Below are 144,179 nucleotides of genomic sequence, written 5' to 3' on the forward strand. Positions count from 1 at the left end.
GCTTGTTCCCTCACGAACATTGGTCATAATTTCGTTTGTACATTTTCAAACATAAAGAACAAACAGTTGAAATAATTGAGTTGATAAAACTTCATGAATTTCTTTAAGTACTACCGTTTCAATTACAACGTGTTAATTTGCTTGGTCCAGCGTGCAAATCTTTGGTCGAGGCTTCAGTGTAGATTTCAATGATACGAGTTTTTACTTTTGTTCTCCGTGACCAATCACATTGAAACAATCGTCGAAACTCACTTTTATTGACATCGATATGACAAATCAATGAGTAAAATTACATGCTGTTATTGGAACGATAGTATATTGCAAAATAGATGCTGCAAAAGAAACACAGGCATGCCAGTTAATTACTCGGGCGACCTTTATGGAAAGAATGAGCTCTTAGTTTAATTGAGGCTATAATAACTGTTTGCAGGTGTGACTTGACATAAGGGTAGTGGGAAAATATATTAGCATTTTTTAAAGCGGGATAAATACCTGCATACAGAAATATAAGACCTGAATCGTGCGCAAATAAAATTGTGGTAAGTGGAAGGTTTTTGTGATGGTTGGATCAGGAGCTCTGTGGTGTATTTCAATTTTTCCCAGAGAGCTACAGTTCTGCAGTAACCTCATTCCATGGTCCCGGGGCCTTAGCAGTTTGGTATGCTTTTAGTGTCTCAAACGGAGAAGTATTTATTTCTGAAAACGCATGGTGACTTAGGTGAGCATTGTGGTCCATGGGACTCATGTTAAGCTTGATGAAATTAAAACTTTTTCAAAATTATCCCATAGGCTGTCTGCCGTGAATTACCTGACAAAACTGACCTTCAAGAGACCTTGGAACTATGGGATTAAACATTAGTATACACAGTCTGTGTAATCAAAGTAAATGTTTTTTGTTTAATTTCATTTTTTTGTGTGAAGAAGATGAAAAAATGTAAACATAGTTGACTTTGTCAGATTTTTCTTTTGACAGAAACATCCAACTCAAATAAACGATGTAGTATGCGCGTGGTCGGTGTTTTCAACATATGATAAATCGCCCACGATTAGACCGACAGTGATGGTACATTACATAACATTCTGAAATTGTTTTGTTGAATAATTGCTGCCTGGTTTCTATTTTGGACAGCAATATAGTGGTTGGATGGACACAGTGAATTTATACAGGGTCCAAAAAGTACATCCTAGTGAAATGAGGCTAAAATCTAAAGTTCTGTGGTTGAAGAATATACCACGTGTATATATATATATATATATATATATATATATATATTTACATTTTCAATGTTTTTGCCTTCGATAGATCTCTACGAATTGTTGTGATAGCCATTTCCTCGTGAATGTACGCAGTTTATGAATCTCGGTGATATAATATTTTATAACAGCTGAACAGATATATGAAAGTAGAATGTAAATATTGAAAAAATCATTTTTGAAAATACATGAAGGTATGAACTGTAACGTTTCACACCTATATTTCACGAAGCGCTTTATTCTAAGTGACGGTCATTTTGACCGTAACACTTTTGCTTAGAATTAAGAGTGCGTGGGTCTGTAAAATCCTTTCCTCTGACAAAAATGCAGTACATGTACTTTGTTAATCGTTTGATTTTATGAATTTGCTTAATCACGAATGCGACAAAAATTTCTGTTGAACAATAATGATGACACTACAGCATGTCTTGATTACAGCTGTCAAAACAAGCGACCTGTTTTCAAAGATGTATATAAGGCAAGGGCAGGGACTAATACTAATTTAGCCCCCCCCCCCCCCCCCAACAAAAAAAAAGAGAGAAATCTTTGACATTTGGATTATCGGTGGGGTTTTTTTCTCTTCAAACTGCAACGCACGTATGGCGAAACCATGTTAATATTTACAACCCTATCCCACCATTACTTGTGATTTGAAGTAAAAAATTAACCATTTGATTGTCAACTATCTTTTTTTCGACTTTGTAAAAAGATATATCTCTCCTATCTCTAAGGATGTAATTCTGTATTTATGAAGTCGCGAGATATACCTTTTGGAAAATAAGGTACGCATGTAATACATTTTATTTTCGTAAGAGTTTTTAGGTCACTTGAGTAAAGTGACCTACTGCAATTGGTTTTCGTCCGTCGTAGTGCGTTAACAATTGAACATTTTTAACTTCTTGATAACCACTATTCCACACTTTTCATATTTGGTATGAAGCATCTTTGGGACAAGGGGGACATAAATTGTAAATTTCAGGACCCATGCACCCCTGAGGCCTGAGGGGCGGATCAAAAACTACCAAAATTGACCAATTTTCACAAATCTTCTTCTACACAACCGCACACGTGTAAGAAAAACTAAATACATAGTGATGTAGAGCAGGAAGGCCTTTACCGAAATTGTAAATTTCATGATCCCCGGGGTAGGGATTCTGACTCCAGGTTGGGGCCAAACTTAGTATTCAGTGTTTATGTGTAAAACACTTGCGTAACATCTTCTTTAGTGCTATTGATACTAAATTGAAACTAAATGGACCTTTAGAAAGAGCAGGTAGTCCTTTACCAAAATTGTAGATTTGATGATCCCAGGGGTGGGGGTTTTGGTATTAGGGTGGGACCAAATTGGTGAATAATTTTAAAATGTGTGAACATTTTTTACTTCTTCTTGATAACTACCATTCCAACTCTTTTGAAATTTGGTATTAAGCATTTTTGGGGTAAATTTCAGGACTCTTGCACCCCTGGGGCCTTAGGGGCGTGGCAAAAACTGCCCCAAATTGACCAATTTTCAAAAATCTTCTTCTACACAACCGCACATGTGTCAGATTAACTAAATACATAGTGATGTAGAGCAGGAAGGCCTCTACCAAAATTGTAAATAATGTGACCCCGGGGTAGGGGTTCTGACCCCAGGTTTGGGCCAAACTTAGTATATAGTGTTTATGTGTAAAACTCTCAAATAACATCTTTAATGCTATTGATTGATTAATTTTATCTTGTTTAACGTTCCTCTCGAGAATTCTTCACTCATATGGAGACGTCACCATTGCCGGTGAAGGGGCTGCAAAATTTAGTCCTATGCTCGGTGCTTACGGCTTTGAGTAGGGAGGAATCTTTATTGTGCCACACCTACTGTGACACGAGGCCTCGGTTTTAGTGGTATCATCAAAAGGATTGTCTCATTTAACCACCTCTTGCGACAAGTAAGGGGTACTGAGGACCTATTCTAACCCGGATCCTCACGCGACTTTTAGTGCTATTGATACTAAATTGAAACTAAATGGATATTTAGAAGGAGTTGGTAGTCCTTTACCAAAGTTGTAAATTTCATGATCCTGTGGGGTGAAGGTTTGATTTCAGGGTGGTGTCAAAATAATTACAGTGTATAATGATTTGAAGGACTTCTTTAAGTTTGCTGATACCGTATAAAAGCTAAATGCATATTTAGGAATAACAGGAAAGGATGTAGAAAAAATAGTGAATTTCACAACCCAGGGTTTCGACTCTAGGATGGGTCCTTAGTCATATCGTTTAATGTTGATACATATATTATGAGGGCATTGAAGTTTTAAGAACACATCTTGTTTTATAGTGTTGCTGAATATTAGAATTTAGCTTAGATATTCAGAACAGGAATTTTTATCTAGATTCCATAGCCCTTGGGAGTAGTGATACTTTTAACTAGTACTCAGGTGACCGATAAGACCTGTGGGCCTCGTGTTATTATAAGTATTTAAGACGTCGAATGCCTGTGATATGTATGGACCGGAGCTTTTATTCGATTTCACATAATCAAAATTTCATTTTTTTTTTCTTCTTCAGAATTTGCTGATGTTTTGTACACGTGTTAAGGCAATCATATTTGTGCTGAAAATTTCTAACTTTTACAAATTGTGTCAAAGAATAAAAAAAAAAAAACATGTTTGAATCTGCAATGCAATTCGCAATAAGACATGTGGAAACCTTGTGAGTTTTGGTTTTTGACTCCCTACGTTCAAAAGCAGCGAAAATGCTTTGCACATCGACCGACTTTCTTAAAATTTGAAAACTGATCTACCTAATGTTATGTGTACGTTTTGCGCATTACATAGCGTGATACCCCATAAGATCTAGTATTCAAGTACACTTGACTGTAAAATATGTTGTAATCAACAAACACCACAGTATTTGTTTGAATGTACTTTACATAAAATTTACATTAAATATGCAGATTTGTAGGGGGTCATATTTCACTATACCCTCCACGGGGGTATATTCGCCTACGCGAATTCAAGTATTGTACGTTGCATTTTCACAGCGTGGAAATCCGAATTCTAATGTTTGTTGTAATTATCAATGTGAATTGGTTTTAGAGTCAATTAAGGATAAATGGATGCGTTGCTTTATTTAAATTTTAGATAGGAGTTTTAAAGTTTTCCTAAATGTTTATCAGCTATGGTAGATATAACATGAATACTACAGGAGTCATACTGCGCTGCTAGAGAATTAGTCTGATGCGATGCCACAATGACCCCCCCCCCCCCCCAAAAAAAAACAACCCAAAAAGACCCCTCGTGGTCCAATGGACAAGATTGTATTTCCCGTAGGATGCCAGATAGTTGCACATAAATACATTTGTAAATTTTACTACAGAAAAAAAACGACTTGGGAGGAGTCTTTGTGTGTTTTGAATTTCCCAGTTCAAGTTTCCTGTGTCATTTGATGAAATAAGTGATGCATTTCTCATCATTTTTGAAGCTTCTCGAGAGGACGTAAAGCAACACGTCATCAATCTCCAGGATTGATCTTCAAGTCATCAAGCACAGTATATCATTTCAATTACTGAAATATCGTATCAAACATCAAGTACAAATTTTGATCTGACAAGTAGTTGTGGATATAGAAATACAATTCGCACTCCGATAAGTACACATTAGCCGATCCACATTCCAATAATTACACTCTACTCGATCCGCATTTCAATGATTACACTCTACTCGATTCGCATTTCAATAACTACACTATACTCGATCCACATTTCAATAATTACACCCTACTCGATCCGCATTTCAACAATTACACTATACTCGATCCGCATTTCAATAATTACACCCTACTCGATCCGCATTTCAATAATTACACCCTACTCGATCCGCATTTCAACAATTACACTATACTCGATCCGCATTTCAATAATTACACCCTACTCGATCCGCATTTCAATAATTACACCCTACTCGATCCGCATTTCAATAATTACACCCTACTCGATCCGCATTTCAATAATTACACTATACTCGATCCGCATTTCAATAACTACACTATACTCGATCCACATTTCAATAATTACACTATACTCGATCCGCATTTCAATAATTACACTCTACTCGATTCGCATTTCAATAATTACACTCTACTCGATCTGCATTTCAATAATTACACTATACTCAATCCTCATTTCAATAACTACACTATACTCGATCCGCATTTCAATAATTACACCCTACTCGATCCGCATTTCAATAACTACACTATACTCGATCCGCATTTCAATAACCACACTATACTCGATCCGCATTTCAATAATTACACTATACTCGATCCGCATTTCAATAATTACACCCTACTCGATCCGCATTTCAATAATTACATTCTACTCAATCCATACTCTGTTAAGTACACTCTACTCCATCCATACTCCGATGATTACACTCTATTTGATCCACACTGCGATAAGAGTGTGGTGGATTACTTATTAAATCCTGCTATGAATTAAGTTTTCCATCTGAATTGAACTTTTGATGATGGTCTTTGTTCGTGATGATGCCAAACCTTTTCTCCGCAACATGACCGTTAACATGATACCCGAAGTGTTTGTTGTAGTAAATCATGGTGGTTCTAGAAAATCACAACATCCGGGCAGCGTTTCATTGGGCACGTGTGACACTGATATTCACTCAGTACGGGACATAGGCAAAAGTTCAAATCTGATAGGAAACTTATTGTCGATGGTCAAATAGGCACTGCTGGGCACTCATAGTCAAAGGTCGAGCAATCACTGTTGGTTGTCTCGGACTAGAATGACGCTCTGTCCTTGGATAAAATACGTCACATTATTGCCGTCTAAATTTCTTTAGACTTTGACGCCTATATGGCATATGGAACGTCTTTTTGATTGTGTTTCTTTCTTATACAATTTACATAATAAACTCATTGTTCTTCGACAAAACAAAACACTCGTTCGAGGCTTCTGTCGACTTTAAAAACCCGACAAATTTCTATAGACAGTCAGTAACAAATCTAAGAAGTATTAAGTAATACTGAACACTGATTGTCCAAAGTCAACAATTACTGCTGGACACTGATAGTTCAAGGTCAAACAATTACTACTGGAAACTGATAGTTCAAGGTCAAACAATTACTACTGGGCACTGATAGTTCAAGGTCAAACAATTACTGCTGGACATTGATAGTACAAGGTCAAACAATTACAGCTGGACACTCACAGTCTAAGGTCAAACAATTACTGGTTCAAGGTCAAACATTTATGCTGAACACTCAATTTCAATCAAAATTTAAAAACATTTATTTTCTTGTACTAACAAAGATTTTTTTAAAAGCACATACTTATTCATATTTCATTGAAGTTTATTCATTTTCATTGTTTTATTTATTTAATCAATATTTTATTCACAAAGATTGGAAAGCAGACACAACCTATTTTTGGACCTCTTCTTCCCTTCCTTGTTTTGAAGCTAATAGCAAACGCTCGACATTTAGAATTGAGAATCACGGGTCCTTAGGATATGAACAACCGGGGTTCCGTGTCGCGGCAGACCTCGGTACGTTAAAGAACCCTCGCCACTACGACCGTAAGCACCAAACATAGGTCTAAATTTGTGGTACTTCACCTACAACCCGTGACGTCTCAATATATGGGTGAAAAATTCTCGACGGTACGTAAAACAAACAAGCAACCAAGCAACCGATATTACAGTGTTAGGATTTCATAGCGAAGTAAAACTCAAGCTTATGTTATGTGTGACCTTGCGTTTGTTTGTAGAACTGGTGGGATTGTGGTACCATTTTACTAAAACAGCAATGTAATTGAAGTATTTAGACCATTAAAACATTACAAACTTAGTTGCCTAGTACTATCTGACTACAAGGGTACACGGATTGAAGTTTTGAAACCATTAAAACTTGCTAACTGAATTCCATTAAGATTTTGTAAAACTAATGAATACCTCAAGCGATTTTTAGAAACCAATGTGCTGTTCTTATTCTGTGCATTTACTGCTGAGCGGTTCTTAATGACCAGTTAGGCTGGTTTTAATCGGTTGTCTTAGTGACCAGTAGGCTGGTTTTAATCGGTTGTCTTAGTGACCAGTTAGGCTGGTTTTAATCGGTTGTTTTAGTGATCAGGTAGGCTGGTTTTAATCGGTTGTCTTAGTGACCACTAGGCTGGTTTTAATCGGTTGTCTTAGTAGAACTGATGAAAACGGTACCCCCTCCCAAAAACCTGTGACATATTTAACTTATGTTAACACATCGGAACGTACGCACGTTACTACCGGTATTTGTATATGAAACAAACCAGTGTGAAATATTAGGAAGATTTAAGGCCAATGTATGATAAGATATTTATTCACACCTCAACACCTTTAATTGTTGAGGAGTAACTTTTTTTGTTTTTCACTAAAAGTAAATTGCTTCCATGACCAATGCAATGCTTTAACTTTTAAAATGGTAGTCCCTTGTTCCAAACTATCAAAAACGAAATATCACCTGGGGAAAAAACAACGGGAAAAAAGAGAGCAAAAACCAAACAAAGTTTTTTTCCCTTGTCTATGACTGTTAATATAACATTGTATATATAGCTGACTACTTCATTAGTATTTGAAATCCCGACTGAAATTGGTCAAGGTTTTATGAAAATAAATGTAATCTTCAGGTGTTTCTAAATTTCAAAGTAATAATTATATGGAACTATAAATCATTTGAATATCACAGAGCATGCTGTATATAGTTACTACACCAAATCTTCACTCATGATAGAAACATGAGCAAAAAGGAAGCTTATATATAAGACGAGGTGTCCCTCCTCCCGCAAATTCAGTCGTTTGTTGTCAGCTAAGCGTTTGACCTGGGATTACCTCTCACAACATTCAACTCGGTGTTTTGTTTGTATGTTTTTTTAACAGATTAAAGGATTCAGTTGCGGAATTGAAATATTAAAAATGTCAAGTGAAAATTAATGTGTCATCCGTTTCGAAAAGATGAAAGACATTCTTTTCAAAGAGGATCGGCATGCCGTGCATGGAATGTACAAGTGTTTTGGACCGTGCTTTCGCTAATTATATTCTAATTAAATGCTCAGCTTGGAATTTTAGATACATTTACATGAAATAGGTCATTTTTAACACTAATTCCACTAGACAGGTGGCAGATTCAAGATTCAAGACATAAGGCAGTAAGATTTGAGTTATTAGTGGACGCGGCTTAGCTCGCCTGGTTAAGGATGTAAGATTTGGTGCTACGCAAGGAATTATCAACGAGATCGAAAATACACGTACAAATGTCAAGGACGGCCTTATGATGACCCCGGAACCGTCCGTCGTGTGTTCAGTGTACCTCAACTCTCATGCAATTTATCAAAAAAAGGAAGTTGACAGAGATTTAGTCGGTGGGAGGGGGTTGAGGGGATGGGTCCTAGGTTTGAACTTCGCCTTTGGAGACCACGGAATAGTGAATGTCAGTTGAGTGTCACAGATCGGATAGTCGATAGCCTGCTACACAGAGCGAAAATCTGTAGTGTTCTGCGATGTCAAAATACGTATAATATTCGCTCAAGGACGTTAAATGACTTTAATTTCATGTGGATCGTTTTCTGACAAAACATTCATTGTGAATTTGACATGATTAAATAAGATTTTAAGTACCAAGGAAATATCATGTAATTTGAGACCCCATATATTAGCTAGATAATTCGTTCAATAAAAACATGCTTTCCATTGATGTTTTGGGGAATTTTTTTTGTACTTTTTATACGCTCAACACATTGACATATTGTTTAATATCATGAAGAAACAGTGTACGCATCAGTTTGTTATCATAATATTTTCAATTTAGATAGCAAGGATCCAAAATGAGAATGTTTTAGGAAAATTTGCGATGGTTACACCAGGGGAAAGTTTCTTACACCAACATAAGGGAGAGGTTTTCTAAGCTGCTAGAGCTTGTAACTAATCCCTTTGTACATTTATACAATGAAATATGTTCAAATCAAAAATAAGGTCCAAAATGTAATTACAGACTTGGATATATATATATATATATATATATATATATATATATATACCATCTACAGTGATATAGAATATTTTGCTATCATGGTCCTACTGGAATTATGGGTATAAAATAAAGAAAATTGAGGGCAGACATTCTTTATATGTGTTGGAATTCAAGTGTAATTCAAGTAGTAACCCAAGTGCTAATTCAAGTGTAATTCAAGTTGTAATCCAAGTACTAATTCAAGTAGTAGCACAAAGAACAAAAAGCAACAAGGACATTAGGGGAAATTGTAAGTTTCTTTGTCAATTTTCTTCATAAAACTACATTTTTAAAAGATGAGAATATCGAGAGTGGTTAACATGTGTGACATCAATAACACTATCCTTTGAAATATAGTAATTCTTCATTTTCAATTGATTTCATATGTGGTAACATTTTAAAGAGTTGTAAAAAATGTAAATTATGTTCTTTCATTTGAGAAGAAATTATCAAATTTTAAGAAAGGGCCGATTTTGGTCAATTCTTTGCTGTACACAAAAGGACCTCGAGTATTTACGATGGAGCCATCTTTACCAAACTAATGCTGAACTCTATTCAAAATACATGTATAAACATGTTAAACAACAAATCCGGAGAATTTTCCTGGAGAAAACAGGGGGTATGCAACAGAAGGGTGAACGTAACCACGATTCTGACGATAAAGGGGAAAGAATTTTTCTCAGAGAAAACACTAAGAGGAAAGCCATAGACGATCTGACTCCATGGGCGTTCAAATAATCATGAGCTTCAGTATTAGTCCATTAATCTATTAACGAGGAAGTCTTGGAAGCAAAAGATTTTGAAAATGTCGCAAACACAGTTTGCAGAAGGAGTGACTGTTCAAAATCAAAATTATGAAATGGAAACTCTCGACAATCCACCAAAAATGACGTTGAAACAAATAAGCTTGAAAATTAACTTCCATTAAATGATGCTGAGAACAGAATGCATGAGTGTGAAATGTGTAATGTTGATGTGATGTTCCAGAGATATACAGATATCACATTGTGATATCCCAGAGATATCCAGATATCACATTGTTCATGTGATGTTCCAGAGATATCCATATATCACAATGTTGATGTGATGTTCCAAATATCCAGATATCACATATTTTATGTGATGCTTCAGATATATCGAAATGTCACAATGTTGATGTGATGTCCAAGATATCTAGATATTACATTGTTGGTGATGTTCCCGAAATCTCCAAGGATGTTACGTTTAAGAGGTTTTCCAAACAACTGAATATCATACATGGACAGAGCCTTATAAGTGTGTCATGAAATATACCGGATTTGTATATGTACACTTACATACTGTATATCAAACTTTGTCCCGAACAGGATCTTCAATTCAAACCTACCAATGTTCGCATAATGTTTGAACAAGCAATGGCGACTGTAAGTAGGCAATTTCTACCTGATGTGGTTACACAATGTTACGGGTTTCATCAGGTGCAACTTTGGTAGTGTCAAGCCCGAAAGCACATCACAGTCAAAAGCAGACATAGACCCAGTCCATAAAGTAGGTCACAGTCAAAAGCAGTCATAGACCCAGTCCATAAAGTAGGTCACAGTCAAAAGCAGTCATAGACCCAGTCCATAAAGTAGGTCACAGTCAAAAGCAGACACAGTCCCAAGTCCAGAAATACTAAGTAGGACAAGAACTTAGAAGTGATGCCAATGTTCGGAATGGTGTAATCGACGCTAGATTAGGTCTCTGAACTATACTTTAAACTTTCATTGTGATATCCTAATGTGTCATCAGAATTGTTAAATTACACCTGTACATTCAACCACACCGCATGGATTATATCTATAGGTCCCCTGAATCACTCGGGCCTATGGCGATGCCCGCCGTGCGTCATCAACTTTTGAACATTTTTTTTTTTTACATTTGAACTCGGAAACCGTGTGTCCTATATTCACCAAAATGACTGTGGTACATAATATTGAGTATAGGTGAATAGCAATTGTGAATTTCGTGGTCCGTGTCCTTTTTGTGGCCCTAGGGATATCGTAGAAACTCCAAAGACTGTACAATCTTCAGAAACCGTCCTCTTTACTCCTGGACACCCAACATAAAAACTGAATGCATACCGGTAGTTTTTCATATACTGATTATTAGAGTCTGTAAAAATATATTAGAGTCTGTAAAAATATATAATCCGTGGTTCCTGGGTTAGGGGTTTAGATCCAAGGGCGGGCTTTATGAATTATATTTGGTTTATTTTTTCCGTGATTTTATACTTTAAAAAAGCTAATTTTGGCTTTGAAAAAGAAATATTTGAACGTTTCCCAAGTCAAATAAAACAGGTTTTATATACATATAAAATAAGATGAGACGTCTATAACATCAATGTTAATTAATTCAATTATCTGAGGAATTCAAACACTTAGGAAAGGTTGTGTTTATTAGAATAATTCATGTAAATGATTGTGTGAAAGTATTCAAAAACCAGCACCGTTCATATTAAGATGATCTCGCTTCCTTATTGTTGATACATATGTATTTGTTGTTGCCTTGGATCGTCGTAGGTCTGCTGTTATTGTTGTTTATATTTCAGACAAATGGTGTCTCTGTGTGACTTGTTTTCATTCACTATTTGGTTAAAAATAGATGTTAATGTTTACTGCATCAACTATGACTATGTACAGCAACTTCCGTTATGAAACCACAATGCTTGCTCCTCAGCTGTATGATGAGGAGGGAAACCAATAAATCAGCTCTTGATATTATTTTTGTTTTTATTCAGTGATAATCACCACACCCTATCTGGTGTTTTTCTGGCGCTCAGTGATGTTGAGGTCTTTGACCTTTCGAAGATCTTCATAGACCTGGCTTCAGACAAGACATGTTTTGGAATCAGTCGAGTGAGTACCATTCACAGATTCCTTCACTCATGCTGTCACTCGTGATCAGCCGATATCTGTTTTTCACTGATCACTAGCTCGTACGGCGGAAGCCAGTAATATTGACTGAAATCCTCTCTTGTTCGTATAATATTGGTACGAAGTGCAGATCTGTTTACAATATTGGCCACATTGCCCCGGATATCTTGAGACATTGTCTGTCGTGTGATGTACAGAGTACGGTAGTAGGTAAGTTGATCAATATCGTGACATTTACATCATTTTATCAATATTATCACACTGTCGTCCGTACGTGTCGGTCGTTCAATCCTAAAGGTAGCAAGGTCTATTGTACAGATGTGTTCTCTCACTGTCAGTGCAAAACAACACTTCTATTACTTTTCAAATTATTTTAGCTCACCTTGGCTGCGTTCAAGATCGTAGCGGCTAGTCTTTGGGGCTAGTCCGGCTAGGTATGGTGGCTTATTTGTGCCATTTTATGAAAAGACAACAAAACGAAATTTAGTGACTTTTCGTCCAAAAATAACGAAAAGACGACAAAATGATTTTTGCTCAAAATAACGAAAAGACGACAAATTGTAAAATGTCATAAATCAGCCACCATACCCAGATCCTAGGATAGCCGCTACGATCTTGAACGCAGTCCAGATCTAAACCTTTTGCCTGTCGTCCATCCGTCCGGTCGCGTTAGCTCGGTGGTACAACGTACATTTCGTAACTAAGAGGTCGTGAGCTCGGGCCGTGCTCGTGCCATGGTAGTGGGTGCCAAAAGGACTTGGTTGTCAGATATTGAAGTTTTGTATAATTTGTTCCCGAATAATAAATCATAGAAATAAAATCCACCACCAAAATCCACTTTTTTCGTCGTTTTCAGAAAGGTGTATCATATGTACATTAAAAAGTTCTTTTTAATGTACATACGACACACTTTTTTTAAAACGACGAAAAAAGCGGATTTTGGTGGTGGATTTATACATGTATATATGCTTTATTATTCGGGAACAAATTATACAAAACTTCAATGTATGACAAACGAGCCCCTGTGGTAATTGTTCCTTACCAAACGCTCGGCATTTAGAAGTGAAAATCACAGGTCTTTGGAAATTATCTCAAAAACGGAGGTCCGGTGTCGCGACAGGCGTGGCCTGTCTGTAAACTTCACATTCTCATCCTCTCCTGAACCACTGGACCAATTTAATTCAAACTTGGTACAAATAACCCTTGGGTGAAGGGAATTCAAGTTTGTTCAAATGAAGGCCCATACCCCCTTCAAAGGCGAGAAAATCAAGAAAATGCTAAAATAGCATGGTCATTTAAAAATGTTCTCAAGAACCACTGGGCCAAAGAAATTGGCATTTACACGAAAGTTTCCCGACATAGAATAGATTTAGATTTGTTGAAATCATGGTCCCCGGTGGTAAGGTGGGATCACAATAGGGGATCCATGTTTAACATGCAGATTTATGGGAAAATATTTTAGAAACTTCAAGAATAACAGGACCATGTTTAGTCATGTTAATATACAAGCATCCCTATGTAGTGCAAATTCCAGTTTGTTGTAATTATCCCCTTTTGAAGTAGGGTGGGGGCCTCAATATGGGATCAAAGTTTTACATGGGAGTCTAGAGGGAAAAATCTGTAAAATTCTCGATCTCAACAACGGCAGCCATTGTTTAGTTATAGTGATAATCAAGTATCTTCAGGTACTTCAAATTCAATGCAAGTTTGTTCATTTCCGGCTCCACTGAGGGATTTCTTGGGCCACATTTTTCAGGGAGAGAGCTAACATAGGTTTATTCAGAATTGAATGAAATATTGTTTGAATTGATGTTTTATATGGAAATATACAGGAAAATTATTTTAAAAAAAAGTCTTTTCAAGAGTAGCCGTGTCACACTAAATCATATCCAAACGCCACTGTTCCCAAATTGTGTGGATTCAGGTTTTTTATGCGGGCTATGTATGCATGGGGTCAATATTTTCATGAGAATAGAGATTGAAAAAAATACATCTTCTAAAAATCACAACAGCTGAACAACGGCAGGGGCAATGTGACTCAGGTGAGCGATGTGGCCCATGGACCTCTTGTTCTATTGTTCTGCGTATTATAAACTTTAAGGTAACTCCATATTTGCATTATTTTCTGATAGTAGTATATAAAGTGTACTTATTTCCATTGATTAAAAACTAATAAATTATCAAATAAAATATATAGGTCATCGCATTTTTTAAGATGCGAGACATACATAAACAGAATCATATATCAACGTCAGAAAATTGCAATTTTCCTTCAACAGCATTATCAAAATTTCACAAAAACTGGTTAAAACGATATAATGGTATTCATGAAAATGCTTCTTTTCAAATATATACAAAATATTTGTGAACAGAATAAGGCAATCTATCACAAAATGAACTTCATAAGAAATCAATAAATTATTTTTTTTTTTTAGAGTTATTGCCCTTAAATTCAATATTTTGAAACATATCATTGATTATTCATATATAACCTAGACTTTTGAAATATTTTATGTTTAACAAGATTTTTTTACAATAACTCTCGGAGAGACTCCAACAAAATTCATGTTCCTACCATGCATATATCTAACTACATGTAAATCATTAATTTTGCTAAGTCATATGACTTCAAATGAAAGAGATACTCTTCCATTTTAGGTGTTGCATCGAAGTTGGCGTCGAAGAGTAATATTTATAGTGAATGTTTGGCAAAAACGTTTGTGTGTATAGTTAAACGACACACTTATCCATGGTAAAACGATACATTAGTTCATGGTCAGACGACACACGTGTGCATGGTCAAACGACACACGTGTAAATGGTCAAACGACACACGTGCACATGATCAAACGACACACATGTATATGGTCAAACGACACACATGTGCAATAGCAAAACGGCACACGCATTGATGCTGTAGGAAACTGCTGGATGTCGTTAGGCGAAAGGAGAAGCTATTTCTAGCATGAAGAACAATAACTATTTATTGCGTTAGAGAGCTGATAGTATCGACCCGTCTCTCTTCTACGATGCAGTTTTCAATTTCTTTGTCAGACACGTCTACACTCTAAAATATTTCTACAGACAAATCGTTATCTACATTCTAATGAAAAGTGAAGATAACGATCAGTGATCAATCTCATAAATCCTATAAAGAATACAAAATTAAGAGAAGGGCAAACACGGACCCCTAGACATACCAGATCTGGTGTCAAGGAAGGGGGGGGGGGGTAAGCATTTCATGTCGAGCGGTCACGCCTGTCGTGAGTTGATAATGTAAACAGGATAATTCGTAGTCAGAATCTGTGTAAAGACCGACCTAACAGTTGGTATGAAACACGTCAGACAGCATTCGATCCAACGACAGATTGTATGGTTATATAACATTACAGAATTTTGGGAATGCTAACTTTAAACAGACTATTGAAACCTCTGCAACATTAACTTATTTATCAGAAGTCTATCTCGATTATAAAAGCTGATCATATACAGAACATGCTCTTGCATATTGAATCGGTTGAGTGACATAAACACCATATGCGGGTGATAATGGAATTTTGCTACATAAATATGGGAAGTTGATGATGGAGAATCTGGTGTCATCCCATTTGTCACAAGTTGAATCGTTAGTTGCCATTAATTTTGTTCAATAAAATATCTAATTATGAAACAGATGAAACAGATTTCGAACTCACTGGGATATATCAAATCGACATAATTTATGAAAGCAAATGAGTATTGTAAATAGATAAAACGTCGCCAATATATCTAAATGTCGAGTTGAAAGACACAACAAGAGATTTTTTCTTCTCGCGTAGAAGCATTTGATTAAATTCTGCCCCGTAAGAATATAAATACAGGTCAGATAACAAGGATCATAATGCGTGCCCATGGGAATTCCAAAAAAAAAAAAACCGTTGGAAGACTTGATCACCAAATACTTCGTAGATATTGTCAATGACAAACTTCAGCATCTTTCTGATATCAACTTCAGAGTACGTTTGCGTAAAATTAGAGTGGTCTTTAACAATGTATGTTTTTATGACTGATCACAATATAAGAATATTTCCGTGTTCCATTTTTATTGAAGAATTAGCTATCTATATGATGTCAAAAAGCTCAATCTTTATCTTGATGAATGGTCGTGTAAAGTATTGGAAAGTCATATGTTTTGGTATTGCTGATTTGAAAAAGTTTTGTAATTTCAAATTAACTACAATGCCTTTGGTATTTTGTAGAATCCACTGTTGATTTACACCACTTATCACATATGTTGAGGCACAATACGTTTGAAGTTTCTCCTTCACATCAGTGAATATTTTCGTGAGAGGCTAAATTCTAATATATTTTTATAGACAATTCGTCCATTATACATAAGTATCTACACTCTGATTTAGTTCCATCTAGGCAATTCGTTCTTTTTACCTGTATCTACATTCTCTTCTATCTCTATCGACAATTGATATATATCTTTATAGACATTCTATTTTCCATACCCATATTTTTTAACTATTGAATCTCTCTCTCTCTCTCTCTCTCTCTCTCTCTCTCTCTCTCTCTCTCTGTGTGTGTGTGTGTGTGTGTGTGTGTGATATGCACAAAAAATGACAGTGAAACTCGAGGGAGGCTTATTGACTTTAATTCATGTTATTCCGTAGTGCAGGCACATTTGGCACGCATTAAAAATGATATATACATATAGGTTCCTTGGGACATGGTGTCTATTTATCTAATTCATCTTTAATGTGATTGTGTAAGACGTGCCTTTTGGATAAAATTATTTACAACTTAAACCTGTGATATACGCGAATTTCTAATTTTACAGTTGAAGGTTGATACGTAATTTACAATGTTTTTATAACTTTCACCTTTACTTGGTAAGTGTGACACATGCATCTTTAAACGTGGACGATTACAAGGTAAGATACACTTTATTTCAATCCCCTGAGAACAACACAGAAACACGAATAGAATACGAGAGAGAGAGAGAGAGAGAGAGAGAGAGAGAGAGAGAGAAACGTGGACTTTTATAAAGTAAGGTATATTTTATTTCAATCCCCCCGAGAACAACAGAAACACGAAGAGAATACGAGAGAGAGAGAGAGATGGACTTTTATACAGTAAGATATATTTTATTTCAATCCCTCGAGGAGAACAAGAGAAAGTCACGAATATAATACAAGAGAGAAAGAACACAGATACCCATCCGATTGAAACTTACGAGGGCTGTTCGATATGCAATGTGTATTGTACGGTATCTCAAAGGCATTCGACTCAAATAGTGAAATGAACATTACATCCCTTCAAAGTATTCTCCGCGGTTTGAAATACATAATTTCAATCTCTGAATCCATTTCTGAAATGCGTCACGGTACGCTGATTTAGGTAGACCTCTGAGGCACTGACTGTGGTGGCTGAGACAAAGGCTTGTCGGGACTTGTAACGACGACCAGATAAGAACTTAAAGTTTTGGAAAAAGGAAAAGTCGCATGGGGCTAGATCTGGAGAGTATGGTGGGTGTGGCAAGATGGTAAACCTTCTCCGACTTTAAAAATTGCTTCACAAGTTCAGATCGATGTATGTGATGGAGCATTATCATGAAATAGACGAACATGCCTAAATCCTGACACAGGGCGTCGTTTATGATAATATTTCTTGAGCTTTTTTAGTATAACATCTCGGTAATACCGACCTGTAACACTTTTGTCCTTTGGCACCGGAATTTGTACGGCTATACCATCACATGAGAAGAATATGCAATAAAGAACCTTCTTTGTGCTTATGGTTCTTTTGGCAACTACAGGCCTTCTACCGTGTTTAGTTAGCCATATTTTGTTTCCAATTTTTCTTACTGGTTCGAAATAGTGAACCCATGTTTCGTCATCAGTAACAATGATTGCAAATTGTCTTTGATTGAATTTGGGAAACATTTTGAGCAATTGCTTAGCGGTTTGTACAGTACTCGTACCCGTTTTTGGTCATCTGTCAATATATGCGGTATCCATCTGGCAGAAATCTTTTGTACATTCAAAATACGCTTCAAAATGAAATGCACCCGCGATCTAGCGATATGCCAACAGCTTTGGCAATATCACGAATCGTGTATCTGCCATCACTTTCAATTATTTCCCTGACTTTTGAGACATTTGCCTTGCCTGTTACAGTCACAGGTCGGCCAGATTTTGCTGCGTCTTTGACGGACTCTGTGCCAGTCAGAAATTTCTTTCTCCATCTACAAACTGTCTCATTAAGATACCTTATCAGACCCATAAACTTCCCCCAATTCAGTAAAAATCTGCATTACCGAATGACCGAGCTTTGTGCGAACTTTTATATAAGCTCTAATTCCCAACCATTTTTACAACAGTGGTCAACGACTGGCTCTACTGAAATGACTATAAGTTTAAAACTATGTTGAGATGAAGGCTCATGTTTATACCGTTGTAAAGGTATTGAATAGAGCTTCATCCATGAAATCGTGCAAAACGTTATCGTGCTGTGGTACAATACACATTACATATCGAACAGCCCTCGTACAATGTATTGCTGTGTAGCAATATGGGGCATGTATATTCATAAATGTGCATAGATAATTAACAGAAGTTAACACTGTGAAGATTTGTTAAGTTAATACATGTATACTTGTACATATTAAATATTATAGGTCTCTAAAAATTCACAATATTTTTGGATACCTACTTCCGCTCCTACCTGGGGGTTGAACTCGTGACCTGCGGAACCAGATCTCTTAGCAGCGCCGTGCCACCAACGCACTTGCCGCTCAACCTTCTAGGCAAGTCTAAATACTTGCTCTCGACATTTTTTAAATGCACGGAGATTGCACTGAACTCATAACTATATATATATATATATATATATATATATATATATATAATTGTGTACTCTTGAATTTACGTCAAATTTCCATTCTCAATGACCGTTTAGCGTGAGAAACCTTGGCGAGAATTCCACCGTCATCGAAAGCGAGTTTTATAGACTATTTTATGCAAAAATATGTTGATATTCATGTTTATAAACTATGCATTATAAAAATATTGAGAAACAAGCCAAAAGGCTTATATTAATCTCTCTCGCAAAGTTTTAAGACTTGTCTAGATGCACGCTGGTCACATGCTGCTAAGAGGTTTGGTTCCGCAGGTCGTGCGTTCAACCCCGAGGGGGCAAAATGGGTATCTAAATACATGTTTAGTGAGCTTTTTCTGTGATTATATAGAATATATAGAATTACTGTGTTAACTGAAAGCATCGTTCGTCTCTTACACTACCATCTGAATCATAATTTAACAACACAAGACACTTGGCGTGTCCATCTCACATTGAGTCTACATATAACCTCTGAGTATATGACCCCTGAATATATCCACTGTATAATATTAATGGACATGATAACTCAATATTGTATTGTATTCTGTCATTCAAATCACGTGCCTTTGTGGACCCTAATTTGGAATAAATCATCCCACCATCTACTGACGTGGATGTTTTAATGATAGTGTCAAATAGTTGTATGATGATTCCAATTTTTAAGTGACTTTATAAAAACATATAGAAAGGGGGGGGGGGTTAAAGTTTGTATTAATATTTTGTAATTTTTTGTTTTCGAATATATTTTCTTCGATGGAAATCTTAAGTACAAGTGTACGTAGAAATTGAAATTCAAACTCGTCCTATCAATCTGGAACGAAATCGTGTAAATCATTCCGCGCCGGGTATCGACAGGCCCCTCAAAAGTCCACATATCATTGGCTCTCAGTCTCGTCCCACTGCCTATAAATGTACATCGCTCTTTAAGAAAGCCCAGAAAAGTCCGAAGCCATATAACTGTAAGTTTTGAACACTCCTTTCTTCTGGGTTTTTAATTTACAGGTAGCTAGCATAGCGCAAAATTAATGTATTCGTGTTTGATTCGTTTGACATTTGGGTTTCGTTTTTGACATTAAACATCGGTACATTCGGCATTTGATTAAAGCTTTCATAATGACAAATTACGTGCAATTAGAGAAGGTACCGGTATATGGTTCTTTAGAAAAAACGAAATCGTCATTTTTTTTTAAAATTATGTTTAGCACAAACTTTAAAACTCCAAAGGAGCTTAAATTATAGCATGTAATTAAATGGTTATGACTTACATCACCCAGAGACTTATTCAAAATGTTCAGACTGTATTATGTAAGAAATGACTAATTAGGAAATTGTCTTGATATACTATACGCATAATATACATGTATATAACCATATTAAAGACGAATGCATGAAATAGATGGAATGTGATTGTAATTTGATTTTTTTTAACGTTATAGTTACCTATTGAATTACTAATTGATTTGCGATTTTTCTTCTTCATGCTTCAATTTATCAATTTCATTGATTGTTATTTTTCTTCTTAATGCTTTAATCTACCCATTTTATTGATAGGGATTTGACTTCATGCTATAATTTACCTATGTACTGATTGATTTTTTTTTTTGTCTTCATGCTTTAATTTACCTATTAGTTGATTGGATTATTGTGTGTTTTCGTCATGCCCTAATGACCTATTTGTTGACTGATATAATTATTCATTTTACGTCTGATTCGAGGCATCATACTTAGGTGTTCCCTCAAAGCGGTGGATTTATCCCCCCAAATCACAGACCGAATTAATTCAGAAACAGTTGGTCTAGAATGATAATAGTATACAACAGTATATGGTTTGAAATCACTTATCTGAGTCCGGGTTGATTGTGTTTGATTTAGAACACAGGCGGATGATATCGATTCACACTGATAATATTAATTGTTATTGTACACGGACTTTAACATGCAGTGTAAATCATTAGGGTATGTTTATTATTGAAAACTTACATTTTATAAGTATGTTGATTGATTGATTGAATATTGTTTAACGTCCCTCTCGAGAATCTTTCACTCATGAATATGGAGACGTCACCATTGCCGGTGAAGGGTTGCAAAATTTAGGCCTATGCTCGGCGCTTACGGCCTTTGAGCAGGGAGGGATCTTTATCGTGCCACACCTGCTGTGACACGGTACCTCGGTTTTTGCGGTCTCATCCGAAGGACCGCCCCATTGAGTCGACTCTTACGACAAGCAAGGGGTACTGAGGACCTATTCTAACCCGGATCCCCACGGGACCATATCTATGTTGAAAATGATAATTAACTTTTATATTACTATTACATAACGTGTTTATTGTTTTCTGCGGCACAATGTCGATAGTCCATCGGATAACCATCGTCGGAAACCCACGGTTGATTACGCTTCGTTCCTGAACGAAACGTAATCAACCGTGGGTTTCCGACGATGTCGGATAACTAGCGGAGTGTGACGTTACGGTGCCAGATTGTGCAACGCGTGAAGAACCTCCCCACGGAACAGATAGACTGGATAGCATGCCCTTGATTCCAAACGCTGCCGCTAGGAAATTTCAAGATTAGACAGGGTGCTCGCACTCGTAATCAATGACAGCTGACCGTCTAACGCAACAGAGAGTCCTGGGCTGGGCTGTAGAGTAACTCGTCTGTTCTTTCAAATATCTTTTCTCTCGTACATGTACATTAGCGCGTTCTTTGGTTCAAACTTTTGGACCGTGGCAAGACCCGATTCGTGTATCATGTATAAAAATGTTGGTTCCGATTGGTTTTTAATGCCATATACAATGTACATGTAGTTAAGAATCTGTACATACAAGATTTCTAGGCCTACTTGGTTTCAACAAATTAGGAATGGTATCTTTCATAAAGATTTTGGTTCCTATTGACTTTCAAGGTTAATTACAAGGTCATGGAAAGAAATTCCCAGATTCTTTATGTACAAGATATATCAAACTCTCGGGAATTGTATACCATGCATAAAGATCTGGGTTACATTAAGTTTCCAGGGTCATATGTTAAGCGTCAAGGGCAATGGATGAAAAATAATTTTGAATGTGTTTGGTATCCATTTTCAGTTACAAGATTTGGGATCTTGTGGCATCTAAAATCAAGGAAAAAATCTGTGGAAATTATAGCCCCTTTGGAAATATCTGTCATGTTGCGAGGAAAACCTGGATGGAGCGCTTTGCCGAGCCCTCGTCACCTCGTACAATACAATTTGGATCGATTTTTTTTGCGCCGTCTCTTTATCTGTTACAATGTTTCTATAGCACTTTGAAGCTTCCCACCTACATATGTACCTACGAATGGTTTTCTGGTGAACTATCGACCGTTTATGATAAATCTTGGTCATGAACATACATTTCTATCTTCGGCCATAAAGTCAAAGTCCAACATGATTGTTAATCTGTACATTTTTCGGAGGGAAAGTTTTAGCTCTTTTACACTTTTACCCGAATTGGGGGTGGGGGGGTTACTTAGATATTAATTAGTAATGTGGTAGTATTTGATGTGTGTAAAACATAGCAACAAACTTAAATTTTAAAAACTGACGCAAAGGTGTATTTGATACATCTACACTTTTCATTTTACATGTCACGTGACTCAGCTATCAACATAGCACCAAAGTTGACAGTTTTGGAAAAAAAGAGCTTTCGGTTCTTGCTTCTTTGTGCTTGCTTCCAAAATTAATATAGCAATAATCTCTGTCAAAAATGCTGTGTATGCTATAGACATGCGCTTTAGAAAGTCACGGTGTTTTCACCTTCGCACTTGGTTTACAAGCGTTCGATGCAATTTAATGCGCGCTCAGTGCTTACAAACACAATTTTGGGAGTCGTAGTTTATGTAAATAAAGTTTACCCTGTGTAATAAAAAAAAATCTACTTATTTATTCTATAACCAAAAACTGTAAATTTCACTCGATCAAAAATCGAGTCTTAAGATTAATCCATGGCGATTTATCGTATATAGAAATATTGTGAAATACGCAATGCAGGATACTAGCAGCAATCATTGAAATCGATTTTAGTGTGAATTATGAGGAAATTATATTCCTTTTCCCAGAACAGTAATATTGAAGCCCCCTGCATCTTTTATGAGAGTTCTTTGTTTAAGAAGGGTGAGGCATGAATTATGATAGGCATATTCCATTATGTCTTCATGGGTATGTACTTGTTACCAGAAAGAAGAAAGAATATCAATCAAGTTAAGATGGGTAGAAATGACAAAGATCAAACACTGGTTTTCCAGTATGTAATTTAAAAGTATATGAAAAGCCTATTTCTAAACGCATATAGGATCTAAAATAATCTTTGAATTATTTTAAGATTTACTATTCAAAGTATTTCTATATTACGAAGTACAGTCTGATACAAAATTATTTTAAAGAAATTACACTGACCCATGAACTTGAAAATCAATGGCGCCACCCGTGCCCGGATAACTCTTTTAAAAATCTCAAGTGCAAAGAGTTCAGCTTCTAATCAACTTCACTTTCATCATTATCTAAAACTAAACATTTATTTTGATTTAAATATTTTTTTTTAAAAAAGGTTATCTACAATGAATACCTTAAATGACCTAAATTAAGCAAACATAATGCTTGGTGTTAGTCGAACGAGGGAGAATATTAAACAAAGGTTATCTTATCTATACTTGTCAGGGACAGTTTTCTTGTTTATCAAATGCTCTAATTTTATTCTGAACTAATTCAAATAGAAATAGAAACATTACCAGTCCAATTTTTTTTCTCGACCAAATAATTTTGCTATATTTCATTGGAAAGTGGGTCAAATTCCCTGGTAGTGGACTTTGGTTTGTTTTTATGTAAGCTCCTAGAATAAAATATTTTGGTTGTAACAAAATTCTCTTATGCCATGTCTTCTTCAACACTGAGTGTAGAAAAAGGCGGGAAAACAAATGTGTAGTGGTTCGTCAACTGAAAACAGGAATTGTACTGCTTTAGTTACTAACATTACAATATTACTAATAATTACTAGACTACTAATTGATATAATGTACTACTAATATTGGTATGACAATTACTAGTATTGACTGGGAATTATTTTAAGATACACGTGAATTTCTTCGGTGTGTTCTTGCACTCTTATAACTATGATAGCATCCATTACCTTATTTGGATTGCTGGGGGGTGTGATTTTCAATATACTTGCATATGTTTTTGAAAGGTATTTTAAAGCGCCTTTGTTTTAATAATGTGCTTGTATCAAGATACCTGGATTAATGGTGGGACTTTATGTGCAAGTTCATTTACACTATGTATTTACCTCATAACAATAGATTTATGCTAATTAAGCATCGTCTCCACTCGTGGTACACTCATGGTATGCATTTTCCCATTCATAAAAACGCTTGGCGCATAGGATTGCTGTCGCACATGCGTTCTATCGCCATCTGTCACACCACGTGAAGGTAGGCTCTTTAAATTCCTATATCGTATAGCGCGAATAGTACCGAAATCATTCCACTCATGTTTTGGTTTAACGAGGTTTTATAACTTAATTGATTTAATGATTATTCTTTGAATGCAAAATTGCGTTGATTTTGCATACATTAGTTGAGTCAGTAAATTTAATCAATTTACATATCGATTTATCTTATTCGTTCTTTCCATTTTCATTTATTTTCAACTCGTGTGTTTAATTCTATAATTGGTATTATTGTTTAGATAGATATAAAATGAGAACATTGAAAAAAATTATCAGTATTTAGAATCAATTTAAAAAAAAAATGCAATCAAATGATGATTAATATCAAGATACTTCAATAGTTTTAATTTATTTGTCGTAGTATTTAACATCATGAATTCGTCATAGGTGATAGTTTTTCTTTTGTTAAATACTTATCTTTGGACATTCATGGCAATATACTTCTTCTAATGTGTATAGACAAAAACGGTAATGTAAATGAAAAATACCTGATGTCGAGAAACATGTAAACAAATTGCCCTAAATATAATTGTTGCCGCAATAACATGTTGGATATAGAAAAAAAAATTGTATAATATATATCGGGCTTCTCGTCAATAAATGAATTTAAAGGGCACTTAATTCATGTGAATATATACATACATTGAGACAAATACTTGAAATTAATATTGTTGGGGTTTTTTTCTCTCTCCATTTCTTTTTGTTTGTTTGTTTAGTTTAGTTTTTTTTTTTTTAGTTTGTTAGCCCCTCGTTACAAGATTGCTGATATTCTTTTAAAATGCACACATTGACAGAGCTATATTTGTCTCAAGATGAGTCCTGATAATTACCCACATTAATTATAAAGATTGATTAAAGCATTTAAATGGAAGAATCTAATATGTATATATATACATCTTTATTTGGTTGGTTATTTAATGTTTGGCGTCCGTATATAGCTTTCATTAGAAATTGAAATATGCAATTAAAAGCGCTAGATTTATTTCTGAATTCCGCGTTCGTCTTTCACATGAATGCCCTGATTTAGATTGCATGTTCTAACTGTAGGCCTGTCTTTACTCTCTATGCTCCACATTCTAAATGCATTTTGCCCGGGGGTGACGGTTGAAGTCTGACCTCCTGACCTCCACATGTCATCTTAAGCCCATTACCATACGAAAATCTCCATTGAATTCTTAATCATTCTTAATAGAGGGATGATATTAAAAGGAAAGATGATTTCAATATATTGACATTTCCAATATTTCATTACAAATTGTAATGATAGCCATTTCCTCATGAATGCGCTGCGGTTGTGAGCCATGCGCGTATGAATCTTGATTTATAGTACGTCTAGTTTACGGAATGTCGACAGATATGAAAGTAGAATGTAAATATGAAAAATAAATTTGACTTTTGAAAATACATTATGGTATGAACTGGGACGCTTCACGACGGCGTACTTTTTTTTATGAAGCGATTGCTAATACGTAAATCGTCGCAGTTCATACACTCATGTAGTTTCTAAACTGAAATTTATTTTTTAACTGCACTGTGATCAATGTTAAAAGTAATTTCCTTATATTTCATAACTACACAACAATTATTCGTAAACACATTCGTATTTTAATTCTTGTTAATTGTAATCTCTCTCTCTTTCTCTCTTTTTCTCTCTCTCTCTCTCTCTCTCTCTCTCTCTCTCTCTCTCTCTGTGTGTGTGTGTGTGTGTGAGAGAGAGAGAGAGGGGGGGGGGGGAGGAGAGAGATTACATGTGTACAGTACAATTCATAAACCTGATTTAGCTCACCTGAGTCTGAAGGTTCAAGTGAGCTTTTTCTGATTAAAATTTGTTCTTTGTCAGAGTTAACTTTTCAAATACTAGTAATTAACTTTTCAGAAACTACAGGACCAATCTTAACTAGACTAGGCACAAATCATCCTTGGTTGAAGGGATTCATATTTATTCTAAAATGAATGACCGCTCTTTCCAGAGGGGATTTGTTTAATTTTACGTGGCATAAAAATATCTTTGGAGGAAAGAAATTAATGTTCGTTCAAATGAAGGAACACACTCTTTGTTAATGATTATGAAAATTGGATATTCCATTTTAAGGATGAATAACGTAATACATCGTCATAATGGCCGACTTTCTTTTGAAACTTGCATGAAAATATAACTATCAGCAATACATGCATTTTCCTTTTTTCTAGCTGGGTAGGTGTCTAGCTTTACGTGTCTATCGGTGACGTGTACTTCGTGCGTTCGAGTCTAGCAGGGATTTTAAGCCTCATTCCCCCACCCCCACCCCCGATTACTTTCGACTAGAACTGAATTTTCTTTTAACTAAATAAGGTGAATTGAAACTCTTCAATTTCAAAATATCATTTTAGGTATAATTCACTTTCCATATATGTATATAAGATTTTCCGGGTGCGTTCTTCCTCCTTAAGAATTTTCTTCTTAAATTTCTACCAAACTTTGCACAACGTATCCCTGAGAAGGCTTATATAGGCTGCAAGCCTGCTGCCTAATCCATTTATGTTTCATACATAATAAAATATTGTTTAAATTAAATTAACGTATCCCTGGGTGAAGAGTATTGAACATTGTACATATGAAGGATCACACCCTCTTCAAATGGTGAACTACTGACACACACATTCTTCAAGGGAGAGATAATGAGATTTACGTATTAAAAATTACCTTATAAAAACCGCTAGATCAATTTCAACCAAACTCGGCGCAATGCATCCTTAGGTAAAGTGGTGCTAAGTTTACTTAGATAAAGGGTCATGTCCTTTTTTTTTCAAGAGGAGATACATTGTAATTAGAAAATATGGAAAATAAATAAGATTTGGTTCAATAATTTTTTCTCTTGTCTTGAACCACAGGATTTAGATTTACAAAATTTAGGCAAATGGCACAGAGGCATAATAGCAGAGATTCAAAAATGAAAACCCATGCACTGAAAACGAGCCCACGATGGGGATGAGGGTTGAAATTTTCGTAGGAATATAGGAAAAATATTTTGAATTTTCTTCAGTAGATAAGCAAGAAAGTATGTCAAATGACAGTGTAGATTCAGTTTAATTCAAATTGATCTTCTGTTAAACGTTCTATCATTAACGTATCCTTCAGGCATTAGGTGTTACCCCTGTTTATAGGGTTATATTCACATTTCCATTGGGGTTTTTCCCCTTCGATATCTATATTAATTGAAAAATTGAAAACAGTCATTTCTTTTTTTTTAAAGAATTTATTTTACAAAACATTTATTTACATATAATAACTGTCAGGGTTTTGACATGCCCTTACAAACCCATCTGACTAGGGGGTACAGGGTATTTTATCTACCATTTACTCACACATCTACTCCAATAGGCACCCATTCAAAGATAGAAAAAGAGGAATAGGGGGATAGAAAGGACTGAAATACTCTGGTTTTAAGTAGGTTTATATAAGATACATACATAGATAGGATTAAGCAGCAGGCACAATGTGTATAGAAGCTCTGTCCTTTGAAATTTGGTATTATTTCTTCTTAAAAACATCAACATAAAAAATACTTTAAATGATAATTGATCAAATTTATCATTTCTTTTTCTGAACCACCCAACTTTAGAATTTTTTTTAAATAGCAACATTATTTACTGAAAAAGCATCCCTAAACCAGAACTGCATATTTCTGAAACATTTTCACAGTCATACAAAACATGCTCTGTACATTCCTTTTCTTTTGCAATGAATCATTGTCGGGTTTTTTAAAACAAAAACAAAATTTATGACTTAAATTTTATGATTGATACAGTATTGAATCCACTGAGTTTAACTGTATTACGTGTATATATCACATTTGAACATACATTGTGTATGAAAAGGGTGCTATATAAATATGATATTATTATATTATTTTCACACCATTCTGTCAGATATTTTAAAAAATTCTATTTACCTTTATGTTTTCATTGTACCACAAAACATTGTTTACCATACGTTCAGAAAAGGGGGGGGGGGGAAGAAAGAAAAGAAATGGGTAAAAAAAAAAATCGTTTCCGGGATTTAATTACATCCCCCCAAAACATATTCTTTGATTTCTCAAGTTTTTGTAAAGCATATAGGCCTAGTGGTCCAAATTTAATAAGTATGAAACTTGATAAATATAGTTCAACCTTTTAACGGCTGGAAATTCTCTGTCAGGAATAAAAATGAAATGTAAATAGAAGAAATAAATTTCATTTTTGAAAATACATACTGTAATAAATCAGCAACGCTTCACGCCAGCATACAGCAAGATAAGTTTTTCATGAAAGTATGCAGGCGTAAAGCATGACAGTCCATGCCCTCGTGCATATTTCAAAAGTATAATTTTAAATGATAATCTAATTAAAAGTGTGGGGTGGGGGACAATGTGTAAATTAATAACTAATGGGGGAAAAGTAAGACCAGCCTCCTCCCCGATTTTATGCCTCACCCAAACTCAATAAAAGGATACAAATGCCAAAATATTTTATGAAATGTAAATTGAAAATCTCAGAGAGAGAGAGAGAGAGAGAGAGAGAGAGAGAGAGAGAGACGTAATGGACTTAATTTTACAAGGGGACACACAGATTTTTCGACGGGTGTCCACCTTCCTTAAAAAAAAAAGGAGATCTAGACATGTAATCCTAAGCTCATACTTGTTTTTCGTCCATGTATATTTTATAATCCGGCATATATCGTTTGTTTATTGGAAACACATTCTCATTCATAATAGCCTTATTAACATATATGCGCATGCGTTAGAGCAGAAAGCCGGTAGCACGATACTTGGCTGAACGATAAGAGAATATCTGTAGAGGTGGAATATTGTCAATATTTGTTGTATCAAGGTAAGATGATTTTTCAAGTTATGATAGTAAATATTAACTTTAGTTCATTCACAAGGTAAGATCTCTTATCTTTGAATTTGACCCCAATCGTAAGCCCGAGTAGAGTTTGTAGTAAGACCACGTGTACTAGGCCTTAAAGGACGGTCATATTTCGTCTGCATGTCGTGTGTCATGTTTTAAGTCTTTTTTAATTTTAAGTTAACATATGAATAATTATGATAGTTTTCTTCACATTCTTAAAGATAGTTAGCTGTATTGGATGTTCGAAAGTCCCCCTAGTTCTATAAGTTTTGTTGTTTTCGAACAAAACATGAAATTAATTCAATATCCTTCCTTTAAAGGCGCAACTCAACTCGATTGAGAGAAATTGATTTGACAAGCCCTTTTCGTAATTATTGGCAAACATGAATACAACAATAAATCGAAACATTTATTGTTAAAAGTAAAATAAGTTTGAAATAAGTGGTGGTTTTAACATGATATTGTATAAATCAGTGCAGTGTTCGCTGATCATGAGTGAAACCATGGATAACACAAGGTCTCATTGGTTGTTGCGATCTGGCGCGTGCGAATGAGCGCGCATGTTGTTGGCGCAATATTAAAATCGATTTAAACACGTTAAAACAGCAGAGATTGAATGTAAGTACATTGATTAATTCTATTCAACTTTCGTAAGGTTTTTTTTTTTTTTTGTAGTCGTGGGCGAATTTAGAATAATATTTATATGAGTCCATACAGCCGAAATGATTGAGCAAATGTATTATGGATTAAAAAAAAAATGTCTTATTTCATAATCAGAAGAGAGAGGAATTAAAATATTATGGGTGAAAATTGAAATGTAAACTAAACAATTATTTAAGTTACTATAAACTAATTAGCACTAAATTTGACATTGTTTTAATTCTATTTGAAATGAGAAATTAAAATTGCTTTTAAAAAGACTAGAAAATTTGAGGGAGTTTTGATATATTTAAATTTTCTAACTGTATAAGTGTATTATCATTGTATTTGTTGTGTAGAAAATGATGAATTTGTAAAATTGCTAGAAGAATGATATTTGTGAGACATTGTCTTAATTATAGAAACTTGATAAAACCAGTTATAACCAGTGCAGTGTAATGCCAAACGTGTTTATTCCCAGTCTATATAGACTATATACTAGCTATGTGTGCACCACAAATAATTTAGGTCAGCTGATGAAATATGTATAACCCTCTTGAAAAAATCTCTCAATAAATTTCATCATTATAACCCTCTTCAGACAAACTATGAATAAATTTCATCAGTGCTTTGGATTTTGTTAGAATTGACTTGCGTACAGTACCATTCACTTTTAGCATCAGCCATTCCTTCATTCTTGTTTAAATATCATCTGACCAGGCTGTCGAGTACAAATCTTGTTAAACTTATCCTCTGTCATGAGTTTAATCTGTTAAAGAATTCCATTAACTAACGTTACATTGTAAGATTGTATATTGTCACCTGATGATAAAAAATCTTTTCTTTAAAAATTATTTGTATTACTATGATAGTGGAAAAATTTTTGGGGGTAAGATCCAAAGGTTATATAAAAGCTGTCAATGAAGCAATGTGACAGTGCATGACTCTCCTGGTTAATAAAATGACATATTCCAAGCAGACTGACTTGCTATGTGAAATTATTTTTCATTTACAGAATAGATTTAGATTTTATTGAAACCAGTTTGGGACCCTTATAATAAGAATATATGAAAGTCAAAATTTGTAGCAGTAACATGTTGACATATTAAGAAAAAGAAACTGACTACAGAAGATGATAGCAGAACATGAATTGAGCAAGAATAAATCTTATCAAACATTTTCATGTTTTCATTGCAGGTTTAATCAGTAGCCAAGAAAACTATCGGTCAATCCCGTATTTGCTGAAACAACAGCGCTATTTGTAGAACCTGAATTTTGCTGAAAGGATTTACAGATTTCTTTTGTAACGGTAAATAAATCTTAAGATTTTCAATGAGAATAAGAAATCAGTTAGGAAGATTTCATGGATTTTAAATAATGGCCAAATTCAAAGATGAGTTGTTTTAAGGTATTACTGATTTGAAAGATAACTACATGCTAGATTTATTGGGCAAGGGACTTGGATAGGTACATGTGATTTGAAAAAATGAAATGTACACATGCTAGTAGGTTTGGGGGAGGGAGGGGGGTCAAAGTTTTCTGGTAAAAAAAATTAAGCATTTTTATTACACGTGGATTTACAGGAATTGCATTTTACAAAAATCTTGCATCTGAAGCAAAGTAAAGGATTCGTATATTGTCTCTACTTCTTTTTATTTTTGTCAGTGTTAAGGAAAATGAAAGATTTGAAGGGGAATTTTTTCTGGGGGGGAATGACAAATTTTGTTACTGTGAACTTAGTCTAGATTAGTTCTATTATTAACTTGTTATGGTAATGGTGATTTGTTCTTTTTATGGTAATGGTGATTTGTTCTTTTTCAAAAACGTTTAAAGTAATGTTCCCAAAATGCGACACTAAACGGTAGATCTATGCATTGTTCCAGAGATTTCAATAAGTTCAGTTAATGTGGTGAAAATGAAATCTGATATAACCAGAGCTCCAAGGGAAAGAAACTTAATTGAATTAGGGTCAATGAGTTCACTGCCAGGCGAGTCTTACTAAAAGCCCTGTGAGATGATACTTGAGGAGGGGGGGGGGGGGGGTTACAACCTACCAAGATTTGATAAGTGGATGGTGGTGATCAGAAAACATATATCTTAAAGGTTAAGGTCACAGCGAGACTATTTTTCCCCCCTTTATTTACTTTCAGGATAAAATGGTGGACATACCAGATGAATTCCTGTGGATGGTGATAGTGGGCTTCATCATAGCCTTTGTTTTGTCATTTGCCATTGGAGCCAATGATGTGGCCAATTCTTTTGGAACCTCTGTGGGGGCGAAAGTTCTCACGCTACGACAGGCCTGCATTCTAGGCAGTATCTTTGAAATTCTCGGGTCAATTCTTATAGGTGAATATCAGAATTTTCTAGTCGTGTTTCAAATTATTCAAAACCAAATCACTCATAACAGGGCTAGACGCACACACTATCTAATATTTACTAGCCCAATCATTTAGTAATTTTGACAAGTATTAGTATTTAAATAACTAGCCCCAAGGGTACATGCTCTTTACCAAGCACTATCCCAAATCCATAATTTACCGGCCCCAGACCACTGGGCCATCAATTATTTCGAGCATTTGAAATTTCATTTCAAGATAAAATGCACTTGAAAAAGATTTGATTGCCAAGTTTTCTTCATGATCTGAACGAAAAATGAAAAGTTCTCCACAATGTATGGAAAAAAGACAGTCTCCTGACAGTTATCATTAGCATCATTAAAAAAAATGCTGATGGTGTCTTTCTAACAGGTTATCGTGTATCAGACACCATACGCAAAGGCATCATAGATGTGGATCTTTATAATGGCACAGAGAGTACACTGATGGTCGGAAATGTGGCAGCTCTTACAGGTAACGCAAAAATAAATGATCAACAGATCTAACGTGTTGCAGGGAAAAGTGGCTTCCTCCAAAAACACAGCAAAATTTTATTGCAAGGATTTTTGGCTAAAGTTCATCTGAGATGAAAAACTCGTAAACTACCTGCTGTTATGAAAAGTTGGAGTGTGAGGTTGTATGTAAACAGATGAGGTTTGTAGATGTCACTCAGTTAGGGGGGAGATCTGCAAGCTGGCATACTTTATGTGCGTAGGAGAGAGAGGGGGATTTGCCAAGTCTTGAGAGATTTCTCCACATCTGGAGTGCATTGTTGCATTGTCTTCAGTTGATCTAATCTGTGTACTGCAATCCACCTTCTTCATTATTTCATTGATTTTATATTGGTCATTATTAACCCTCTATTGTGTAATTTGTCACTCGCCTAGAAAACAACAAGGAGGTTATTTATGTCAGTAAGCACAGATGTTTACCGTATCGGAGCTCGTGTATTTATTGACTACAGTGTTTTTCGCACCCAATTTTGATTTTTAAAGCTGCTCTATTGATTTTGGAAAAATCATTGACATTTTGGGATATATTGGGAATTTAGCAATGCTGAATTATTTCATGAATATAAAATTTATTTATTTATAAATACGTTGTGTGACTTTTGCACTAAATACATGTACTTCGAATTGTGCAGCAGCAACACGGCATATGCCATGAAATCAATATTATACAGGGTTCTGAAAATGCTTGATTAATTGATTAAAACATTGTTGATGTCCAATATTCTCTGTATCAAAATGCTATTAATGCAATAGTATTTCATTCTTAAAATATTTCTTGAAGAATTCTTTAATTTTATAAAGTTGAAATAAAGCATTAACCACTTAATCTCCTTGGGATATTTTGACACCAGCAGTTTGGGAAATTTTTGACAATTTTTGTGAGGGGAAATTGAATAAAGTAGTGATTTTTAGGTGTATACGAGATCTTCTGTCTTCAGTATTAAAGTGCTTATTCTATAATTTTGTTACCCAGTGACACAGTATTCTAGGAATGTTGATAGAAACCAGTTATCTTCTTATCTGTTTTACTGTTATGTAACAAGAAGATAAAACCAAGCAGCCTCGCACAATGTTTAACGCTAGCTATAAAATGTATCTCCAGGGTCAGCAAAAAACAATTCATTATAACTTAACTTCATTATATCCAATATATCTTTTGCTATTTGCTCTCATAGGGGAATAAATATCATTCACAATAAGCATGGATTTGTTATAAGTGTTTGTTGTAAGCTTGTCTTACTGTAAAACAATTGAAAGTTAAGATTATGAAATTGGTTTGCAGGTTCATGTGTGTGGTTGTTTGTGGCTACGATCTTGAAACTCCCCGTGTCTACCACCCACAGCATAGTAGGGGCCACCGTGGGGTTCGCTCTGGTCGCCCACGGACAGAAGGGTATAGACTGGATCAAGATGGCTTTCATTGGTAAGTATTTCAAAGAAAAGGTCAGCTAAGAAATGAAGTTTTGTTGTGATGGGGCTTGAGTAACCTTGGGGTTTACAACTACTATGAATTGATTACTTGTTTAGCAGTGGTTAAATATATCACTTCTGGATTAATTGATCCACAAATTTAAGCAGCTCTTGCATGGAGAAATTGTTATGGAATTGAAATTGATGTTTATCAATGATTTTACAGTATATAGGTAAAACAGTCTTCAAAAGTTTACAGGGCATGATGAGTTATTTATAGAACAACACTGGCGTGGTCATTGATGATAACAAGTTCCAAAAATCCAATTGCCTGCAATTCTGCAAAACATTGAATATTTTTTAATTTAAGTACACATTCAAGAAAAGGAAATTGACAATCATCATCTTCTGGCAGCCGTCTGTAATGTTTTTGATTGTTTTCTCCATTAGTTGGTTCTTGGTTCATTTCCCCGCTTCTGTCTGGTACCATCAGTGTGCTGGTTTTCCTGGCCATCAAGTTTCTGGTGCTAAACAAAGAGAAGCCACTGGAGCCGGGCCTGAGACTTCTCCCCATGTTCTACGCCCTGACTGCTGCCATCAACTTGTTCTCTGTCTTCTACAAGGGATCCAAATGTAAGGCTAACAGTAAATCTCTGAAGGATACGTCTTTCGTGGAAACTTTTATTGAAATATTTGTCTTTGTTGATCTGAATAATCCATACCACAAATATCTGTCCTTAAGGTGAAAAATTATGGATTGTGATTACAATAGGAGAGTAAAGAAGAGGTAATTTAATAGCTCAATTCACAAAGGCATCATCTTTACTACCATATAAAGGTCTTTTTTCTCCTGAAGCAAAAATCTACTTATCTCAGCATCAACAGTTTTCTTTTGTCATGTTTGGCATCCAAATCAAGTTACAGTGGCTGCAGCTAGAAATTTATTGAATTCACATGAATAATGGGAGAGAATGGAAAACAAATTAGAATTGTATTTTAAGCCAATGTAAGCATGGTGCAAATCTACATCTCCGTGTTATAGAGAGAAAATAAGCCTGTTTTTTTCTAGAGCTGCAGCATGAAGTATTGATTTGATGGGAGTAGTGATGGCCTTTGTATGATGATTGGCTTATTTACATTGTATTTTGGTGTTTTCAGTGCTTCACTTTGACAAGATACCGCTGTATGGTGTGTTTATCATCACATTCGGATCTGCTCTCCTTGTTGCGATCATGGTGAAAGTGGTTGTTGTGCCCTGGTATAGAACCAAGATTCAGAGTAAGTAGACATCACTTCAATCAGGCCCATCTCTTTCATTACTACAATAAACAGATGCAGTTTGATTAGATTTTTTTTAATATCTGTTTGTGTGCAAAGTTGCATTTAGTCTTGACTTTATGCTTTTGTAAACAGTTGATTTTCCACATTTTCAACCAGCCCACCATCGGGGTAATGGTATTATGCTATAATGCTTGTATTTTCTTCAGTGTACAATAACTGTTGAATATTTTTTTTCCAGAATATATGAAGGAATGTGAGGAAGAAGAAAACGAGAAGGGAAAAGAAGTGATGGAAACCTCGTGTAAGTGTAGATTGTGACTTGGGTGGGGATTTAAGCTTGAACGTGTGCGTGGGGGGAGAGACAAGTGGTATAACTTGAATCTGTTTTTATTAAACAGTGGACAATGACGACATCTCCAAATGCCAGTTGATAGATGATGAAAATAAGGAGAATATAGGTAAGGGCGCCTTTTATGTCAGACGGGGAGAGATCTGATTGGCTGCCAAGAATGCCAGCTGATTTCTGATTGGATGAAAGTAGGCATCTCTCGCTGGCTGAAAATGGCCATCCTAGAATAGGGTTGAGATAGTCGCTGTCAAGAGGTAGTATTTAATATAGAGATTAGATTTAATCTTTATGTTGGCATGGTAATACATTTGTTTTTATTTCAGATGTGGTGTTGTAGTAAGTAAGTGCCTAAGATATTTTAAAGTAGAAAGTAACATAACTAACTCTTTTTTGTATTGTTTTTCAGGAAAAGTTGAGTTAGAGGTCACTCCCAGTGGCAAGAAGTTCCCCATTGGTGGTGGTAGGTATCAGTGAAGCTTCACAACTATTGCTTTTAAAAAAAACCTGCTTTCTTATGGCATGGCAACCTTTTATATGCAATTATAAAGTTTCTTTCTTTTCTACCAAGAGCTCCATGACATTTCCTGTAGTAGATAGAAGCATTCTCTCTGTCCTCTCAGGATGACATATTTTACTTTTTCAGCTAGCATAGCACTTCTTAATGAAAAACTGTTATCTCCTTCAATACTGAATGGAAGAGAAATAGATCCCAGCATCCCGCAATCAAAATCCTCTAGCAATTGTAAGTCGCTGAACCACACCAAGAATCAAATGCTATTGGTGTTGGAATGAATATTTCATAGATAGAAAATTTTCCTAGAACAAGAAATTTTATTTCTGAAAGATGTTTGTTTCACATGAGTTTTGAAAATTTTACATAATGATTTGATCAGTACCTGATTCTCGAGAGAGTAAATTCTGAAGAATAATGATGGAATTTATTGAATGACAAGTTTCTGTTGTTGGTTTCAGTTTCCACACCTGAGTCTAATACATCCTGCCATTCCTCTCAGCCACTACTGTGTTCATCAAAATCTGGCAAAGGTTTGTTATACCATATTCTGTTGTCTAATATTTCTTATTTGTTTCATCTTCTTTGTACTTCTTAACAAAATACACATATTCAAGTAACTTTCTTCTGTTTCCTTTGCTAGTTTATCATGCTCTGGGAAACACAGGTTGGAATTTCTACCACCCACTTACTTAAGTTCAGCACATTCCATATTTTCTGTAAAATAAACACCCCCTCTCCTCCAAATCTTTCACAGACCATATATTCCTTGCTGTTCCTATTTATTTCACAGTGTTCATGTTCAGCGCTATAGAGTCTGAACTTATTGTATACAAACAAAATAACTTCTTTCTGTGGCTTAATTTTCACTGCAGGCCCAAACTGAAATTAAAACGTGCAGTTTATCCTTTTAAAAAATTCTGGGGGTTGAATGGGTGGTTTTTTATCTCCCATTCAAGACTTTTTCACTGGTACGTAGACATCACCCGCCTTCTGTAAATGCCACAAATTCTGACTTATCCATGGCACTCAAGGCTTCTTTATCGTGCCAATGTTATGAGACAGGACCTCCGTTTTTAAAGTCATTTCTGAAAGATTCACAATGTTTGGCGTTGCCTTGTGATCGAGTGTCAAATCCTGGGGCCTATATTCACAAAATATCCTGCGACTAAGCTAAAAAAAATAATTCTGTCTGATAATCAAATACTGATCACAAGTATGTATTCAAAGCTTTTATAAACCATGGATGTACTTTTGATCTTAGTTGTAAGATATTTTTTGAGTAGGGCTACAGAACTGCTCATTTTCAGAGCTAGTGCCCAAAATGCAAGGTTGCTGGACTGCTCATGTGCAGAGCTAGTGCCCTAAGCACTAAGTTGTAGCAACCAGTCAAAACTGCAATGCAAATAACCTGTGCATAAGATTTATATTGAATAGACATAAAAACTGAATTTATCACTGCTAGGAAGTGGGTTTCAACAAGAGACTGTTCTACATGTGTATATGATGATTCCTTACCTGAGTATCTTCAACTACTGCTGTTTTGTTGGATTTTTTGTTTTTGTTTCGTACATTTTAAATTTAAATTGGAAATTTAATTTAATTTTATTTTTTTAGATGAGAAGAACGAAGAAATTGGTACTGCTGGAAACAGTAATGAAACGATATGCACAGTCGAGGTAAGGCATCTTGCAGTACCTTCAGGAATCCTACAGCTTTTCCAGAAAATCACATGATGAGAAATCTTCCATCACTATGAACAATTTAAAAGGAGTAAAAAAAAGAATAACAGTTGTCCTAAATATATTGATACAGTGGGCTACTCTTATTAATGTGACCTACTTTTGACAATTCCAGGTGGAGCTGGATTTGGAGCAGGCCCGGAATGCCCTCACAGACAAACCAGAAACGATCAAACTCTTCTCCTTCCTACAGGTCCTGACGGCAGTGTTTGGATCCTTTGCTCATGGAGGAAATGATGTTAGGTAGGATGGCTCAGTACTTGTACATTGTAGATGGTACTAGATGCTGGTGCTTGTACAAATGTACAGATTGATATTAGACTTGTAGAAAATGCCCAGTATGTTGTACTTGTAGCAATCTGTCTATGTTATGTCAAACATACATTTACATTGTACTTACAGGTATAGGTAGAAACTAGAAATTTTGACTTTGTTTCTAGAATAAAGCTTTTAGAGATGAAATTTGTTTTATACAAGTTTAAGTATTAAATTGTCCTGTTTAATATTTCTTTTGAGAAATGATTTGATGAGAAGTAAGCCAGTAGATATCTTGAAAATTGACTTCTCAATGCTAGATGGCTATGAATAATACCTGGCATTTTGTGATTGACAGTAACTCCATTGGCCCCCTGGTTGCCCTGTGGATCATCGCTACGGAGGGAAGTGCTGCCCAGAAGGCCCAGACTCCGATCTGGATCTTGGTTTATGGTGGTGTAGGAATCATGATAGGTCTATGGGTTTGGGGGAGACGGGTCATCAAAACGCTGGGAGAAGACCTTGCCAAGACAACACCATCAAGGTTAGATTTTTTGAAACTGTCCATCTGATGGTCAGTTTGTTCATCGGTCAGTTAGTCCATAGCATGAGTGAAAGCTTGATAGTTGGAAAGCAGATTTATTTTAATATCATTCAGGGCCTTCACTCCCCTGAAAGTTGACTGAATATTGGACCCATTCCCAATGACAAAAAGTGACCCAATTTTATGAGCAAAATTTTTCCAAATGCATTTATGAATTGAAAATATATTGTATACTGGCGGGATAGAAAATAGATAGATTCAAAAACTGAAATGAATATCAATGAAAACAGGGTTGTTTTGTTATTCTTATATTTAAAACTTCATTTGGATGGAAAAGATAGTAACTCAATATAACATCCAAAAAAAAAAGAAAGAATAAACAACAAAAAATATGCTGTGATGATCATAGTGAACCAATGAACCACAAAAGGCTTTGAATTTTTTCCCCAGGTTAGAAATCTCCCCAGTATAATGATTTAACAAAGAAACTTGGGATTTTCTTGTTATTTTTCATAAGTGTAATATTAATGGAGATATGTTTGCTTTGCAGTCTGTACAGGGATGCTTATTTTGTGGGTGTTTTTTTTTTTACAGTGGGTTCTGTATTGAGATTGGTTCAGCACTAACTGTCCTCCTGGCATCCAACATGAAGATTCCCATCAGCACGACTCACTGTAAAGTGGGTTCAGTCGTCGCCGTCGGGAGGGTGAGGTCCAAACAAAACGTGGACTGGAAGTTGTTCCGCAACATCATTATGGCCTGGGTGGTGACCGTTCCTGTGGCTGGAGCTATCAGTGCCCTCACTATGTACCTCTTGATGTTCACATTATGAAGACTTCCAATGAAATTCTCAATTGACTGCGATCGTAAGGTGCTTTGTTGATCTAACTGATCACACTTGTGAAGTTGTTACTTTAGAGCCTACATTCCTGCGTTGTATTTCTGGACTTTCATCTGATGATACGAGTTACATTGATTGTGTATAAAGAGTGGATGTTGCTACCTCTAGAGATATATGTTAACTTATTAGAACGGGTTTTAAGTGACGCACTTAATTCTCTACCTCAAGTGTAATTTATCTTGTGAAGTAGTGAAAGAAAACAAATAAGATTGTTGTAATGGACTCAAATTAGACACAACATGTACTCAACAAAAGATCTCGAGCGTAAACTTCATATCAATATTCCATAATACAAGTTGATGAGAGGTGTTAAGTTGTGGTATTTTCGTTCCAGTATTTTTATTTTTTATCAGTTTTATTTCCCAAGCATTATAGTACATGATTAATTCTGAAGAACAAAAATAGTTATGGTCAGAACATGTTGTGATGTTAATGCTAGTCCAACTGGCAGCTGATAAGACGCATTGTGAGACGTGAAATCTAGTCCCTCGTCAGACATTGGAATGTCTATAATCTATTGAAGCTGTGTAAATGGGGAGAAGTGTAGATTTTTGACAAGGATTTTGTGTTTTCATGTGTGTTTTATGTATTACCAATCAAAAACATTTTTAAAAAAAGAAATAAAATGCAAAAAAGAAAAAAAAAAGTTTCAAAAAAATATAATCATTTTATAAAAAACAAAACCAAAAAAAAAAGAAAAAATTAAACAGGTAGATAGTTGATGAATTAGAATAAGTTGTGTTTGAAAATGCAACCTTAAAAAATATATAATGGGGAAAAAATAAAAAAAAAAAAAAGAAAATAAAGTAGTGTTGCAGCTGGTAATATGTAGCGCAAGCTTTCCTTGTCCCCCTGACGAAATCCAATTTCTTACCATGTACAGCACATTTCATGTATGTTTTTGCTGCATAATTTTTCGTCACTGTACATTTTGATATTTTAAGTGACTAAACTGAGATTTTTGTTTGGATGTTTTGTGATGGTCTTGTAAATGATGATTTGTTTTTTGTTTGGGAGAGCAAGACTTTGTTTTTGAAAAATGAATTGTTTATGCAAGTTTACACTGTAGATATCATTTACAGCATAGTATGGGAGATGTGTGGAACATTCTTATTGTACATAAAAGGTCATCTGAAGTGAAAGTAGCACATGTTTTACCTGAAGTGAAAGTAGCAAATGTATTACCTGAAGTGAAAGTAAATGGTGTGATTTAGTGCTGTATTTCTTGATCTGTGATATACAAATATGACAAAGCTATTTGAAATGTTGATGCAATCTTTTGTGCATTATAAGAAAACTTTGTCTGACTTTGCTGCCCTATGAAGTGCTCCATCTTTCATGCATTTTAGATTCTAGAAAGTAAAGACCTCTATCACATTAATACAGTTGAACTTCAGTCTCTCAAACATCAATATCTCGAATACCATGGATATGTTGAAGTGATTTAGAAGTCCCAACTACATTTTTTTTTTATGGATTTTAACCTCAGTATCTCGAATATCTTGATGGGTTTTTTTTCTCTGTGACCCATCAAGTTTAAAGATAACAAGGTTTATTTGAATTTGAATGATAATGAGCGTGTCATACCATGCAGTCGATTATAGTGAATTGAGATACTGCCTGGAATTTTAATTAAAGATATACACCAAAATGGTCCAAATTATGTTATATACTGATATGAACCACCTAGCCATTACTTTCATTGTCGGAATGAAAAACTTGCATGCACTTCTTTCAGCGGGATTCATATTTCACGACGCATCACGAAAGCTAAGTTGTGGTTGCATTAAAATATGAAAACCTGTATTTATTCATTATCATATAGAGAAGCGCCAGATCATGATAACGCTAAAAAGTGCACAAGGTCAGATTCCGTCAAATTTTAAAATAAGGTATGTAGTATTTCTCCCTCACTAGTCTGTTCTTCAATTTCTAATGAATGTCCTTTTACACCATTTTTTTTTTAAGTAGTAGGAGCATTTTTGGGCAAATGTGGTACCTGAACATTTATCCGTGTAAATGCAGGACATTTTTCTGTTTCTCTTACCTCTGCTGTTTCTGTGTCTAGAAAATGTTTTTTGTTAGAGAATTGATTTAAAAATACATGTATCTAAAGCATTTCTCACCAGCATTTCTTTGTAAAATCAGAAAACATTAAAAGAACATCTGGGTGATTTTATATGAAGATAAATCATGCAATATAATGATATTTGCAATTACAACGGCATTTTAATATCAATGATTAGTTTTATTAAAGTATGTGTTGCTATTTAAACTTGTACAAAGAAACATTAATTATTTATTTCAATGCATCACCATATTGACATAGTATATACCAACAGATTCAAATGAAGAACAATCTCAAGCAATAATGGTTATATTTATTGATTATTTTTTTTAAAATTATGTAATTTGTTCTGAATATTTTTTCATCACTCACTTTTAGTAATGCATCTGTAGTATTTTGGCTTTATGAGCTGTTTTTGATTTGAGATTTTTGGTTTTGAATTATTACACAAGATACCAATAACTACAACTTTGATGTTAATCAATGATCTCTACAACGATTTAAAAATGTATTCCTGGTGTTGTGCAATTACAAACTGCGTCTTCAAAACAAGGTTGCATTTAAAACTGGGACCTATGTTGTCAGAAGACACAAACTTTGTCTTGGTTGAGATGTGTTTGACGAATTTTATGATTATAGAAAATGGTATCCTGTTATCAACTTCCTCCATTTTCGTAGAAATGGCGACAAATGTTGCAAAGAAAATGGACAAAGATTTTGAAAACGAGCCTATGTTGTCACTGGATACAGTCAAAGATGTTTTGGAAAAAAAAATCTCTAAACTAATGAACCCTGTTATTGAAATTATTTTTGAAGATTTTCTTATTTTTATATATATTTAACAGTGCTAATTTGAAGATGAAAGCAAAGTTCTTGATTTGTGTGTTCATGTTATTTAAGGCTGCCAAAATTTGTAGATCTAGCGCTAGCTTGTTAGCGTTCATTGGAATATTTATGCCAAAGTCATTGTTAATACCAACAAGTATTTCTTATTTATTTAAAAGTTAAGAATCTAGAGTTGAATTTTGAGAAGATGTCGGGAGTAAGTTAGTATTAGACTGTCCTACATAAATTCTCTGTTGCATTAATGAAACATATGGATGGAGGAGACGTTTAAATTGCCCTCCCCAAAAGAACCCCACTTTTACCTCTTAGATTTAAACCCCCACCACCCCAAAGTAAAAAAAAAAACACCTCTTAATCACTTACATTTAAAACAAAAAACAAGCATCGCTTGGAATCGTTTCGGAGAGCAGATAGAAAAATGCTTCAAACAATGCTTATAGTTATGGATCAATTAATGTAAACCAGAATTTTTTCTGATTGATTTATTAACTCAAACGTGTTCATTTCATTTCCAATTTTTGGCAATGTAAGTCAACAGAGAATGTGTTTGGATCAGCCTAAAAGATCTTGATGAATATAGACACTGTTGACAATCGGTACTTGAACATCAGTGTGTCAATAAAACATGGTTGATTTTTTAAATAAAAGAAGTATTTAACAAAAAAAAATGTGTTGTTGCTTTATGAGATAAAAAAAACTTGTTTCTTTTCGATGAGATGCTAGTGTCGCCGGATGTAAAGTTGTAAATACCTTGTGGTTTCTTTAACGCAACGTGGAAGGGGACAGAGAAATACCGGTGTCCGTCCATTTCATTCGACTATGTGGATGCAACTCTTCAGAAACTGCTTAATGGATTTTGTTCTAATTTTGTAAGATTGTTGGTCACCATAACTAAGTTGATCATATTGTACCGTTATTTTAGTTCGACAAATTAAACAGGAGTTATGGGAATTTGTTGATTGTACATGCTACACTGTAGGAACTTTTTGTGGATGCAACTCCTTGGAGACAACTCAACGGTTTTTAGCTCACCTGAGCTCAAGTGAGCTATTCTAATCACCCGTATTCCGGCGTCCATCTGTAAACTTTTAACATTTTTGACTTCTTCTCAAAAACCACTGGGCCAATTTCAACCAAAGTTGACACAAAACATCCTTAGGTAAAGGGAATTCAAAATTCTTAAAATAAAGGGCCAGGCCACCTTCCAAGGGGAGATAATCAAAAAAAGGTAAAAATAGAGTAGGGTCATTAAAAAATCTCAAGAACCACTGGGCCAGAAAAGATGAAATTTATAGATAAGCTTTATTAGGTAGTGCATATTCTAAATTGTTAAAATCATGGCCCCCAGGGGTTGGATGGGGCCACAATAGGGGATCAAAGTTTTACATACAAATATATAGGAAAAATTTTCTTAAGAACCAATGAGTCAGAAAAGCTGAGATCTATATAAAAGCTTCCTGATATAGTGCAGATTCTAAATTGTTAAAATCATGGTCCCCGGGGGTCGGATGGGGCCACAATAGGGGATCAAAGTGTTACATACAAATATATAGGAAAAATCTTCTTCCCAAGAACCACTGAGCCAGAAAAGCTGAGATTTATATGAAAACTTTCTGATATAGTGCAGATTCAGGTTTGTTAAAATCATGGCCCCCTGGGGTAGGATGGGGCCACATTAGGGAATCAAAGTTTTACATACAAATATATAGGGAAAATCTTTAAAAATCTTCTTCTCAAGAACCATTGGGCCAAAGAAGTTCACATTTACATGAAAGCTTTCTGACATAGTGTAGATTCATGTTTGCAGAAAACATGGCCTCCAGGGGTAGGTTTGGGGCCATAATAGGGACTACGGTTTTACATGCAAATATATATGGAAAGTCCTGATATGGACCAAGATGACTCAGGTGAGCGATGTGGCCCATGGGCCTCTTGTAAGCTCTCCTGAGCTGAGAGATCAAGCGATCTCTGCATGATCACCCGTTGTTTGTTGTAGGTAAACTTCATGCTTTGGCTTCTTCTCCAGAAACACTGGGCCAATTTCAACCAAACTTAGTACAAATCAGCCTTGGGTGATGGGGATGCAAGTTTGTTCAAATGAAGGACCATGCCCCCTTCAAAGGGGAAATAATCACAAAAAATTGGGTAGAGTCCATCTTCACAAGTCAAGGGTTACCGATTCGTTACCTCGCACTAACTTGTGAAGATGGGTAGAGTCATTTAAGAATCTCTAAGTCTTCCCGAGAACCACTGGACCGGTTTACCTGAAAGCTTTCTGGTATAAAGTAGGTGCAAGTTTATTCAGATCATGGCCCCCGGGGTTAGGATGGGGCCACAATAGGGTATCAAAGTTTTAAATAGAAATATATAGAGAAAATATTTTAAAATCTTTTCAAGAACCACTGGGTCAGAAAAGTTTACATTTAATGCTACACTCTATGAACACTTTGTAGACGCAACTCCTTAGAGACCGCTGTACGGATTTTGTTCAAATTATGTAGGATTGTTAGCCACAAGATTTAGTTGATAATCTTCCACCACAATTTTGATTCTACAAATGTTACAGAAGTTATGGGACTTTTTGTGCTTCAACTTTTTTGTGGCGATGGAGGATATTGCCACGCGTAGCAATCTTGTTGTTATCCAGACGTATTTCTGAAACCGTTTACACTTGAATTGATGGCCTAGCTTTCGAAGCGTATACGTCTGAACACGTGCATTTCTACATGCGTCAGCCAATAGGAATAATTGGTAGCCTTATTTACCAATGATAGTGAGCACAATCAAGATTAATATAACTGGAATGCATGCCAACACTCGCGATCGAGTACATTTTTATCTCACTTGAGCCGAAGGCTCAAGTGAGCTTTTCTGATCAAAATTTGTCCGTTGTCTATCGGCGTCATCGTCATCGTAAACTTTTCACATTTTCATCTTCTCAAGAACCACTTGGCCAATTTCAACCAAACTTGCCACAAAGCATCCTTGGGTGAAGGGCTATCAAGTTTGTTCAAATGAAGGGCCGTGTCCCTTTCAAAGGGGAGATAATCACAAAAATGCAAAAATAGGGTGGGGTCATTTAAAAATCTTCTTCTCAAGAACCACTGGGCCAGAAAAGCTTAAATTTTCATGAAAGCTTCCTGACATAGTGCAAATTCAAGTTTCTTCAAATCATGCCCCCCGGGGATTGGATGGGGCCACAATAGGGGATCAAAGTTTTACATACAAATATATAGGATAAATCTTTAAAAATCTTCTTCTCAAAAACCACTGAGCCAGAAAAGCTGAGATTTACATGAAAACTTCCTTATATAATGCAGATTCAAGTTTCTTCAAATCATGGCCCCCGGGGATTGGATGGGGCCACAATAGGGGATCAAAGTTTTACATACAAATATATAGGATAAATCTTTAAAAATCTTCTTCTAAAGAACCACTGAGCCAGAAAAGCTGAGGTTTACATGAAAGCTTCCTGACATAATACAGATTCAAGTTTCTTCAAATCATGGCCCCCGGGGGTTGGATGGGGCCACAATAAGGGATCAAAGTTTTACATACTAATATATAGGATAAATCTTTAAAAATCTTCTTCTCAAGAACTGATCAGCCAGAAAAGCTGAGATTTACATGAAAGCTTCCTTATATAGTTCAAATTCAAGTTTCTTCAAATCATGGCCCCCGAGGATTGGATGGGGCCACAATAGGGGATCAAAGTTTTACGTACAAATATATAGGATAAATCTTTAAAAACCTTCTTCTCAATAACCACTGAGCCAGAAAAGCTGAGATTTACGTGAAAGCTTCCTGACATAATACAGATTCAAGTTTGTTCAAATCATGGCCCCTGGGGGTATGATGGGGCTACAATAGGGGATCAAAGTTTTACATACAAATACATGTATATAGGAAAAATATTCTTCCCAAGAACCACTGAGCCAGAAAAGCTGATATTTACATGAAAGCTTTTTGACATATTTCAGATTTCAGTTTGTTAAAATCATGGCCCCCAGGGGAGGAAGGGTCACAAGGGGGGATCAAAGTTTTGCATACAAATATATAGGGAAAATCTTTAAATATGAGCCAAGTGACTCAGGTGAGCGATGTGGCCTTTGGGCCTCTTGTTTATGTTTTACCATCTTTAGGAGAAGTACCACAGTTTTTGACTTATGCTTGGTGTTCAAAGTAGTAGCAGGGAGGGGGATGTTCTTCCGTAACCTCCAGCCAAGTGTTTTCAGTCCATTCCGCTCCCAACCAACGGGGCGGACCGAAATCTCTTGGGTTATGAAGATGCTGGAATCGAGAATCGGGTACGAAGCGAGCGCACTAAGCTACTACCACCGGTCGACATGCCTGCATCTCCATACACATGGATACAGAATTGTAGACAAATTGAGCCTGTACGAAAGCCGATTAGGATCACTTAAAAAATAAAGAAATATTTCTAAAGACGTAATAATGCGAATCAAAGGCGTTATAACGTAAAATAAAGGTGTAATAACGCGAAGCAAAGGCGTTATAACGTAAAATAAAGGTGTAATAACGCGAAGCAAAGGCGTTATAACGTAAAATAAAGGTGTAATAACACGAAGCAAAGGCGTTATAACGTAAAATAAAGGTGTAATAACGCGAAGCAAAGGCGTTATAACGTAAAATAAAGGTGTAATAACGCGAAGCAAAGGCGTTATAATGGAATCTTTATCGTGCCACACCTGCTGTAACACGGGACCTCAAGTTTTTCTGGATCTCACCCGAAGGATCGCCCCATTTAGTCGCCTCTGCAAGGAGTACCGACGACCTATTCTAACCCGGATCCCAAAAGAAAGGCGTAATAACGCTAAATAAAGTCGTATTAATAAGAAAGAAAAGCGTAATAACGCGAATGAAAGGTGCAATAACGAGAAAGAAAGGCGTAATAATGCGAATGAAAGGTATTATAACGCAAAAGAAAAGCGTAATAATGCGAAAGAAAGGCGTATTAATACAAATTAAAAGCGTGATAATGCGATACAAAGAAGGCGTATTATTGCGGATTCAGAAGGTGTTATAACGCGAGAGAAAGGCGTAATAATAAGAATGAAAGGTATATAAAAGGTAAAGGTACATGTATATGAACAGTGTACATTGAATATTATGTTTCTCTTTCAGATGGAATTATCATCAGCATTTCTACATGATTGAAAAGGTGGTACCCTTACAGCCCCATACTGAGGGCGGAAAACAATAGTACCCCTACAGCCCCATACTGAGGGCGGAAAAAGGTTGTACCGCTACAGCCCCATACTGAGGGCGGAAAAGGTGATACCCCTACAGCCCCATACTGAGGGCGGAAAACAATAGTACCCCTACAGCCCCATACTGAGGGCGAAAAACAATAGTACCCCTACAGCCCCATACTGAGGGCGGAAAACAATAGTACCCCTACAGCCCCATACTGAGGGCGAAAAAAGGTGGTACCCCTACAGCCCCATACTGAGGGTGGAAAAAGGTGGTACCCCTACAGCCCCATACTGAGAGCGGAAAACAATAGTACCCCTACAGCCCCATACTGAGGGCGAAAAACAATAGTACCCCTACAGCCCCATACTGAGGGCGGAAAACAATAGTACCCCTACAGCCCCATACTGAGGGCGAAAAAAGGTGGTACCCCTACAGCCCCATACTGAGGGTGGAAAACGATAGTACCCCTACAGCCCCATACTGAGGGCGGAAAACAATAGTACCCCTACAGCCCCATACTGAGGGCGGAAAACGATAGTACCCCTACAGCCCCATACTGAGGGTGGAAAACGATAGTACCCCTACAGCCCCATACTGAGGGCGGAAAACAATAGTACCCCTACAGCCCCATACTGAGGGCGGAAAACGATAGTACCCCTACAGCCCCATACTGAGGGCGGAAAACAACAGTACCCCTACAGCCCCATACTGAGGGCGAAAAAAGGTGGTACCCCTACAGCCCCATACTGAGGGCGGAAAAAGGTGGTACCCCTACAGCCCCATACTGAAAGCGGAAAACAATAGTACCCCTACAGCCCCATACTGAGGGCGGAAAACAATAGTCCTGGAGGTCCCCTATAAATCTTGACTTTTGTTGACTCTTCGATTAAGTTGCTATTACATGTAACCTTCATTATGAACTACTTGATGTAAAATTGGATACTTTCAGGTAAGCTCAAATACCCTTAAAGGCCTATGTAGCCTCTTTTTAGGGTGCTATGTGTTTGACTTTGCTGTCTCTATCCTTTTATCAGTTTTGTTTCACTTGATCACCCATATTCAATCATTAGAGAGGTCTGAAATATGACTTCACCTTCGAGAGACCCCAGGTGGTACCCCTACAGCCCCATACTAAGGACTAAAAACGATAGATTTAGGGGTTAATCCTTATATCTTGCCTGCATTTTTTTGCGTTATTACGCCTTTTCGCTTTGCATTATAATGCCTTTGAAGGCGTAATAACGCCTTTACACCTTATGATCCGCATTATGCCTTTCAAAGGCGCAATAACGCCTTTCATTCGCGTCATAACATGTTTTGATTCCTGTCATTACGCCTTTTCACTTCGCATTATAATGCCTTTCAAATGAGTAACCTAACGCCTTTTATATTACGTTAGTTCTGAAAGATGTATTAACACCTTATTCGCGATATTACGCCTTTCTTTCGCTTTATATCACCTTTGTTATGCATTATTACGCCTAGATTTTGCGCTATTACGCCGTTGCTTCGCGTTATTATGGATAAATCTATAGATAACCTTGAAAAGTGAAATAAAAACTAGTCTGACTACAGGGATTGATATAGCGAGTTAAAGATGACAAGTCCCTGTGGCTTGACCTGCTTTAAAATATTCACTCCTTGTTGTAATTACAAACCGGAATATTGGAAAGGGGTGTATTGAATGACAAATGTATTGCCACTATTTACCTCAAACTTTCTGGAGCATGTAGCTCAACGGGGAATCTGGAGAGGGGTTACAACCATCCCCTTTATTTTGTACCATTGAAAGACAAAATCTTGGTACTTGCAAATTTTCTGGATCCGGGCCTGTAGCTACTGTTCAGTGCTACTAATCTAAGTCCAGTGGTCGCAATCACATTTTTGCACGTACTGTTTCAAAAATATCTCATTTAATTTTATCTAACCAAACTGATTTTGTCTACCCCTCGTTCGAAACACTACAAAATACCGCCATATAACAATGTTAGCATAACATTTCCGGATGTTTGGTATATCAATTTCGTTATGGTGATTTTTTAAACAGTTTACATTGATATTATATATATATATATATATATATATATATATATATATATATATATATATATATATAACACAAATCGTGGGGTGGGTGGGTACTTATATATACCCGCTCCATTTCTTATACTTTTGACAATAATAGGTGTCCATGCAGTTTGGGGGCCACGTTTAGTAATAATAGCGTACTTGTTCCTGCCTCAAACCTGGTTTTAGAATTCAAAATGACACAACTCGTTTACTCTTCCATTATTTTTATTCATATGTTGCTTTTCCTTTACATACTAATGACATGCACATTTCATATTAGTTATCTCTTTCGCATATGAAACCAACTTTATTTGTGCATGTCATGTCTCCCCAATAAAGCAATTTTTTGTGATGACTAAAATAGCCCAGGCATCTTTCTGTTGCTGGCTTATTGGGCTCTGATGAATGAAAGAATCTATATCCAACTTTTTCATTGGTTGATTCCCATTTCCAATCACCAACCTTCCTCAAGGTATTCCCACCAATCCACAAATACCATACTTTGTCTGTAACAAATCAAACAGTTTGTTTTGGTGTCATTATGCAATGTACATATCATGAAAATCGACCCTACTTTGCGAAATAAATCTAGAATATTGAAAGTATCATGTAATGTCATATTTGTCGCAGACGTAAACAACCTCGGAACATCACGAAACATCGGATGAATAAACTCACGGATACAATATTAACGAAATATTCCATTCACTGTGTGTTTTCTGTTTAATTTCTTTTGAAATTCATTGTTTATCTTTTGCAACCATAAAGACACATTTTGTTTCAATTTAGATAAATCCGGATTTTAATGCACCCTGCCCTACAGGTGCTTGAGTTCAGGACCCCCCCCCCCCTCCCCCGAATAACCTACATGAGTTGATTTGATTATGTTTTGTTGTTGTAAATCTCTCTAATGCATGTCAACAATGTCTTGCATACCCCTAAAGTCCAAAATAACTCAAAATAATCCCTTTAAAAATACCCTCACTAGTTATTATAACAGAACTCTGTCTGGAACCCAAGCACCCGTGGTCTGTCTTCGTAAAATTACATACATTCTATAATCTAGTTCGCGGCGTTGTTGAAATTGTTGGAAAATATGTTTTCTGGTTTATTTTCTCACATTTCATTTGAATAGATTTACCTATACCGTGTCAGGGTTTACTTTATATGTTTAGAATTCTGCCCTTAGATTTTTCTGCCCCAGTTTACAATCGTTCAAATATAGAAATCATTACCAAATATGGAGACACGTCAAAGTGATCTTCAGCTGTTACATTTAAGTAATCTACAGATCAATGATATCTATATTTTAGTACTTAATATTATATTTTAAAAAATACAGAAAAATATAAATGATGAAATGTCATTCTTATGTTTGTTAAAAGGGAGAAGAACGCAAACAGGAAAATGTACAACCAGCTACAACAAGCTGACACACAAAACTCAAACGGAATACGCTAAGTGAATGTAAACCTATATTTATTGATAACATGCACATAAAAGTCAACAGTATGTGTTGTTTTTCTTTGTTTGGGGGGGGGGGGGGGTCTGCTGTCAATATCACACACACACACACACAAACACACATATATATATATATATATATATATATATATATATATATATATATATATATATATATATATATATACGTAGTTCCACCCTCCTGTGACGTCATAAGATTTCACAAAGTCAATGATTTAATAAGATTTATGCATGACAGGAACATAAATTTTGTTGGAGTCTTTTTCAATACTTATTGTAAAAAATCTTGCTAACCATAAAATATTTCAAAAGTCTAGGTTTTATATGAATAATCAATGATATGTTTCAAAATATTGGATCCAGGGGCAATAACTCTGTTTTCATTAAATTATTTATCAAGTCAATTATGCGATAGATTTCCTTTTTAATTTTTAAAGAAACGGTTTCATGATATTGCCATGAATACTATCATACAGAAGCCGATAGGTGCCAGGGTATAGCATTAATATTCATTTAACTGGCGGTCGCCACTTATTATCTGGCGGCTGCCATATGAATTAACTGGCGGCCGCCATATAAATTAATTGATGGCCGCCACTTAATTGATACGGTGGCCGCCAGTCATTTAACTCCTCCCTCTCTCTATCTATCTCTCAAATTGAAAGGGGTGCAATCCCTCTCCAATGCTTAGTAATGTGTATGTAATATACAGTTAAGAGCATTAAATTATTGCTTTTCGATTGTGCTTTTAATTTACAAAGAAAAATATAAATGTTTACGATATCAGATGTCGACAAATTCGCGCACGAGCAAATCCTCACGTGTACTTAATATATCAACGTATCAGGCACGTAGAACCAGGGGCTGACCCTCCACTAGTTGAACAACGTTCATTTTCTGTTATTTTATATGCAAACTGAGCCCTTCCCTCCAATTTAGGAGTGCGAAGTTTGGGCAAAAGAGATATATTTAGGTTCTTTTTCTTGCTGTCAACAATTGTAGAAGACAATTTCTCCTCCGACTGTCCCTACACTTTGAAAAACGATGCTATGTGTTGGCGTACTATTCTAAATCTTTCCAAAATAACCACTCGGCAATATGAATTAAATTGTTTTTGAAATTGGCAGCCGCCATGTATAGATTAAGTGGCGACCGCCTGTTAAATGAATATCAATTCTATACCCTGGCACCTATCGGCTTCCGTAGATATGTGTGCTAATTGATAAAAAAAATTATTCATACCGCAAGATAAGTATTTTATCATTTTTATTTCTTACTAAGATATAATATTTAAAGAATCAATAATCAAATAAAAGATTGAACCTATAATTCTAGAAGGGTGGAATGACTCATTACGAATTTTGTCGTTTTTTATATACCATATATTGGAACTTGGAGGTGGATACGGGATGTGATGGGAGTTAGCTGTATTTATCGCCCGCTTTCGTGACGTGTCAGTCTGTCACACTTCTAGTTTGTGGTCAATATCTAAGATTAGGAATCAAGTTTTGTGTGGATACAACACACATGCAAATTAGCAGTTAATTTTACTTAGAGCGAAGATCTGCTGAATGATCCAGTCGTCTTCAGCCGGTGTCTCCACCCTGGCAAGATAAGAATCTTTCTTGTTGCACTCCACCTATACAGAAAATAAAACAATCTTTTCCATTGTATGCTTGAATCTTCTTTATAATTGATTGTTTGTGACAAATGTAAATACTGAACACATTTGGTATGCGATCACGTAGACTGACATCGCAGATATGAGAGTCAGTTACATGTGTCTTATTATTTTGGTATCATCATTTTAAACAGACGTTTCCAGATTAATTAAGCCTGGGTAAATAAATAAGGGAGAGGGCGTCAGACAGGCGGTCGACATCTCTCCTCTCCTACTCCATTTCCTGCCTCCTTAACCCCTCATCTCAATTTTCGTTCCTCCCTATTATCTCCCCCTTCTCTACCAACACTCCGTGTCATACACACCTTGCTTTCAAACCACGTTTTTGTGTCCAATCCAAACATGTAGCAATGGTTTTGGAATTCTACCCATGGGTAGACACACTTGCTTTCAGTAAAACCTGAAAAAAATGTATCAGAAAGAGTAAATGGCTGTGCCATGTGTTCACTAAAATAAACGAAATATTCCAAACATAGACAAGCTCTCTAACAACCAGCAGAAACCCATTGGAGCTGTTATGGATGGAAAGACTTTGTTTGACAGAATAAGAATTTGATTAGTTTGAAATACTATGAAAATTTCCTGTTGTAAGTGTTTTGATGGTTGGTTTACGTTCCTTCTAGAATGTTTCACTCATATTGAGACGTCCCCAACTCAGGTAAAGTACCACCAATACCACAATAGGGCGTGATTAACGAGTGTTTGTTGTCGTGACAACGCCTGCTGCGACACGTCACCTCGGTTTTTACATAGGTAATTGCATCGCTTGGGGTCGAATTTACTATTAAAGAGTAAATTCGACCCAAAAGCGATGCAATTGCCTGTGAGTTTTTAAGGTTATCCGAAATACTTCCAACTTTCACTTCTAAATATCGAGGATTTCGTATAGTCCCTACTTATTTCAAGCCTTAGGTTTGGCGATGCCAAGAGACAAAACAGACTTGAACCTATGATCTCCCAGTCACAAAGCGATTGAACCTTCTATTCACTGGGCCACTACGACATCTCCTCTATTTTAAGTTACCAGATTCTGTCCCATTCGTGATAGCCTGGTTGTGACTATCATATATAGGAGCAATTTAGGCAACTCGAATTAAATTCTGTTTAATAGACTGATCTCCAAGGACAAAGTTTGGACACAACCAACAGGCTTCCGCAATAAAAATAACTTGGGCCCGTGATGGAGTATACTTATATTTATCCGTATTCATTTGGGGGTCGTCTGGGACGTAGTTGCACCTCTTTCAAGAAATTCTCTTATATTTCATCAAGTTTCGTATATATTGCCCTTTTCTTACAATTTTAAAATAGTACATCTCTGAAGGTCGTTCCATTCCGGTACTGTTATATTTAGTCAATAGTGATAGAAACGTAGTTGGTTGTCTTTCTAAATTTTTCGAAATAGTGTAGTGAAAGATTACCCAGTATCTATCAATTACTAACAAATGATATTTCAGTCATTCGAAGATTGTGAGGTATGACCCACAGGTGCTTGTGGACAGGACTTCCGGTACCCCCCTTCTTTTATTTTTAAATGTTCAATTCCTTGGGTATTTCGGACGTATTTTGGATAAAATATGTAACTTCAGAGTTTATCTATTTCAATGGAATACTCAAATCTCGCATAGAAACCGTTTTTAAAAATGTCATATCACCGATCATAATATTATGATCGGTGATATGACATTTTTAAAAACGGTTTCTATGCGAGATTTGAGTATTCCATTGAAATAGATAAACTCTGAAGTTACATATTTTATCCAAAATACGTCCGAAATACCCAAGGAATTGAACATTTAAAAATAAAAGAAGGGGGGTACCGGAAGTCCTGTCCACAAGCACCTGTGGTATGACCAGCATTCGGAAATCTCTTTAGTATGGAAAGTCATAGGGGACCCCCGAGTCATTCATTGCAAATTGGGTTGTGAACATGGGTAGGTCAGGATTGTTACAATGGATTATATAAAACATGACGATGGCCCTACTATGGCTTTCCATAATTTAGAGCTCACAAAATTTGGGTAAGAATTTAGATTTACGATGTGACCGTTGAGACGAGCGAAGACCCATAACATCTTGCAACTCAACTCGACTTTAATAGGCATTTAATCCGTCTATTGATTTAATGCAGGAAAAGTAGCGCAGTCGGTGTAAGCTTAATTAGGTACTAAAAGTCTCTATTTCGAGAAACATTGTCTGTTCACATGCATTACATCTTCGTTTTATTTTTCACAGATAAAATAATTATTTTGACAGATGAATAACTGTTGACCGACCAATAATCTACAATCTCTCGAACTGTGTCCCTCGATCAATCTGTTGTTTTCCTGAATTTCAGTGGTTTATGTGATTCTAAAGCAGTCCGGACAAAATGAAGTAGAAGAAAACACACGAACTGGGAGCTCGGACAACCCACAGAAACAGACCCGTTCTGTTGGGGAACAAAAACGGCTGTGGTCCGAGATTTAACCAAGTCCATAACTGTATAAGTCGACAATAGGAAACACTACCTTTCATTAAAGGTATACATGTTTGTGCCGTATTAAACAGTAAATGTAATTTGTTTGATATTAAAAACTAGTTTTGCCTGTGTGATAAACTTCGAAAAATAATACGATGTGACAATTTCGACAAATTATATATGGGTATTAAAGGAGATCTGGTTTACTGAATATAAGGAGAAAACGACGATTTTCTAGTGCATATTTATGAAGGAGTGACGTTTATGGTGGTTGTGCGCAAACGCTCGAGAAAATATCATTAAAAACATCATGGGAGTTACGGTATATAGTCGTACTGAATGTTGATTTCATGCTAAACATAAAATTTAGTTCCCATTCTATTGCTCAAAGTGGTTCTCTCTACCCTGTTTTCCGTCTGACTGTCTGTATCGCTAAATGTGTCCCGTCTACAGCCTGCAGGTCGTACACGCTTTCACGTTGCCTTGTAATTGTTTACTTTCGAAATTCCGCGTGCAATGGGGTGTTCACTATCCGACTCGGAGAATACAAATTAGCTTGATTACTTTTTAATCCGAGTTATAGGTTGATTTACAGAAAGTGTATAACTTATATAGCTTGATATAGAATGTATACTTTTTAATGCTATGGCGATATCCAAAGAATAGATGGTTTTCCAGGTATGGATGACCATCTATACGGCATATATATCTTTAAGATGTGTAATTGTAAAGACCGCATACTATAATCAAACAATTTCAAAATGATACTATCATTATTATCAAATAGAAACAAGATTTACATACCTGTGTTGAAAATTAGGACATACGCAATGCAGGAGAAAACGGTAACGCTTGTGATACGCATTCTGAAGAACATGGAACCTTTGTTGCTGAATTGCTGGAGATTCTGGGAGCTCTTTTATACAGATCATATGCACTCCCTGTATTCAATACTATTAATTCATTATCAGTTGTTTTTGATGAGCATCTGCTACGTGTACTTATTTATGGATTGTTAATTAATACATGTAACAGTTATAAATCTACGAAAGCCGATTTAGATCACTTAAAAAACAAAATAATATTTCAAAAGGCGCAATAATGCGAATCAAAGGTAAAATAAAGGCTAGATAACGCGGCGTAATAACGCAAATGAAATCCGTAATAACGGGGATTCAAAAGGCGTAATAATACCTAACAAAGGCGCCATAATGGGAAAGAAAGGCTTTATATGCAAAAGAAAGGCGTAAAAACGCAAATGAAAGGCGTATGAACGCAAAATAAAAACGTAATAACGCGAATCAAAGGCGTAATAACGCAAATTAAAGGGTATAATAGCGCGATACAAAGGCATATTATTGTAGATTCAGAAGGTGTTATAACGCGAGAGAAAGGCGTAATAATGCGAATGAAAGGTATATAAAAAGTGTTGAATATTATGTTAAAATGTATTGTGCATGCGCAGAATGTTCGATACAAAGCTATATTAGCAATAAAGATATTTTAGCGATATTAGCTCATTCAGATGGAATTATCACCAGCATTTTCTGCATGATTGAAAAGGTGGTACCCCATACAGCCCCATACTGAGGGCGGAAAACAACAGTCTTAGGGGACCCCTATAAATCTTGCCTGCATACTCCTTTTGTGGATTTCTCAACGATTGAATTGATATTAACCCTCATTACTTACACGATGTAAAATTGGGTACTTTCAATTAAGCTAATTTAACCTACAGTCCTATGTGACCCCTTTTAAGGTTCCTATGTTTGACTTCGTTGTTCTTTATTCCTTTATCAGTTTTGTTTCACTTGATCACCCCATATTCAATTATTAGAGAGGTCTGAAATGTGGCTTAACCTTCAGAAGGCCCCAGGTGGTACCCCTACAGCCCCTTACTGAGGGCTGAAAACGATCGACCTAGGGGTTCCCTACCTTGCCTGCATCCCCCCCCCCCCCCGATATTACGCGTTTTTACTTCGCATTATAATGTGTCATATAACGCCTTTTGGTTTGCGTTATTTTCACTTCGCATTATATTTGCCTTTTGATTCGCGTTGTTACGCCATTTCACTCCGCGCTATAATGCCTTTCAAATACGTAATAACGCATTTTCGTTTGCGTTATCACGCCTTTTGAATTGCGTTATTACGCTAGTTCTGAAAGGTATTTTAACACATATTTACTTCGTGTTATTACGCCTTTCATTCGCGTTATAGGGCTTATCTTTCTTTCGCTTTTTTTCTTCGATTTATTACGCCTTTGTTATGCATTATTACGCCTTTGTCTTGCGTTATTACGCCTTTGTCTTGCATTATTACGCCTTTGTCTTGCGTTATTACGCCTTTGTCTTGCGTTATTACGCCTTTGTCTTGCGTTATTACGCCTTTGTTTCGGGTTATTATGCCTTCATTGTGCGTTATAACGCTTTAGATTCGCATTAAAATGCTTTTGGAAATATGGTTTGCTTTGTAAGTGATCCTAATCGGCTTTCGTACATCTGCACCCACTTGGAACATTCATATGGTACAACTGAAATTTCGAATGTAGACAAAAGTTTTTTGTTTTACCAGCATCTACACCGGAAACAGATGTGTACACATTGAGTATGAAGTATCACAAAATATAATTATTCAAATTATCAATTCTTGATATGAAATGGTCAGAATAGCGAATGAATGATCTTTGTCTGTTGAGAACACATGGCAGGAGATCTTGATAAGGATGGGCTTACTATTGTAGTGCATGTGTTCATTATGCTATGTATACACGGGATATGGCCATAAGTGGATCATTATTGCATTTTGCCATTATATATTTCATTAAAAATCCATTTTCACAAACACTTATGGTGAAGTCAATATCAATCCGATTTCCATAATTTTTTCACCTATGCAAAAATGTTAGAATTTTCTTTTCTGAAGATGCTAAGCATGTTGTGATATATTGATAATAATTTATGAAATGTATGCTATAAGTGTATGCGGGATCAAAAATGTTTACATGTAAATCTCACAAGGTTTGTACCACTAGGCATGGACAGTTGCGTGGTTGACTTTTTCGTAACTGCTCTTACATGAATAAAGTTGAGGAAAGCACTTCAATATGACCCCCCCCCCCCCCCCAAATGTTTGCACGAGTACCTGGAGAGCTCGTGGATCCAAATGGCAGATCTCTTCCAACCCATAATCACAAGCATCTGAAGTGTGAATAGTGTGTATAGATTATCTATGTACCCCATCCCCAATGAAAAAATTAAATTTCTCCATAATACACAGAATGTGATCTCCCCACCTATCACCTTTATAGCATGTCAAACGTTGCAATATTTGATCTTTTCCATTTGTATTGTATAATTTTCCATTTGTATTCTATATTTTCCATTTGCATTGTATAATTTTTCATTTGCATTGTATAATTTCCATTTGTATTGTATAATTTTCCATTTGTATTCTATATTTTCCATTTTTATTGTATAATTTTCCATTTGTATTCTATATTTTCCATTTGTATTATATTTTTTTCGTTTGCATTGTATAATTTCCATTTGCATTGCAAAATCTTTCATTTATATTGCATCCGAGGGATTGTTTATTTTGATTTGTTACGAAGGATTTCATTAGTTTAGGTCCCACATATATTTAGCCGTCACCAGGTGACGTACCACAAATAGACTTACTATGCTACATGTATGGGCACTGTGTCGTAGCATTGGGGGTACTTAAATAACGTGTCAACGCCTGTCGATATTTACGTCAAAGGTTTGATGTAGCCATGACACGAGTAGAACTCGAACATGCAACTTCACAGTTACGAACCAAAGGGCATATCACTGAACTACCGCGATCGGTTCCATATAGGACTAGTTGAACATACATGTAGCCAGCAATGAGGAATCTTGCGCTGGGAGACCCCCCCCCCCCTCCCTTCACAAATGATATTTTATATACAGATGTCGAAAAAAGCATGCATGTACGTTTTATTTTGTCAGAACGCACTTGTCCAGGGGACTTCCAGGGGCGGATCCAGGAATTGCGGTTACGGGGGCGCCACTTTATGAGGCACGGGGTCTGGGGGCTGCCTCAAGTGGGTAGGGGTCCAGGGGGCGAAGTCCCCGGAAGCTCCTGGATTTTACAGATTTCATAGGGCTTGAAATATGTCATTTTTAATGAAGTGAAATTAGTAAAATGACGCAAATTTTAAGGGTTTCTGGAAAAATTAAGTTCTCTCAATAAAGTACTTCAAGAAATCAAAAGACTTTGTCATTTATTTCTCCGGGAATGGAAGAAATTATTGCTTCTTTTATTGTTTGATACATTTTTCTAAATAAGATACCAAGATTTACCTTAAATTTGGAAATTTTGAGGGGGGAGGGGGCGCCGGCTGCGCCCCCCTTAAATCCGCCACTGACTTCGCCCTCCAACTGCAACCCCCCCCCCCCCTCCCCCAAGGCTTTGCACTGGATTCACTAGGGATCTTAAGATAGTCCCCAGACATCCAGCAGTTTACTGCATCCTTTCGTTCAGAATCATCTAGATCAACCAGTGGTTAAATAGGAGACTAGTTTGAAAATGCTGATCACATTAGACGCATAAAAGCGATCAATTAATGGGGGGTGGGGGGGGTTTACGCCATTACACTTAACAAATACGCAGTCTGATTAAAACCAGCCCCCCTTCTCGATAGGAGAAGGGGGGCTGGTTTTAATCAGACTGGCAAATACGGTACATTCCTGCGAAACATGGCTCCTGAACTCTACCTCTTCAACATCTCGCGCATTACCAAATTCGATAAACGATAACTTAAGATTAATCCATTGAATAGTTGTAACAAACCAAACTCGAGGTTAACAATTGGTGGGGACCTAAGGGCCGAATTAAGTCCCCCGAATCTACTGAATTCTGACTTAATAAAAATGTGCATGCTTTTCTGGACAGTTCTATTTTTAACTATTTTGAAAAAAATGATCGGGGGGGGGGGGGGGGGGGGAATCGCCATTACTAGAGCTAGCTAAGTATTTTTTAAAAAATAACTAGTCCAGGACCTGGTCGCGGTAACTCAGTAATATATCGCTTGGTTTGTGGGCGGGAGGTCGTGAGTTCGAGAACCGTTACTGTTATTGCCGCATCAAAGCTTTAGAGACATAAAGACAGTGATTGCTCCTTTGCCAAACACTCGGCATTTAAAAGACCTTAAAAACAGATATTCCGTATCGCTGCACAGGCGTTGGCACGATAAAGAACCGTCATTGCTACGGCCTGTCATCGTCGGTTACCCACGGATGCTTCTATTCGAGCGTCAGTGGACTCAAAACCGTGGTTTGCGACGATGCGGCCCTGTGTGCTAAGCACGTCTACAGTACAGATGTGGTACATCAGTGACGTTAACTAATGAAATCCTTCGTAACAAATCAAAATAAACATTCCCTGGATACAATACAAATGAAAAATTATACAATGCAAATGGAAAATATAGAATACAAATGGAAAATTATACAATACAAATGGAAAATATAGAATACAAATGGAAAATTATTCAATACAAATGGAAATTATACAATGCAAATGTAAAATTATACAATGCAAATGGAAAATATAGAATACAAATGGAAAATTATACAATACAAATGGAAAAGATCAAATATTGCAACGTTTGACATGCCATATCACCTTCATAGTCAGTTTCTCCTTTCCATAAGCTTACTTTTGAATATTTAAAATACATGTACATGTTCTTGTGTTTTATATGTCATTCCTCTTTAGGCTGCGTCGCGTCATCATTTGCGTGTAGTTTTCCGTGTTGTTCAGCTCTTGGCATGAAATTACTCTGGTGCGTGTAGTTTTTGGTGTTGTTTGGCTCTTTGCTTGGAACTGCTCTGGTGCGTGTAGTTTTCGGTTTTCAGCTCTTTGCATGGAACTAATCTGGTACGTGTAGTTTTTGGTGTTGTTCAGCGATATTACGCGTTTTTACTTCGCATTATAATGCGTCATCTAACGCCTTTTGGTTTGCGTTATTTTCACTTCGCATTATAATGCCTTTTGATTCGCGTTGTTTCGCCTTTTCATTTCGCGTTATAATGTCTTTCAAATACGTAATAACGCATTTTGGTTTGCGTTATCACGCCTTTTGAATGCGTTATTACGCTAGTTCTGAAAGGTATTTTAACACATATTTACTTCATGTTATTACGCCTTTCATTCGCATTATAGGTCTTATTTTTCTTTCGCTTTTTTCCCCTTCGATTTATTACGCCTTTGTTATGCATTATTATGGCTTTGTCTTGCGTTATTACACCTTTGTCTTGCGTTATTACGCCTTTGTCTTGCGTTATTACGCCTTTGTCTTGCGTTATTACACTTTTGTCTTGCGTTATTACGCCTTTGTCTTGCGTTATTACACTTTTGTCTTGCGTTATTACGCCTTTGTCTTGCGTTATTACGCCTTTGCTTCGGGTTATTATACCTTCATTGTGCGTTATAACGCTTTAGATTCGCATTAAAATGCTTTTGGAAATATGGTTTGCTTTTTAAGTGATCCTAATCGGCTTTCGTACACCTGCACCCACTTGGAACATTCATATGGTACAACTGAAATTTCGAATGTAGACAAAAGGTTGGGTTATTTTTACCAGCATCTACAACCGGAAACAGATGTGTACACATTGAGTATGAAATATCACAAAATATATTCAAATTATCAATTCTTGATATGAAATGGTCAGAATAGCGAATGAATGATCTTTGTTTGTTAAGAACACATGGCAGGAGATCTTGATAAGGATGGGCTCACTATTGTAGTGCATGTGTTCATTATGCTATGTATACACGGGATATGGCCATAAGTGGATCATTATTGCATTTTGCCATTATATATTTCATTAAAAATCCATTTTCACAAACACTTATGGTGAAGTCAATATCAATCCGATTTCCATAATTTTTTCACCTATGCAAAAATGTTAGAATTTTCTTTTCTTAAGTTGCTAAGCATGTTGTGATATATTGATAATAATTTATGAAATGTATGCTATAAGTGTATGCGGGATCAAAAATGTTTACATGTAAATCTCGCAAGGTTTGTACCACTAGGCATGGACAGTTGCGTGGTTGACTTTTTCGTGACTGCTCTTACATGAATAAAGTTGAGGAGAACACTTCAATATGACCCCCCCCCCCAAAAAAAATGTTTGCACGAGTACCTGGAGAGCTCGTGGATCCAAATGGCAGACCTCTTCCAACCCATAATCACAAGCATCTGAAGTGTGAATAGTGTGTATAGATTTATATCTATGTACCCCATCCCCAATGAAAAAATTAAATTTCTCCATAATACACAGAATGTGATCTCCCCTCCTATCACCTTCATAGTCAGTTTCTCCTTTTCGTAAGTTTACTTTTGAATATTTAAAATACATGTACATGTACATTGTATATGTTTTATATGTCATTCCTCTTTAGACTGCGTCACGTCATCCAGTGCGTATAGTTTGTGTGTTGTTCAGCTCTTTGCTTGGAATTGCTCTGGTGCGTGTAGTTTTAAATGTTGTTCAGCTCTTGGCATGGAATTGCTCTGGTGCGTGTAGTTTTCCGTGTTCAAATCTTTGCTTTTGGAAGTGCGCTGGTGCTTGTAGTTTTCGGTTTTCAGCTCTTTGCATGGAACTACTCTGGTGCGTGTAGTTTTTGGTGTTGTTTAGCTCTGGATTTCAGCGGTTGTCTACCCTCGTGGCGTATTGCTCTTCTTTCTACAGAAGGCGATACATGAGGCTAATAATGGTTGATATAGAGTAGGGAGAGTGATCTGCCCTTAGAAAAATATTGAGTATATATAGGTGTTTTACTAACCACCCACTTCTCCTGACGAGTGTAAAGGTCTGACTTGAGTACACCCTCTTGTCTTTACCATTTATCTGTACATGTATGTATATATTTATCTATTAGTATCACCGTGTTTCATGGTGGTATATAAAAAAAAAACCCATAATTTACGGCTTAGCATCAATCTGATTTATTTTCCTGCTGGCTATACAACCTTCTTTTAGTTAGTTATAGATTTAAAATCTTCAAAATTAACAATCACTTCTTTCAGGATGTCAGAACCACGGTATATATAAAATTACACATTATTTTCCTTTTCATTGAATTCTCTATTTACATTACTCATATTATTGATAAGTAGTATCTTGAAGCTTTTTCGGGAAAATTGGCAAGTGCTCTAGAATTATCTCATGGGTTGAATCCTTTTTTATCTTGAAGTGTATTAAAGTCAGTAAAACTTATCACGGGCCAACTTTTTGATGAGTGTTTTAAAGTAAAACATATATGTACCATGTGGTTTTTTTAAATTGTTGTTTTGGTGTTTTGTTTTTATTTTGTTTTACATGTATGTATTTGTTTTTGTTTATTTGTGTTTTTGTTTTTGGTTGAAGTGTTTTGAAATGTAAAATATTGCACGAACTGGTCTTATAGGTTACTGATATTTGACAAGCCAATGATTTTCGGCCCGCTTCTTTCGAGGGACGGGTGGTGACGTATAATAGGCTAGTTTAAAACCAGAGACTTGACAAAATATTTGTAAAGAGCAAAGCTGACCAAAAGACTTAAAAGTTGCGAAGATGGAATGTCGGGAATAATATATTTACGCAATAACAGAACCGCGAAGTCGCACCTCAAAATATTCTGAATCCGCCTAAAATAATTATCCCTGCCCGCAGTACACGGATTTGAGCTTCCGTAAAATTTAAATGCCGGGCAAGTTATTTTGAAAACAGAAATCTTTAGGAAAACAGTGTTTTGTGACAGAATGGGGGTGTGTCATGCACCGTATAGGATTTACTCGATATGGACCAGTGAGCTTCAAAATGGAGTGAAAGAGCCGAGGGATATCAAAGCAAGAGAGAGTGAGTTTATCTTGTGTTAGCGGTCATTGTTATTTTATTCTTTGTGAAAGAAAAAGTCTGCTTTTTATTTTGATAAAGAAAAACACAGATAAAGTGTAAGGTTTAAACTAGACTAATCAGTGCTAATGGGGGTGCGATCCCTGGGAATGTGTCGCTTCTTACTATGGTAGGTTTTATTTGTTGAGCAGTAAAACTATTGCTGAATTTCTCAGTATACACATTCATGTATTTACTCGTTAGGCGATTTCGAAACATCACACAAGAGAATTTGACAACTTCAAACAGAATTTAAACTGACATTTAATTAAATGACAGCACATTCTTCTGAAGGATTTTGATGGGATTTAGCTAACCTTGAGAAATATTGTGAACGAAGTCAATGGAAAAGCGAGGTGAGTAATATACACGTACGGTATCACTGATGTCAGGTGACCTACAGTGGTGGCATTAACTACTGTGTATAAGGTTGAAGGTATATGCTGATGTACCATGAAATCATCTCACAGATAAGAAACTCTAGAGAGGAAAATCCATCGTTCAAACGGTGAGCTATGCATTGCGAGGTTTTTAGATATTTGCTTAAATGCTCTGGGTGACGGCGTTATCCTTCCTGCCATATGTACATATTGGCTCGAGTACACGGTATTTTTCAATGCGTGTCAAAGTGTATTGTCCCACTGTTGATTTGTACTGTTCACTCGAGATTTGTACTGTTTACTAGAGATTTGTACTGTTTACTAGAGATATGTACTGTTTACTAGAGATTTGTACTGTTTACTAGAGATTTGTACTGTTTACTAGAGATATGTACTGTTCACTAGAGATTTGTACTGTTCACTAGAGATATGTACTGTTCACTAGAGATTTGTACTGTTCACTAGAGATTTGTACTGTTTACTAGAGATTTGTACTGTTCACTAGAGATATGTACTGTTTACTAGAGATATGTACTGTTTACTAGAGATATGTACTGTTCACTAGAGATTTGTACTGTTTACTAGAGATTTGTACTGTTTACTAAATATTTGTACTGTTTACCAGAGATCTGTACTGTTTACTAGAGAATTTGTACTGTTTACTAGAGATATGTACTGTTCACTAGAGACCTGTACTGTTTACCAGAAATCTGTACTGTTTACTAGAGATTTGTACTGTTCACTAGAGATTTGTACTGTTCACTAGAGATATGTACTGTTCACTAGAGATCTGTACTGTTCACTAGATATTTGTACTGTTTACTAGAGATTTGTACTGTTTACTAGAGCTTTGTACTGTTTACTAGAGATTTGTACTGTCCACAGTGATACATATAACTTCACTATATACTATGGTACCGTGTTGTGAAGAATACTAGTGGTACTCACTAAGTGGTGCCGTGTTGTGAGGAATACTAGTGGTACTTACTAAGTGGTGCCGTGTTGTGAGGAATACTAGTGGTACTCACTAAGTGGTACCGTGTTGTGAGGAATACTAGTGGTACTCACTAAGTGGTACCGTGTTGTGAGGAATACTAGTGGTACTCACTAAGTGGTACCGTGTTGTGAAGAATACTAGTGGTACTCACTAAGTGGTGCCGTGTTGTGAGGAATACTAGTGGTACTCACTAAGTGGTACCGTGTTGTGAGGAATACTACTGGTACTCACTAAGTGGTACCATGTTGTGAGGAATACTAGTGGTACTCACTAAGTGGTACCGTGTCGTGAGGAATACTAGTGGTACTCACTAAGTGGTACCATGCTGTGAGGAATACTAGTGGTACTCACTAAGTGGTACCGTGTTGTGAGGAATACTAGTGGTACTCACTAAGTGGTACCGTGTTGTGAAGAATACTAGTGGTACTCACTAGGTGGTACCGTGTTGTGAAGAATACTAGTGGTACTCACTAAGTGGTACCGTGTTGTGAGGAATACTAGTGGTACTCACTAAGTGGTATCGTGTTGTGAGGAATACTAGTGGTACTCACTAAGTGGTACCGTGTTGTGAGGAATACTAGTGATACTCACTAAGTGGTACCGTGTTGTGAGGAATACTAGTGGTACTTACTAAGTGGTACCAAGTTGTGAGGAATACTAGTGGTACTCACTAAGTGGTACGATATTGTGAGGAATGATGATAGTGCTTTGCGGCGTGAAATGTTTAAAGTCACCTTCTCATGATGCCTTCTAGTTCTCTGCGACCAGCTTTCTGTGAAAAGCCCTTCCTGCTTCTCAGAAGAGGGTGATGAAACGAATAAGAATTCATCATATACAGGACCTGCGAGACTATTTCTAATTTGTTTCTGTGAAAATATATCGTCCATCATTTCAACACTATATCCTATTTGGGAAAGTGTGTGTGAAGATTCTATCGATAGCTGAATATACGAGAGAGTACGAGAGAGAGAGAGAGAGAGAGAGAGAGAGAGAGAGAGAGAGAGAGAATGCCTGTGCATCTCCGAAATAGAAGAAAATTTGTAATGGGCAACGATATACTCGGAAATTTCATTAAGAGAAGCAATTGTCCATCTGAAATGGAAGTCTTACATTTTATCTAGCGCCTATGAATAATTGATCAAATTTACGTGACACCTCCGACACATTTCTGAGTTTGACAAGAACAAGATTTCATTGTTCCGATCTGTTTAAGGTCCAAAATTCGTCACCTTCCTAGGCTAGCTTCAATAAGGTAGCCCTCTCCGATTTCTTTTCATTCTGACGTTTTCGGGAGAGGGCTACAATTCCATAGTATCTCAGCTCCGTAATGGTGCAAAATATTTTTTTATGAGTAACCTCTAATAAACTCCGTGTATTTGTCTCCATTGTTATTTACAAAAAAAAAGAAGAGTATCGACTTTGCACTTGGGCATGTCTAATGAGGATGTTTTCATTAAATATCATATACTAGTGCAATATACAAAATTCTTCGTCTGCTCCACCATGCTTGTTATAACGAGATCTCGTTGGTGGATCTACTGAAAACCTCAACATTGACAAAAAGCGCGATGTAGTTACACGAGTCATTCCAACAAAGAAAGGAAAATCATATGGTGGCACCCCCCCCCCCAAAACCCAACAAACTACTATTCTTTTTTCTCTCTCACTTGATTTCAATACTGGCGAAATCGCTTAAAACGGTAGAACAGAGCCTCACAAATCGTAAGTTGCAGGTTGTAAATTTAGACATTAACTAAGAAACTAGAATATCATTAATTGTTATTTACGTAAAGAAAGCCGGTAAAGAAAGCCGTTAAATCATGTTTAGAATGATCGAAAATGTTGCGGAAGTGAATCACTCCCGCAACTGTACCATTACGAAGATCCTAGAGAGTTGTACCCCCCTCCCCCCCCCCCCCCCACCCAAAGTCGGAGAGGGCTACATTATCGCAACATAATCCTAGTTGTTGAACATTGCGCACACGATATATATATAGACTAGCTCTATAGTGTGTGCAGTGGCAAACAACGATAAAACTCTTTATTACGTCACAATTCGCAAAATAGACCTGACATCACTGAGAATAATTCCAGTCAATATTTGTAAGAAATTATTACAAAGGTCGCACTCAATTTCTATACACAGTTCCTTAGATTATTTTGCCGGAATTTAGAAAAGCACTGACAATTGACATTCAGTGAAAGTCCCTAGGATCTTAGAACGTGATGTTATCTAATATATCGTAAGTAGTACCCACTAGTTTCTAAAGTCATCTGGCCCAAAATATCGATGATTTCACTTGGTGCTCAAACCCTGGCATTCAAATAAGGAATAGATTAGCAAACCAAAAATTCGCTCAGTTTGATTAGCAAAATGATTTGTGTCATATGACGAGAGCTTGAAGTTGGCATAACATTGCAAAAATGCCATTTTCAATGAAAATATCCACAAATTCAGGCGGTTTTCCTGTCAGAAAACATACAGCGCATGCGTCGAGCAAATTCATATTCAAGCATGTTTTTCATCTTAAAATAATATTCAATATACATCATTTTCATTTTGCTCGACAAATGCGCACATCTTTTTCTGAGCAATAATCTGTATGACTTTTGACAGTTTTCAGGCTTATATTGAGAAAAAGGCGGGAAATGTCTTATCCATGATGTCATAATGCTATCAATTTAGGAATATCATTCTGATTTTGTTTACATACATGTAGTATACCTGGCATACATTTTACTTTCTTAAAACGCTGATTAAGGTTAATTCCAGGCACATTTTATAGAGAGCATATTTTTGGGCCTTTTTATGTATACAATCGTACCTTGTTCTTTGCATTTCCAATGGTTTTGCCTTTGATATCTCTACAAATTGTAATGGTAGCCATTTCCTTATGAATGTGTTGCAATTGTAAACAATATGCGTATGCATACAGATGAATACAGTGTATACAAAATGTAGTACGTCTATTTTAGCGGCTGGGAATTCCGACAGAATTGAAAGCAGAATGTAAATATAAGAAATTAACTTCATTTCTGAAAATACATGAGAGTATGAACTGCGATGCTTCTTGCCGGCAGCGCGGTGGCGAGAAAATATTTTATTTGTCAGTACAGCAGTCAGCGATGATAGGACTATTGGTACAAATTGAAGTCAGAAATTCTATGGTTATAGGTACAAGTTGAAATCAGCAATGGAAGGGTTATTGGTAGAAGTTGAAATCAGCAGTGATAGGACAAGTTGAAATAAACAATTTTGTGGCTATAGTTGTTGGTTGAAACCAGCAATAATAGGGTTATAGGTACAAATTGAAATCAACAATGGTAGGGCTATAGGCACAAGTTGAAATCAACAATGGTAGGGTTATAGGTACAAATTGAAATCAACAATGGTAGGGCCATTAGTACAAGTTAAAGTCAACAGAGACAGGACTATGTTTGTAGTAGGATTCCATTCTTTAGGTATATTTTTGGATTTCATCATCATCAGACTAATTCTGGAAACAACGAATTTTCCATATTCTCCGAGTGTTGAACAGAACAATGCAGTGTATGATATTGATTTGGGGAATGAAATCGCTGACGTCTAGATCCTGGGGGTAATGAAGAAGACATTAATCTGCTTTCGTCGCAAGACTTATGTTTTTCTCCCAGGCAAAACGCCACTAACTCCCCGTATGTCACTGTGAGCCTCCGTGTAATATTACAAACACGTGAAGACGAAACCAGCAGCGGATCCTGACAATTTTTAAGTGCCGGGGGTGGGGGGGGGGGGGGGGGTGGGGGTGCAACCCAAGTCTTTACCTTTTCCATCCAGAAGTAGGCGAGGTTAAACAGCGCAAAATACCAAAACGTAAATGAAATTTTAATATTGAAAAAGACGATTTTGGGTAAAAATCAATGTTGAGTCTTTTCCCCGTAACCCCGACTTAATTCGGTAATCCTTCGGATGAGACCGCAAGAACAGCGGGTGTGGCACGATAAAGATCCCTCCTTGTTCAAAGACCGTAAGCGCCGAGCATAGGCCTAAATTTTGCAGCCCTTCACCGGAAATGGTGACGTCTCCCTATGAATGAAAAATTCCCGAGAGGGACGTTAGACAATCTACAATTAATCAATCTAGGTACTTCGATCAAGATTTTTCAATCTTATAGTATGAAGTGTGGTATTGTATGATAGTTAGTTCTGATTATCTTACAGTATTTGAAAGGCTTGTATTAAACACGATGTTTTCCTTTACCGTTTCAGAGGTGGGTGGGGGTGTTTGATTATTTAAAGCTACCCTTGCCTCTCAGAAATTAACTTTGAACCCGCCTTGATCGCATGTGTTCGTTAGATTTTTGATACTATGATTCTAAATTTCACGAATGCTCAAATTAATTTTAAGTTCGATTAATATTCCAGCATCAACCGAACGCAATCTTTGTTGTATGCAGTGTAGAGTGAAACAAGACACCTTAGTAAGCGAGATCGACTTTACTGTACCCGTGTATAATGATATTATTGATAAACAACATCTACTTGATTTTCACGAAACTGTCCGTTGACGATACATGATAAGCTTTATCAATAGAAATCGGATATTGCTGCAGTTATTAGATATAAGCCGTGTGATGCGTAGAGTGTTAATATAACTTTGAATTATGCCCGGTCATTAGAGAGGTGTTAAGGAGGAATAACACGTCAAAGAAATATGGATGGAACGTGGAGGATATGTGCAATGATATTTCAAAATTGAAAACTTTCAATTTCATCTTATGTAGTTACAAATGCAGTTTTAGTATAAGGTAAACTTAAAACCCATTCTAGACTCGAACGCATGACCTAGAGATCAGTAGTCGACACGTTAACGTAATGAGCTATCCAGCTACAAGGCAATTGGATTTAAAAGGAATATACATGTATTGCTGATACTTATATTTTCACTCAAGTTTCAAAAGGAAGTCGGTCATTATGACAATATATTATTCATCCTTAATAAGATCATAGGTTTCCGTTGCACACGGCGACAACTCCCTATGCACCCAAATCAAAACTGATGCAGCAGAACATTGATCCCGAGCTGAAATTATTGCCAAATGAAGCGAAGTGACAGAAATCGATAAAATTGCCACTCTACGCTATGAAATATTTAACAAGGTGAAAAAGGATGAGCTTGTTGTCGAAGGACAATTGTTTGTAATTTAGTTCAGATGGCTGTTGTAATATTGAGTCGTCAAGCTGTTCATTTACAACTGCAGAGCCAAACATCGACAAATGCAATTTTTACATCTAAGTAGGTCAAGTTAGATTTAAGAAATAATTAGATGAGGAGTAAAAATCATTACGTTCATCACTTGACGGGATGTAAATGTTGGGGAGCGCGTATGGGTACATGTACATAAAATTGGGACGTGAGGCATATCATATGATGTGCTTTGTGTTTAGAACAAATAAACAGGTAGAATGATTATCATGTAGTACAGTCCCGATCGATGAAAAAAGCAACCAATTTAATCAGCTTATATTTAATTCACTTCTAGTCACACACTCACAGATTTAAAAAGCACATCTGTAAATTAACCTCCACCATGAATCATTCGCGGCTGTGAACCTGCGTATATTTATTTATTCATGGCCTTCATTTAATTAGCCCGACTCCATTAATTGATACATACTCTGTGAACAGGAGTAAGAAGATACCTCATTTTTAAACAGACTTTTTTTCATTTTACTTGGAGAATCACGATAGTAATTTTCTTTGCGCGCTTAATCCCTGCAGCAAGGATGCTTAAAGGCTCGTGACACTTTCCATATATCATACGCAGGACCCGTAGCTCTCATGTATGATTTCTGCTCTGTGCAACAGCCGCGGTTTTTAATGTAGTAAGACTTCGACCTACCGTTGACATTGTACAGAATGTAATGGACGATGGTTTATGATGATTTACTCTGGGCCACTTTATGCCCACGTTGTGAATATTGCATTCACTGATTTTCAAAAACACGGTTTACAGTTACTCTGTTTATTCACGCCCATTAAGATATAAATATGATATTAACTGATACCAATTTACATTTATGTTGTTATTGCTTGTCGTTTATTGACCATGGACTGACCCTGCGGCCAGCATCATCAACTGACCTGCAATACAAACATTACGTTAGAAGTTAGAAACCTAATCACATCCACGACCACCTCTAAATGTTATGGATGGGTAAAAATATATATGGTCTTGACAATCGTTATTTTCACTGATTCGGATAAAGAAATGTGTGAGAAGAGATGATAGCTGTTTCTGTGTGTCCCCGATTGCGGGTTCGTATTGACGCAGTTGTCCAAGTAAAAACTGATATTTCATTCTGTTAATTAATGCTGCACATATAAACTCCATGTAGCAGCTGTTTGGCCCCCGAGAGCGTTTCTGTTTCTGATGTGTAGATACGGGGATTTCATTATACAGGTATGACGAGGCAACATTTAGATTTGTTTTTACGTTAAACTTTATATTGAAATATGGGTAGTCTTATCTAAACTCTTGTTTTTATTCATTGGCTATTGGCACATAATAAAGCGAAAGAAACTGGCATATTAAATGTACTCCGATATCTAAGTGACAGTAATATGACCTTGCATATAATTGTCATATTGCATAATAATATAATCGCCAGAGGAATTGCAGATTTATTACAGAAAAATTACAGCAAGCGCTCCCTCCGTCTTTTATCACCTTCGAAAATGCGTATGAAATTTAGTTTTTGAAGATTTCCCAGTAGACTTGCGTTGACGAAGTTTTTTTCCCTCTCTCCAATTACGCCTTTGTTTTGTGTCTGTTGGTTTGGTGTTCGCCTGTATAGATTTTGCTGTTACTGACATTGAGCCTCCTCAGGTGATGTTCGTTGTTCATTAGTGGTATTGTTTTGGTTTTTTTCAGGTGCACGAAAGACAAAGCCTATAGTGTGAATGAAGTCGCGCTTTGGCGGAATCTGAAGAGTTGATGATTATTGAATCCCAAGTAGAGAAACAGACAATTAAGCAGATGACTTAGATATGAATGGAAAACAAAATGTAGGCCGAACGCGCCCGGTGCCAGAGGAAAATGACAACGGTATAGAGCTGTCGTCTGCTGTGGCGGATAAAAAGGCGCGCGAACATCCGCGCGACGATCACAAAACCAGACGACACAGAGAGAAAAGGAATGTGCTAGAGGATGGAAATGCATTAAATATCAAAACCAAGACGAATGAAGGAAGGAGCGGGACAGAGAGTAGGTCTCCTAAGCGAGTCAGCCCCAGCTCCCCACAGCGGAACTTTTTGAATAATAATGTAAGATATGTTCATAATCGATTCATAGTCTTAGATACACCGGACAATAGTGTAAATTTGCCAAAATCATCAGGGACCAAACGCGGTGTTGATAATCCACAAATGCGAATGGCGGAAGGTTCCGATGGTGCTTTTGCCGATGAGGCACAGACAGGCAGACTCGCCGAAAGGTCCAGGGGTAATCGTCGAAACATGACAATGGACGCCTCCTCTGTTACCATGGATGGGCGCGAAATCGAGATCTGTTTGACTGACCCTGAAAATTCAAATATGACCATACACTCCCAGGACAAACCCAAAAGTATTTGGAAGCGGATATATCTGTGTTTGCAGGACAATCGAATGAAGAACCTAGACTCTGGGGAATTGCTGAATAACCCAAACGAATACCGCGTGCTGAAGAAAGTCCTGAACATCATCTTCATCACTGTTGGAGTAACTCTGTTTGTAGCAGTAGTTGTAAGCGTCATTTACTCGTTCATCGGTAAGTACAATTAAGTTCCCCCCAAAGCATTGTTTTTGGAGGTTTTTAAAAATCATTTTCTTCGGTCCGCTTTAAACTTGTGTTGTGTTCTTGTATAGAATTTGTTACATTTTTTGATAAAGGTATGCATCGCGATTTCTGTTTTAACAAATATGTAAAGAAAAAAATTGTAATGATATATTTTTTTAAATATGTAATTCCTAGCAGTTGAATCGTCCGCGTAAGTGTTATCATGTTGCAGAAATCAAACTACACTGTCTCACTATACAGGTATATGCAATAAAAACAAAATGAAATTCACAAACCGTTTCTGAGCTTCAGTACAGTGGGTTTTTTTTATTGTCAATATCTCAGTGTAATTTTTTTCTATGTGGTGTAGAGTAATAACATATATAGCAACAAGCTTGTTTCATTAGGCCTCAAGCAGTTACATTCAGATGTGCGACACCTGGTCATCGACGCCATCAAAGGAGAGAATAGAAAAATATATATCTACACTTTAAATATTAGTAGTGAAAGTTGAAAATATATGACTTGAAATTGTATATAAAGCACATATGTGGTAGTTCTTTAAGATAGATAAAACAACAGACTAACTCGCTGATCAATAGCATTTATCAACATGAAGATGATAACTCTAAATAATTCATGGATTATACTTGTTCGCGAATATTGATCCCAGAATTCACTGGAGTAACATTTCATCTCCGAGAACTCGCGAGAGTTTACTCTGTACTCGTCATAGAGTTCACCCTGCTGCTATACCTATATCATAGGCAAATACAGAGTTCGAACAAAGAATCTAAGATCATACGACCAAGATCAACATCAGAGTTCTAGAAAATGTCCCCCATACCAGTTTTAAAATGTTTTTAAAAAGACGTATTTTTTAATGCGTTACCAGAAAATTATCGTTAATAATACCTACATGTAAGAGTATAAGAAATATTTTGAAAGTGTTTTGAAAAAAGACTGTTGGTACAGATCTGTTATTATGGACACGTGCAAAATGAGAGGAGTTCCGAGCTGCCGTGAAATCATTGCGAGGTTTATTGGACACTGTTGCATCGTATAGATGTAAAATCTCCGGCGAAAGTCGAGAAAAAAAGAGAAATTTCCGGGCAATTATGGGGCATTTGCAGCATAATCTGTAAATATGTCCCGCTTTAAGTGCTGTAACGATTACTTACAATGACTTCTGGAAAACGGAATCGGGAAAGTAAATCAATAGTCATGCATACATGAATAACGATTGTAATTATTCATATAGAAATCTACAATTTCTGACCATTTGTGAGATGAACGTACAATCGAATGATGTCGTAAATAAATCTCAATCAGATTCTTAACTATGATCAACGGTTAACATGATACCATAAAAATGGAAATTGGAATCTCCAGTTGGAATATGAATTATTCTTTCGTGACAAGTTACGGAATGGGAGGGGTTTACTGAGTTGTCGCCTTGTCCGTCCGTGTTAACCTGACTTGTGATCATTACACATTTTCTTATTTTTATTTCCATTGTTATAATTATTCCTATTTTCTTTTAAAAATGTTAATATAAAACTGGAAACAATAAAGAGCGAAAAGATGAAAATAGAACGTTTGGTGTTAGTTTCTGAAATTAAAATATGAAGAAAAATCTATAAGGTGCGGGGGTGTATCCACGCATTGACACAAATGCCTTAACTCTTTGTGAAATCATGTACACGTAACTACAAATCATCAGAACTAACTAGTACTGCTTTATTACATCCCGAGTCTTGTCAAAGTCAGTCAGCATCAAAGTAAAAGAAAAACACATGATAATTACATTTTAAACAAAGTTTAAGAAATCTTTATTTTACAGTTGGTGATCAAGAATCACCAGAATCGTCAGACGTGGTGCAACCGTCTTCCTCACCGGTAAGTAGGTCATGCTGACCTAGTTTTAATGATCCGTCAATAGTTCATTATAAATCCTAATTTAATCATTAACTTTCTCTGTTTTGTCGTTCTCTCCTTGACCATTGTCAATGTGTGTATTTTATCGTTTATCTTCTGTTCTTACCAGCAAATCTTGACGAGGAGGAGACTGTAAGGTGCGGCACTTATAGAACACACTGCATCTTGTCCATGTCTGCATGAACTCACAAACACATTTTGAACGATACAATTATCCATGCTTTATGAAAATTTTATTTACTTAAGGTGTTATCTGTTATCACATTCATTCTGATCAATTTATCTATACGTGTAACGGATATCCCGCTTAACAATTCTGGATAAATATTGACCGTGAATGCAGATGTCGACCAGTGACCTGGACAGCGAATGCTGGTCATCACGGAATAAATGTAATTACTAGATCAAAATCAGTACTATTAGTAAGCTGTGCTGTCCATCTATATCCCTTATATAAGGAAAATCAGTGATGAAATCAAGCTCAAATGCAACTTAAGATCATATCAACTTTGAAATGATGGCCCCCATGCAGTCTTGGTTTTATAAACATCCTGTTTGCTTGGATTCTTATCATATGTTTTGAACTTAAATATTTGTCACGTGACCCAACTAGGCAGAGTAGTACCACATCGGTTGAAGATTATGTTTGTCATAAAATAATTAAAATCTCAGTATAACATATTTCATCGCGTGCTAACGGTATTGACATCTTCCCATGCATTAAGTGATCAGTGTCAATAACAACGTGTTCGATTGGTATTTCTCTCAGAAAAGACGTCTTGTAACGTCTCATTTGATCCTGTGAAAGGCCTGGTTAAGGCGTTAAATGTGGAGATCCTTGAGCATATTACTTAATTGAGGAAAGGACGCCATATTACCAGTTTATAGACTTGAGAAAATTACAAATCTGATAGAACAATTCACGTACTACCGCAGCTCACTGGTGTTTCTCACTCATTTTGAAATGACTGTTGTAAAAAAAAAAAAAAAAATAAATTCTAATACATGTACCTTTATTTTTTCTTTTTAAAATTACTTTTCATTTTCTATATCGATTTATTCATATGCTATTTGATGTTGATTTATTGAAAGATATTTCGGGCTGGAAAAAAAAAAGATGGAATGTATAAATACCAAATTTAAGACTAACGCTCAGAAAGTCAGATGGGCCAAATAATTGGATCGATGAAGGAAACGGAACATTTTTTTTCCTCTCTTTTCGGTCTGAGTATTAAAATCGTGAAATAGACACTCGTTTATTTAACACAGCGAAACCAGAAAAAAAAATACTGGAGTGAATTAAAAGTTATGTACAGTTTGTATGACTTCATGTGAATATTTTTATGGTGCTTCATTTATAGCGCTACACTATTCTGGTCACGTGACTTACAGAGAGACACAAGATGGTGGGTTTTTCTGAAGAGCTGAGCTAAATAGAATAGTGAATTTGTGTCTGATTGCATATCGAACTATTAACGATTTTATATTTTTATCATGGTCTTCTTTCAAATAAATATTTCATGCATTATGAAAAATTAATAACATTTCCGCATACGTATTTATTGACACCGGTTTTGTATGAACAGATTATTTCAGACGTATAGAAATGAAGCTAGAAAACAATCTATAGATCCCCATCCTGACATAACAATTTACTAAGTTTACCTTTGGAAGATTCTAAATAGTGCATGGTGTATGAAAAATAAAACAATAAATCATGTTATAAAAGGGTTTCTGTAGAATGATTACAATAAATACTCTTTATTTTCAGTCATGTGGTAGTAACGCGACTTGTGCCACCAATTCTTGAAAGGGTCAGCTGAGACAGAACGGGACTTATGTAAAGGAGCAGCCTTCCGACAGCGTGACCAAGCCAAATCATAGCGCTATCTGACGGAATAACAAGCGAATTTAGCCTTTGTTTTATACATTTTATATGTAGATTCTTTTTTCTTTCAGCTACATCGCTTATACAAATGTAGACTTCCACCGCACGGGACTCAAATGAAGGCTCTGTATAACAAATGCCTGTCTCCATCCTTACTATTTATATTACACAATTGATTTTATAACGCATGTAATTGATATAATTCTATTCTTTTTTTTTTTTTTTTTTTTTAAATATCTACTGGATTTTATAACGGTATTCCTACCACGCAATTATCTCAATTCTCTTCTTTAATACAGATATTCTGCTTTAAAAAATCGATATTCTGATGTGAAAATTCCCGCAGCAAACTGAAATGTAGAAGAGACTTACTGTAGAGAATGAAAGGTTCTAGTTTCCAGGAAACTGCATTAAATGTTTGTACAGTGCCTTTTCAACGGATCGATTTTATGGCTTTACCTTCACTTTTTTTTTTTTATATGTTTTAATAAAAATGGAATAAAGGGATTACTGAAGCAACTCGTGTAGATTGTATCGTTCATATTAATTTTACAGGAGCTGTTTTTCTACGTCCAGTGATCACCAAAACTAATATTAAATTTGTAATGTCATTAACTCTTGTACACTATTTATGATATACATCTAGTGATCACTCAGTCTAATTAAAATTAGCTGTTTCGAATCGCGAGAAGCGGTAGCGGATTCAAAACAGCTAATTTTGATTAGATTGATGATCACATATACAGAATTGGTCATTTACACTTGTTTATCACTAATATAGAACTTGTCATTTGCATACACGTGTTTAGATTACTAACACTAGTACAGAAGCATGTCCGGTGACCATTAATGCAATACACAATATGGTCATTTGCACGTGCCCAGCATACTGATGTAGAATTTGTCACACAATAGTACAGACTTTGTCGTGTAGACATATTTCTACACTAATAATGGCGATTCCTGTTTTCAAAGTTTCACAACTAAAAATTTACTTTACAGATGGTTTGGCTTGTCGCGGCGACTGTAGAGAAACTGTAATTCCGATCTGTAGATTTATATTGTTTTCTTATGGCCCATGACAAAGATTGGAAATCTGTATAATTACCCCGATTTGGTGACTTATCAATGTCATGGGTTATTTTGCCTTTACAGGGCGTATCAAAAGCGTCACGCAAGTTATATTGCAACATAGAACGCCGGGTCTATTCACTGAAAAATTCTACATTTTGGTGTAAAACAAGGTGATTTTCTATAATCGGTCGATTATAAAGAAGTTATCCCATACACCTTTTTTATTTATTTCATACCCCATGAAATACCAACAACTTCTAAAGACATTTATTCCTCATCTTCATTACTTGTTTATGTCAAATCTCGCACCAGATAATATGTTGAGTACTTGAGATATTAAAGGCAAACAAACGAGATATTTATGTCGAGTGCATGATATGATATATCGAGTGCTCGACGTTCGACGCACTTTTTGGTCTAGTAAAAATATTCGTGTGTCCCAAATATACCACCGTACAAATGCAAGTAATTGCAAACGTTATTTCAAGCTAATTTATTGTTATTGCAAGGGAAACACAATTTAAACAGTAAGTGGGACAACACCACCAGTCGATATAGAGATGACATTGAACAGAACGACGCCAATCTCATTCTCCTGAGACCCCGCCATCGGCACGTCAGAAATCCGGGGAAATCTGAAATATCTTTAATCATCACGATTGTCTTATATCTTCATCTCTTCTTTGATTTTAATTAATTCCTTCTCGACATCTTCCACGAAGGCCGGAAACTTGGGATCAGACAGGCAGAACTTGATGAGCGTGTTCAATTGTACTCCGTCCATTGATCCCACCCTGTCATAAGCTGCCGGAAGTCTGACGAACTCGCTTCCGCTGACGGCCTTTCGTCATTTGAAAAAGAAAATAATGATGAATTATACCGGAGCGTCGTTAAGAAGCCATTTATAATTACAATAGAAATATATAAAAGATTAATTCAGAAAAATGAAATTGATGAATAAGAAATATATAAATGATGAATTGAACTTCAGCCTCGTTAAGAAGCCATTTATATTACAGTATGTACAATGGAAATATACAAATAATGAATTATCAAATTAAAAAAAATGATGAATTAAAAAACATCTAAATGAAGAAATGAATTCCAGCATCGTCAAGGAGCCATTTATCATGTTTATGTTCGTGCTTATCATGATTTTGTCTTCGATATTTTTATCAATTCAATTGATGGCCATTTCCTCATGATTGTGAACAAAGTGCTTATGAACCTTGATAAATATAGTACTATTTAACGATTGGGAATTCCGACAGAAAGAAAATAGAAAGTAACTATAAAAAAAAGATTTTGTTTTTGAAATTACATAAGGGTAGGAACAGCAGCACTTCACGACAGCATACTTTTCATAAAGCGATAATGATGATATATTCTTAAAGGGAAAGACAACCCTAACCACATTGTTGCCTTTATGAATAAAGTATTACTTAATGATATCGTGAATGACAGCCTTTAGCAACAACAATCCTTGCTTAACGATTAAAACAATATTATCTATCATATATTTTAAATTACCCACCGCGCATCTCAAAATCACAACGCCTCTCACCTCTGGTCGGCGTGGGTTCGAATTCCGCTCGCGCCGGTAAGTGAGAAAGTTTCCCAGTTTACTTTCGGAAGGTCGGTGGTCTCTTCCCAGGTACATTGTATTTGGGTTCTCTCTTCCACCAATAAAAACTGGGTGCCACCAGATAACTGAAATATGGTTGAGTGTGGCGGAAAACAGCAAAAAAAAACCAAACAAATAAATTACCCGCCTCTAAGAGAGCGGCCATTGAAGTTTAATTTATGACGTCACACCGTTGGTTCCGGCTTATTTCATCAGCAGCACTGTAAACATCATCTTCACAAGTCAAGGGTTATTGATTCGTTACCTGGCACTAACCTTTGACATCAGTGACAATCAAAAAGTTGGGCTCGTTCTGATTGTTTCCACAAAAGAGTGGGAACCAATGAGAATGCGGTTCTTTTTATAACAACGCGAAGCGAGAGATTCAAATAAAAACATGTGTATTGATACCTACAGTTATGGCTATTTCAATTGTTTAAGCAAAATTGTCTTAAGCAAAAAGGTGTCCAATACTATCAATAAACGTAATTAGTGGTGTAAATATTACAATTGTGCGTGTTTATCAATACAGCTATATGAGATCGCGTCATTTGTAGCCATGTACACCATAACAAGATGCAGTGATTTTATTGGATGTTTTAGTAATAGTGGATTGTGTAATGGTCTAATGAGCCCAACTTTTATATAGTGACTAATGTCAAGGGTTAGTGTGAGGTAACGAATCAATAACCCTTGACTTGTGCAGATGTGTAAACATGACAAGTCACGAACAGTTTTAAATAAAAGTTTGGAGTCGTATAGATTTGAGCCCGTTCTTTCGCAAGAAGAAATCGAGAAACGAAGACGTTCAGTCGAGTCGCAGACCAGGCAGACGGTACACGTTTCTTCATACAAATGTCTCGAACCGCAGCTTGTCATTATGCAAATGATGGATCCATGCAGTTTACATAATCTTTTCTTTTCAGATAACTTGGTTGGTTCAGGAATTTCAAGAGAGAAAAAAATCTTTCTTCAAATCTCCCCTTCGCATTAGTGGCAGGAAGGCATCAAACCTATTTATTCGTAAAATCTACCACATACACATATTTGATGCTCTTAGAATCTCGTCAAAACCGGAACAGACGGTGTGACGTCAAAATACTGTACATCAAAATCGGGCTTAAATAACGAGAAGTGGTAATTCTTAGAATTCTATGAAACAATGTAAATTGAAAGTTTTATTGTGTTGATGTTCAAAAACTACTGTAAAATTGCAATGTTTAAGTCAAATACACAAAATACAAATCCTATTATCATAATGACGTAAACAATCAAGAAAATAGTCTTATACCAATTGTTTTCATTGCATATAATATAGTTTGATCGATCGTTTTTTAATTTTTTTACAAGGGGGGTGGGGTTGAAATTAGTCCTTAGTGTACATGGCTTTTAGACTATTCACCACTGACAAGAGAGCAATACGTGGATCCCACCCGAAGAGTTTTCGTCTGATCTTGCGCACAAAGTATACTCACCTCCGCCATATTGGAAAGAGTAATTTCCCCCTGTAATAATTGTCTTTCACATTGGTTTTCTAATACACCCGGCTGAAATAAACATAACTTCTCATAATTGCATGATTTTTTCTATTCAATGTAGAGGGATTCATCATATTCTATATGTATCACATCATCAACTCAGATTTACGTTTGCTTTGGGGCGATATTTCTTATGTCGAACCACTTACTTTGCCGACAATCGTCATTTTAATTCATCCCGTCCCTAAAATACATTAATTCACCTTTAGACTTTCAAAATTAAAGTGATTTGTTGTTCAGTTGCCCGTTGTCAATCCATATTCCTTAAAATTTCATAAAAATCTACCCAAATTGCTATTTTCTTTATAATTTCATAAAAATCACTCCACTGCCAAACCGAAAACAAAATTTTGATGGAGGTAAATATTACCTAATTTTATTTTTACATACGAATACACGGTTATACTTACCTGTGAGGTGTCTGTACCGATTAATAAAGTTTTCACGGGAAAGAAGGTCGACAGCTGTTGTGCACATTCTTCACACGAGTTTTTTCCCTCGGTAAACTTCACACGAAATCGATGTGTGCTAGTCTGAGGGAAAATGAGATGTTGGAATGCTTAATGAAGTCTTTGGAAAAAGTATTGTAGGATGTTGATACTTTTTGGGTAATTCAAACATTTCAACAAACATACCTTTAGTCGACAGACAACCAACAAGGTGTCGCCTTTAGAAACTGCACGGAGTGTCTGTGAGGAAGATGGTAAGTTGTAAGACTCCTGAATCAAAAAAGTGTTGGTAATCTTCAAAAAGTTCGTCTTTATAAGGCTGTTCTAATTTTTTTTTCATCTGAAAAGTTTTAACTTGTTCATTCTATCTCTTTCACAAACCTACAATGTAGTCTATCAACTCCAGGCATCCTTGTGAAACTGCGTCATCGATATCACGGACATATTTGAGAATACTCACCCTGACAATGCATCATAATTAATCATGGACATATTCAATAGTACTCACCCTGACAATGCGTCATTAATCAATAAAAAAAAAATCATGGACACATTTGAGAGTACCTACCCTGACAATGCGTCATTAATCATGGACACATTTGAGAGTACTCACTCTGACAATGTGTCATTAATCATGGACACATTTGAGAGTACTCGCCCTGACAATGTGTCATTAATCATGGACACATTTGAGAGTACCTACCCTGACAATGTGTCATTAATCATGGACACATTTGAGAGTACTCGCCCTGACAATGCGTCATTAATCATGGACATATTTGAGAGTACTCGCCCTGACAATGTGTCATTAATCATGGACATATTTGAGAGTACTCACTCTGACAAATTGACAATGCGTCATTAATCATGGACACATTTGAGAGTACTCGCCCTGGCAATGCATCATTAATCATGGATACATTTGAGAGTACTCGCCCTGACAATGTGTCATTAATCACGGACACATTTGAGAATTCTTACCCTGATAATGCGTCATTAATCATGGACATATTTGAGAGTACTCGCCCTGACAATGTGTCATTAATCACAGACACATTTGAGAATTCTTACCCTGACAATGCGTCATTAATCATGGACATATTTGAGAATTCTTACCCTGACAATGCGTCATTAATTACGGACACATTTGAGAGTACTCACCCTGACAGTCTTCCCTTGGGTCAGAGTAAGGTTCCCTCGTTGGATTCTCAGATCTATTGGAGATTGCTTGTCGTCATAATCCTATCAAAATAATTTTATAGAACTTGACAGGGATTCAGAAGTCAATGCTAACCAAGGGACTTATCGCAGTGCCTGTTATGAATAGTAATCTGAAGAAGTGAGGATAATGAACAGTGACAACCGCCGCGGTGGTCTATAGGTTAGAGCGTTCGCCCGGCATGCGGAAGACCTAAGTCGTTAAAACAGGTAGTGACAGTACTAGTTCCATCGCCAAACGCTCAGCATTAGGTGTAAATGTTACGGGTCCTCAGAGATGACCTTAAAAACGGATGTCCCGTGTCACAGTAGGTGTGATATGCTAAATAACCCTCACTGCTCAATGGCCGTAAGCGCCGAGCAAAGGCCTAAATTTGAAGTCCTTCACCGGTCTTGGTGACGTCTCCATATGAGTGCAAATTTCTCGAGAGAGAGACGTTAAACGAGATACAATCAATAAACAGTGATCAATCTCATAAATCCTATAAAGAATTAAGAAAAGGAAAAACAGGGATCCCTGGACACACCAGAGGTGGGATCAAGTATATATGGGAGAAGTGAGCATCCTCTATCGACCGGTCACACCCGCCGGCACCGTGAGCCTTATATCTTAATTTATTAGGTAAACAGAGTAATATGTAGTAAAACCAGTATGTAAAGAACGGCCTAACAGTTGGTGTGAATCACGTCTGAAAGCATTCGGCCTAATGACTGACAGGTTGTATTTGTAAATTAAATCATTTCATAACGTCCATAGAATTTAATGCTGACTTTAAACGCCTGTTGAAACCCCTTAATGGGAAGGATATTTTATATCGAAAGTTTTATGACGATCAGGGGATAGGAGGGTCATAAATGGTAATTTGCTCTCTCTCCCCCCCCCCCCCCCCCCCCCCCCCCCCGATTGAGTCAACATTCCGGCGACTATCCCCCCCCCTTAATTTACGGAGTTGTTATTCAGTTTATTCTTATTATCTAAATGTAGTGGTCAGACGGATCTGATCGCCATTGGCCAGATAGCTCATTTGGTAGAGCACGGGCTAGAGATTTGGGGTACATGGTTCGAATCACAGTCTGGTCCGCTGTATTTTCTCCATTTCTGTTACATTTTTGGTGCCGTGGCGTGTGAACCAGGATAATTTACTTTACATTTCGGTGATTACCGTTATATATGTCTAGATTAAAAATATAAACAAGGCAATCTTGGGTAGAAACACACAAAAGAAATATAGTGCTAATGCATTTTCATAAATAATCGTGAACTAAGCGTAGATAGTGTGATGGTATCGAATATATAGGAAGAAACTAACAGTCCTGGAACATAATGCAGATGACAGATAAAATGGTACGCCTAACATCAGATTGAATCATAAACATAATTTATTTTCCAATCAAGGGCCCTCAAGGGGCAGCATGGAAATATATACAAATAATGTATATATTCAAGTAAAGAAAGAAGTTATCACATAACACATACTAGTTACATAAAAATACAGTGTCATGTATTGTTCAAAATAAATTTTCCAGTTATATTTAGAATAGATGGCTCTTCAGAACATAGTATGTAAATGAATTTTTGTTCATCATTGAGTTTAGTAAAAAAATTTTTTACTGTTTTTTCTATAGCACCACAAAAAGATTTTCTTTCATCAACAAACTTCACATTTAATCAAAAAATGAATCTCATCACCTAATGAAACGGAGTTGCATTTGTTACATATTCGTTCATTCCTAGTAATACCAGAATATCTACCAACTTCAATCATTAATTTATGAGCTGATATCCGTAACTTACAAATAGATCTTCAAATATCAATTTTTTTTATTTTATTAAGATAGTTCTCAAAACCAAAGTGCTCCTTAAGTTTAAAATAAGTGCACAGTTTCCCATCAATTAATTTAATTCGATTATTGTACCAGGTTTCAATGTATTTATCATAGTAGTTTCTTTACAATTTTCTTAAATCTATACTGACTAAAATGTCTTAACGGATATCCAATTTTAACATATTCTTTTAAAGCTTTTAATACTAGTGAGTACCACGACAGTTTGTTGTTGAAATGTAAAGATTTACTACATAGATAAGCATCCTTAAGTAGTTCAAATTCATTTTGGTTTTCAAGCCTGTACCAATAACAAATGATTGATTTCAAAATATCATGATGTAGAGGGAATCTCCTCAATTCTAATAGTACAGCAAAATTTGTACTTTTCTTATGTACACCACGAATACGTTTAGAATATTTTTGATGAAGCTTCTCACAGTGAAGTGATTTAAAAAGTTTGTCTGGATTAAATGGTTATGATTTTAATTTATTCCATGAACCTATGTATCCACCCCATATTTCAGAATTCGCCGACTGCCCTATTTCGGTGATCAGAATCGGTGACCTTTTGTTTACGTGTTCGCGATGTCGTTTCCGGTTGTAGATTGCGCCATTAATTTCGCCGTAGAGTACGTCTTCAATCCCCCCCGAAAATGAACGACTAGAAGGACTGGAGAGTATGCAAACAATCAACACGAGCACCTCAAAAATAAGCCCATTTACTTACTACTTTTCCAAGCAAATCTTCAAATTGATATAAAGTATACCAAAAGTCTAGAATTCTACACTGTTATTTTATTCATTGACGTTTAGTTGCACAGTCCTCCTGTATATACGTTTTAACAGTTACAAACTTTTGGCAAACTTATATCAACAATGGTCACCGAAATAAGTGACGTCACCGTTTTAGGACCACAAAGTGACATGTTTTTTGTTACGAAAATATATATACAATTAACGTACCAACGGAGTTGGAATTTTTGGATGAAAGTAAAGGAATTTAATTACTTTAATGGTAGGAGTATTATTTATTTATTTAATCCAAGTGATTAATGAGAAAATCGCGGTTTATCACTAAGGTCACCGAAACTGGTCAATCGACGTTATATAGATCTAATACAATTGGTTTTATTGTGTTGCATGTTGTCAGATGATTATTAAATCGTTAACATGATTTTGTCTGGAACCAACATGAGCGTGTACTATTAAAATAGCACATATGTAACTTACATCCCACTCTATGTTGTCACCTTCTTTATGAACTGTTTTCTGCCTGGCATACCTCTGTATTTTCCAAACCATTTTGTGATGTTGTTGAATTTTCCCGCTTTTTTTTTTTTTTTTTTAAATCATTCTAAAATAAAAGTGAGAACGTTACTTCCGGAAAGCGAGTCGTGGCATTTAACGTTTATTGCAAGTATGTTATGGTTTTAAAGTTGTGTGTTTCTATCTGAAGTGTATGAGATGAATGATACTTTCGATCCAAATTTTCATGAAAATTTGTTTACCATTTTAAAACTTATTCGGAAAAGAACATTGTGCACTGCTTTACGAGATTTGTGCTTACGTCATGACTATTTGTGCACAATGATAGTTAGAAGGTGAAACTGTAGGAAAACCGTACTCCGTCTAAAAGCAGAATTTATCGTTTATTGAACAAGGGATCACAGATTTAAACATTGGTTATGGAAGATGAGGTATTTAGTTCACAATCTTGTCGTACGTTTACAGTCAAATCATATACCAAGCAGATTTTCTCGTTAAATTTAGGCATCTGGGCCGGAAAGTCAAAGTGAAAATAAAATTCTGGCATCATGAATTATTTGAAGTTTCTCTACTCAAAATTTAATTTGACAGGAGAGCCCCAGACCTCGAGTTCAGAGCCTTCCTTCGGACTACAGCGATGTCCAGCCTGAATCTTATGACTCAGAATTCATAAGTCAGATTAGCAGCAAGATGCAGGTGCCCTATAACCTCGGTGGAGAGGAATGGGTGAGGTCGGATAACAGAGGGGTGTCAGAACCCGATCTCTCGTCCTTCACAAACATGATGGTTCCAGACAAAATCATGGTGGCAGGTTAGGTGTTTTATTACACTCATATAATTCGGGGGTTGGTTTATTTTAACGTTCATTACCCAACATCTGTGATCAGACTTGGATTTCTCGAAAAAATCACAAACTTAAGTTTGAGTTTTCTTCTATTCGAGCAGTCACAATCAGAGTAAAATCTCAGACTTAAGTTTGAGTTTTCTTCTATTTGAGCAGTCACAATCAGAGTAAAATCTCAGAGTTAAAGTCCAAGACTCAACTTAAGTTTATTTCGAGAAATCCAGGCCTGAACAATAGTCACAGATAATTCTACATAGCAACAGGAACGGGAGAAAATACAACAGACCAAACTTGCATTCGAACCCAAGCCCCCTGAATCTCTAGTCATGTGCTCTACCAACAGGTTTTTTTTTAAGGTCTGGATTGCAAGGCTTTTCGAATTGGGGAAAATATTGACATTTGCTTGAAATTGGAAAAAATGTTCCATGGATAAAAGAAGTAGGGAGAAAACCAAATCAGTGCATTAAGCTGTAATTGGACTCCTTCTGACTTACATTTTCAGTATTGGGAATGGGGCCTTAATTTCGGCCCCCTACAAACCCTTCAGAAACCCCTGGACCAATTCAGCTACATTCCTTCCTCCTTAAATGTCTTCACACTTAAAGACATCACTGTCTTTTTCAGGGGCTGGTCCATGGCACCAAATGTAGCACGAATGGAGAAAATGCAACGGACCAGACCAGGTTCAAATTTCGGTCTTGTCCATTGCATTTTCTCCCTTCCTGTTATATTTGATGCTGTAGACCACCTCTGGATTTGCAGGTGAAAGTCCTGCTAGGGGCAAAAAGAATCTGGTTAGATGACTTCTAGTGTGAGGACATTTAAATAGGGAGTAATTTAGTGGTCAGACGAGTTTGATTGCTGGTGGCCAGTTTGCTCAGTTGGTAGAACACCTGACTAGAAATTCAGGGAGGCCAGGTTTGAATTCCAGTCTGGTCCATTGCATTTTCTCCTTTCTTGTTACCCAACAAATACTAGTGTTCACTGAATAATGATAAAACCACAGAATGTGCAGCGCATGCTGAGAGCAAGAGTCAACGCTATCTTTAAAGAAAACTAGACCAGTCAGACCAGTGATGTATTCATTCTGTTTGTTGTGCACATTGTTTTGCTTTTGCCTAATAATGGCCTTTATTCATCCACAATACAAAAGTTAGCATACCGCTAGTTAGTGATGAAACGATTGTCGCTGACAATCGATTGTCGATCGTTTTTGGCTCTTCAATTCTGATTATCGATTCTATTTTTCATAATCGATTGTCGCCTGTAAACTAATTAACATCTAAAATCCGAGATTCACATGACTGTTAATCCCGCTTTTATACGAGACGTGCGGGTGAGAGTCGGAGTGGACTCCACATTGAAAAGTAGGAATTCAGTGACACCAGCTAGTGTGTATGCTGCACATATCCATAAAACTAAATAGAAATACACCCCCCCCCCCCCCCCCCCCCCCCCAAATAATAAACATTTATTAACTACATGTAAATACCGATTATATCGATCATTGATCGATACAGTTCTTCCGATTATGATCGATTAAGAAATTTTGCCTATTTTTCAACACCAGCGCTAGTTTTCACTGTTATCCTACATGACAACATGCTCTGCCTCTTGATTTCTTATGATATCTCCGCTTTTGCCTCCACCTGAGAAAGCAGTCAAAAAGCGACATTGTCAGTACATATCACAAAACAAATAAACTTTTAAGAATCGGACGGCTAGAAATTGTTAGAGATGTAAAAATTAATATTTGAATATATTATCTATCAATTTCATTATATTCATTCAGGAAGGAAGCTGATATTAAATCCAAATTTATTCTTATAGTTTTGTTTATTTGCTTTTAAACTAAAATATATACCACACAGCAGTTGTCATTAAGGAAATGATTTTCATTATGTCGCAAGGGGTCTGAGGGCATATTACATTATAGTGCCCAACAGGAAGGATAACTGTGGTTAGAAAATAGAAATTTATTGAAAACAAAAATCAAAACATGATCAATATTGTAGATTAAAGAGTTACTGTGAACATGAATGTTGTCTTAGAAATTTTAATTTTATAGTCCAGTCTTATAGTTAAACATGGAATATCTTGACATGACCAGTTGGGCTACCCCTGACACAAGATAAACTAGACTGGAGCAAGCCTTTAACTACTAGTCTGAGTCGGTCAGATGTGCCTTGGTGTTGAGTCCACATATATATATGTACATAATCCAATAAGCAGAAAACAGATTTATAACAATTTGTATTAACTATTCGTTTGAAGGTGAAGGGAAGCATCTAGGAGGCAGGCAAGGGTTTCAAGAGTTGGAGTTTGATAAGACAAGGTCTTACAACCAGTATGTCGGTCTACAGACCCCACCCAGAACTCTCACAATGGAGGAAACATTGAACTTTCCCATGTTAGAGGAGAAGATTGAGGAAAAGAGGGAACAAAATATGTCACAAAACCAAAGTCGCAGATACGTACCTAACGGGTAAGAATAATTACACAAGACGGAACTAAATCTATAGATACATACTTAACGGGTAGGAATAATTATACAGAACTAAATCTATAGATACATACCTAATGGGTAGGAATAATTATACAGAACTAAATCTATAGATACTCGGGTAGGAATAATTACACAGAACTAAATCTATAGGTACATACCTAATGGGTAGGAATAATTACACAGAACTAAATCTATAGATACATACCTAATGGGTAGGAATAATTATACAGAACTAAATCTATAGATACATACCTAACAAGTAGAATAATTATACAGAACTAAATCTATAGATAATCGGGTAGAAATAATTACACAGAACTAAATCTATAGATACATACCTAACGGGTAAGAATAATTATACAGAACTAAATCTATAGATACTCGAGTAGGAATAATTACACAGAACTAAATCTATAGATACTCGAGTAGGAATAATTACACAGAACTAAATCTATAGATACTCGAGTAGGAATAATTACACAGAACTAAATCTATAGATACATACCTAATGGATAGGAATAATTACACAGAACTAAATCTATAGATACATACCTAATGGGTAGGAATAATTATACAGAACTAAATCTATAGATACTCGAGTAGGAATAATTATACAGAACTAAATCTATAGATACTCGGGTAGGAATAATTACACGGAACTAAATCTATAGATACATACCTAATGGGTAGGAATAATTACACAGAACTAAATTTATAGATACATACCTAATGGGTAGGAATAATTATACAGAACTAAATCTATAGATACATACCTAATGGGTAGGAATAATTATACAGAACTAAATCTATAGATACTCGGGTAGGAATAATTATACAGAACTAAATCTATAGATACATACCTAATGGGTAGGAATAATTATACAGAACTAAATCTATAGATACGTACCTAACGGGTAGGAATAATTATACAGAACTAAATCTATAGATACATACCTAATGGGTAGGAATAATTATACAGAACTAAATCTATAGATACTCGAGTAGGAATAATTACACAGAACTAAATCTATAGGTACATACCTAATGGGTAGGAATAATTATACAGAACTAAATCTATAGATACATACCTAACAAGTAGAATAATTATACAGAACTAAATCTATAGATACATACCTAACAAGTAGAATAATTATACAGAACTAAATCTATAGATACATACCTAACGGGTAGGAATAATTATACAGAACTAAATCTATAGATACATACCTAATGGGTAGGAATAATTATACAGAACTAAATCTATAGATACTCGAGTAGGAATAATTACACAGAACTAAATCTATAGGTACATACCTAATGGGTAGGAATAATTATACAGAACTAAATCTATAGATACATACCTAATGGGTAGGAATAATTATACAGAACTAAATCTATATATACATACCTATTGGGTAGGAATAATTATACAGAACTAAATCTATAGATACGTACCTAATGGGTAGGAATAATTATACAGAACTAAATCTATAGATACTCGAGTAGGAATAATTACACAGAACTAAATCTATAGGTACATACCTAATGGGTAGGAATAATTATACAGAACTAAATCTATAGATACATACCTAATGGGTAGGAATAATTATACAGAACTAAATCTATATATACATACCTAATGGGTAGGAATAATTATACAGAACTAAATCTATAGATACATACCTAATGGGTAGGAATAATTATACAGAACTAAATCTATAGATACTCGGGTAGGAATAATTATACAGAACTAAATCTATAGATACGTACCTAATGGGTAAGAATAATTACACGGAACTAAATCTATAGGTACATACCTAATGGGTAGGAATAATTATACAGAACTAAATCTATAGATACATACCTAATGGGTAGGAATAATTATACAGAACTAAATCTATAGATACATACCTAATGGGTAGGAATAATTATACAGAACTAAATCTATAGATACTCGGGTAGGAATAATTATACAGAACTAAATCTATAGATACGTACCTAATGGGTAAGAATAATTACACGGAACTAAATCTATAGGTACATACCTAATGGGTAGGAATAATTATACAGAACTAAATCTGTAGATACATACCTAACGGGTAGGAATAATTATACAGAACTAAATCTATAGATACGTACCTAATGGGTAGGAATAATTATACAGAACTAAATCTATAGATACGTACCTAATGAGTAAGAATAATTATACAGAACTAAATCTATAGATACGTACCTAATGAGTAAGAATAATTACACAGAACTAAATCTATAGATACATACCCAGGGTTTGACATTTACTTTTTTGAGCACTAGACCAGTCGGGCTGCTTCAAATGAATTTTACTAGACCTGACCATACATCCACTAGCCCTGACCAACTGTACAGAAAAAAAGTGATAGTTTCACCATATTTAATTACTTACTTCTAATGACAAACGTTAAGTTTGAACTAATCCTTATTTGATTGTCTCAAAAACATCAGTCTCGTCAATCAATTTGATATGCTTTAATTTTCAAACACATTTTCTGTTTCGTTAAATTCTACTCGGCACGGGAATTCTTTAGTCCATTTAGAATAAAATGATCTCAACCGGTTTTTTTAAAATTTCTATTTCATAAGCCCTGCTTTGTTTCTTCCCAACCTTTTCCTTTTCTTTCTTGGGACATCTTTCCTTGAGGACGAGACGTCGTATTTGAATATAGAGACATTCCCGCACATGTGTCAACACTGAAAAATGGCTCTTTACGACGTAATTTATTAATTTGATAAACACTTTCTTATATTTAATTCAAATAAACGTTGTTTTTTTTAAAAAATGAATTAAATTTATATCTATTTATCCGAAACATAACTTCACACCCATCATCGAGCAGATGTTGTAAAACATCACTTCCGATCACGACTTATGTATTAGAAATAGAAATAAAGATTATGTCATCACGCGGTTCAAAATTGCTCACAAACTCTTTACAATCTTATTGTTTTAAAATTTCTTGTTTATTTTTTCAACACGACCAGTCGGACTAGTAAATCGACATTTTACCCGACCGGACCTATCATTCAGTAGACTTGGTCGGTCGGACGTACCTTAGTGTCAAACCCTGCATACCTAACGGGTAGGAATAATTATACAGAACTAAATCTATAGATACATACCTAATGGGTAGGAATAATTATACAGAACTAAATCTATAGATACATACCTAACAAGTAGAATAATTATACAGAACTAAATCTATAGATACATACCTAATGGGTAGGAATAATTACACAGAACTAAATCTATAGATACTCGAGTAGGAATAATTACACAGAACTAAATCTATAGGTACATACCTAATGGGTAGGAATAATTATACAGAACTAAATCTATAGATACATACTTAACGGGTAGGAATAATTATACAGAACTAAATCTATAGATACATACCTAATGGGGTAGGAATATTTATACAGAACTAAATCTATAGATATGTACCTAGCAGGTAGGAATAAGTATGTGACTCATAATTGTTTTTACCTGGCAGGGATAGACATTAACTTTCCATCTCACTTGCCCTTTAGGCAAGTAAACTCGAAGTTTTACATGTCCGAATGAAAAACTTAGTTGTCCGAAATATTTTAGACTCTAATAAGTCTGTCAATTAGTAATTCTAATTATCTTAATTATCTCGCTCTGTCAATTGGTGATACAGTACGACCTAGTAGAATGGGCTTTTGGTATAATCTGACAATTCGGTAAAGAAAACAACACTATATGGAGTTGAGTTTTACTTTCTAATATTTTATATTCATCAAGCTTAACACAATTATTATAATAATCACATTTTCTACTAAAAATATCACTTGCCCCATTGGGCAAGTGTGTATTGAGTTTCACTTGTCCAAACTGGGTTTTCACTTGCCTCGGGCAATCGGACAACCGTTAATGTCTATCCCTGCCTGGTAGGTGTGTATCTATGCTTGTAGTTCTGTGACAGTGCTCGAAATTAACATATGTCCGTCAATTCGTGACTGGTTACAAGGCTGGCGGACTGACTGACTTTTGTTTTAGTCAGTCTTATGGGACTGGTCAATTTTCTAGAATGTCATTTTGGAAAATATACTTATGCAATCTTAAACACACATTTGGCATTCCTCTGTAGATATCAGATGAACCAGATTAGTAAATATAAATCTCACATATTAAGTGTAACAATATTGTCTGAGACATATCAAGTTAAATTCTATTATTTTGATTTAATAACATGAATGAAATATGTTAATTATTTCTGAAGAACTCTGGTGGACTGGTAAATTTTTCTGTGGACTGGTTGGAATTTTATCCTATCAGTCTGGCTGGTGACATAAAAAGTTAAGTTTTAAGCCCTGTGTGATACTTAGTTGTTCCAGAACCACAAGGCCAATTTCAACCAAAGCAGCCTTGGGTCAAGGGGGATTCAAAATTGTTCAAATGAAAGGTCACATCCTTTCAAAGGGGGGGGGGGGGGGATAATTAAGAAATAATAAATATGTGGAGTCTTTTAAAAATTTTCTTCTGAAGAATCACTGAACCAGATTTCAAAGCTTCTTTTAATCAGTGTAGATTGAAAATTGTTCAAATCAGGGATAGGGTCGGACCTCAATAGGGTATCAAAGTTTTACATGTGCATATATAGTAAAAAGTCTTTAATATTTTTTTATGAACAGCTAGGTCATAAATAGTCATGTTAATAGACAAGCATCCTCAGGTAGTGTGAATTCAAATCAATGTCCCAGGGGTGGGTTTAGGCCACAATACCCCAGGGGTGGGTTTAGGCCACAATGCAGATTCAAAGTTATACATAGGAATATATAAGGAAAAATTTGAAAATCTTCAGAAGAACAGGGCCATAATAAGTTTGCAATCATCCTTAGGTAGTGCATTATTAAGTTTGTGTGAATCATAGTTGTGGGAGTTAGGGTGCATCCTTAGATAGTGCAGATTATTTTTTGAATCATGGTCATGAGAGGTTGGGTGGGGCAATAATAGAGCTGTCACAGTTCCAAAAAATATTGGGTTGGGTCAGTTCGGGATTTTTTAATTCGGGCTCGGGTATTTCGGTTTGCGTAAATATAGCTGTTCTAAAAAAAATTATAGTTAAAAAAAAATTGTATTTTGTTACCATAATTACTCATGGACGTGGACTCTGGTATAGACTTGACATCCATGGTAATAGAAACAGCGCTGTCATCTACCTATTTCCATTCTATGATTTCAGTATAAATGTTTTGTCATTGACTATGTAGATTATATGGTATATTTTTTATGTGTCTGACATATCTTACATATGGTCATTGTCACTATATCTACGATGTCATCATTGGACAATAAATCAAAATACAGCCACACTTTAGATTATGATGCTGTGTTGTTTATAATGGATTTCTAATATTTCTATCATAAAAACTTGACCTGAACTGAAATCCAGAAAAATGGAACCGAACCTGACTAAAACAACTAGACCCACAGTTTTCGGATATTTCATATATATATATATATATATATATATATATATATATATATATATATGAATGAATGAAAAAAATGTTAGAAATCTTCTCAAGAACCACTGGCTATGATTAGTCATATTAATACACAAGCATTTCAATGTAGTGCAGATTCATACCAATTCGTGACCCCTGGGGATGGGATGGGGCTAAAATAGGGATTCAAAGTTTTATTTGAGATTAAGCCCAGTATATGTAGGAAATTTTCAGAAATTCTTTTCATGAGTAGCAGGGCCATACTAACTCTTATTAATATGCAAACATTTCCAATTTGTATAGATTCAAGGGTCTTTTGGTTTTTTTCCTTCAGTTTATGAACCCTGGATCAGGATATGGTTTGTAGAATCAATGATCAAATCTTACATAGTAATGGGGGAAAAAATCTTTTAACAAATTTATTCTGCAGAACAAGGAGGCCATGTTGGTGATACTGATTTATATAACTCTGTTGCTAGGGTGGGTCATAATATGGGGTCAAAAAAAATTTGTGGGAATAAAGATCTTTTCAAAATCTGAATAACAACAGAATCAAGATGACTCAGGTGAGCATTATGGCCCATTAGTTTCTTGTTTTGAAGTTGGTTTATTGGTACATAGCAGGTAACTTGAGAGAAGCTGTCAGTAACCATTGAGAATTGTCTTTAAAAAAGTGGAAAGTGCGAAAATCTCAAATCTGAACAAAACTCTCACACTTTTGTGTATAGTGATAGTAAATGTTTTAAAGATGTAACGAGGTTTTGAATTCATAATGAAATCTGATTAAACTTAAAGAGTGTAAATATATATAGTGTAAATATTATTTAATTCCACTCAGAATAATGTTTTTTGTGTGTATATTGTAGAGAATTGAGCTCAAGGCAACCATTACCCTTCATCCCCGGAGATTCCATTAATGAGTCACTGCTGATGAATGACTTGGACGAGAACACACGGTTGAGGAACGCAGTGGCGAAGCTGACTCGTCGTGTACAGGATTTGGAGGACAATGATAAAACGCGATCATACATTCTGTATCCCACTGTGGTAGTACTCTCGCTAAAATTACTGTATGATGTCTTCATTAAGTCTAAATGACTATATGGCAGAAGGCAGCGGTAAATCGTTGAAGTGACATTTTCATATATAAAAACATTAACATGAAATGTGATTTTATGTACATTTTTTTCCTGACTAACAGTCTTTATTTTTTCACTGCATACATGTTCCGCATACTGTAAATATATAATGATTGTACAAGAATAATCGTGTCCCTGGATTATGTAATCAGTGTTAGGATTTCCGCTTAGCACGATGTGAATATTTTAAATATGTAAGTCTGTACATCAGTTGTACCAAGGCCACAAGGTAACAATATTATCATTGTCGGCTGACGACATGATGCGTACATCAGTATTATGATACTCTTCAAAGGTCCAGTTTGTGTGGTCAATACTCAGCATGTGTCCAGATTACTTTTGCCATATAGTCCATAGGACATCTTTACCTATCATGGCACACATTGCAATGTTAAAATATAGTGTGTGTCAAGATAACTTTTGCCAGTGGCGGATGCGCCCCCCTCCCCCCCCCCCCCCCCCCCCCCATAAATTTTCAAATTTAAGGTAAATCGCGGTATCTTGTTTCAGAAAATGTACTAAACGATAAAAGAAACAATAATTTCTTCCACTCCAGGAGAAATGAATGACAAAATCTTTTGATTTCTTGATTACTTTATAGGGAGAACTTAATTTTTTTTCCAAAAAACCCTTAAAATTTGTGTCATTTTATTAATTTCACATTATTAAAATGATAGAAAATAGTACAAATGACTAAATAGGAGAAATATTTCAAGCCCCATAAAATCTGTAAAATCCAGGAGCTGGACCCACTGCCTCATAAAGTGGCGCCCCCCCCCCCCCCCGTAACCGCAATTCCTGTATCCGCCCCTGTTTGCCATATAGTTGATGGGACATCTTTATCTAACATGGCACACACAATACCAATGTTTCACGCCAGACTGTTGACTACAGTGGAATCATTTAAATTTGTGGGTGTCAATTTTCGTGGATTGTGGAGATTTTATTTTTTTGTTGGGATGTAATTTTATGGATATGGTTTCTATACATTGAGACATTGTGTAATTGTGTAGTTCAGTGTGGTTTGAAATCCATGGAATACAGATCCTCATGAAATCAATGAAAATTTAGTCCCCACAAAATCAAATGATTCTATGGTAGAAATGGTAAATTTTTCTTTTATTAAATTAATACTAGATGTAGTTGGAAGTAGTATTTTATATCTTTGTGATGAACTAGTCCATGTGCGCTTGAAGTAGTTTTATATTTTAATGTGATCATGCTGATGCCATTGACAAGTTGATTTCAATGTTTGAAACATGGGGCCATAGATCACTTTACAGACTGTGAAGTTCTGGTGACAGGGGAAGTAACTCCATAATTCTTATCAATGTACATATAATAATACTGAATGCAATTTCATACGTCATACAAATTTGTTCTCTAAATCAGATTCTAAATGATTGTGGAGACATTCATTTCCAAATAAATGTTTACATAACCAGTTATTGGTATTTTGTTGTCATTTCCTATACAATACAGCATTTGACAGAATCAAGATGTTTAATACAAATAAAAACATTTATGTGCATTCTTTTCTAAATGTTAAAAAGAACATTCTTTTGCAGCTATAGTAACCGTGATTAAGTTACAATAATCTCTTGATTAGCTACTTTGAATATTTACTTGATCATTATGATGGTGTCATTTCCTGACCTCTTTGTTTTCCCCTAATTGCCTGGATGTCATTCTCTCTGCCAACACTTAGTGTGTTTAATGTTCAGTTTGGATGGGGCATGATTAAAAGTGAAACAATTCTAGACATTTTATGTAAGGGATATAATTTGTTATCTTATGGATGTTTATACTACATGCACCTTTGATTTGTCCAGAAGTAAGCGTGTTAGTTTTTGAGCAGAATATGAAGTTCCAAGATTCAGTTGGACCTTTTATTCACGAGGAGGACTTTGTTGTTCCTCTGTTGTCTAGAGTACTGGACCTCATGGAGAAAGACGTCATCATGGGTTCAGAAAATATCAGCGTGTTCAGAGTGTTTTCTTGTTGCAAAAAAACCAAATCAAAACGTCCAAGGAGAATTCAAAAACTCGTGAACCATCACGCTGACGACGAGTCTCCCGCCATTATTTTGTTGTCTGCTGAGGGATCCGTGATGATGCAGATAACGGACGTTGTGTCGTGTGACAATAGCCGGAGGTTGTATCTCGGCGTGAAATCGTACACCGGAAGTCTGTATGCTCTCCGCTACCACGGTTGTGTTCAGGAACAGGGTATTCAATTGATATTTCTGGCAATCAAACTTTTGGACAGGCTGAGCTACATGTTTATGCACCAGTATCAGCGCCATCATTTTGTGCCGAAGTACCTGACACTGTTAGGAATCGGACATCACAGATATTTTAATGACTGTGAGCGGATCTTGCTGGTGGCAGATGGAACGGGTGCTGCAGAAATATTTCAGGACTTGTACGAGAGACACAAAAATACCGAATCTGTTTATGTTTAATTCAAATGGATAGAATTCATATATCGTAACTTATTGTTACTCCATTTAAACAATGTAGGTCGGACCAAAGGCAACTGCATGGGTAACAGATGTTAATCAATGTTATTTAGGTATGGTTTTCACTATGTATGGTTGTATCGAGGTGTAAGAAACAATTTTTATTTTATTTTCGAAAGAGTTTATCCAAAGAGTAAAGGATAACTATATGCAGGAATGATACTACTCGCTGTCATCATATAGCAAAGTTGATATTCATTGTAAATTTAAAAAACGAATAAACATCATATATATAAAGCCTGTGTAAATTAAGAACTTCTAGTCACTGTTTGGACATTCAACATGACAGATTTAATTGAGGTAGGTCCTTAGTCCTGGATTTTTGGAGTTTAGGTAGCATTTTTTTGTTTGGAATCAATAAATTAACATTCAGAGTAATGAAAAAAGGCAAAACAGTTAAGGGTTTCCATATTAATTTTCATTACTTACACCACTAAAGTCATATACCCCGATGTAGATTTTTATGAAATTCATTGGAAACAGTTATTTGTTGTTATTTTAATATAAAAACAACAATATTTTTTGAATTGCATTTATTTATCGGGAAACATGTCAATAACTAAAACACATGTCATTTTCAATATGTTCATCAAGTTTTAGAATAATATGTGGAAAATTATTGAATTAGCGTTATTCCCCAAAATGTTAAAAAACAAACAAATGTGGACGCATTTTCCTTATAGCATGGTTTACATATCATTTTTTTCTGTTTATATTAGTAGAGTTATATCTGTTATAGTTATTCATGGGGAAAAAATCCATACCTTTCCTTAATAATTTCAAATCTATAGCTTCCAGATTATGTATACCCCCATCAAAAACTGAAGTCTGGCACCATACAGCTGAGCTATTTAAATCACTCGGGATTAAAATTGTATGTAATTTCATGAAAAAACACAGATAATGATTCCTTATCACCTTGGTAAAATGTTTGTCAAAAATAAAGGAAATATATCGCATTATGGACTTGATAAATAATTGAATGAAAACAGAGTTATTGTCCTTGGATTCAATATTTTGAAACATATAATTGACTATTCAAATATAACTAAGAATTTTGAAATATTTTATGGCTAACAAGATTTTTTACAATAACTATTGAAAAAGATTCCAACAAAATTTATGTTCCTCTCATTAAATTATTGACTTTGCAAAATCCTATGACGTCACACGAGTGTGGCACTACGTTAAGCGTATTCCTAGGTGAAATAGATACTGTCTCTTTTGTCAAACGGAAAATAAAATCGATCTGTATTGAAAATGAAATGCATTTGATTGAAAATTGTAAATTATATTGTGATATTAGAGCAAATTGTAGTATTTTGAAACATTTTAGTTACTATGGAAACACTGAATATGTTTATCGATGTCTTACATGACATTTTTAGCATTTAAAGAAAGAAAAGTTTAAGGGATATGCAACTTGTGACGATTATTAGTGATACATCATAGATTATATTGCATTTAATTTAACAGATATCGTTGTACTATAATAATTGAGTCTGATGACACGTTTCTTCGATATACATCATAATTATTGGATGTACTTTGGGTCGGTGGCCTTGAAATACCTATCAAAATAAAAATCCATCATCATCACCAATGCATATACTTCTCCTTTGGAGTAACATGTAAATTACAGAATTTAGTTCAAGTACGATCCTAGAAATTACCGTCATTTGACCAACAACAGCAGGTTGTTATACCCTTCTTTCTCTCTCTACCCCCACCCCCCCCCCCCCTCCAGCAGCGGATCCAGAGATTAGGGGAATTTAAAGACCCCAAAAATGAAAATTTTTGAACCAAAGGAGGTTGCAACTTCGTAGTGCCTTCTAGATCCACCACGTACTGCCCTGTCCACTCCTTCACCCTTCGACCTGTCCCTTTTTATTGTATGTTTGTACAGTCGAATCAGTTCCAAAAGAGAGAGAAAGAAAAGAAAACACGCGATGTATAATAAAGGTTTATGTTACCAGGGGCGGACCCAGGAATTGCGGTTACGGGGGGCGCCACTTTATGAGGCAGGGGGTCTGGGTCCAGGACGAAGCCCTGATGGGGGCCCAGGGGGCGAAGCCCTTGGAAGCTCGATCCTGGATTTTACAGATTTTATAGGGCTTGAAATATGTCTCCTATTTAAGTCATTTGTACTATTTTGTATCATTTCTAACACAGGGGCTTCTTATCCATTTTGTTCTCAGTCTATATATAAATATCTAACAAGGTGAAATTAGTAAAATGGCGCAAATTTTAAGGGTTTTTGGAAAAAATTTAGTTCTCCCAACAAAGTAATTCAAGAAATCAAAATATTTTGTCATTTATTTCTCCGGGGGTGGAAGAAATTATTGCTTCTTTTATTGTTTAGCACATTTATCTAAACAAGATACCACGATTTACTTTAAATTTGAAAATTTTAGGGGCGCCGGCTGCGCCCCCCCCCCCTTAAATCCGCCACTGGTTACTTATTTTATTTGTGAAATAAAGGTGACGGTAATTTTGGAACTTTCAGAAAGAAATCAACCTCTGCCTAGAGTTATCGTTCCTTACACCCACAAGTATTTGTGAATGTAAGGAACGATAACTCTGGGTAGAGATTGGGATGTAGACTGATCTAATTTTACGAACTACCATTCTACTTCCGGTATAATGAAAAATATACGTGTGGTAAGTTTGTGAATGTACATTTGAAAAATGGTTTCTTTAGTTATATAAACATGTTAAATTTCCAATGAATTTTGTGGATCCAAAGATTATGAACGCCTTTTCGAGGCGAGGGCATCGATTAGAAGATTAATTAATGTTTGGGTAGGCCTTAACACATTAGGAAGAGTTGTTTCCCTTTATTTTATCATGCTGGGGTCTTGTCGGTGGAGATTTGTTTCAGGGGACCCCATGAAACACGTAGTTGCAGTGAACAAAACTAATTGATTTTATTACAAAATGTTTTAAGTATTTCTGTGCGTCTGTAACACAAGACTTACTTGCTGCATGACAGAAATGTCACTTTTCCTCTGGTTTGACTCCGTTCAGTCGTTGTCGTGCATCTTTCGTGAATTTTGTTATTGCTCAATATTCATTATTGACTTTTTTTTATTGTTTGCAGTTAGGGTCCGCTAAAATTATTGTCAAGCCTGAATACTATAGACGGATTGCCTTTAACAAAACTAGATTTAATTTTTTTTTTAATTTATTTATTTATTTATTTTTTTTTTTTTTTTTTGCAGTAGAGTATATCTATATTGCGGTTAACTGAATTTGGATATACATTTTAATCGTTATTAAATTTTTATAATTACCACTGAATTATTTCAAAATCTGACATAATTGAAGAAAAAACAAGGGGAGGAGAGGGGGTGGCACACACCAGGAAAATTACTTGACCAGCAAAGAAATAAAAAAAAAAAAAAAAAAAGAGGAGGGGATTACTTATAGGAGTTATGAGATTGGTCACTGTTCGTTATCTTCGCCTTTCATGTATCTTCCAAGCCTTGACATTTGTCTCTAGGATTACCCCCTTTACCTATTGTAACATAGTCTCCCCCGACAAAATCAAGTGCAGATCCAGATATTTATCACAAAGTCTATTACAGAGAATGGGTACACAACTAAAACTAAAAAAATACATGTATATGCAACCACATCCCACCCCTTGGACCTGCGCACGACCGATATACAGTGCCGTGGTGTACAGTAACTCACGAGATGATTTATCATTATGATAAAATGTTTTGGAAATGGTTTAACAGACCAAGTTACATATATACAAAGCAGGATACATTTATTGTCAGCCTGCTTAGTGTCGGTTTTATAAGATAAAAGGGCTCTCTGTGTAGCGCTCACTTCCCGTTTTCTCGAATGGAAGGGGGGGGGGGGCAGTGACAAGAGTACCGTAGAGCTTTGTTTTTTTGTTTTTGTTGATACATGTATATATATTGAATTGACCAAAATTACACCTTACCCCCCCCCCCCCCCCAAATAACCATAGATTGTACTCTCATTTTGATAAAAGTGGAATAAAACACATTGGTTGCAACGTAGTTTACAGGGGAAAATACAGTGGAATGTAGACATTATTTGTAAATGTGTTTTTTCCAGAGAGTTTGAAAACTAAACAGTCGTTAAAGATGCAGAGGTCGCCCGATGCAAAATATACACCAGCATATTCATCGGAGTTTATTCTGACGTCATCGTCCCCATTGCCCGTGGTCTCTACTATCTTGTCTCCGAACCCTGGTGACTTACAACCAGATAACGACCCCCTAAGCCATAACAACATGAATCTTTTCCAGTCTACCCAGAGAAACGCTCAATCCAGTACGTCAACAACACGGAATTTTTTGGAAACAGATAACACAATTGATGATATTGAATCCTTTGTCCAAGCAGCCATTCAATCATATCCCCTATCGAGTTGGGATACACCAGATGGGATGGCCTCTGACCTAAACACTCCGGACAAGAGGAGCGAAGTAAGGAGAGACACGGAGGGGGTGAACGTTGCTTCATTGCAGGACAGAATCAGTCCGCTTCTAGAGTTACTCTGTTATTCAGGTGATAACGATATAGAAAGCTTGCTGACCCAAGACGTCAACGAAAATAAATTTCTAGGAACCAAAATAAATAAACCGAATTCAAATGAAGAAAGCACAAACGACGACGAAAATGCGGACAAGCTAAGAAGACACGCCAATTCTGAAATACTCGCTCTGCTAGACTATAACTACCCACACAGAAGCGACGAGGAGAACCTGGTTTGTTTTATCTGTTGCGAGGCGTTCTACGAGCGTCTACATCTGAAAAACCACTTGGTGAATCTGCACCTGCGACACATTCCCATCAGTCAGTTTGCTGGCTGTCCCTACTGTCCGTTTGTCGGTAAGTCTCGTTATCAGTTTGTGGACCATGTCCTAAAGTCCAGGGCTGCATGTAGATCATTGATGATGAGAAAGAAAGAAAAAGGCCGCTTGAAGTCAAAATCTAAGTCCAACAAAGAAAAACAGATTTAATCAACAGATGCATATTACGGAAAGGGAGTTTTGTTGTTATTGGTTTTTTTCCCCTTCTCACAAAATCATTTAAAAAAAAAAATTTAGTAATTGTATGTTACTTAAATGTTGAAATATTGACATTTTGGATTAAATTTTGAACTATTGCATTGTGAATAAAATGACAGCAAATGAGTTTTTTGTCCGAAATTGGTTTCGTTATTTACAAGGTATGTGCATTTTGTACTTACAACAGCAGGTGCTCTTTTATTCAGAGTTGAGTATAAATATGGTCAGATTCTGTCTATACATATTCATATCCGCACTTGGTAAATAAGTAAATGATTTCCCAATCTGACTCTTCTAAATTTGATTTTGAAATTGTAGAATGTTTGATTTTTGCTTAAAATTGATATCTCTATTATCTCCCAGCCAGGTGAGCATAGAAATGATAGGACCCCTCTAATAACGTGGTGTTATTGGCCGTGTAATACAGAAAATAAAACTCGAACAGTGTGGAATGCAAATATTGACTGTCTCCTCAAGTAAGAAATAATCCCGAGGTGTAGGCACATTGAATGACAGAATGAAAATGTCACTGCAATGATATAATGCGGCATTATGTAGATCATTCTGTTTAATGCGATTGAGAAGTTGGAGAAATCTTTAAGAAAATAAATTGAGATAAGCTGCTCTGAAACAATCCGAAAGTTTGAAGAGCCAACTAGACGTCTTGGTGTTTACCGGGGTATATCTTTTAAAAGAAAAACGCAATCACGCGATTTTTTTTTCCATTTAATTTTATATTTAAATATTGATAAATAATATGCTATAACAATTTTACATTTCAGTGTACATTTTGTTGCTTTAAAAAATACACGACTGAGAGTGGTCATGTATTCATACTGCATAATAATACCGTATCTGTCATAATGAATATACACGAATACACTCGAAAGCTGCTGATATATAAATGAGTATGCTCAAAAGGTGCTGATATGATAATGTATATACACGAGTACACTCAAAAGGTGCTGATATGATAATGTATATACACGAGTACACTCAAAAGGTGCTGATATGATAATGTATATAAATGAGTACACTCTAAAGGTGCTGATATGATAATGTATATACACGAGTACACTCAAAAGGTGCTGATATGATGATATATAAACGAGTACACTCAAAAGGTGCTGATATGATAATGTATATACACGAGTACACTCAAAAGGTGCTGATATGATAATGTATATAAATGAGTACACTCTAAAGGTGCTGATATGATAATGTATATACACGAGTACACTCAAAAGGTGCTGATATGATGATATATAAACGAGTACACTCAAAAGGTGCTGATATGATAATGTATATACACGAGTACACTCAAAAGGTGATAATATATATATATAAACGAGTACACTCAAAAGATGATAATGTATATAAATGAGTACACTCAAATGGTGCTAATATGAGAACGTGACTTAAAATACTGATTATAGAGAAATGTATACAATATTGTTGATATTGGTATTTGTTTGATAACACAGGATGATATTCATAATATTGTATAATACTGAATTCACTCCATTGTAGACTAAGTAACTCATGCTTGTACAACGAGCACTTGCTGACGTGCTATCAAATGATTAGTTTATACAGATATACATGTATATGCGCACACACGTGATGCAACTGTTTAACTGTACTCTCACCGCTGCCGATACAGCATTTAGACACAATAAACTATATGACGTCAAAACTTAAAAGAATCCTTTAAAAATATGGCGACTTGGTTTATAGACAGTCACTTGGTCAATTCTTGTGACATATGAACAGTCATTTCCTCAACCACAGGAAGTTGGACATCTCGCACAGCTTCAGTACACACTCACTCGACCATGACGGACGTTCTGGCAGTGCTGACGTCAGATTCGGGGTATGATTGCACGACTTTTTCTTGAGAACTGTTGGTTTTCTTTAACTTGAGCGCAATCTTTCTGTTGACGTCAACCAAGGCTTTCTTCATGGCCAGTTCCGCTCTTTCGTCACCTGCAGTGTACAAAGGGGGTCAGAAATAATATCTTCATTCATATGCTAATTTATACGGCAACGCTAATAAATTTTTGTGTATAGAACACATTTTTATTTTGTATATATAACGTGGAAAATTCATATGTACACATAGATTTTGAGAGTAGGCAATGAACTAATAAATCATTGGTAATCAAAATAAGTTATAGAGGCCACGGTAAATGGTTTTATACACGCCATAGTAAATGGTTTTATACAACAGGCCATGGTAAATGGTTTTATACAGGCTACAGTAAATAGTTTTATACAACAGGCCACGGTAAATAGTTTTATACAGGTCATGGTAAATGTTTTTATGCAGGCCATGGTAGATGGTTTTATACAGGTCATGGTAAATAGTTTTATGCAGGCCATTGTAAATGGTTTTATACAGGTCATGGTAAATGGTTTTATACATGTCATGGTAAATGGTTTTATACAACAGGTCATGGTAAATGGTTTTATACAGGTCATGGTAAATGGTTTTATAGAGGCCACGGTAAATGATTTTATAGAACAGGTCATGGTAAATGGTTTTATAGAAGTCACGGTAAATGGTTTTATACAGATCATGGTAAATGGTTTTATGCAAGCCATGATAAATGGTTTTATAGAGGCCAAGGTAAATGGTTTTATACATATGGTAAATGGTTTTATAGAGGCCATGGTAAATGGTTTTATACAGGTCATTGTAAATGGTTTTATAAAGGTCATGGTAAATGGTTTTATTTAACAGGCCACGGTAAATGGTTTTATATAGGCAATGGTAAATGATTTATACAGGTCATGGTAAATGGTTTATACAGGTCCTTGTTGGTGGTTTAATATACAATGTATGTCCTGTTATGCGATTTTATATTGAAGCTGGTACCGTAAATACTTTTATACATATATTGGTAGGTGGTTTCTTTAAAGTTCCTGCTAGATACATGTACATTTCTGTACATATATTGGTAGGTGATTTTTAAGGTCCTGATGAATACTTTTATACATAATTACATTGGTAGGTGGTTTTTTAAGGTCCTGATGAATACTTTTATACATAATTACATTGGTAGGTGGTTTTTTAAGGTCCTGATAAATACTTTTATAATGTTCTCGTTGATGGTTTAATACAGGTCCTTGTAAATGACTTGATACATTTTCTGCTAAATGACATACATGTACTTCATGATATTAATGTTAATATAGAACTTTATACGACACTTACCCAATGATGTAAATGTTAATATAGAACTTTATACGACACTTACCCAATGATGTAAATGTTAATATAGAACTTTATATGACACTTATCAAGTGATGTAATGTTAATATAGAACTTTATACGACACTTACCCAATAATGTAAATGTTAATATAGAACTTTATACGACACTTACCCAATGATGTAAATGTTAATATAGAACTTTATATGACACTTACGCAATGATGTAATGTTAATATAGAACTTTATAAGATTATTACCCAGTGATTTTGCATGGTCATATGCTCTCTCAAAGGATCCGTGCGCTTTCTCATACTTCTTCATGTTAACTAAGAGAAAATATGTTTAGAATGACATGCATACAAAGTAAAATTAATCAGCCAAGAGAAAGGTAATTAGGGGTTCTGCAAAATACAGCTTACCAAACACACACAAACCCCTAAAATGGACAAATTAAAGTTCAATGGAGTTTGAATATACATTGTATATGTAGTTCCCATTACAAAGCCTCACTGTAATTCTTCCTTACCTTCAGCCAAACCCACAAGTACGCATGCTTGAAGCTGTTGTTGCACGTTCCCGGCTTCCTCTGCGGCTTTCAGGGACTTACTTCCAGATTCTCGGGCGCTGTGGAAGTTGTTCAGCATTAGAAAACAATTACCAATCTCGTGGAATAGTGATGCTGTCTCTCGTGGTGTGTTACAGAGAGGGGCTTTTCTTGTAAACCTGTTGACAAGGAAAGTAATGTCTTATACAAACCATGAACTTTAACGAGCATTTAATGATTTATATTGGTTCACTAGTATTCATACGTACATATCGAGAGCTTTGCTATGTTTTCCCTTCATCATGAAAACTCGTCCCGTATTTCCAAGTGCTCTGTATCGAATATTTTTCATGTCCCTAAAATAAAGAAAATATTTTTCATTGGAAATCTACCTACATGTGCTGTTTGACCAGAGACATGCATAATATATGTTATGAATGTCTCTGGTTTGACTCATCACTAGATTTGACCACTGAAGACGATCTTTCAGTACTTACAGTTGGTCTCCTATGGTGAGATCCATTTGGTGATACTTGAGTGCTAAATCCAGGTTTCCGAGCTGCATTGCCGCATTACCAAGGTAACTGTATAGATTTGCAATCATCTCAAACTTATCCGGGATTTCAGATTCCTCGTAACGTTCCAGAAGTTCTAAACATACCTCGCATCGATCCTGGACATTTCGAAATTTGTTTGATCTGAAATCTGATCAAATACACAGTATGAATATAATATTTCATGTTAAGTGTTTTTGATTACAGAAAAAACACGTTTTACTGGCATTGCCTTTTGTTACCTTCGTCGATGGCGTCCATTTCTTTCTTCATGTACTGCTTCAGGGATTTCTTCGCCGCCTCCACTTGGCTTTGATAAGTTTCGACTTCGTTCTCAGTACTTTCCGTTTCCTGTTCCTCCGCGATTTCCGTCATCATCCTCTGATGAAACTCATCAAACAGTCCAATGGACGGAAATTTGAACACCAGTTTGCTGGGATCTGGTTTGGGACTAGACTTTTCCGTTTTACTACCGTAAGAATACCTGGAGGCCCCCGACTTGTTGCTTTTGAAGGTTTTCACGGAATCTGTGGATTTCCACGAAGCCTTGGTGTCCGTCGATTTGTAACTGTCCATGGAATCAACCGACAAAGTACTCCCGCTGAAGCGACTTCGAAATCGTCGCGCAGGCGGCGGCGGTGGAAGTGGGCCTAACCTATCCCAGTACGACGCGCGATCCAACAGGAAGTTAAGTCCATCTTCTGCCATATCTCCCACTGGACTTCCTGCGCTACCCATGACAGCTGCACAAGTAAGAGTGGAGATATATATAGATCTATCCAAAAGCAACATGGTTATGCTTTTTTTTTTTTATGGAGGACAGTTATTGTATTTACCTCTTTTAAGGTGCACTGTATGATAGTAACATCTACATATACACACAACATATCGTTAACTCACCAGCTGTCGTATGTGTTCTAGCAGAGGTACATACCTGGAAATTTGCCATCCTCCACCAGATTTTGCAGATATTTCTTGTCTTTGTATAACTTTCCCATGGTTGTCTTGACAACGCGACTCTTCGGTCGTTTTTCGTCATAGTTTAGTACGGCGCTGTCGTCTTCGTTTACATGATGCAAGGCCCCCGCCTGGGTCAAGGTCACTGATGGCGTCTTGTGGATCCGGATAAGTTGACAGAGTGGCCGTGTGTTGAAGGTGGCGCTGGGGACCTGTGTGTTTTCTGTCTTGGACGACGGTTTCTTCCAAATGAACGGTTGAGTCTGTGGCTACAAGAAATATTGATTTTAATGAATGGTGTAGCTTGTTGCTACAAGAAATATTTATATAAATGAGTGTTGGGGCTTACAGCTACAAGAAAAAGTCTGATGTTAATGAACGGTTAAACTTGTGGTTACAAGAAGTTTTAATGTCAATCAGGTGAAACCCAAGTAGGTTTGGAAATGACCGCGCATAATACTAGTGCTAATACTCACCACTTTATGGACTAAGTAGGTCAGGTCCCCAGCCTCTGTTAGTTTCATGCGTCGCCCTGAAATTAAGCCGTCCGCATGAAAAAAAACCTTGATCTTAATATCAAGAAAAATGAAACACCCGGTTTAACGAAATTCAAAAGACTACAAATTCCGGCTGTGCTGTGTACCTCGGCTTTTCCGTCCCTTGTTAATTCCCATCTCAGCCTTTTCTTTCCCGATGATGAAGTCCTTGTTTTTGGGATAATGCTTGTGTCCCCTACTGTAGTAGACCAGAGCTAGTTCATAGTTAGACGACTGATATAATAGACTAGCTTTCTGTAGCAGAGCCTACAATGATATCAACAGAGCTATTATGAGATCGACGGGTAGACAATGTTTAGATTTAGACTGCTATGTAGAACTAGTTGGAGATAAAAAAGAACTTTTAGACAATTATAAAAGCCTACTTTTGAAGTAACACAACTTTTAGACTGTTTGAAAAGGGCTAGTTGAAAGTAAAACAATCTTTAGACTGTAGTAAAGGGTTCGTTTGAAATAAAACAACCTTTAGATTGTTATGAAGGGCTAGTTAAAAATAAGACAATCTTTAATTTAGACTGTTATGCAGGGCTAGTTGAAAATAAGACAATCTTTAATTTAGACTGTTATGCAGGGCTAGTTGAAAATAAGACAATCTATAATTTAGACTGTTATGCAGGGCTAGTTGAAAATAAAACAATCTTTAGACAGTTATGAAGGACCAGTTGAAAATAAAACAATCTTTACAGTTATGAAAGACCAGTTGAAAATAAAACAATCTTTAATTTAGACTGTTATGCAGGGCTAGTTGAAAATAAGACAATCTATAATTTGGACTGTTATGCAGGGCTAGTTGAAAATAAGACAATCTTTAGACTGTTATGCAGGGCTAGTTGAAAATAAAACAATCTTTAATTTAGACTGTTATGCAGGGCTAGTTGAAATTAAAAAAATCTTTAGACAGTTATGAAGGACTAGTTGAAAATAAGACAATATTTACACAGTTATGAAGGGCTAGTTGAAAATAAAACAATCTTTAGACAGTTATGAAGGACCAGTTGAAAATAAAACAATCTTTACAGTTATGAAAGACCAGTTGAAAATAAAACAATCTTTAATTCAGACTGTTATGCAGGGCTAGTTGAAAATAAAACAATCTTAAGACAGCTATGAAAGGCCAGTTGAAAATAAAACAATCTTTACATTGTTCTGAAGGGCCAGTTTGAATAACACCACCTTTAAACTGTTATGAAGAACTAGTTTGAAATAAAACGATCTTTAGAATGTTATGAAGGGCCAGTTGAAAATAAAACAATCTTTACACTGTTATGAAGAGCCAGTTGAAAATAAAACAACCTTGACACAGTTTTGAATGACTTAGAGCTGAAAATAAAACAATCTCCAGACAGTTATGCAGGGCTAGTTGAAAATAAAACAATCTTTAGACAGTTATGAGGGGCCAGTTGAAAATAAGTCAATCTTTAGACTGTTATGAAGGAGCAGTTGAAAATAAAACAATCTTTACATTGTTCTGAAGAACCAGTTGAAAATAAAACAATCTTTAAACTACTATGAAGGGCCATTTGAAAATAAAACAATCTTGATATTGTTCTGAAGGACCAGTTTGAATTAACACTACCTTTAAACTGTTATGAAGGGCCGATTTGAAATAAAACAATCTTTAGACTGTTATGAAGGGCCAGTTTGAAATAAAACAATCTTTAGACTGTTATGAAGGGCCATTTTGAAATAAAACAATCTTTAGACAGTTATGAAGGGCCAGTATGAAATAAAACAACCTTTACATTGTTCTGAAGGGCCGATTTGAAATAAAACAATCTTTAGACTGTTATGAAGGGCCATTTTGAAATAAAACAATCTTTAGACAGTTATGAAGGGCCAGTATGAAATAAAACAACCTTTACATTGTTCTGAAGGGCCAATTTGAAATAAAACAATCTTTAGACTGTTATGAAGGGCCATTTTGAAATAAAACAATCTTTAAACTACTATGAAGAGCCAGTTGAAAATAAAATAACCTTAAGACTGCTATGAAGGACTAGTTTGAAATAAAACAACGTTTAAACTGTTATGATGCGCTGGTGATCATTGGGGGGGGGGGGGGGGGATCTTTAGGCCGTTATAAAGAGCTCAAGGAAGAATTAAGAACAACTTTTACAACGCTTTAAGGTGCAAAGAAATAGTTTTAATTCTTTATTAAACGAATAATCCAGGAAGGACATCTTTAATGCAAAGTTACAAATATCAAAATTTCTTTAACAAATCATGTCAACAAACGGTTAACCCAAATCTGCAGGGCCAAATCTACACACAAGTCTTGAAAAGACTGAATTCAAAGAAACAATTAAACTTTCTGTATCCGATCAATCAACTTAAATTTTTTGGATATATATTGTCGTATAGTAAACGAGTTCGGGTTTTAAATTGACTGCACGCAGGTGACCTATTTCTTTTCGTGATACTGAAAATACGGGGTAGTGTTACCATAATACATTATGGATTATGTTACATGTATGTAGCCCATTTTATGTGTCACAGTTTGTTGTTTTTTCAAATTTCTGGGCACCCTCTACACAGTATGTAGAGAATAGTGAAGTTTTTGCAAATTCTCTCACACAGTTGACTAATAATAGTGAATACTTCTTTTAAAATGCCTCGTCCATTTGTCAGCTTGTTTACATACTCGGGCATTGTCCTCGGAGAATATCATTTTTCTTGGGTGAATAAATCTTGATATCTCTCTCACTGTCATGCAATAAATGTATAATGTTTTACGCTCTTGTTGCATTGACGGAACGTTAATGTAAAGGTGAAGATAACAGTGACGTAGCTTCCATTGAGGCAACCGAGGCAGCTGCCTCGGTAAAAAAAACCAAAAAAAAAAAACCACCTTTTACGTTGTTAAAATGTCGATAGCTTCTGGGGGGCGCAACCCCCCCCCCCCCCCCCCCCCCCCCCCCCCCCCCCCCCCCCAGACCCCCTGCCTCGGTAATATTCGAACCCAAGCTACGCCTATGGATAACGAACAGTGATCAATCTCACAACCATAAAGAATACAAGATTAAGAGTAGAGCAAACACGGATCCCTTGACACACAAGTAGTGGGATCAGGTGCCTAGGAGGAGTAAGCATCACCTGTTGACCGGTCACACCCCTATCTCGATCGGGTAAACAAAGTAATCCGTACTCAAAATCAGTGTATAAAGACGGTATGAAACACGTCAGACAGCACTTTACCCAATGACAGGTTGTATCTGGTAAATTAGATTGTTATAACGACTATAAAATTTGCGAAATGCTGACTTTAAACATGACTGTTGAAACCCATTTTATTTGTCAATAGCTTACCTCGATATGAAAAGACATACATTTTCTTCTCTTTTTAAGGAAAAGATACTTCCCCACCACAAGAGTACTATCTTAAGATTTAATTATAGCGAATTCAATAAGATAAACCGAATTTCCTTTGATATTCTTAACGCTAAATTGTTTTCTATAGAGCTTAAACACTTTTTCATATTATAACACTGATCACATAAGTTACATAATGAAATAAAATAGCGGTGTCGGATTATTCAAGAAAGAAAAGAAATATTTTCATATCTTTTCCTTCAAAACGAAGCAGAGTAGACTAGAGCATTTAGAACGGTCTCCAAATAGAGAACAAGAATATCATATTATAATTCTATTGTTGTCATTGTCAGTGATAACAAGTTTAGAATATCAAATTATAGTTATATATTATGTTGTCATTGTCAGTGATAACAAGTTTAGAATATCATATTATAGTTCTATATTCTATTGTCATTGTCAGTGATAACAAGTTTAGAATATCATATAGTTTTATATTCTATTGTCATTGTCAGTGATAACAAGTTTAGAATATCATATTATAGTTCTATATTCTGTTGTCATTGTCAGTGATAACAAGTTTAGAATATAATATTATAGTTCTATATTCTATTGTCATTGTCAGTGATAACAAGTTTAGAATATCAAATTATAGTTTTATATTTGTTGTCATTGTCAGTGATAACAAGTTTAGAATATCATATTATAGTTCTATATTCTATTGTCATTGTCAGTAATGACAAGTTTAGAATATCATATTATAGTTCTATATTCTATTGTCATTGATAACAAGTTTAGAATATCATATTATAGTTTTATATTCTATTGTCATTGTCAGTGATAACAAGTTTAGAATATCATATTATAGTTCTATATTCTGTTGTCATTGTCAGTGATAACAAGTTTAGAATATCATATTATAGTTCTATATTCTGTTGTCATTGTCAGTGATAACAAGTTTAGAATATCATATTATAGTTCTATATTCTGTTGTCATTGTCAGTGATAACAAGTTTAGAATATCAAATTATAGTTCTATATTCTGTTGTCATTGTCAGTGATAACAAGTTTAGAATATCATATTATAGTTTTATATTCTGTTGTCATTGTCAGTGATAACAAGTTTAGAATATCAAATTATAGTTTCATATTCTGTTGTCATTGTCAGTGATAACAAGTTTAGAATATCATATTATAGTTCTATTGTTGTCATTGTCAGTGATAACAAGTTTAGAATATCATATAGTTTTATATTCTATTGTCATTGTCAGTGATAACAAGTTTAGAATATCATATTATAGTTCTATATTCTGTTGTCATTGTCAGTGATAACAAGTTTAGAATATCATATTATAGTTCTATATTCTATTGTCATTGTCAGTGATAACAAGTTTAGAATATCAAATTATAGTTCTTTTGTTGTCATTGTCAGTGATAACAAGTTTAGAATATCATATTATAGTTCTATATTCTGTTGTCATTGTCAGTGATAACAAGTTTAGAATATCATATTATAGTTCTATATTCTGTTGTCATTGTCAGTGATAACAAGTTTAGAATATCATATTATAGTTTTATATTCTGTTGTCATTGTCAGTGATAACAAGTTTAGAATATCAAATTATAGTTCTTTTGTTGTCATTGTCAGTGATAACAAGTTTAGAATATCATATAGTTTTATATTCTATTGTCATTGTCAGTGATAACAAGTTTAGAATATCATATTATAGTTCTATATTCTGTTGTCATTGTCAGTGATAACAAGTTTAGAATATCATATTATAGTTTTATATTCTGTTGTCATTGTCAGTGATAACAAGTTTAGAATATCAAATTATAGTTTCATATTCTGTTGTCATTGTCAGTGATAACAAGTTTAGAATATCATATTATAGTTCTATTGTTGTCATTGTCAGTGATAACAAGTTTAGAATATCATATTATAGTTCTATATTCTGTTGTCATTGTCAGTGATAACAAGTTTAGAATATCATATTATAGTTCTATATTCAGTTGTCATTGTCAGTGATAACAAGTTTAGAATATCATATTATAGTTCTATTGTTGTCTGTCATTGTCAGTGATAACAAGTTTAGAATATCAAATTATAGCTTTATATTATGTTGTCATTGTCAGTGATAACAAGTTTAGAATATCAAATTATAGTTTTATATTCTGTTGTCATTGTCAGTGATAACAAGTTTAGAACATCATATTATAGTTCTATTGTTGTCATCGTCAGTGATAACAAGTTTAGAATATCATATAGTTTTATATTCTATTGTTATTGTCAGTGATAACAAGTTTAGAATATCATATTATAGTTCTATATTCTGTTGTCATTGTCAGTAATAACAAGTTTAGAATATAATATTATAGTTCTATATTCTGTTGTCATTGTCAGTGATAACAAGTTTAGAATATCATATTATAGTTCTATATTCTGTTGTCATTGTCAGTGATAACAAGTTTAGAATATCATATTATAGTTCTATATTCTGTTGTCATTGTCAGTGATAACAAGTTTAGAATATCATATTATAGTTCTATATTCTGTTGTCATTGTCAGTGATAACAAGTTTAGAATATCATATTATAGTTCTATATTCTATTGTCATTGTCAGTGATAACAAGTTTAGAATATCATATCATAGTTCTATTGTTGTCATTGTCAGTGATAACAAGTTTAGAATATCATATTATAGTTCTATATTCTGTTGTCATTGTCAGTGAAGACTTGTTACTTCTTTCCATAGTTTAAAAAGAATACATGCTGCAACATTTTCATGCATTTAATTTCAATAATATTTATTTCATTTATCTATTTTTATTTTTTTTTATTTTTTGAAATTGAGGGAGAAAATTTAAAATGATCTTTTTCTATGACGCTGATTCCACCGAAAATTGTGTCCCATATCGTTTAAGTTCCCCAGACCCCAAACATCTTAGCTGGTATCATGGCTCAAATATATTCTAAAGATGAAGGAAATACATGTATGATATAAGTGATAAATGATGAATCGTGATTTCCCTTTTCTTTTTGACTGGGAGTGGTGGCGTGCTCCTGTGATCTAGCTACTTGGAGGTCTGACGTGGAACTCGCTAAATTCATGGCTCTAAACTCAGAAACTGACATACATGCTTCTACATATGTCTGAGAGATTACCAACAATTCCTTTTAAAAAATCTCTGATAGAATGAATCTTCACACAGCATATTTAATGAGAATGACTTTTCCTCTGACGACTTCAGTGGAATACAATCCCTTTTGTTCGTTGGTGGATTAATACGAAGTCTGAATACATTTTTTTAAATCGAAAGGATGGGGATTTAATCATCTTGTGGAGGGAGTGAATAGTAAAAGCTCGCCGAGTTGGAAGAAGTTCACCCATGGTTTCTCAATCCTATTTCTTCATTTACAATAAAGTTCACTTCATGTAAGTAAGCGATTCTGATATCGACCGCGGGCCTTAGCCATATACATGTAATAGATCAGTTCAAACACTAGATATGTATCTTATTTCAACAATTCTCGTTATTCAAAAAATAAAATCATTATGCCTTGCCCAATGAGTATTAAGTAAATGGTTTTATTTTTGCATATAACAATAAGATTTTTGGCAGTGTTGGGAAAGATAGCAAATGTTTTCGCGATGTTCATTAAACTTTTTTTAAATCAATCAATTTTCATAGTTGTAACAAATACATGTATATTTCACAAGAAGGGAGTTATAAAATAGATGGTAAATAATGCTATACATGTTCTGTAACACATACAGAATATGGAAATTTTCAATGTCCTATTCTCGTTTTATATATGAGTTGAATGAAATAATTTAATCAATCCAACAATCGCATGTGTACAATTCATTAAGGAGAGCTGTAACGATATCGATTTTACATAAACAATCAAATTCATTCTTAGTGTTTATAGTAAAAGATAAACAGTGTTAAGAAAGTTTTTGAAAACTTTTTTTAAAATTCAATATCAGTTCACCTATTTGTATGAAAGTAACTTACTGTTCTTGGCAATGTGGACCGTGACAAAGTCTTAATTAACACAGGCTCTACTAAATGAGCAGCTTTGTAACTTGTATCGAAAGTAAAGTCTCACCTCGCCGATAATATCCAAAAACAAAATGTACACAAAATTATTTCGTACGTGTGTAGCACACAAAGTGATGTTATGTATGTCCGCGGACGAACTGACGTATTCACTATACAGTCAGAGAAATCGACGTCTTCCGGACATTGCCACCATGCAATGGTGGCATCGCAACACAAATTCCATATCTCTCTCAAATGTCGTCTTTTTTTCACACTAGCGATTTACACATCTCGTATCAAGCGCACACTTCTGGAGTATATTTGTACACGGGCGAATTACCCCGCCCCTTTTCCGATCAGTTCCAATAAGGGATCTGTACACAAATCGCAATGGATGCAGTCATTTCACGGCGCACGTTAAGTGATTTCATACATGGGGAGCAATCGATGTCTTATTACCGTTTAAATTTAGAGTGTTTAGAACGAAAACAAAGGATTACTTTTAAACACTTTCTCGTCAAGTGCACAGAATTGGATTATGATAGTTTTTTAAATGTCGTTTTCAATATATCAACAGGCCAGGGGATGAAAAATGTTTAATCCGTTTAAATAGATTTCACCGACAATGAAATTCTCTAGAGATATCAATTATGATCATATGAAACCTATAATTGCTATTCCATCGCTGTTAAGGCCATTGATAGACACTATGTACAGAAAGATTTGAAAGTACAACGAAGACCGACCAACATATAAAGACTACTAATAAGAGGCGAACCGGAACAGTGTCCGCGGTCGACGACATTAGTAGATCATAGCCATTCCGCTTTGTAATGTGGTGAAGCAAGCAAAACCGTGAAATAATAAATTTTCCGTTTATTTTCAAAATATTCTAATTGAATAGATATTTAAATTGTATTGATTTTCAATCGTTAAATGAATTTTCAATTTTTGAATGGATTTTAAGATTTATGTACATCTACAGGAACTAAGAGGTGGGCGATTGTTGCTGACATTTTAAAATCATTTTCTTTTTCACCTGTAAGTGCAAGTTGGACGCAACTCATTGAAAGCATGTAGTCTCGTTGTCCTTTGACCCGTCATCCCACGCGATAAGACACCGTGACGTTGTAGAACATAGTAGTTGCTAAGGCGCCGTACATAAATGCACAATGGACATGCCATCACGATATTTCAAATTGTTCGCTAAATTTTGTCAAAAATGGCTTTCTGAACCTTGCATCAATCAAAATTTCACGCATACAACCTTTAACAAACGTCTAGCAACGTCATAGCGAACAACACCTTCAACTTGAAAATCAGAAGTAATTTGCATGTCTAATGTGCTCATGCGAGTGGATAATGAAAATCTCCATCAAATAAAATCGTTTGATTGAATCTCTGTTTCTTTGTTCGCCTTCAACGATATCATGGATTACAACATAAAAGCGCCTCTTTCGTAATTTTTCTTTTAAAAGTTAAAAATAAAATTCAAAAAGTGGTTTCTTTTGGCAACCTTTACTTCGAATTCAATATCGATCTTCCTATATCAAATATAATGCTTGTCAATCATAAAACTCATAAAAACAAAAATCGTCGAAAAATCATACGTAAATGTAAGATGTTCAAAATTAATAATAGCATTGGTGCTTTATTTATGACCTTGGCTGAAAAGTAATGCAACTTGCAAGATTATGCAATTTACTATATAAAATTCAATCACCGAAACCCAATCTTGCTTCATATACCTTGACTCTGAATTTGAAAATTGATCATACAAATGTTTGAAATTGATATTTCATTCCTGAAACAAGATCACCCTTAAACCGCAGACGAACAGACTATAAATGACCTCGTTCTGCTGAAGTGCGAGACAAACAACGCTTACCAGTAACGGAGCTAGAGGGTTAACAGAGGGTAGTGATATAAACAAGGGGCGTGTGCAAAGAAAACATGTTAATTTCATGTCCCTTAATTTCCTTTTAAGGGTTATATCTGCGAGTTTTCCCACAGATCTACGCCCCCGAGTTATATATTTTTACCCACTTGTTAAGCTAGGAACCATACAGAGTATCTACAGGATTAAATGGAGGCTCCCATCGCCGTGTGCTTGAAGTTACCCGATCTAACCCAGGACGCCGTGTGCTGGAAGTTACCCGGATCTAACCCAGGACGCCGTGTGCTGGAAGTTACCCGATCTAACCCAGGACGCCGTGTGCTGGAAGTTACCCGGATCTAACCCAGGACTATTTTTTGTTGTGTCCTTTGACCAATGAATCTAAAGGTCAAACTTCTCACCTCTTTCCTTGAGATATATATATATGTCAAGTACATAACCTTTGAACTCTTTGATTACAAGTTTCATGTGGACATAGAGCATAGAAAACCTAACTTACTTAGATAATAGATGTAAAGGGGAGGATCTCAAATTGTATACACTGACTATAGAAAAGAAACATGACATACCTTTCTACTTGAATTTGAAACTGGGACATAGAAAGTTACTTCTTTGTCCATACAGAGTATAGATATAAAGCAAAGAAAGGCACTTTTATGATTACGGGGACATTTACCTCTATAAACATTTACCTCCATAAACATTTACCTCTATAAACATTTACCTCTATAAACATTTACCTCTATAAACATTTACCTCTATAAACATACAATATATACGAAGGTAATATATATATGGAGTGTGGATGGTGGAGTGGAATCAGATGAAACTGACCTCTTTACTGATGTAGAAAATGAATGTGGAACCAATTACAACACAGTTGTAAATAACATGGATGTGGCAACAGTTGACACCACCTCATAACTTAGATTGTGAATGTGGCAACAGTTGGCACCACCTCATAACTTAGATTGTGGATGTGGCAACAGTTGGCATCACCTCATAACTTAGATTGTGGATGTGGCAACAGTTGGCATCACCTCATAACTTAGATTGTGGATGTGGCAACAGTTGGCATCACCTCATAACTTAGATTGTGGATGTGGCAACAGTTGGCATTCCCTCATAACTTAGATTGTGGATGTGGCAACACTTTTGACACTACTCATCAACTAAGATTGTGGTTGTGAAAACTGTTACTTGCCTCTTAGATTGAGGCAGGCTACTGACAAACAAGTTGATATCACAGGGGTTTCAACAGTCTCGTTTAAAGTCAACGTTTCGCAACTTCTATGGTTATAAACTTATTATTATCTAATTTGCCAATACAACATATCATTGGGTCAAATGCTGTCTGACGTGTTTCATACCGAATGTTAGGCCATTCTTTACATACTGATTTTGACTACGGATTAATCCGTTTACCTGATCAACATTTAGGGCTTACGGCGGGTGTGACCGTTCGACAGGGGATGCTTACTTCTCCTAAGCACCTGATCCCACCTTTGGTATATCCAGGGGTCCGTGTTTGACCAACTCTTTATTTCGTATTCCTTGTGGGTAGGAGTTATAAGATTGATCACTGTTCCTTATCTTCACCTTTCATTGTGGATGTGAAAACTGTGATAACTCACCTCTTTATTTAGATTGTGGATGTGAAAACTGTCCTTACTCACCTCTTTATTTAGATTGTGGATGTGGAGCGCGGTATCCACATCATCTATTGCCTTCCTGACGTTCCTAAGCTTCTTATAACACTTGGAGCGATACACCAAAGACTTTACGTCTGACGGATTGAGTCGCAGGGCCTAGAAATGTAATTTGAAAATTCAGTCAGATCCGCTGCAGAAGTAATCCAATCAGAAGAGACGAGAAATCTGTCCAAAAATAATCCAATCAGAAGAGACAAGAAATCTGTCTACAAAAAATAATCCAATCAGAAGAGACGAGAAATCTGTCCCAAAAAATAATCCAATCAGAAGAGACGAGAAATCTGTCCCCGGAAAATAATCCAACCAGAAGAGACGAGAAATCTATCCCAAACCAAAACCAAATCAGGAGAAAAGAGATCTCTCTCCGAAAAATAATCCAATCAGAACAGATGAAAAATCATGAATAAAATCATAAATAAATGAATAAATCGAAAACAACAAGAGGTCCACAGACCTTATCAATCACCTGAGTATTAGTTAAAAAAATATCACCAGAGGCCTTCTTACTCTACATCACTATGCATTAAGTTTTTACACATGTGCGATTGTCCAGAAGATTTTTGAAAAATTTCAATTTTTGGCAGTTTCTGCACCGCTCCTAAAGCCCCAGGGGTGTACGAGTCCTAAAATTTACAATTGATGATCCCTTGTCCAAAAGATGCTTCATACCGAATTTGAAAGGAATAGGAATGGTACTTATCCAGAAAAGTTTAAAATGTCCTATTGTTCACACATTTAATAACTGACCATTTTGGCCCCATCCTGATACCACAAACCCTACCATTGGGATAATTTTGGTAAAGGATTACCTGTTCTTTCTCAATATCCATTTATTTTCAATTTAGTATCAATAGCACTAAAAATATGTTATTTAAGTGTTTTACACTTAAACACTATATAACAAGTTTGACCCCACCCTGGGGTCAGAACCTCCACCCCGAGGATCATAAAATTTACAATTTTGGTAGAGGCCTTACTGCTCTACATCACTATGTGTTTAGTTTTCTTAGACATGTGTGGTTGTAGAGAAGATTTTTGAAAATTGGTCAATTGTTGGCAGTTTTTTGTCCCACTCCTAAGGCCCCAGGTGTGCAGGAGTCCTGAAAATTACAATTTATGTCCCCCTTGTCCCAAAGATGCTTCATACAAAAATTGAAAGGAATTGGAATGGTAGTTATCAAGAGGAAGTTAAAAATGTTCTGTTGTTCACACATTTCATCACTGACCATTTTGGCCCCACCCTGATACCACAAACCTTACCCTTAGGATCATCAAATTTATAATTTTGGTAAAGGACTACCTGTTCTTTCTAAATATGCATTTATTTTCAATTTAGTATCAATAGCACTAAAGAATATGTTATTTAAGTGTTTTACACATAAACATTATATACTAAGCTTGATCCCGTCCTGGGGTCAGAACCTCTTCCTCGGGGATCATGAAATTTACAATTTTAGTAGAGGTCTTCCTGTTCTATATCACTATGCATTTGATTTTTCTTACACATGTATAGTTGTAGAGAAGAAGATTTTTGAAAATTTGTCAATTTTGGACAGTTTTTGCCCCGCCCCCAGGGGTGCAGGAGTCCTTAAATTTACAACATATGCCGTCCTTGTCCAAAAGATGCTTCATACCTTGAAAAGAACTGTAATGGTAGTTATTAAGAAGTTAAAAATGTCCAATTGTTAACGAACGACGGACGACAAACCAATTGCAATAGGTCACTAGAGTATACTCGGGTGACGTAATGATATGAAATCCATAAGAAAATTATTAAGTTTTGAATCTGATATTTACGAAATTGAAATTCATTTTACCTTACCTTTGTAATTTTTTTGAAATAAAGTACAATTTCCAAGCAGATTTAAAGATTCGTATCTCCAATCTCATCCATAAAAAGGCTTATCGGGCACAATGAATTGAAATCCAATGATTTGATTTATTGCCCTATACATGTATGTTATAAGGCAATTGCACAATATATATGAATCCTCATAAACTTTTCATAAACTGTCCTTTGAGAACAAAATACATTAAGAATGTAAGCAGTATTTTCTTCTGCGACAGGAAAATCAGACAGTGATACGACCGAAACCCAATATCTGATTTTTTATTTCTCTTACCGACACACGTGTGTGTATAGCTTCACCAAGTAGTATTTACACGAATTGAGTATCAGCACTTAATTTTTCAAACACTAAATACAAATATGTACCGTCTAGGAGGAAATATTCCACACGAACTCGCCGTGTTAAGCTTGGACTCCTGGAGACGAAGAATTGTAGTGCATTTATTGAAAAAGATAAAACTTTAAAGTTTAATAAGTTGATACAATGTGTTAACAGGTTCCACACAATCGGCCACTATCAGTTTGATGAGAACTATTGGGAAGACGTCAGAGTATTTTGTGTATTGATAGGTCTTGATAAGTTACGATGTGCAGCGAACGGACAAAAGGCCCCTATAGTCCGTCACTCAATCAAAATTAGAACCGGCAGTTAAAGTAAGTCAGTAGATTGTCCGGCTTATCACGTAAACGCTCGGAGATCAGAGCAGGATAGATCCTATTTTAAAGAACCTTAATCCGTATTCAAATCAATGTAGGTGTGCAATTATCGATATATTGATTCATAGGTGTTATTTAAAACTTCTGCTATTCATCTGTTCTAATGCTGATAGATTCACCAACATTTAAATATACATATTCAACATTCCACTTTTCCACCAGAAGTTGATGCACTATTCCCGATAAAGGTTTTAAAACTTGAAGCTCTCTATAACAGTTCCAGTAGAGTTTGATATTTTTTTTTTTTATTTTAATTTTTTTTTTTTTTTTTTTAATTTTTTTTTTTTTTTACATATAAACAATAATATGAGTTTGAAAAAGTTTGTAAATCTTAAAGTTGATTGTTCTTTGTAAATATATTAGGATTTTTAGTATTGAAATCCAACAATGTTTGCCCATCATGTGCTGTCGTTTTCAATGGAGATAAGGAAGTAAGATACCGAGCTTATTTTGATGGGAGAAATACAACGGGGAGTGTTTCTTGTATAATACAACACAAGAAAGCTTATGCCGTCTTAACGAGCTGAATAATTGTTTTCTTATATAGTGCAGTAAAATTTATACATGTCCAGCTGCCTTTAACTTAAAATTCGTTAGACAAATTTACTGGGTTTTGATAACAAACAAAATATGGAATGTGAATCTGTCAGTTATTATCTGACTTCCGGTATGTGATTATTTGATATAGTCTTTACTTACATTGTTTTATATATCAATATCGTTTCACGATATGCTTATATAGGCCTGTAACATTGTCTATACAGATAGTGATGACTGGTATACAATATATAGATGGTAGATGTACAATTGTTCATTTATCTGATTAACCTTAAATTGTTGATGATTTCAAATTGATTAAACATGTTTTAATTTTCCTTCTATATTAAAAAGTGAAAGGAAATGTACTTCTAAAATCAATCCAACAAATCGTGACCTGGTTCATGACTTTAAACACCTTAGTAGCTACCCAGAGTATGGCCGGGAGGACTTCATCTGAATTCTGAAAGTGTACCCATTCACACCAATCAATCTACCTTAAACTATTTACACTGCGGGCCGACAGTGCATCACAATGTCCCAACACTAACAGTATCTAAACATAATGGTGTTCTTTTTTGAAGATTTGGCAAATCTGTTCATACTGTTCTTCCAAGTGAATCAAAACATAGTACAGAAAAATACACTGTTTTCGAACACATGGATACTGTTTACGAGAGAAAACCTTCCTGTTGTGGGTAAATCGCTACTTTTGCACGATTTAAGACTAAGAATACATGGTATTCGTCACGGTAGTCCTGTGGTGAGGACGCTGGCTTTGCTACCGGAAGTTCTCGGTTCGATTCTCGATTCTGGCCCCGCGTCAAACCTAAGACGTTCAGCATAGGTATGACTGTGCCTTCGCCAAACAGCCGGCAATAGAGGTGCATGAAAGTCCCGCGTCTTTCGGATATGACCATGAGGAGAAGGTCCCATGTCACGGTAGACGTTGGCACGATAAAGAACCTTCGCTACTACGACCGTAAGCTCTATTGATTGATTGATTGTATATTGTTTATTTTAGTCCCTCTCGAGAAGCTTTCACTCATATGGACACGTCACCATTGTCGGTGAAAGGCTTCAAAATTTAGGTATATCTTTGGCGCTGATGGCCATTGAGCAGGGAGGGATTTTTATCGTGCTACACCTGTTGAGACACGAGACCTCGGGTTTTGCTCTCTTACTCGAAGGATTGCCCCATTTATTCGCCTCTTACGACAGGTAAGGGGTACTGAAAACCTATTCTAACCCGGATCCTCACGCGATCTACACGTTGGTCAAAATCTGAGGCACTAATCCACATGAAGCTGGTGATATCTTTACGTTAGTGGAGAATTCTCGATATAAGGCGTCTCCATTAGACGATCCCGTGGGGATCCGGGTTAGAATAGGTCCTCAGCACCCCCTTGCTTGTCGTAAGAGGCGATTAAATGGGGCGGTCCTTCGGATGAGACCGCAAAAACCGACGTCCCATGTCGCAGCAGGTGCGGCACGATAAAGATCCGTCCCTGCTCAATGGCCATAAGCGCCGAGCATAGGCCAAAATTTTGCAGCCCTTCACCGGCAGTGGTGACGTCTCCATATGAGTGAAAAATTCTCGAGAGGGACGTAAAACAATATTCAATCAATCAATCGAATGAGGCGTAAAAACAACAAGCAAATAATTATTTATCCTGTAACGTTTTCGAAGAAGGATTGTATGGAGCGCCAAATTAACATAAACTCAAATAATTGAAGATATCTTCAATTATTTGAAGATATCATCAATTCATTTGATGCGCGCAACAATTTAATTAAAGATCTCTTCAAATAATTAATGATATCTTCAATTCTGAATTATTGCGCGCATTAAATGAATTGATGATAGCATTAATTCTTCTGCTGAATTGATGCGCGCTTTAATTGAATTAATGATCTCTTCAAATGAATTAATGATATCAACAATTGAATTGATGCGCGCTACAATTCAATTGAAGAGAGCAATAATTGATATAATGCGCGCATTAAATCAATTGATGAGAGCAATAATTGAATTGATGCGCGCATTAATTCATTTGATGAGAGCAATAATGTATTTAATACGCGCATTAATTCAATTATTGCTCTCTTCAATTGAATTAATGATATCTTTAATTCATTTGAAGAGATCAATAATTCTTTTAGAGAGAGCAACTATATAATTAAAGATATCTTCAATTCAACATATCCACAATTGAATTAATGATCTCTTTAATTGAATTGTTGCTCTCTTTAAAAGAATTGATGCGCGCATTAATCCCTTATACAAAAGCATTGTAGATAATTAAAGATATCTTCAATTGAATTAAAGAGATCATCAAATTATTTATACCGAGCTCTAAATCAATTATTGCGAGCAATATTTCTACGAAATTGATGCTCTCATCAATTGAATTGAAGAGAGCAATAATTGAATTAATGCACGCATCAAATCTATTATTCCTCTCATTAATTCAATTGATGCTCTCATCAATTCAATTGAAGAGAGCAATAATTGAATAAATGCGCGCATTAAATCAATTATTGCTCTCATTAATTCAATTGATGCGCGCATTAATTCAATTGATGAGAGCAATAATTGAATTGAAGCGCGCATTAATTCATTTGATGAGAGCAATAATTGATTTAATGTGCGCATTAATTCAATTAAAGAGAGCAATAATTGAATTGATGATATCTTCAAATAATTGAAGATATCTTCAATTATTTGAGTTTATGTTAATTTGGCGCTCCATAGGATTGACTAGTAGATACAGTCGTTTCTGTTCAAGTGCCCGAGTGTTCGATACGATGAATCGGTGTCGCATCAATCAACAGTTACTTTATGATGATTTCTTCGAATATATGGACACGGTTACCGGCAGTAGAATATTCTGATACCGGCTACGATGACATTCCAAGTGTGCACTGGCGCAAAAAGTGATATTCTTTAATTGTAATATTATATCCTCTCTTTCTCTTCCTCGATGGAGGAAATGTACAAACACGTGCGAATTATCCATTGTACTATACGATTGATGTGGGCGTGCTTCTATTGTTTGAGAAAAGTCTTCAAATGACAGGAAGCAATTCTATATTTTTAGCGGATCCCCAAATTTGTCTAGTTCAAGGTCCATAACTCCTTCAAAAATAGGTCACCACAGCCCAACCTCAAACTTAATCTGTAACCCAATAATATGAATTCATGTATAAATTTCAATTCAACAGCTGAAGGGATAGTAAAAAAATATTCCGGAAAACCTTTTTCACAGACAGACGCACGCACGCACAAGCTGATCACTAAAGGGTACCTATCTATTGGCGGCGCTATATATTAAGTATGTTTCAGACATTTAAGTAAAATGAGTATCATTCCATGGTGTCCTGAATCAATATCATGAAAAGGTATGAGAAAAGTAATTAATTGTGTCCACTAGTGTGACCATTAGCCGTGTGATGACTTACCAGGTTGAATAATTTTAATGCCCCTTTGATGTCACCGCTGGTAAACTTAATCAAACCATCCTTCCGGTAGGAGTTGTTCAGGACTTCCGCCTTCCGTTGTTTGATGTCTATATTTCCGCTCATCCCGTCAGCTTACGTTGTCCGTTCAGCATCCACACAATGAACATAACAGTTAGAGACGCACAGTTAGAGTTGAGTACATTTCCTTTCCCTTGTCAATATATATTTTATTTAATAACGAGCCTAGAACCAAAATCTCTTAATCCAGCTAATCCTGGTTATGACGCTGTTCCAAAAAGGCTCCATTATTTTCTATTAAAATCCCTTTCCTAACTGGGTAACAGTAGGAATTTCATTTCACTTTGGGCCAAATGCCGACTAGAGCAAATGGTATTGCCAATTTTTTTCTGCTAATATAAGCGTTTATATCACACCTGCTAATCTGTCTGTCTTTTCATTTGGTAAAACGTACATCGCAATAATGGCAACGTTCTTTCTTGAACTCCAAAAAGAAACATACGACAGCGAGAAGAAAAAAGAAAAGAAAGAAAACCTGCACTCACGAAGCAGCTAATGATAGCCTTTTGGTACCCTTACTGCAATTACCTTAAACATATTTTTTCCACATGTTATCCTGATTAAACGTTAGGTTGGTATAGCACCAAGGTTCCCATACGAATATCAGGCTTGGGAAATGAAACGTACGTATTAAATCAACATTATCTGGAAAATCTTATATTGTCGTCTGGATCACCTCTTAACATTCAGACGACAATCTGTTGATTAAAGTCAAAGGTCAAACCAAATCAATGACGGATTTAAATTTCATGAAGTCATGCTCATGGGGCAAGAATGCTTATTTAATTAATCCATGCATGATCCTGTTCTACTTTTTTTCTGATCCTGTTCTACTGGAATTATTTCAGCAGCAACTTCTGATCATCGGTAAAACGTCATCCAATAAAGACATATTCCTTTAAATCTAAGTTATCAAAATTTCGTAAACTTATTTCAGTAAATGCTAGAGAAGACGAAAAACTGCAAGGTCAATTTCTTTACCAAGTACAAATTGTTTATAATCTCTCGGGGGGGATCGAAGAATTTTTTAAAGTGGGGGAAGGGGCAGTTTTGTACCTTTTTTGCCCAAAAAGGGAGGGATTTGGAGACACCAAATGACAAAGGTTATTTCTTATTAAAAAATATTCAACCAAAGGGAGTCTCTAATCCTTGTACCTCCTCTAGATTCGCTACTGCTCTCGGAGGCAATATCAAATTATCATCAACCACAGGAGCAGGTGATCTATTTGTGGTTGTGTTAGGACACATGTCTTAAAGTTCAGAATAAAAATATTTTAAAAATATATTTTTATAGATACAAGTGTTGATAACTGTAATCAATACGTTTTATTTTTATTCATTATTAAACAAATATTATGAATTTACGATTCTTCCGGAAGTACAGTGTAAAATATAGAAGCAACTCATTTTAGGTTTCCAGATACAGTTATTTTGGTTTGAATATGCAACAGCTGCAGATATTTTCATATATGTATATTTTGCATGGCTATCCCCGATGTGCAAATCAAAGTTGCAGACATATACAGTGTAGCAGTCCAGCAAATAACACTGTCATCATCACGAGACATAGATCCGGGGTATGCCTTACCATTGCATTCATGTTTGGTTTCTGCAATCTTTTGAAATACAAAATATAATAATATTCATGTTTGCTTGGTTTAAACATTATTTATTCAATAAATTTATGACAAAGTTAACAAGTGACAACAGAGATTGGAAAGCAAGCCATGACCTATGTAAATCCGCTCTGTCTGCTCAATTTGGATACAATCATGACGATATCTCAACATTTTATAAATCAATTTAGCTTCTTCGATGGAATTTGCTAAAATGGGCGGATTTAGGATTTCAACTTTCCGGAGCGTGGGGAAAAAATCTGAGTCACGGGTCTGTTGGTCGCCATTAGATCCCCCAGTTCTAACATCCCATTTATAATAATGAAATCTGGTGTACAACTAATAGCATTTTCAAGTACACATCCTGCAATCTAATTTGGGAATGTTTCAGGTTACACTGTTGGCTCCATGTGCCTAGAATCTTTTTCGTAGAAAGACTTTGCTTTTGATCAAAATTTCGGAAATACAGAAAAAGTAACATATTGTCGTATCTTAGGAATACTTGAATTTTTCCACAAGTTTATTTGTTCTGTGTCGCTTTACGTACCATTTCAGAAATTTTCACTTATATAGTGACGTCACCAGTGTAGGGGAAGTGCCACAAATTTAGACCTACGCTTCACGCTCAGAGCCGTAGCGGTGAGGGTTCTTTAACGTGCCGACGCCTGTCGTGACATGTGACCTTGTCTTAAAAGTTATATCCGAAAGACCCGTGACTTTTCAATTTGAATTCAGGGCGTTTTGTCAGAGAAACAGTTGAACTACTTATAACGTCATTGTGTATGCAGTCCTTTTGAGTAACCAATGTATTAATATCAAGTACACGTATGTCATACATGTAGTACACGTGAAAGATGGCCGGTATCAGGTATTATTGTAGATTTAATAAAAAAACAAAAACAAATAACATCAAGTAGTATTTCCAAGTTTTTATTTTCAAGATGGTCAGTTCTACATTAAATTATATATCGTTGTTATAGAAACAAATATCTAACAAAATGTTTAACAGATGTAAAACAAAATATTGAAATATAGGAATAAAAATATCTTTTGGCAGTATTGACTAAGTAAAGTCGCTCAAATACTGGCATGGTAACAAGTGTTTTTCATAACAATCGGCTTTGATATCCAATTTCTAGTTGTTTTCTTTTTTCAAAATTATTTAGATTTGATAATGCTCCACATTAATTCTAGTTTGATGGTCATCAGATGGTAGAGAATTTGACTACGTTACTATGACATCACGTTATCATGACATCGCATGACTACGAAGCCTCTCTCGTCGGACTTTCCTTTCCCTGGTCCAGGCTCTTGTTGGCTTCCTTAGTGTCATCATCTCTATAAATAGTACAAAAAGAAACTTCAGCATTGCAATATTTATAGGCCATCCATTCTCTTTGATGGAAGCTTGTACACTCAAACCCATGGCTTGTGACATATACAATACATTATTATTATTTTTTAAAAGCATGCAAAAGAAAGAGTAAAATTTAGACAAGAGGTCCATGGGCCACAATGCTCACCTTGGCCCTGCCATTGTTCACCTGTTGTGATTTTTATATAATTTTTTTTAATCTTCTTTATTCCCACGATTTTTTTTACCCCATATTGTGACCCCCACTCTAGCCCCATATGATCATGATTCATACAAACTTGAATCAGCACTATATCTGTGGAGGATTGCTGGTCATGACCCTGCTGTTTTTGAAAATTTCAAATGATTTCCCATATTTCCATATAAATCTTTGAATCTCTATTGTGGCCCCACCCTACCCCTGTGACAATGATTTGAAGAAACTTAAATCTGCATTACCTGTGGAAGAGAACTAAAATAGCCTATGCCTACTGCTTGTTCCCACTCACTTACTTGTGAATAAAATATTGTATAAATGTAAATGCTTGTATATCATTATGACTAATCAGGGTCCTGCTACTCTTGGGGATAAGTTTTTAATCCCATGTACAAGTTTGACCCCCTATTATTGTGACCCTACCCCTTGGGGCATTGATTTCAACAAATTTGAATCTGCACTACCTGCAGCTGCAGATGTCTGCCTGTTAACATGACTAATCATGGCCTAACTGTTCATAAGAAGAATTTTAATTACTTTTTACTATATATTCCTATGTAAACATTGATTCCCAATTGTGGCCCTACCCTACTCCCGGGGACCATGATTTGAAAAATGAAATGAAACGTACACTCATTAAGGAAGCTTTGACATAAGTTTTGTCTTTTAAAGTCCTGTGGTTCCTGAGAAGAAAATTTTAAAAGATGTCGATATATTTTTGCTATACTTGATTATCTCTCCTTTGAAAAGGGTGTGACCCTTCATTTGAATACTTTTGAATTCCCTTTACCAAAGGATGCTTTATGGCAAGTTTGGTTAAAATTGGTCCTGTAGTTTTGGAGAAGATAAAAATGTGTAAAGTTTACATAAGGATGGACTGACAGATGCAATGCTGGACAACAGGTGGTCAGAAAAGCCCACTTGAGTTTGTAGTTCAGGTGAAATAAAAAGTAATTTAAAGTGAAATAGCTCTAAAGTGGGATAAGTTTCATTTATTACAGATAGCATAAAGTTTGTAGGTCATGGGTTATTGGGCACAGTCATTAACAGACGTATGTCGGAAATACATGTGCATCTATAATTTAGCGTTGTTATAAATCAGCAAACTTCAATATGATGCAATAATAATAATAATAATACCATATTTATATAGCAATAAAGGTATCGAAATAAAACAACTGGTAATATCAGCACATGTGCAGTACAAAGAATTGTGACAAAATCTCTTACACATTTTCCTCAGGTTCGGGGGTCTTTTTGCCCTCAGGGGTCTTTTTTCCCTCAGGGGTCTTTTTGCCCTCTGGGGTCTTTTTTCCATCTGTTTCCACCTTCGCTTCGGACTTGGCAACGGACTTGGCCGATTTTGGACTGTCCTTATCATCCTTTATTGACACCGTCTTGCTCTTGACGCTGGCGTTGTCCGGACTGGCCTCAGTATTATCCTCGCCATCCGTTGGTTTCATTGATGCTGATGAACCTTTGGCAATTTTATTGTTGACATCATCAATAGCCTTTTTAATGGCTGACTCAGCAGAAGTGTCTTCTGAAAAGAGAGAATTTGTGTATGAAAGGTGAAAATCAAATGCAATATGATATAGTGATACAATATACTGTAAATATATAGTAAATTGGTGAAATTAAAATTTCGCTCTTGTATTTCACAATTTTCTAATTACTTTAAGCATGAGTTCACTCACAATTGTACAAAGCTATATTCAACTATGAAATCCTAACAGTGGTTGCTACGTAATCTTGTATGAAGATCGCAGACACACACTATTAGTCATATGGATTCTTGGCAGGGTATATGAACTCACATTCCCTGTCAAAGGTTATATGAATACTGTATATACTTTGACAGGGAATGCAAGTTCATATACCCTGCCAAGAATTCATATAAAGAATATGTCCTACTGCAGAGCGATTAATCTAAAAAAATATATTAATGTTTACTTTACAAAGCGATTATTAAAGTATATAGATTTTTGAAGCCATTTTATATCCCATCTATTCTTAGCAGGGTATATGGCCTCATATTCCTGGCTTGTCGTCCAATCAAATGCATAGATTTTTTTCTGTAGAAGGACATACACATATAAACATATACATAAACACATACACAACACATGACCGGACACATGACCTCTAAGGTGGTGGTAAAAGTTTGTTCAGCCACTACTGGAGGTGGTACTTACCTTATGTTTGGGCAAGGTCTAGTGATAATTCAAATTTAGTATTTACCTTATGTTCAGGCAAGGTCTAGTGATAATTCAAATGTAGTATTTACCTTGTGTTTGGGCAAGGTCTAGTGATAATTCAAATGTAGTACTTACCTTGTGTTTGGGCAAGGTCTAGTGATAATTCAAATGTAGTATTTACCTTGTGTTTGGGCAAGGTCTAGTGATAATTCAAGGTCTAGTGATAATTCAAATGTAGTACTTACCTTGTGTTTGGGCAAGGTCTAGTGATAATTCAAATTTAGTATTTACCTTGTGTCCGGGCAAGGTCTAGTGATAATTCAAATGTAGTATTTACCTTGTGTTTGGGCAAGGTCTAGTGATAATTCAAATGTAGTATTTACCTTGTGTTTGGGCAAGGTCTAGTGATAATTCAAATGTAGTATTTACCTTGTGTTTGGGCAAGGTCTAGTGATAATTCAAATGTATTATATACCTTGTGTCCGGGCAAGGTCTAGTGATAATTCAAATGTAGTATTTACCTTGTGTTTGGGCAAGGTCTAGTGATAATTCAAATTTAGTATTTACCTTGCATTCAGGCAGGGTCTAGTGATAATTCAAATGTAGTATTTACCTTGTGTTCGGGCAAGGTCTAGTGATAATTCAAATGTAGTATTTACCTTGTGTTCAGGCAAGGTCTAGTGATAATTCAAATGTAGTATTTACCTTGTGTTCGGGCAAGGTCTAGTGATAATTCAAATGTAGTATTTACCTTGTGTTCAGGCAAGGTCTAGTGATAATTCAAATGTAGTATTTACCTTGTGTTCGGGCAAGGTCTAGTGATAATTCAAATGATGATAATGCAGCACTTAGATCTCCTAGTTTTACTGTAAATAAAGATCAACAGGATTGAAAAGATATCAAGATTTATAAACTGCTAAAATATAAGGTGTTAAGAAAATGAAGCAAATAAAATGGATTTCAGCTCACAAACAGGACCATTTGCTATGGATCAAAACTACATTAATCCAACAGACCATATCATGTGACTTACACTAGGGGTGAAACGATGCATTGCGATGCGACCGAATCGCGATGTAGTGGTCTTGATTCAATGTTCGATTTATTCGGGGTCTGTTTCGGTTTGATACGGTTCTAAAATCATTGCACACATTGCTCTTGATAACACGGTTTCTGATTAGCCAATGGAATTGAAAATAGCCCAATCAACATACGAGTAAACTTTGCTGTATCAAAATGGACGCAGTCGAGTTGAAAAATGCACCCCTAATGTATAAATCCTGGGTATGGCGACATTTCGGCTTTAGGACAAGTGATAAGAGTGTTGCTCTATGTTAAACGGTTTTACATTATGTAGAATTTATTTGCAGAGAGCAATAAATACAACGAAACATAAAAAATCTTAGCATTATACAGAATTTGGTACATGCTATTGTATCAAATCGAAAATCATCGAATCGAGACTAAAGTATCGAAAATCGAATCGAATCGAGAAGGTACTGTATCGTTTCACCTCTAACTTACACTAAACAAATAGACCATATCATGTGACTCATACTAAACCAACAGACCATATCATGTGACTTACACTAAACCAACAGACCATGTCATGTGACTTACACTAAACCAACAGACCATATCATGTGACTTACACTAAACCAACAGACCATGTCATGTGACTTACACTAAACCAACAGATAATATCATGTGACTTACACTAAACCAACATACCATATCATGTGACTTCCACTAAACCAACAGATAATATCATGTGACTTACACTAAACAATCAGATCATATCATGTGACTTAAACAAAACAAATAGACCATATCATGTGACTTACACTAAACCAACAGACCATATCATGTGACTTACACTAAACAATCAGATCATATCATGTAATTTACACTAAACCAATAGACCATATCATGTGACTTACACTAAACCAACAGACCATATCATGTGACTTATACTAAACCAACAGACCATATCATGTGACTTACGCTAAACCAACAGACCATATCATGTGACTTACACTAAACAATCAGATCATATCATGTGATTTACACTAAACAAATAGACCATATCATGTGACTTACACTAAACCAACAGACCATATCATGTGACTTATACTAAACCAACAGACCATATCATGTGACTTACACTAAACCAACAGATCATATCATGTGACTTACACTAAACCAACAGATCATATCATGTGACTTACACTAAACCAACAGACCATATCAAGTGACTTACACTAAACCAACAGACCATATCATGTGACTTACATTAAGCCAACAGATTGCATCATGTGACTTACACTAAACCAACAGACTGCATCATGTGACTTACACTAAACCAACAGACTGCATCATGTGACTTACACTAAACCAACAGACTGCATCATGTGACTTACACTAAACCAACAGACTGCATCATGTGACTTACACTAAACCAACAGACTGCATCATGTGATTTACGCTAAATGAACAGATTATATCATGTGACTCTAACTAAACCAACAGATTACTGGTATATCATGTGACTTACACTCTGATTGGGCCACTAACACTGAGGCCTGCAGCTGCCATTGGGGTTCCCCTGCCTCTTCTGCTAAGGCTAGAGATTTGTCTCCGTGTTCCTTGGCAACCTGGTATTTTCCCATCTCCAAATAACATCGCCCAATTTCATGGTACAGCCATGTGCTCTCCAAAGCTGATTTTGATAAAGGTAATTTCTTCTCCCATCTACAAAACAACAAAAACAGCATTCAGACCATCACCTCTTATAGACAGCTAAAAAATACATGTAATACACACACTGATATTGTAGATCCTTTGTAAAAACCTCGAGGAATGCTCATTAATTGATCATAACTCTTCATTGCCAATCCAGAACACTTCACAAAGTACTGGTACTTTCAATGTGTTTGTAAAGGCCTGATTGCTATTTTTGGATACTGATACTGTAATAGTTTGTTACTGACACTGTGATAGCCTGGCTGTAGTCGCCCTTCCTGGCATGCACTCTTCCCAGGTTGTCCAGTCCTCTGGAGCATGCCTCCTCCATGTCGCTGTAAAGAATCAGAGTAAACTTAGGCACACAAACTATCCAAAGATCAAGGTTTCTGTTCCAAATATACTTTCTATCTAAAAGTTATTGAAAATCTTTTAACAGAAATACTGAACTGGATTGATATATGGAGTATATTCTATTGTTCATGATTGTAACTACACTACCCACCCCCAAACTCAGCATCTCTAAAACCAGCAAGACCAATCCAAGACTTACTGCTCCTCCCCAAGATTGTAGTCGATCTGATGCTGTTCTTGGGACTTGTCGTAGTTGCCCAGTTCCAGGTAAGCATTTCCTATACAGCTGTGTAGATTGGCAATGACCTCCATTTTGTTTGGTACAACATCCTCTGTGAAACCGTTGACTGTGTTCAGACATCTCTGGGCTCGCTTTAGACTCTCTGTATATTTACCTTCTACTTGAGCTGTCAAGAATTATATATTCAGTCTGAGTAAAGGCAACATTACACATTTACCCCAGCTATCCTTCATCTTCAAGACTGGATATATATCCAGCCCAATTCCAAATCAGAAATGCAACAAAAAATATGAAAAAATTATTGACATTTCTTCAATGAAACTTTCAAATGCTAACTCCATTACTTTGCAGTTAACATCATACAGCAAGGATTTTGTAACATCGTAAAGTATGTTGTAATTTGTCAGTGTGGCTTTTTAAATTTTCTTAAATCAATGCTATTACCTCTATCCAATTTCGTACATTTCACTGATTCAGTATTTTACATATACATGCATATATTGAAATTCAGTGGATTAATGTATAAATTGTTCGTGTTATATCCAAAGTTCAAAATAACCAATGTTGAACCATATAAATAATGTTAAGATCAATATAACAAATACTTCAAAATAAGCAACTTCAATATAAGTGGAGTAGACTGTATTTTTTTCTTGACAAAGTATTAAAAGGTCTGTAACTCCAGTGGATGTTTGATAATAAATGAAAAACATGCATGATCCTATGATGCATAAAATTCATTGATAACTATGAATGTACTATTTGTTATCTTAACATAGAGCCATCAAATTTGGGAGGTAACCAAGGGCAGACGATTTAAATACTATAATTGGATCCCAATCCCAAGCTTTCAAAATAGGAGGGTCTGGGATAGAAAAATTGGGTAAGTCAGGACCCACACATTTTTTTATTTATGCCTCACTGATCACAACGTTAAACATTTATCTTTCATGCAATGTTAAACTACAGTCTACCTTGATCAATCCTTTCAAGTTCTCGGATGATGTAGTCATTTGGTGACAATTTTCCTGTGCTGGATTCCTCGACCCGTTTCTCTCGCCTCATCATAAGTTTCTCATGTTTACGGGCATACATTGGTTTTTGCTGTCTCCAGAAATCGGTTCTGGTATCTAGGTAATTCAGGCCCTGGGACACCAGCCCAGAGATGGTTTTACCCACCGGAGTATTAGCATCTGTAGGCATCAATGAATATAAAGAAATAAACATAATTCCATTATTATGCTTTTAAATTCAGTTATACATGATGTATTGTTACATGAAATACACTGCATAAATATATGACATAATGTATACTGTATTGTTTATTCAACAAAATCTTTCTAAAGACTCCTTGAGTCCTGATTGGATGTACTGTTTTATACTGAAGCTCTGATTGGGTGTATTGTTTTATACTGAAGTTCTGATTGGGTGTATTGTTTTATACTGAAGCTCTGATTGGGTGTATTGTTTTATACTGAAGCTCTGATTGGATGTATTGTTCTATACTGAAGCTCTGATTGGATGTACTGTTTTATACTGAAGTTCTGATTGGGTGTATTGTTTTATACTGAAGCTCTGATTGGGTGTATTGTTTTATACTGAAGCTCTGATTGGCTGTACAGTGTATTGTTTTATACTGAAGCTCTGATTGGGTGTACTGTTTTATACTGAAGCTTTGATTGGGTGTAATGTTTTACTCTGAAGCTCTGATTGGATGTACTCTTCTACACATAAGCTCTGATTGGATGTTTTGTTTTATACTGAAGCCCTGATTGGATGTACTGTTTTGCATTGAAGCTGTTTTCTATTCCTGAACTTTATTGAATGAAATCTTTAAGATTCAACATCCACATTCACACAGGCTGTTGGACTCAACATTCACATAGGCTGTTGTGAGAAGCGTATATGCTGACCTGTTTCTTTGAGTAGTTTTTCAAGGTACTGTCTGTCACCGTACAGCTCTCCTAGAAGCTGTTTGATCGTCTTCTCGTTCCCCACCGGCCGACTGACCTCCAGTTTTTTCTGGGTTTGCATACCTGGGCGGCCATATGTGTTGTAGGCAGGCTTCTTTATCTTCCTCTAAAATGTTAACATTGTACAATAAGTTGCAGTTTCCTTGTAATGATACCACAAGTTTTTAACATTTGGTCTAGGATTCATACAGCGGCAATGGTACATAACTTTTTGGCAGGTATTATACTACATCTATAAGTAATGCTGTTAGGTCTAAGCACAACAAGATCCTTGTTAAACAAGATGTGTTGGTGAAACAATGATGCCCCTGTACAGCAGTAAAGTAACTCTGGTACCAGACGCAAGGTTTTGTCACAAGGAATACACATGTGAAATAAGAAAGACATAGAATTAACCACTCAAAAGTTATGGACAAGGTAAACATTTTCAAAAGTATGTCAAACACCAAGGTCAAGGTCATGAGGTCAAACATTGTGGTACCAAAAGCAAGGTCTTGTCACAAGGAATATGTATGCAAAATATGAAAGCTCTTATTTCCCTCCATTGAAAAGTTATGACCAAAGTTAAGTTTTTGCGGACAAACGGACAGACCAAAACTACATGCCCACAAACCTCTAATTACAGGAGCATGAGAACTTTATATATCCTGTGGAATTACTCTTGTGGGGGTCAACTCTCATGGATGGCCAGGATTATACAGTTTTGTTGGGAATGAATTTTGTATATTGATAGATTATATGAATTCTGTATTTCATTGAGGTTTTATAGGTTTATAAAGGTACCCACAAAAACTGAGTACCCTAAAAGCTCAGTATCTACAACAACTGAGTAATTACCCATGAAAACTAAGTACCTACAAAATTATTCCATAGTAAATGTTTTAAAACTTGAAACATATATATAGAGTTACTATCCAGTTACAGAATAAAGATACTTACCAAACAGAAAGTTATATAATTAATTACTGACCACACAGAAAGTTATATAATTAATTACTAACCAAACAGAAAGTTCAGATTAATTACTAACCAACACAAAGTTATAATAAATTACTAACAAAACAGAAAGTTATAATTAAGAGCCATTTTCTGTAACCACTTTAAAAATTTGGCACGCATAGTCACCGATTTTCACGAAACTCACCTGAATGAGACAACTATATATATAGCAATCGGATCATGCGCTCGTCTTTTCCCATAACTGGTAAGAAGACTTGGGCGTGGATCGGCGCAAGAATTGCATCAAATTGATGCATTTCTTCACCGGAAGCGCGCCTGTGGATGAGGTTAGAAGGCATAACCGAATCCCTGTATAATGTGTTATTTAGATTTTCACCACAGATTCAGTTTAGGTATCATTAACATCTTATTCACTCTAATATACAAAAATATAAGTGGAAATTGATAGTATTAGATGTATGATATCTTACATTTAGATGCATTTGAAAGTACGTGTTTCATATTGTAATATACGACTGTTGAAGTCATAGTTGCATTTGTGTACACATAGCAACAGACTCTGATGGCGTTGAACCACATACGGGGTTCATTTGCGGTTATGGAAATAGCCGAGTAGTTACGATTGAACTATATAGCATATTAAAAAATATATATTTAGAAATTAGATGGTGATCATGGTTGCTATGGAAACAGGTACAATTTTATCAAATTTGGCTATTTTCTAGAATTTGGTAGTTTTTGCACGAAAGTTCAATATAAAACATTATGAATAGTTTTAAAATTTTAATTTTCATATTAAATGATAAAGTAGATCCTATATTTTTTATTTAAGGAAAAAAAATTAATAATGGTCAATCCTAAGTGATTTTTATAATTGAATAAATCTGAAAAATTGTGTTTGAATTCAATGCCTTTCATGTTTTAATAACTTTTATTTGCATCCACCTCAAATAAAGTAACACAAGTTTTTAAATCAACTAATTTATGTTCTTCATAAATTTAAACTAAAACTTTTGGGAACCTGTCTATTTCCTACAATTTGCAGGGCCATAAATTAACCTTCAATTTGGAGGAGGCAGGAAATTAGGCGGGGGTCTGGGGGCCACCCAGGCCCCCAGACGCTGAGCACATTTTGTGCACACTGAACATGTTTCGTGCAAAATCCTTGATTCTAGGGCCTTCTAAGATATTACTTGACTAACTCATTCTAAAAGAAAGATTTGGAATGCTTTTTAAGGGAAGTATCATGTTCTTAGTTATTGGAAACAACATAAATTCTAATGAACTTTAAATTTTAATTTTTTTTGGCTCAAAAGTTGGAGGAGGCAGCTGCCTCCTCCGCCTCCATGTAATTTACGGCCCTGATTTGAAGTGAATGGTTTATGAAAAAATGCATTCTGTAACCAAGAGTTATTCCCCTTTGAAACTCTTCAATGTGATAAGTCAAGATTATATACTTTGAATACATAGAAAATTGTATTTTAAATTGCATTGAAAAATGCACCTCTAATGTCATATCATGATGAAATGCATCATTTTGTTTCCATGGAAACACAGCTTAGAAGGTAGATCCCCAAACATGTCTCATTGTAATATAAATGATAATAGTACTAGGTCTAATGTATGTTGAACAAGGATTTATATATTTCAAGCTGAATGTTGGAATTTTTACCCATTCAAATTTGCCTCTAAATTAGCTTTTTCAGAATGTATTAAACAACCCTTTTCCAAGTAGAATGAAAACATACTAGAAATATTTAAAACTTTAACTAAATATTAAACTAAATAATGAAAATGTTATATGATTTTATAAGAAGTCAAACAACTAAATCCAGCATAGTTGAATAAAAAGTGTAAGTATTCATGTAAAAATTGACTCTTTTGTGACCTGAATGGCATGCACAGGTTACCATGGCAATAGAGTTGCATAGCAACCAAATTATGATGGTTTTACATTACTTATGCCAGATTAAGTCGATATGCCAAATTTTGAAGGAAAAAAAAATTGGTGACAGTGCGTGCCAGACTCCTTTAATGTTTAACTGGTTACTGAGAATGGCTCTTAATTACTAACTAAACAGAAAGTTATGATTACTAACCAAACAGAAAGTTATAATTCATTACTAACCAAACAGACAATTACTTTTCAAATGGAAATTTACTAATTACAATACAGATACAGACATAAAATTTACTACACATACAGAAAGCTACTATACAGAAATAAAGTTACAATCCATTGTCATAATCTGATGTTGTAAATGTGTTTTATTTAACTATGTCTTTAGTGTTTTCTAAAACCATTGTCATAATCTGATACTGTAAATGTATTATATTTTGTGTATTTAGCACTTTCTAAATGTACACTACTTAAAAGCATACATATTCAAGACATTTATCAATCTAATGTACTTGATTTAGCTGTAGCTGCTTCCTGTGAAAGGCGGTAACTAGCAAAATACAATATGTTTACAGTAATAGCTAAATTTTCATCAAATGTAATATCAAAACATACTTCATCTTGTTTTGCGAAAAAGGACAAATCTCCCTCTGTTGTAAGTTTCACTTTGTCTGGGGCTGGAAGAAATCCCAAATGTTACATGTAACCATGGTACTGTGCAGTGCAAAATAGATCCAACATTTACTACATTTTTATGTAAACAAACAAAACATTCTAAAACTGACTGGAATAAGCTTAATATGTAAAGGTCTTAGGAAGAAAACAATCTAAAACTGACTGGATTAAGCTTACTATGTAAACAATGAAAACATTCTAAAACTGACTGGAATAAGCTTACTATGTAAAGGAAGGAAACATTCTAAAACTGACAGGAATAAGTTTACTATGTAAACAATGAAAACACTCTAAAACTGACTGGGATAAGCTTACTATGTAAAGGAAGGAAACATTAATCTAAAACTGACTGGAATAAGCTTACTATATAAACAATGAAAACATTCTAAAACTGATTGGAATAAGCTTAATAAGTAAAGGAAGGAAACATTCTAAAACTAACTGGAACAAGAGGTACTGTGAGCAATGCTCACTAAGAATACCCCCCGCTTACCCCAATCTCCCAAAGGGTGTTGGTAATAGGTATAAACTACCTCTTTTCTGAGTGTAAAAAACAAATGGCATTACAAACCGAACCATATTGCTACTTCGATGTCCAGTGCGCGTGACCTTTGACCTTTTGACCCCAAAATCGATAGGGAACATCTTCATCCCATGGGTAGTCCATATGTATGATATGGTGACTGTATGTGGAAAGGATAACGCTTTAGAGCCCGGAAACCATATTGCTACTTCGATGTCCAGTGTGCTTGACCTTTGACCTTTTGACCCCAAAATCGATAGGGAACATCTTCATCCCATGGGTAGTCCATATATATGATATGGTGACGGTAGGTGGAAAGGATAATGCTTTAGAGCCCGGAAACCATTGCGTCTACAGACGGATGGACGGACGGACAGACAGACGGACAACCCGATTCCAGTTTCCCCCCCCCCCCCCCCCCCCCCACAACTTGTTGCGGGGGGTATAATAAGCTTACTATGTAAACATTCTATACCTAACTGGAATAAGCTTAATATGTAAACATTCTAAATCTAACTGGAATAAGCTTACTATATAAACAATGAAAACATTCTAAAACTGACTGGAATAAGCTTACTATGTAAAGAAGGAAACATTCTAAAACTGACTGGAGTGGATTAAGCTAACTAAGTAAACAATGAAAACATTCTAAATCTAACTGGAATAAGCTGACAAAAGGTTTACCTCCTACTGAGTTGTCAATGGCTTCCTGAGCCTTCTGTATACCAAGTCGGAACTCTTGGAGCTCTGGTCGAAGTTTGTGACCTCTGTGATAGAAGACAAGGGAAAGCTCAAAATCTCCCTGGTAGTATAAGGCCTGAGCTTTCTGGTACACACCCTGAAAAAGCAAGCACAGCAGACTAGGGAATTAACCTGTATATGGATAAATGTCAGTGAACTAAAGATACCTCCCCCCTCCCCCATCAGAATGACTCCAATGCTGATTTTTTGCTGAGAAAATGCAATGGACCAGAGCAGGATTCAAACAAGGGTCCCCTGAATCTCCAGTCAAGTGTTCTACCAATTGAGCTACCTGGCCATTGGGATCGACCTCATCTGACCACCACATTTGTGTATGTACATACAACTGTGTATTTGTTTGCTGGATTTTTTGTGAGATACTACAATATGCTATAAACTCATGTTCAACACACACATTCATTTAATGTTTGAGTTGAAATAGAATTACTACACATGAACTTGAATTGTAAAAATTCATTTAGGACAGTATGTACTAAAATGATCAAGTGGGAAGAATCAACAATCCTGAGGAGATTTTTACTTTCATTCCTGACACACAAAATTCAATTGAAATTCTCAACAATTCACTATGTGTAGAATTCAGAATATGAATGATAACTTTATCAGCAGTCTTAATCACAATTAGAAAATCATCATAATGATTATAGTTAAGTTATTAATTTAGACAGAAAATGAATGATAGATAGAATAAATGTGAATGAATGTAATTCATCAACAGGTAAAATTGATGTATTTACTTGTACAAAGATCATGTCCAAAAAAAATATTGTATTCATTTGCAAAATTTATATAATATGGCATGCTAATTAATAAATAAAACTTGTGTATGAAGAACAGGGGAGACGACTCCATGTAAATGCTTTTTTTCCCCCCTTACCTTATGGAAAGTTTTATCCTCTGACAATGAAGATTCAGCGTCAGCTAAAGCATTTTGTGTGTCTCCTAACTGTAGGTAACATTTGGATCGACAAACCAGGCAGTTCTTGT

At 35.7% G+C, this 144,179-nt stretch overlaps 8 protein-coding genes and 1 long non-coding RNA gene across 26 annotated transcripts in view; 4 read left to right on the top strand and 5 right to left on the bottom strand.

Annotated features, from left to right (window-relative positions):
• The first annotated feature begins 10,968 nt into the window (after positions 1–10,968).
• On the top strand, positions 10,969–40,723 carry LOC125683537 (sodium-dependent phosphate transporter 1-A-like). Of its 11 annotated transcripts, none has more exons than XM_056139878.1 (16): positions 10,971–12,164; positions 31,232–31,343; positions 32,185–32,383; positions 32,785–32,886; positions 34,207–34,347; positions 34,785–34,967; positions 35,493–35,612; positions 35,854–35,916; positions 36,014–36,073; positions 36,371–36,424; positions 36,608–36,706; positions 36,937–37,008; positions 38,093–38,154; positions 38,333–38,460; positions 38,831–39,016; positions 39,611–40,723. In XM_056139878.1, the coding sequence occupies exons 3-16, from the start codon at positions 32,191–32,193 to the stop codon at positions 39,846–39,848; spliced, it is 1,701 nt and encodes a 566-aa protein (XP_055995853.1). In that variant the 5' UTR covers positions 10,971–12,164; positions 31,232–31,343; positions 32,185–32,190; the 3' UTR covers positions 39,849–40,723. The 11 variants fall into 11 exon arrangements, with proteins under 11 accessions (XP_055995857.1, XP_055995853.1, XP_048780755.2 ...); XM_048924798.2 differs by having other exon boundaries at positions 12,040–12,392; XM_048924801.2 differs by lacking the exon at positions 10,971–12,164 and adding an exon at positions 19,990–20,026.
• Positions 40,724–40,915: 192 nt separating this feature from the next.
• LOC130046836 (uncharacterized) lies at positions 40,916–43,773 on the bottom strand. Its single transcript, XR_008795862.1, has 2 exons — positions 41,103–43,773; positions 40,916–41,048 (listed from the first exon to the last, which is right to left on the bottom strand). It is a non-coding gene; the product is annotated as an uncharacterized LOC130046836 (long non-coding RNA).
• A 6,552-nt stretch (positions 43,774–50,325) lies between these two features.
• LOC125648203 (perlucin-like protein) lies at positions 50,326–56,678 on the bottom strand. Its single transcript, XM_048875166.2, has 4 exons — positions 56,550–56,678; positions 53,590–53,684; positions 53,155–53,242; positions 50,326–50,624 (listed from the first exon to the last, which is right to left on the bottom strand). Exons 1-4 carry the CDS (start codon positions 56,620–56,622, stop codon positions 50,395–50,397), a joined length of 486 nt encoding a protein of 161 aa, XP_048731123.2. The 5' UTR covers positions 56,623–56,678; the 3' UTR covers positions 50,326–50,394.
• Positions 56,679–63,861: 7,183 nt separating this feature from the next.
• Positions 63,862–78,198, top strand: LOC125647240 (uncharacterized). Of its 6 annotated transcripts, XM_056139888.1 has the most exons (5): positions 63,862–64,641; positions 72,969–73,844; positions 75,697–75,752; positions 75,901–75,928; positions 77,563–78,198. In XM_056139888.1, the coding sequence occupies exons 2-4, from the start codon at positions 73,085–73,087 to the stop codon at positions 75,925–75,927; spliced, it is 843 nt and encodes a 280-aa protein (XP_055995863.1). In that variant the 5' UTR covers positions 63,862–64,641; positions 72,969–73,084; the 3' UTR covers position 75,928; positions 77,563–78,198. The 6 variants fall into 6 exon arrangements, with proteins under 6 accessions (XP_055995863.1, XP_055995862.1, XP_055995858.1 ...); XM_056139887.1 differs by having other exon boundaries at positions 75,901–78,198; XM_056139883.1 differs by lacking the exon at positions 75,901–75,928 and having other exon boundaries at positions 63,863–64,641.
• A 1,032-nt stretch (positions 78,199–79,230) lies between these two features.
• On the bottom strand, positions 79,231–86,739 carry LOC125645530 (meiotic recombination protein REC114-like). Its single transcript, XM_048871084.2, has 6 exons — positions 86,640–86,739; positions 83,526–83,606; positions 82,551–82,634; positions 82,326–82,448; positions 81,853–81,924; positions 79,231–79,594 (listed from the first exon to the last, which is right to left on the bottom strand). Exons 1-6 carry the CDS (start codon positions 86,709–86,711, stop codon positions 79,418–79,420), a joined length of 609 nt encoding a protein of 202 aa, XP_048727041.1. The 5' UTR covers positions 86,712–86,739; the 3' UTR covers positions 79,231–79,417.
• Positions 86,740–86,951: 212 nt separating this feature from the next.
• LOC125645529 (uncharacterized) lies at positions 86,952–98,115 on the top strand. Its single transcript, XM_048871083.2, has 4 exons — positions 86,952–87,106; positions 87,267–87,486; positions 89,794–90,004; positions 96,397–98,115. The coding sequence occupies exons 1-4, from the start codon at positions 87,095–87,097 to the stop codon at positions 96,626–96,628; spliced, it is 675 nt and encodes a 224-aa protein (XP_048727040.1). The 5' UTR covers positions 86,952–87,094; the 3' UTR covers positions 96,629–98,115.
• Positions 98,116–101,806: 3,691 nt separating this feature from the next.
• On the top strand, positions 101,807–104,382 carry LOC125646603 (uncharacterized). Its single transcript, XM_048872993.2, has 2 exons — positions 101,807–101,851; positions 103,283–104,382. The coding sequence occupies exon 2, from the start codon at positions 103,312–103,314 to the stop codon at positions 104,191–104,193; it is 882 nt and encodes a 293-aa protein (XP_048728950.2). The 5' UTR covers positions 101,807–101,851; positions 103,283–103,311; the 3' UTR covers positions 104,194–104,382.
• Positions 104,383–104,933: 551 nt separating this feature from the next.
• LOC125647895 (outer dynein arm-docking complex subunit 4-like) lies at positions 104,934–127,965 on the bottom strand. Of its 3 annotated transcripts, XM_056139889.1 has the most exons (11): positions 127,600–127,965; positions 120,999–121,130; positions 110,156–110,315; positions 109,989–110,044; positions 109,490–109,781; positions 108,798–109,298; positions 108,499–108,706; positions 108,271–108,357; positions 107,984–108,180; positions 107,715–107,783; positions 104,934–106,227 (listed from the first exon to the last, which is right to left on the bottom strand). In XM_056139889.1, exons 1-11 carry the CDS (start codon positions 127,720–127,722, stop codon positions 106,067–106,069), a joined length of 1,986 nt encoding a protein of 661 aa, XP_055995864.1. In that variant the 5' UTR covers positions 127,723–127,965; the 3' UTR covers positions 104,934–106,066. The 3 variants fall into 3 exon arrangements, with proteins under 3 accessions (XP_055995864.1, XP_055995865.1, XP_055995866.1); XM_056139890.1 differs by lacking the exons at positions 120,999–121,130; positions 127,600–127,965 and adding an exon at positions 117,399–118,006; XM_056139891.1 differs by lacking the exons at positions 120,999–121,130; positions 127,600–127,965 and adding an exon at positions 117,493–118,005.
• A 2,241-nt stretch (positions 127,966–130,206) lies between these two features.
• LOC125646447 (outer dynein arm-docking complex subunit 4-like) overlaps positions 130,207–144,179 on the bottom strand; it is a 14,536-nt gene continuing 563 nt past the window's right edge. Inside the window, exons 2-12 of the mRNA XM_048872743.2 lie at positions 144,070–144,179; positions 143,115–143,268; positions 141,848–141,909; positions 138,313–138,478; positions 137,374–137,592; positions 136,358–136,565; positions 136,053–136,139; positions 135,617–135,813; positions 133,860–133,928; positions 132,095–132,407; positions 130,207–130,631 (exon numbers count right to left, since the gene is read on the bottom strand). The exon at positions 144,070–144,179 is cut by the window's right edge and continues 22 nt beyond it. Coding sequence (XP_048728700.2) covers positions 130,559–130,631; positions 132,095–132,407; positions 133,860–133,928; positions 135,617–135,813; positions 136,053–136,139; positions 136,358–136,565; positions 137,374–137,592; positions 138,313–138,478; positions 141,848–141,909; positions 143,115–143,268; positions 144,070–144,179 — 1,658 coding nt within the window. The 3' untranslated portion in view covers positions 130,207–130,558. The remainder of the gene's footprint in view (positions 130,632–132,094; positions 132,408–133,859; positions 133,929–135,616; positions 135,814–136,052; positions 136,140–136,357; positions 136,566–137,373; positions 137,593–138,312; positions 138,479–141,847; positions 141,910–143,114; positions 143,269–144,069) is intronic.

The sequence above is a fragment of the Ostrea edulis genome, chromosome 6, assembly GCF_947568905.1.
Source record: "Ostrea edulis chromosome 6, xbOstEdul1.1, whole genome shotgun sequence".
Taxonomy (NCBI): Eukaryota; Metazoa; Mollusca; class Bivalvia; order Ostreida; family Ostreidae; genus Ostrea; species Ostrea edulis.

Excerpts from the sequence above, each read along its gene's own strand:
- LOC125683537 (XM_056139878.1), top strand. The coding sequence starts at position 32,191 with ATGGTGGACATACCAGATGAATTCCTGTGGATGGTGATAGTGGGCTTC. Across the intron at positions 36,425-36,607 it reads GAAGTTCCCCATTGGTGGTG|CTAGCATAGCACTTCTTAAT; the intron begins GTAGGTATCAGT and ends TTACTTTTTCAG. Across the intron at positions 38,155-38,332 it reads AAACGATATGCACAGTCGAG|GTGGAGCTGGATTTGGAGCA; the intron begins GTAAGGCATCTT and ends TGACAATTCCAG.
- LOC125648203 (XM_048875166.2), bottom strand. The coding sequence starts at position 56,622 with ATGTTCTTCAGAATGCGTATCACAAGCGTTACCGTTTTCTCCTGCATT. Across the intron at positions 53,243-53,589 it reads AAACGTGGTTTGAAAGCAAG|GTGGAGTGCAACAAGAAAGA; the intron begins GTGTGTATGACA and ends TTTTCTGTATAG. Across the intron at positions 50,625-53,154 it reads TCAGCAGATCTTCGCTCTAA|ACAAAGTATGGTATTTGTGG; the intron begins GTAAAATTAACT and ends GATTTGTTACAG.
- LOC125646603 (XM_048872993.2), top strand. The coding sequence starts at position 103,312 with ATGCAGAGGTCGCCCGATGCAAAATATACACCAGCATATTCATCGGAG.
- LOC125645529 (XM_048871083.2), top strand. Across the intron at positions 87,487-89,793 it reads AGACAAAATCATGGTGGCAG|GTGAAGGGAAGCATCTAGGA; the intron begins GTTAGGTGTTTT and ends ATTCGTTTGAAG. Across the intron at positions 90,005-96,396 it reads CGCAGATACGTACCTAACGG|AGAATTGAGCTCAAGGCAAC; the intron begins GTAAGAATAATT and ends TGTATATTGTAG.
- LOC125647895 (XM_056139889.1), bottom strand. The coding sequence starts at position 127,722 with ATGAGCGGAAATATAGACATCAAACAACGGAAGGCGGAAGTCCTGAAC. Across the intron at positions 110,316-120,998 it reads TCCACAATCTAAATAAAGAG|GCTCTGCTACAGAAAGCTAG; the intron begins GTGAGTAAGGAC and ends ATATCATTGTAG. Across the intron at positions 108,358-108,498 it reads CTCACCATAGGAGACCAACT|GGACATGAAAAATATTCGAT; the intron begins GTAAGTACTGAA and ends TCTTTATTTTAG.
- LOC125645530 (XM_048871084.2), bottom strand. The coding sequence starts at position 86,711 with ATGGTTTGGAAAATACAGAGGTATGCCAGGCAGAAAACAGTTCATAAA. Across the intron at positions 81,925-82,325 it reads TCGGTACAGACACCTCACAG|CCGGGTGTATTAGAAAACCA; the intron begins GTAAGTATAACC and ends TGTTTATTTCAG. Across the intron at positions 79,595-81,852 it reads CTCTTTCCAATATGGCGGAG|GCCGTCAGCGGAAGCGAGTT; the intron begins GTGAGTATACTT and ends AAATGACGAAAG.
- LOC125647240 (XM_056139883.1), top strand. The coding sequence starts at position 73,085 with ATGAATGGAAAACAAAATGTAGGCCGAACGCGCCCGGTGCCAGAGGAA. Across the intron at positions 73,845-75,696 it reads CGTCATTTACTCGTTCATCG|TTGGTGATCAAGAATCACCA; the intron begins GTAAGTACAATT and ends TTTATTTTACAG. Across the intron at positions 75,753-77,562 it reads TGCAACCGTCTTCCTCACCG|TCATGTGGTAGTAACGCGAC; the intron begins GTAAGTAGGTCA and ends CTTTATTTTCAG.